This window comes from Ptychodera flava (assembly GCF_041260155.1).
Source record: "Ptychodera flava strain L36383 chromosome 23 unlocalized genomic scaffold, AS_Pfla_20210202 Scaffold_23__1_contigs__length_28996876_pilon, whole genome shotgun sequence".
NCBI classification, from domain to species: Eukaryota; Metazoa; Hemichordata; class Enteropneusta; family Ptychoderidae; genus Ptychodera; species Ptychodera flava.
The window spans coordinates 16,548,043-16,649,397 of NW_027248277.1; the positions used below are offsets into that span (position 1 = coordinate 16,548,043).

At 38.3% G+C, this 101,355-nt stretch overlaps 3 protein-coding genes, 1 long non-coding RNA gene and 1 other non-coding gene across 9 annotated transcripts; 4 read left to right on the forward strand and 1 right to left on the reverse strand.

The window, feature by feature from the left end:
• The first annotated feature begins 5,452 nt into the window (after positions 1-5,452).
• On the forward strand, positions 5,453-20,309 carry LOC139123493 (uncharacterized). 3 transcript variants are annotated; one of them, XM_070689648.1, is made up of 6 exons: positions 5,453-5,590; positions 12,843-12,945; positions 13,304-13,687; positions 15,637-15,657; positions 17,468-17,488; positions 19,989-20,309. In XM_070689648.1, exons 2-6 carry the CDS (start codon positions 12,879-12,881, stop codon positions 20,090-20,092), a joined length of 597 nt encoding a protein of 198 aa, XP_070545749.1. In that variant the 5' UTR covers positions 5,453-5,590; positions 12,843-12,878; the 3' UTR covers positions 20,093-20,309. The 3 variants fall into 3 exon arrangements, with proteins under 3 accessions (XP_070545749.1, XP_070545751.1, XP_070545750.1); XM_070689650.1 differs by lacking the exon at positions 5,453-5,590 and adding an exon at positions 8,327-8,416; XM_070689649.1 differs by lacking the exon at positions 5,453-5,590 and adding an exon at positions 11,963-12,138.
• Positions 20,310-35,802: 15,493 nt separating this feature from the next.
• On the forward strand, positions 35,803-49,038 carry LOC139123495 (uncharacterized). The gene is made up of 7 exons (XM_070689651.1): positions 35,803-36,120; positions 36,466-36,560; positions 42,138-42,527; positions 43,303-43,323; positions 43,900-43,920; positions 46,399-48,340; positions 48,532-49,038. The coding sequence occupies exons 2-6, from the start codon at positions 36,497-36,499 to the stop codon at positions 46,491-46,493; spliced, it is 591 nt and encodes a 196-aa protein (XP_070545752.1). The 5' UTR covers positions 35,803-36,120; positions 36,466-36,496; the 3' UTR covers positions 46,494-48,340; positions 48,532-49,038.
• Positions 49,039-52,137: 3,099 nt separating this feature from the next.
• Positions 52,138-64,355, forward strand: LOC139123496 (uncharacterized). Of its 3 annotated transcripts, none has more exons than XR_011549699.1 (6): positions 52,138-52,238; positions 53,266-53,359; positions 57,961-58,349; positions 59,011-59,031; positions 59,610-59,630; positions 62,099-64,355. It is a non-coding gene; the product is annotated as an uncharacterized lncRNA (long non-coding RNA). The 3 variants fall into 3 exon arrangements; XR_011549700.1 differs by lacking the exon at positions 52,138-52,238 and adding an exon at positions 52,732-52,918; XR_011549698.1 differs by lacking the exon at positions 52,138-52,238 and having other exon boundaries at positions 53,136-53,359.
• An 18,404-nt stretch (positions 64,356-82,759) lies between these two features.
• Positions 82,760-96,201, forward strand: LOC139123497 (uncharacterized). The gene is made up of 6 exons (XM_070689652.1): positions 82,760-82,832; positions 83,863-83,956; positions 88,542-88,931; positions 90,889-90,909; positions 91,488-91,508; positions 93,984-96,201. Exons 2-6 carry the CDS (start codon positions 83,893-83,895, stop codon positions 94,076-94,078), a joined length of 591 nt encoding a protein of 196 aa, XP_070545753.1. The 5' UTR covers positions 82,760-82,832; positions 83,863-83,892; the 3' UTR covers positions 94,079-96,201.
• A 1,362-nt stretch (positions 96,202-97,563) lies between these two features.
• On the reverse strand, positions 97,564-97,636 carry Trnak-uuu (transfer RNA lysine (anticodon UUU)). Its single transcript has one exon. It is a non-coding gene; the product is annotated as a tRNA-Lys (tRNA).
• Positions 97,637-101,355: the final 3,719 nt, after the last annotated feature.

The window sequence follows — 101,355 nt, forward strand, 5'->3', positions numbered from 1 at the left end:
ACCAGGATACATTGGTCGTATGGGTTCCATACGACTTTTGAGCGTATTTCCGACTACCCCTCCCTTTAGATGGTAAAATTCTGACACGACGCTATATACATTTTTCATTTTTCACGCCAGCCGAGTTTATTATGCTATCAAGTACTAACGGTTGATAGTCAAAACATTTTTCTTTAATTTACTAAAGGTTAGCGCATTTTGATACAAAAATAATTTGTTTTTCTATCTTGTCTGTGTGAAAGGATAACAAACATAATCAAATCAATGCTTGTCCCAGCAAGTGTTCATTTATCACGATAACTTTGAATAGTTCAAACATACAGATTATGTTTACAATCAAAACACATGGCATTTCGACACACTTTTGAAAAGTTAGTACAACAAACTATTATACAAACAGAAAATGTATAAAAAATAACAGATACGCCTCGGGGACAAATATTCGGAAACTAAAATTTTTACAATATCGTTCTTATCTACCACTAGAGGGGGCTCATTTTAAAACTCTAGGAATAAGACGTCGTAGTTTTCTGAATATTGAAAATGTAATTTTCCACCTAGAGTTAACACAAGATGGTAGCCATTTTGAATTTCAACTATGCTGAAATGTTGGTAATTTTCTATCTCTAGTGCCAAACTTTGCACGGTGATCCCCGATTTTTATTACTGAGCTGGTAAGAGAATTGTTGAAAGTTTATTGTTGAGAGTTTAAGTAAAACTTTACAAGTAAGACTTTCATTTTCTAGGCACATCCGTACTACCTTTAGTTTGCAACAGATTGTACATTCTATAATGTAAACATCTTACCTTGTGAATTGATTCATAAAATGAAAAACTGAAAAATCTAACATCTTTGACGGGAGAGTTAAAGTGCAGTTTTGCTAATATACCTTATCGTTTTTTGTAATTGTTCAATAAATTTAGAAATCAAAAGTCGCTGAAAACCTCTTAACGACCACCCTTCCCTATCTTGTGGTTAGCCCAGCTGTTTGCACATGTTAGGCATTATGCATTGTCAGTCTGATTGTCTGTCTGTCTGTTTGCGCGATATCGAACAACCTGCTCCACGGACCAGAATCGACTTTGGCATATATATACGGTTTTGGAATGGCAAAGACTAAGTACTGGTTGTCTTGGCTTACGTAATTGATACAAATTTCAACAGGTGTTTGTTCAGAAATCATGTATTCTCAAAATTACTGTATCACATCCTACGAGCGTTGATACACATGATGATCGAGGAAGCATAAGACAAATTTCAAGGCCATTTAGTAATTTCGTTAAAATTATTGCCTATTTCGCTTTCCATACTTCTTTGGCAGCAATTATGAAGGAAGCTACCCAGATATCTAATTAATAATGCTCATTTTGTCGTTATATATACTTTACTCGTTTTTTCCGTACCGATATTAATATTGGTGATCCATGATTGACGACCGATACAACAAATACTTTAGGACCTAGTTGATTTTCAGGCCATGCTTTTCACAAATGTTTGGTAAAGAGCGCATCTACAAAAAATTGACAGCCAGGATCTTTGTATCCTCAACCAACAGCTCGCATCAAGATCATCAAATAAATATATTTGTTTTGCTCTAAATGGAATAGTGTTTCAGTTCTAAAGATTCACTTTCAACTAGGACATATCGATGTTGTCAACTAAGGACTATGGACTTAGTGATACCACTGCATCTTGTATTTAAAAGAATCGATGTATTTAGTCGGTCATTACCTATTCTGAAACTATCACATGGACAATGCAAGGTTACGCTGTAAAATCAGCTTCTGGTAAAAGAGGCCCTCCCGAAAAGAAGAAAAAGTTACCCCTCCCCTTGGACAGTTTTCTAAATAACGATCATTCCCCATTCTCCCGGCCCACCCCCTGCAATTACTGAAGGCTCCCCTAGTCCGATTTGTTCCCAGGACGCATGGCTTTTTTTCTGTGCACGGTATTACTGATATCATCTCACTCTGCCCCCGTCGTAAGGCTGCGTTCACAGATGATGGTGAGGGGGGCTAGAGGAATCGCAATTGAAATCTTATTTTTATCAGATCCCCCTCAATACCCTCAAAATATTTTCAAGTATCCCCCATCTATATGATCAAAATTTTTCAAGTCCCAACCCAAAATTATCATATAGCCGCATATTTATCAGTAATGTATGCACAGAAAAAAATAAATATGTTTTGTGCAGTTCTGCTCGCAGATGTTCTACACTACCTGTTATCAGCAGTTTGTAAAGCCATATTCGTAGGGCAAGTTCTTAAATTTGTTCACTTTTAAGGTAGTATGCACCTCGAAAGTGAAAGACTTAAACTTTTTCTCTAACTTTCCTCATGGAATCTTTCAATCATTCTCTTTCAAAATCAAGAATAAAAATAGGGGGTCACCGGGCAAATTTTGGTAATAGAGAAACAAATTACCCAAGATTTACCGATATTAGAAATTCAAAATGGCCGCCATTCCTGTGTTAACTCTATGGAGAAAAATAAAAATTTTTGAATTTCGAAAAACTAAGCCGGTGAAAAGTTTTCTTTCACAAAGAGCTTTAAAATGAACCCCCACATGTGGTATATCAGAAGAGAATTGTAAAAGTTTGAGAGTCCGAATGTCTGTCCCCGAGGTGCGTTCTACCTTAAATGCATCAGTAGACCTTTTAGATTTATCGGCCAGGTCGATGTCATCAGCTGAAGAGCACACAAAGTGACAATCATGAGAGAGTATGCACACCGTGAATTCCTGGCTACATTTTGCCATATTGTGAAAAAAGCATCCTACCAACAAATATTATTTTCAAACGTACAAAACATGTATGACTTAGATGCTACTTTTAAAAGTTTTGGAAAATTAATGACACTGGAATATTACAATATTCCTTTAAATAAACGTTTTAATCCTTGAAATGTTGGGTATAATAATGGCCAATTTCGTAAAAAATAAATATTTTAATTTAGCCATTATTTTTTTTCATTTGAGCATTTTTGTGTTATTATACAACGAGATGTGAAAATTTCATTCACTGCATCATATACCTTGGAGCTGCGCGAACTTGAAGTTTTATGTGTTGAATTTATTGGTGAAAAACTGTGACTTTTCATCGCACATTTGTAGAAAATCAAGCAAAGATAATCCCATGTTTGTCTTTATTATTTTATTATTCTAATATGCTAGAATTAAAAAAATCAGTGGTAACTGTTAAGTCTCCTTGTCTTCCTTGATCTTATGTACAAGTATATGCTTCACTGTCATTACCGTCTCATCATCCAAACTCTTCTTCAACAACATAAAAGTCAGAGCTATCTCTGTCACTGCCCGTGTGCAGTGACAGTAACACTGTTCGTTGACAGTAGCAGGGCAGTAGCGGTATTAACTTTGGTAATTTTGACAGTATTTTTGTTCAGTTTATACAGCATTGTCTGCTTTGCCTTTGCTACGAATGCGCCCCCTTTCAAAGGGCGTTGGTTCGGTTTAGAGTGAAATGCAGTCATTTTGGGTGTCATCAGCCTTCTATCAGCAGCTCGTGGATAAAATATCTACTGTATTCTCCCGCCATAACAGATCTAGGTAAGCAGATTAAGTGATCGATTGCTCGTTGATAGTTCATGATTTGATAGATACATGATAGGTGTCATGAATTTTCTTTAGGTTTATGTTAGCGGGGACTTTTTTGTTCGTTTGGATTGGTTTTGTATTTCTTTCCGAGTTGAGTCGAATCGAGTGTCCAGTTACGGGTTTCTTTATAAACTCAATTCATTGCAACCATTGAACTGTATGCACGCCCGTATTTATGGTGCATTCGATAATTGAGAAAGGTGTATAATACGAAAGAGCCTTGTTCAATGTAGGTTAAGGACGCATCGACTTTACGTCGAGATAGGATGGCAATGGGCCACTTACAGATACTGATCCGACTAATATATAATTATGGTGTAAAGCATTTAGTTGTGTGGAGTTAATTGAGGGTTCATTTGCATATTATATAAACTGTGTAATTACTGATATCACTCCAAAATTACAACATCAAATTGATGAAACTTGCTACAGATGTTGATCTGATGGATATCCAATTGTACTCAGAGGCATATTTTATGAAGTTTATAATTAGTGATATAACTCCAAAATAACTGCATCAAATGTGATTAAAACTGCTGCATATACTGATCCGACAGATATCTGACTGTGTTTAAAGTATTTAGTAGTGTGAAGTTAATTAAGGGTTCATTTACATATTTAATACACTTTGTAATTAGGTATATAACTTTGAAATTACTGCACCAAATTCGGTGAAACTTGCTACAGATATTGAGCTGATTACTATTCAATTGTGCTATGAAACACTGAACAGTGTCAAGAAAGTTAATTTAGGGTTCATTTGCATATTCAATGAATTTTGTAATTAGTGACGTTACTCTAAAATTATAGCATTAAATTTAATGAAACGTGCTACAAATGATGCTCTGATAGATATCTTGTTGTCCCATGAAGCATTGAGAAGTGTCAAGTTAATTAACAGTTCATTTGCATATTAAATAAAGATTTGTAATCAGTAATTAAACTCTGAGAGTACTGGCGAAGTTGATAAAACCTGCTACATATAGTGATATAGCAGATTTCTGATTGTTCTGTGAAGCGTACAACTATTAATGAACCTATTGTAAAACACAGGAGCACATTCAGTTCACATCTGGTTTGTTTTTCATATGATGGTTTCCCTATGGAGACAGAAATGATAGTGTCAACATATATCAAGAAATACTGCAAAAAAATTCATTAAACATTTTTTCACACACGACAATCTCAGAACATTATGATGATAACGATTGGAACTAATTTGGGATAATTGGACCTTTATATTTTTCAAATTTCTAAAAAGTTTTAGGCGCTCTATAGCTGAATGTCGCGATATTACAAATTACTCATAGAAACAAGTTTGTCACTTAAAAAGAAAACCAGATGAGGTTACATTTGCAGATTATTATCCTAATTATCGTTTGCAAATTCATACTGACTGTACATAACATTACTCCGTGTACACCGTGAGTTCTTGAAATACTCACCCTGGTATCATTCACATTATTGTTTCGAAAGGTTTATTCTCAAAAAACTGTCAACAATTCAACTATTAACAATTTAACCTTCAAAGAACCGGATAAACAATTTTTCATCACTTAGGGCGATCTTAACATCGTAATTGTTCTGAAGGATTTTCGCACTTCCGAATATTCTGTCAGAAAGGGGGGTTTGCGGTTATAAACTTAGTTTAATATGCTCTTGTCTGACCCATTCAATAAACGTGGGAACACGACAAAGCTGAACAAATTACAAATAGCAACTGATTCAGAAAAAAAATGCATACGTAAAAGACTGGCACAATTGAATGAGTTCAAGGTTTTTATCTAAACATAGGCAAGCGCCATACAACCATTGTTGTCAGCTTAGATGTTGCTGCGAATACGCACCGTTCCAATGGGCGTTGGTTAATGCGGTCATTTCGGGTCGCATCAGCCTTCTATCAGCAGCTCGTGGCAAAAAATCTACTCTATTCTCCTGTCATAACACTCAAGTGGTCGACTGCTAGTAAAAAAATTGGTAGGTACAATTTTAATTTCATGAATTGTCTTCAATTTTGTGGGGGGGGGGGGTTGTTTATTAGGATTATTTTTTGTGTTGCGGGGTTTTTCCCGTCGAGTGGAATCATAGACAGTAGAGACTAATAGAATCTCACACCCCAAGGACCTGGGATCAGATTTCTCACACGAGTCGGGGATATTTTGTCTCACACGAGCCGCAGGCGAGTGTGAGACAAAATATCCCCAACGAGTGTGAGAAATCTGATCCCAGGTCCTTGGCGTGTGAGATTCTTTTTCTCACATGACCATAAATGCGTTAAATTCATATTGGACACGTACAATATTATCAAAAATCGTGACAACTCTGTCGTCTGCCACTGTACTTTGACCTGCTTACTTTGTAGTTCTAGTCCGTGTGTTACTCGTCGTGCCATTGGATAACGTTTTGCGCGTGGAACAAAACAGACTGTTTATCATCCAATCAGATCTCGTGTAATATTTACTGCAGAGTGTGGGACGGTTTCTGAGAGTGAGGGATCGATTTTTCCCTCACTATCGATCCCGCACTCCCAGCGGCCTAGAATGTGAGAAACTACTGTCTATGATTGAATCGAATCGAGTATTCAGTTCCCGAGTTCTTTATCAACTCCATTCATTGCGACCATTGAACCATTTGTATGCCCATATTGACAGTGCAATTGATCATTGACAAAGGCGTTTCATAAGGGCAGTGCCTTGTTGAATTTAGGTTGCAGACGCATCGAATTTTACGTCGAGGGAGGATGACAAGCGCCGCTTTCATTGCTGATATAATTTTTTTCCTTAAAAATTAAATTATTGTCTTCTCTTGTGTTTAGAAACCATATTGATAAAAAGCGATCATAGTAAAAAATGACTTTTTCAACTTGCAGTGATAGACAAAAATAAGACTTTACTCTGGTACTCATTTTCTTCACCTTCCCATCCGCTAAACGAAATGATCACGCCACGAGATCATTGACATGGCGTTTCGTGGCGTTGTCTAGGTATTTTCTGTGACTATTGAAACAAGTTGGAATTTAATTCATTGCAACCATTTAACTGTATGCACGCCCGTATTTATGGTGCATTCGATGATTGAGAAAGGTGTATAATACGGAAGAGCCTTGTTCAATGTAGGTTAAGGACGCATCGACTTTACGTCGAGATAGGATGGCAATGGGCCACTTATACTGATGCAACTAATATCTAATTATGGTGTAAAGCATTTAGTTGTGTGGAGTTAATTGAGGGTTCATTTGCATATTATATGAACTGTGTAATTACTGATATCACTCAAAAATTACAACATCAAATTTGATGAAACTTGCAACAGATGTTGATCTGATGGATATCCAATTGTACTCAGAGGCATTTAGCAGTGTCAAGTTAGTAAATAGCATATTTGCATATTTTATGAAGTTTTATAATAAGTCATATAACTCCAAAATAACAGCATCAACTGTGATTAATACTGCTGCACTTACTGATCCAACAGATATCTGATTGTGTTTAAAGCATTTAGTAGTGTGAAGTTAATTTAGGGTTCATTTACATATTTAATACACTTTGTAATTAGGTACATAACTCTGAAATTACGGCACCAAATTTGGTGAAACTTGCTACAGATATTGAGCTGATAACTATTCAATTGGGCTATGAAACACTGAAAAGTATCAAGTAAGTTAATTAAGGGTTCATTTGCATATTCAATGAATTTTGTAATTAGTGACGTTACTCTAAAATTATAGCATTAAATTTAATGAAACGTGCTACAAATGATAATCTGATAGATATCTTATTATCCAATGAAGCATTGAGAAGTGGCAAGCTAATTAACAGTTCATTTGCATATTAAATAAAGATTTGTAATCAGTAATTAAACTCTGAGAGTACTGGCGAAGTTGATAAAACCTGCTACATATAATGATAAAGCAGATTTCTGATTGTTCTGTGAAGCGCACTACTATTAATGAACCTATTGTAAAACACAGGAGCCCGTACAGTTCACATCTGGTTTTTCACATAAACGTCATTATTTACGTCCTGGGGGGGTCGGAGGAATTGCTTTCGAAACTCCAAAATTTCGAGTAAACCCCCCCCCTGCCAACCATGACGTGTTTGAGTAACCCCCCCTCCCTGCTACAGAAAATTTGAGTGACACCCCCCCCCCCCCCAAAAAAAAAAAAAAAAAAAAAAATTGGGAAAGTTAAATATCTATACAGTGAAATGGATTGCTGCTGCGACAGGCCCTGTACACACCTGATTAAACCCTGTGGTATAGGTCTTTGTCGGAAGGAGGTTCCAATTGCTGTGGCAGGGGCTGATGTACAGGTCTGTATCCAGTGCTCTGGTGACATGCAGTTATTCTGGAGGATTTTTTTTCAAGAGGGGGAAGATGTGGTGCGAAGCACCACAAGAGACCGCATAAGCGGTCGAGGGGGGAGGTCAGGAGGGGGGTGTCCCCCCTTTTCGCACTTCCGAATATTCTGTCAGAAAGGGGAGTTTGCAGTTATAAACTTAGTTTAATATGCTCTTGTCTGACCAATTCACTAAACGTGGGAAAACGACAAAGCTGAACAAATTACAAATAGCAACTGATTCAGAAAAAAAATGAATACGTAAAAGACTGGCAAAATTGAATGAGTTCAAGGTTTTTATCTGAACTTAGGCAAGCGCCATACAACCATTGTTGTCTACCTAGACGTTGCTAAGTATACGCACTGTTCCAATGGGCGTTGGTTAATGCGGTCTTTTCGGGTCGCATCAGCCTTCTATCAGCAGCTCGTGGCAAGTGTCAAGTGGTCGACTGCTAGTATTAAAATTGGTAGGTACAATTTTAATTTCATGAATTGTCTTCAGTTTTGTGGGGGGTTGTTTATTAGGATTATTTTTTGTGTTGCGGGGTTTTCCCCGTCGAGTGGAATCATAGACAGTAGAGACTAATAGAATCTCACACTTCAAGGACCCCGGATCAGATTTCTCACACGAGTCGGGGATATTTTGTCTCACACTCGCCTGCGGCTCGTGTGAGACAAAATATCCCCAATGAGTGTGAGAAATCTGATCCCAGGTCCTTGGTGTGAGAGATTCTTTTTCTCACATGACCATAAAATGCGTTAAATTCATATTGGACACGTACAATATTATCAAAAATCGTGACAACTCTGTCGTCTGCCACTGTACTTTGACCTGCTTACTTTGTAGTTCTAGTCTGTGTGTTACTCGTCGTGCCATTGGATAACGTTTTGCGCGTGGAACAAAACAGACTGTTTATCATCCAATCAGATCTCGTGTAATATTTACTGCAGAGTGTGGGACGGTTTCTGAGAGTGAGGGATCGATTTTTCCCACACTGTCGATCCCGCACTCCCAGCGGCCTAGAATGTGAGAAACTACTTTCTATGATTGAATCGAATCGAGTATTCAGTTCCCGAGTTCTTTATCAACTCCATTCATTGCGACTATTGAAACATTTGTATGCCCATATTGACAGTGCAATTGATCATTGACAAAGGCGTTTCACAAGGGCAGTGCCTTGTTCAATTTAGGTTGCAGACGCATCGAAATTTACGTCGAGGGAGGTAGACAAGGGCCGCTTCCATTGCTGATATAATTTTTTTCCTTAAAAATTAAATTATTGTCTTTTATTCTGTATAGAAACCATATTGATAAAAAGCAATCATAGCAAAAAATGACTTTTATAACTTGCAGTGACAGACAAAAAAAAACTTTACTCCGGTACTCATTTTCTTCACCTTCCCATCCGCTAAGCGAAATGATCACGCCACGAGATCATTGACATGGCGTTTCGTGGCGTTGTCTAGGTATTTTCTGTGACTATTGAAACAAGTTGGAATTTAATTCATTGTTACCATTTAACTGTATGCACGCCCGTATTTATGGTGCATTCGATGATTGAGAAAGGTGTATAATACGGAAGAGCCTTGTTCAATGTAGGTTAAGGACGCATCGACTTTACGTCGAGATAGGATGGCAATGGGCCACTTACAGATACTGATCCGACTAATATATAATTATGGTGTAAAGCATTTAGTTGTGTGGAGTTAATTGAGGGTTCATTTGCATATTATATAAACTGTGTAATTACTGATATCACTCCAAAATTACAACATCAAATTTAATGAAACTTGCTACAGATGTTGATCTGATGGATATCCAATTGTACTCAGAGGCATATTTTATGAAGCTTATAATTAGTGATATAACTCCAAAATAACTGCATCAAATGTGATTAAAACTGCTGCATATACTGATCCGACAGATATCTGACTGTGTTTAAAGTATTTAGTAGTGTGAAGTTAATTAAGGGTTCATTTACATATTTAATACACTTTGTAATTAGGTATATAACTTTGAAATTACTGCACCAAATTTGGTGAAACTTGCTACAGATATTGAGCTGATAACTATTCAATTGTGCTATGAAACACTGAAAAGTATCAAGTAAGTTAATTTAGGGTTCATTTGCATATTCAATGAATTTTGTAATTAGTGACGTTACTCTAAAATTATAGCATTAAATTTAATGAAACGTGCTACAAATGATGATCTGATAGATATCTTATTGTCCCATGAAGCATTGAAAAGTGTCAAGTTAATTAACAGTTCATTTGCATATTAAATAAAGATTTGTAATTAGTAATTAAACTCTGAGAGTACTGGCGAAGTTGAGTTGAGTTGATAAAACCTGCTACATATAATGATATGCCAGATTTCTGATTGTTCTGTGAAGCGTACTACTATTAATGAACCTATTGTAAAACACAGGAGCACATTCAGTTCACATCTGGTTTGTTTTTCATATGATGGTTTCCCTATGGAGACAGAAATGATAGTGTCCACATATATCAAGAAACACTGCAAAAAATTTCATTAAACATTTTTTCACAGATGACAATCTCAGAACATTATGATGATAACGATTGGAACTAATTCGGGATAATTGGACCTTTATATTTTTCAAATTTCTAATATGTTTTAGGCGCTCTATAGCTGAATGTCGCGATATTACAAATTACTCATAGAAACAAGTTTGTCACTTAAAAAGAAAACCAGATGAGGTTACATTTGCAGATTATTATCCAAATTATCGTTTTCAAGTTCATACTGACTGTAAATAACATTACTCCATGTAAACCGTGAGTTGGTGTAATACTCACCCTGGTATCATTCACATTATTGTTTCGAAAGGTTGATTCTCAAAAAACTGTCAACAATTCAACTGTTAACAATTTAACCTTCAAAGTACCGGATAAACAATTATTCATTACTTCGGGCGATCTTAATATCGTAATTGTTCTGAAGGATTTTCGCACTTCCGAATATTCTGTCAGAAAGGGGGGTTTGCGGTTATAAACTTAGTTTAATATGCTCTTGTCTGACCCATTTACTAAACGTGGGAACACGACAAAGCTGAACAAATTACAAATAGCAGCTGATTCAGAAGAAAAATGAATACGTTAAAGACTGGCACAATTGATCTTGAGTTCAAGGTTTTATCTAAACATAGGCAAGCGCCATACAACCATTGTTGTCAGCTTAGACGTTGCTACGAATACGCACTGTTCCAATGGGCGTTGGTCAATGCGGTCTTTTCGGGTCGCATGAGCCTTCTATCAGCAGCTCGTGGCAAAAAATATACTCTATTCTCCTGTCATTACAGATCAAAGTGAACAGAATAAGTGGTCGACTACTAGTAAAAAAATTTGTAGGTACAATTTTAATTTCATGACCTGTCTTCAGTTTGGGGGGATTGTTTATTAGGATTATTTTTTGTGTTGCGGGGTTTTCCCCGTCGAGTTGAGCATAGACAGTAGAGACACTACTGTCTATGATTGAATCGAATCGAGTATTCAATTCCCGAGTTCTTTATCAACTCCATTCATTGCGACCATTGAACCATTTGTATGCCATATTGACAGTGCAATTGATCATTGACAAAGGCGTTTCATACGGGCAGTGCCTTGTTCAATTTAGGTTGCGGACGCATCGAATTTTACGTCGAGGGAGGATGACAAGGGCCGCTTTCATTGCTGATATAATTTTTTCCTTAAATATTAAATTATTGTTTTCTCTTGTGTTTAGAAACCATATTGATAAAAAGCAATCATAGCAAAAAATTACTTTTTCAACTTGCAGTGATAGACAAAAATAAAACTTTACTCTGGTACTCATTTTCTTCACCTTCCCATCCGCTAAACGAAATGATCACCCATGAGATCATTGACATGGCGTTTCGTGACGTTGTCTAGGTATTTTCTGTGACTATTGAAACAAGTTGGATGGTTTGTTTATTAATGAATTATACAAAAAGATCACTGCGCAACGAGCTCGTTACAACAAAGACTTATCCTACGTTAACAGTCACACGGAGATTAAGGTCTTTGGATGGTCAAGCCAAACAAGTCTTGGGACTTTAAGCTCAAAAACTCTGGACTTGTAACATTCCTGTGAAGGTATAAGGAGACTAAACACACAGCGCTTCTCTATCTCCAGGATAAATTCTCGAATGGTGTGATTTGCTTGGTAAGGATATTTTCCCAACATTTGGGAGAACGTGTGTCAATGTCGTTTCTGTCATTTTCGTCGCAGTGCAGTGACACTGTTGGCTGCAGTGATACCGGATACGGCCGACTCAAGGGCCAATGTCCGCGTGCATGTATTGCTTGAACACATGGGTTTATGTGCCCGAGAGCAGGCGACAATTTGCCCGACGCCATGCCTCTTCACAGTTAATGTTACATAACATTTAGTTACATGCAGGTATTTTCAAACAGTTTTACCATTATCGACCAGTATCAAGCAGATTTTAACGAATGTCAAAATAGCAGTGTGCGTATGGATATTTACATCTAGCGTTATGTGTCTACTTTGACATCAAAAAACGTCGGAAGGGTTTCACCGGACCGGGTAACCACGGAAACCGGTCAGTATATCGTTCAACCAGCCTGCTAACTCCCCTGATGTGCCTATTCAAATCACTACACTGATTATAATCGCATGTAATAATCGCGGTCATGTCATGCCTTCGGCATTCCAAACTCTCGTCTCAATCTCGTATATTCGAGACACCATACCAGTAATAGAAAGGAAAAGCCTAAAAGGAATGTTGACAGCTTGGTATTAATCTTGTCTTTTCCGAAATATCTCCTCTGAACACCGGTCTCTTGCTTGACGCACTCATATATCTGCCATTTTACAAATCTCATATTTTGTTGGTTTATTTTTAGTGCGCTATTCAAGTTCAAGTTTGTTTTCCCTCAAAGATGAATACTTTCGACCGGATCATCTTATTGATAACTGTGATTTTCATCGCCTGGACCACCAAAGCTAGTAAGTAGAAATTGATGTTTTAAAGATTCTGTGTATATTTGCTTGGCTACAGGTTGGTACCGTATACCTTAAAATGGCGGAGCGCACAGGTACAGCATAGCTGCAATACGTAAAGCATTGTGCCGTGTTGACTGTGAGCCTCCATTTTTCTTCATTGAAAGCGCAAAAATTATGCTCAAGTAGCACAAGCAGCACATTTCCACTCGCAGAGGCGCAGTTCCGACGACTATATCCCTTTAATGTAGCATGTGATACAGAATAAGTTTGAAGCTATTGTAGAAAGGGGGGGGGGGGAGGAGGGGTAGAGTAAATCTTTGAACTCCAGCTTACTTCTTTATCTTTCACTGTTTATTCGCAGGTTCGCTGGCGAATCCACCGCTAATTACTGAAGATTCGTTCGTCATTACCGGTCCTGAATCTCTTACGTTCAGTCCTTACTACTATACTGATTTTACCTTCTCCGTCAACTTGTATAGAGAAAGTGGCGGCGATGGCGACTTTGAACTTTCTCAAATATACTTTATGTTTCTGGATGATCCAGATTATGACTTTTCCTCTGGCTACGCTTTATCCGTGGGACAATCGCCCGAGCCTACTCCAATAACACCTGAAGGCGTTGACATCACTGGCTGGACCGTGTCAATGAGGCCTGATATGGGCAACTGTCAATACTACAAGTACATATGCATCTTACCTGCTGAAAGCGATATAAGTTGTTTTAACGCCACAGAGATGATTGATTGTAAGTCCTTCTTCACTTAGTCGCTGCCCAAAGACGAATTATCTTGTCTCGCTGGAGGCGATATGAAAATCCCCGATTATTTTCACTCCAAAAGTGTTTATAACACAAATACACCCATTTTTCCAATTATTGCATGGCAGTAAAAGGTGACAGAAATCTCAAACTTGACATTTCCTTTATTTTCTTTACAGCAAACGCTTTATAAGTACGTCATTATGATCCAAATTTTAAAAATTTAAATTATTATAGATAATCATACATGCTATGCCTGTATTGCCATTCTTCTATTGTTCAGACGGTACTGATATGAATCCATATTTTAACTTGTGAAAACACAAATTACATTTACACTGTAACCGAATTATGCGACGCGTACGCGTGACCTTCGCTGGTATGCATGACCTTCCTTGGTAGATGTACATATAAACAGCTGAGCGAATAAGACAACTGAGAATCCCAAACGTCATTATGATTATGGTCAAAATTCTGTTGTTTGCAGTCACTTCATGGGCATTGCACTTAGGCACAAGTACATTTGTACCAAAAACATACAAACAAACGTATTGAAAATTTGTATCATATGCCGACACCTGTTATCGTTCACGGTCGCTCCCGTGGCGGTGCAGTGTGTTCATGTCATTCTCGCTGCTGAAGATTACATGTAAGATATCGCTTGACAGTGAATCACGATAGAATCGCTTTACGTTTCCTGTTGATGAGCTAAAGTATCTGGGCGGTGAATAACATCGTCCGTAAATGAGCCACAAAATCCAACCTCACTGAAAATACTCGCGACAGACAAGGTGGAAGGTGCATATAATATTTCCGATTTGTACCTGTCAGTGAGATTCACTGGTCATGATCGTGTCTGGTGGCACCGGTGTGTTGCGGGTTTCAGCTACAATGTAAGATCTAGGGAAAGTCAAACTTTCGCCTAGTTTGTTAAAGGAAGTTTAGTTCTATTTAGGCAAGCCAGGAACGGAAATATACGAGCAGACGACGGAAATACCTTTGAAATGTTTTATTCGTACAGCAACAAAATCACGAACGAGTTACGACATTACAGCTTACAGTCTGTGTACTCACTTCATGTTTTCCCTAATCCGCTAACTTAAAGAAGGTAAATTCGGCATTTTTGACGTCTGAGGACATGTATAATTCTTCGAGATAAAACAACTGGTCACTGTGCTTTCATAGATGTCGCAGAGCTGCTTGCTCTCAGCTATTCATACTCGATCGAGTTTGAAATCGAACGAACGCTGGCGTGGCGCGAGTATTTTGACGCGATTTGGGTGGCTACATCACGCAGGGATGATATTATGTATCAAAACACGAAAACACACCCATTTTACACACTCAAGTTTATGTTTTACATCCACTTCCATTTTAAACTAAAAATATATCTTCTTCAACTTGTGAAAACCTGTGTAGACATCGTAATATTTAAATTGTTCGCTTTAAACGTGCTCCATACACCCTCCTTTGAAGTGGAATGGCCCAATAGCGGAATAATATCAAGAAGTGATATGGTTGTCATCACTCCTTAGCAACCAACTTTTCCTACAGCCTGGAGGAAGCAAGGTCGATTCATGTTGATTTCGTCGCTTATTTCGGAACGTCTGTAGAAAAAGAGTAATAACCAAAGCATGCATGTATGATAAAGGGGTTATTACACGAAGTTTGGGCGATACCGCGTCGTATTTGAGTGATGCGTCCGTATTTAGCGGTATCGCCTAAACTTCGTGTAATAACCCGTAATTATTATAGATTTTCTGTGTAATCAGTTTTTCACTGATGCGGTAATGCTAATGTTCTCAGTACAATGTTTATTCAGAAACGTATGCGTGCATACATATCTACCCACCTACCTGTCAAAATTGCAAATTTTGCAAATTGGCGCCACTTCGCGATCTATAACATTTATGGTCATCACTTTGTTTGTTTTGCAGGCGACAGTACTGTAGATCCGGGTAAGTGAATTGAGTATATTAAGTGCAAATAGCTCTAGTTTGTGGCATAAAAACAAACGACGCTTTCTGACACCAAGAACATCATTACATCTCGGAAAATCTTCTGGAAACTAGACACATTCTAAAAATGGTAAAAATCAATGCTTGTCTGACTTTACCTGTAATGGTGAATGAATACAAACATACCCCCAAAGACAACGTTGAATTGTACGCAAACTTAGCACGGGTTCATTGTTATTCAGTCCTCAAATTTTTCCTCAATATCCTTCGGGTCTACCTAAAAGAGAACGGTGTGACCAGAGGCTTGCAAGCCTAATAAAACTAATAGACTGGTGAGAATATTGTCAGCCATGTGTTCTCGTACAACGTTATTAGTGCTGGACAGTATATTTGAACCTGACTGCCCCCCTCCGACACATGGGTTTTCTCAGCTGCAGTTACGGGCTGGCCGGAACAAGGTGTTCACCCTACGATCTACGCAACAGTCTGTGTAACAGTCTGCTCAAGTGTAGTCCTTCAATTTATTATGTTTTTATATTTATGTGACCACAGACTCGAACAAGTCTCTATTGTAACCTAAGTAAAATCATTGATTGCCCAATATGGTTCCAGGTGACAAATAACGTTCAAACGTGTCCTTTTTAGCGGGAAGGGTACCGTTTCTCATTCCTCCGTATGGGAAACTTGCCTTTCAAAATATGAGACGTTATAACATTAACAATAAGCTGTATGTATGTATGTATGTATGTATGTATGTATGTATGTATGTATGTATGTATGTATGTATGTATCTATCTATCTATCTATCTATCTATCTATCTATGTACGTATGTATGTATGTATGTATGTATGTATGTACGTATGTATGTATGTACGTACGTAGGTACGTACGCACGCACGCACGCGAGCGAGCACGCACGCTCGCACGCACGCATGTATGTATGTGTGTATGTATGTGTGTGTGTTGTTACGTGTAGAAAACGAACAAAAGGGTGAACTCAGCAGTTCCGTATAAAATGAAATTTATTACGAAAATAAAAACTAATTGCTAAGTCAGGGATAAAATACAAACTATGAAAGTGTACAGACTACTTATCTCAGTTGGGACGGCAAAGCTCCAGTCTCAGAGTTGTAACAGTCAGTCGGATGAATGAACAGTCCTTTGGCTTGCAGGCTTGAAGTTGCACAAAGTCCACAGTATAAATCCAGCGTTGGCAGTGAAGGTCTTGAAAAGTCTTGAAAATTCATACTGCTGGAGTTTCCAAAGACTTGAAGTAACACGCAAGAGACACAATCCCAAAAGTCTGACTGCAAGCTGTGCACGTCCCTATTTATACCCATGTGCTTACATAAAAGCATATAAGAACAATCTAGAACTTTTATTGACATGCTAATTACTGTTCAAAAATTATCTCTTTTACACAACTAACTAAATTTCCAGAACATTCCAAACACCACTAATTGAATTCAAGGTTGTGAGGTCATTAAGGGCAGTGACCCTGAGAATGTTCTAGACTAATTGAACTCAGGTCATGATGAGTGTTGGGGAAAATGACCTACATAACTGTATGTATGTATGTATGTATGTATGTATGTATGTATGTATGTATGTATGTATGTATGTATGTATGTATGTATGTATGTATGTATGTATGTATGTATGTATGTATGTATGTATGTATGTATGTATGTCTGTATGTATGTATGTATGTATGTATGTATGTATGTGTTATTTGTACGAACGCCAGACTACCTATGTTCATTGAACTGCAACCTCTGTCATTAATTGTAATTATTTATTACTTTGCAGATGCTACAACAGATGTTCCTGGTAGGTATTATATATATATATATATATATATATATATATATATATATATATATATATATATATATATATATATATATATATATATATATATATTATGTGTGTGTGTGTGTGTGTGGTGTGTGTGTGTGTGTGTATCTATGTATCTATGTATCTATGAATCTATGTATCTATGTATCTATGTATGTGTTATTTGTACGTATGCCAGACTACCTTATGTAAATTGAACTGCAACCCCTGTCATTTATTGTATTTATTTATTACTTTGCAGATATATACATACATATATATATATATATATATATATATATATATATATAATATATATATATATATATATATATATATATATATATATATATATATATATATATATATATATATATTGGTTCACATGGGCACATCTTGTGTGTTTCCACTAACCCTTCGATTTTAAATGTTTTTTTGTCGAATTAAGCTTATGCTTTTTCTTGATAGGTGACACTCAAAATGAAATATAAATTAAAAATGTTCCCCATAGACCCGCTATACAGTATTTTTCTTACAAGCCTTAGGATTAAGCATCGAATCTAGCGCCAGTCTAGCACCTCAGTATCATTATGTGAAACTTCATGTGGGGCAAATGTACCTCACCTTTGTACCATCAGTTTTTCTTGAAAGAAACTAGGTAAATGGGATGTGCATCTCACCGTTTATAGAATTATTCGCGATATTTAAATTCAAATTTATTCAGCTCCATTCCTTTATATTGTAAATACTGCGCCATAAAAAAAGAATCAGGCACCTATCTGGAGTGTGCTGTTCAAGTGATAAGAGTGTTGTGAACAAGGGTGACTTTAGATCATAGACCCTCTAAATTTGGATGGTCTATGATGTAAATGAAAAAAGGAACCTTTTAGTAACTTTGACTATCTTTAAAAGTTTGCAATGTTGACCAACCCATAAAATTGCTGATAAGTCCACAGATTAGCATAATTGGTTATGTTGACTAATTAATTACGAGATATATGAGAGATTAAGTCCTTGTAATGGGGTGTAAAATATATAAAGAGTCAAGAGGTTAGATTAGGTTATAAATAAATAAAGAGTCAAGAGGCTAGATTAGGTTATATAATCATTTATTTTATTCACTCCGATCAGACTTATACAGAAAACAGTGGGAAAATCTCAACAATATTAATAACGACCGGGCTGCCTGTGCCCTATCGCGCGATACCGTCATAATTTAACTCTGACGGTATCGCGCGGTAGGGCACAGGCGGCTCAGTCGTTATTAATGTTGTTGAGATTTTCTCACTGTTTTCTCCATCAGTCTGTTAATGCTCACACTCGTTGGACAGAGATATTGATAACTGCACAGACTTGGGACAAGTCTGTTCTTGTACGATCCCAAATAAATGCCATTTCTTAGACCAAATAAAAAATTGTGTTGCCGATAAGATGCCTCCAGAAATTAGAGTAGCAGAGTATTTTTTCCTTTTTATTGGCTGTGTTACGGTAGACATTACCACACACAGACAGTGAAGACGAGAAGTGCACTATGGGGTTCAATAGTAAACAAAATTATTTAATAAAAACTAAAAACACACAAATAACTAAAACTATACTAAATTTACCCTGCTTGGTCGAGAGCTTCTGGCATTGGTGTAACCAGTACGTTTTCAAAAAAGGCTGCGAAGTGTGATTTCAATTTGACAGGCGGTCTTCAGTGTGACGTGGCATTCAGTAGACAGTCCGTAACTTCTTGACACGGTTGTTTGACGTATAGCGTTTTTCCTCTACCTTCTTTACACACTGAAGAATTAACGTCGACTGTCTTGCAATACCTGTGTTGGTTCCGTCAACTGTGATTCTGTACATTGTGACTGGTGCAGCAATCGGCATCATTTTACAAGTTGTATAGCCACAAACTGATGACGTCAAATCGACGTACACGATACACAGTGCCATAATAAGAAAGCGTCTGTGTTTTGTGTATGGCAATTTGACGTCATCATTTTGTGGCATAGACTCTTGAAACACATCAGGTGACGACGTATTATGAAGCTCTCGAGCAAAGCTATTCTATCTCTGTCCAACAAGCTTACAAAATTGAATATTAGGTACCGTAACAGGAGAGACACATAAGTGAGGTAAAATTTAGATATTTTACTCAATCAGTTATTGAAAATGCGAATAAAATATCTAGGTATGGTGGGTTAATCAAGGGTAGGGCGCGTTATAGGAATCACATAATTTTGTAATTTGGCCTAACTGCTTTCCCCGAAGATCATACGAAATTCGTGTTTACCTGTGGGTCCATAGCTGTGGTGTTTTCGGGGGGGGGGGGATTTCTGCCTTTTACGTTCTGGTTTTGACTTTTACGTTTTTAACCCCGCCACAACAGCTGTGGTTGCGGGGTTAAAAACGTAAAAATCAAAACTAGTCCATAAAAGGCAGAAATCCCCCCCGAAAACGCCACAGCTATGGACCCACAGCTATTCATGTGTTCTGCTCTATACAGGTACAGGTTGCAATGGTGGAAACGCGGTTTCTGCGGCTGGACTGATTGTCGCCATGGCAACCCTCCTGGCCAGTCGCATTTCTGGACAAGGGTCGAAGATATAGGACCATGAAAGCATGAAATCCCAAGAAGTGATCCTTTCCTTTTTTATTATTTTAACCGAGATTCACAATTTCTAATTGAAGGAAGAAGATTACCTGTAAATATTTGATTCATCTTCTGGCTTGTTTAATCGTTCTGCACCATTTTGTGGTTTACACAATGGTGTGCGACGGACGCTGTACACAACGCGTCTGTAACCCTAGTGAGAGCGCCCTCTAGAGACGGATCTTTCAGTCTACACTGACAGATCCGTCGCTTGAGGACGCTCCCTACATTCCCCTCCGCAGAGAGCGCCCTCTAGAGACGGATCTTTCAGTCCGTTTACAGTGATGAACTGGCAATCTCTGCTAGTCAATTAAAGGGAGGGGCCGTCGTAACTGCGCCTTTGCGATTTCCATTATATTTACAAATCTTACAAATTACTTAAAACAATGTATTTGATGCATCATGTCAACGCAACTTAAATATTTTATTTTTTTGCAATACACATTATGACAAACATGTTTTAACTTTCATCAATCACCGCTATGCGTTTGATACCAGGATACATTGGTCGTATGGGTTCCATACGACTTTTGAGCGTATTTCCGACTACCCCTCCCTTTAGATGGTAAAATTCTGAAACGACGCTATATACATTTTTCATTTTTCACGCGAGCCGAGTTTATTATGTTATCAAGTACTGACGGTTGATAGTCAAAACATTTTTTTGAAAATTTACAAAAGGTAAGCGCATTTTGATTCAAAAATAATTTGGTTTTCTAACTTGTCTGTGTGAAAGGATAACAAACATAATCAAATCGATGCCTGTCCCAACAAGTGTTCATTTATCACGATAACATTGAACAGTTCAAACATACAGATTATGTTTACAATCAAAACATATGACATTTTGACAAATTTTTGGAAAATACAAGAAGAACCTATTTTAAAAACAGAAAATGTACAGATGATAGAACTTTAAGATAGAAAATGCCTCGATGACAGATATTCAGATTCTAAAATTTCTACAATATTTTCTTGTATACCACTCGTGGGGGCTCATTTTAAAGCTCTTGGAAAAAGAACAAAATCACCGACTTAGTTTTCCGAATATCGAAAATGTTATTTTCCACGTAGAGTTGACACAATGATGGCAGCCATTTTGAATTTCAAATAATGCTGAAATGTGGGTAAGATTTTATCTCTTGTGCAAAACTTTGCACGGTGATCCCCGATTTTTATAGCTGATCTGGTAAGAGCATTGTTGAAAGTTTATTGTTGAGAGTTTGAGTAAAACTTTACAAGTAAGACTTTCATTTTCTAGGCACATCCGTACTACCTTTAGTTTGCAACAGATTGCACATTCTATAATGTGAATTGATTCATAAAATGAAAAACTGAAAAATCTCACATCTTTGACAGGAGAGTTAAAGTGCACTTTTGCTAATATACCTTATCGTTTTTTGTAATTGTTCAATAAATTTAGAAAACAAAAGTCGCTGAAAACCTCTTAACGACCACCCTTCCCTATCTTGTCGTTAGCCCAGCTGTTTGCACATGTTAGGTATTATGCATTGTCAGTCTGTCTGTCTGTCTGTCTGTCTGTCTGTCTGTCTGTCTGTCTGTTGGCGCGATATCGAACAACCTGCTCCACGGACCAGAATCAACTTCGGCATATATATACGGTTTTGGAATGGCAAAGCTAGACTGAGTACTGGTTGTCTTGGCTTACGTAATTGATACAAATTTCAACAAGTGTTTGTTCAGAAATCATGTATTCTCAAAATTACTGTATCACATTTTACGAGCGTTGATACAGATGATGATCGAGGAAGCATAAGACAAATTTTAAGGCCATTTAGTAATTTCGTTAAAATTATTGCCTATTTCGCTTTTCATAGTTCTTTGGAAGCAATTATGAAGGAAGCTCCCAGATATCTAATTAATAATGCTCATTTTGTCGTATATATACTTTACTCGTTTTTTTCCAAACCGCTATAATATTGGTGATCCATGATTGACGACCAATACAACAAATACTTTAGGACCTAGCTGATTTTCAGGCCATGCTTTTCACAAATGTTTGGTAAAGAGCGCCATCTACAGCCAGGACCTTTGTATCCTCAACCAGCAGCTCGCACCAAGATCATCAAATAAATATATTTGTTTTGCTCTAAATGGAATAGTGTTTCATGTCTAAAGATTCACTTTCGACTATGACATATCGATGTCGTCAACTAAGGAATATGGACTTAGTGATACCACCGCATCTTGTATTTAAAAGAATCGATGTATTTAGTCGGTCATTACCTATTCTGGAACTATCATATGGACAATGAAGGTTACGCTGTAAAATCAGCTTCTGGTAAAGAGGCCCTCCCGAGAAGAAGAAAAAGTTATCCCTCCCCTTGGACAGTTTTCTAAATAACGATCATTCCCCATTCTCCCGGCCCACCCCCTGCAATTACTGAAGGCTCCCCTAGTCCGATTTGTTCCCAGGACGCATGGCTTTTTTTCTGTGCACGGTATTACTGATATCATCTCACTCTGCCCCCGTCGTAAGGCTGCGTTCACAGATGATGGTTAGGGGGCTGGAGGAATCGAAATTGAAATCGATCTTATTTTTATCAGATCCCCCTCAATACCCTCAAAAAATTTTCAAGTATCCCCCATCTATATGATCAAAATTTTTCAAGTCCCACCCCAAAAATTATCATATAGCCGCATATTTATCAGTAATGTATGCACAGAAAAAAATAAATATGTTTTGTGCAGTTCTGCTCGCAGATGTTCTACACTACCTGTTATCAGCAGTTTGTAAAGCCATATTCGTAGGGCAAGTTCTTAAATTTGTTCACTTTTAAGGTAGTATGCACCTCGAAAGTGAAAGACTTAAACTTTTTCTCTAACTTTCCTCAAGGAATCTTTCAATCATTCTCTTTCAAAATCAAGAATAAAAATAGGGGGTCACCGTGCAAATTTTGGTACTAGAGAAACAAATTACCCAAGATTTACCGATATTTGAAATTCAAAATGGCCGCCATCCCTGTGTTAACTCTATGGAGAAAAATAAAAATTTTTGAATTTCGAAAAACTAAGCCGGTGAAAAGTTTTCTTTCACACAAAGAGCTTTAAAATGAACCCCCACATGTGGTATATCAGAAGAGAATTGTAAAAGTTTGAGAGTCCGAATGTCTGTCCCCGAGGTGCGTTCTACCTTAAATGCATCAGTAGACCTTTTAGATTTATCGGCCAGGTCAATGTCATCAGCTGAAGAGCACACAAAGTGACAATCATGATAGAGTATGCACACCGTGAATTCCTGGCTACATTTTGCCATATTGTGAAAAAAGCATCCTACCAACAAATATTATTTTCAAACGTACAAGACATGTATGACTTAGATGCTACTTTTAAAAGTTTTGCAAAATTAATGACACTGGAATGTTACAATATTCCTTAAAATAAACGTTTTAATCCTTGAAATTTTGGGTATAATAATGACAATTTCGTAAAAAATAAATATTTTAATTTAGCCATGATTTTTTTTTTTCATTTGAGTATTTTTGTGTTATTGTACAACGAGATGTGAACATTTCATTCACTGCATCATATACCTTGGAGCTGCATGAACTTGAAAGTTTTATGTGTTGAATTTATTGGCGAAAACTGTGACTTTTCATCGCACATTTGTAGAAAATCAAGCAAAGATGATCCCATGTTTTTCTTTATTATTTTATTATTCTAATATGCTAGTTAAAAAGATCAGTGGTAACTGTTAAGTCTCCTTGTCTTCCTTGATCTTAGGGAGCGTTCAGTTTATACAGCCTGGGGGGCCGGCAAAATCTTGTCGCCGGTGTTCAAAAAAATAGACCCCCCTGCATTTTTTGTGAAAAAAAGATGACCCCCCTTTGTCAGACGAAAAAAATTGATGAACCCCCCCCCCCCCCGAAAAATAACCAAAACCCATATGTCAAATTACCCGCATGGTTTGGATTTGAACTCCGGTATGCGGCGCACTTTATTCGTGTAGCAGAGATGCCAGTGCCAGACTTCTCAGCCACATCCATTGAAACGTCTGTTAATTAGGACGACTGTAAGGCAATTTTGAACTTCATGTCCATAGACAACTCATGTCCATGGACATTGTATAAAGTAAACTTTATTGGAGTGGTTCGCCAAAGGCAGCCCTTCGGTTAAGAGGGTCATGGGCCATTACGTAAAGTCAACTTTATTCTAGTGGGCCACCAAAGGTGGCACGCCGGTAAAGAGGGTCGATCATGGCTATTGCATAAAGTAGACTTTACTGGACAGGGCCGCTGAAGGCGCGCGGCCATTACCATTATTCAGTGCGTGATACCAGGGGTCCCTCAAAACTGTTTCTAATACAAGCCGCGGCTTCAATTGGGAATTTTATGGTAAGATTGTCGTGGGGTAATGGTATTACATAAAGTTAATTTGTTGTAGTGGGCCGTCGCAGGCGGCCCGCCAGTGAAGAGGGTCGATCATGGCCATTGCATGAAGTAAACCTAATTGGAGTGGGCCGCCAAAGGCGTCTGCCCATTAAGAGGGTCATGGGTAATACATAATGTATATTTATTGTAGTGGGCCGCCAAAGGCTGCCCGTCGGTAAAGAGGGCGATCATGGCCATGGCATAAAGTGAACTTTATTGTTGGTATTATGTTTTTGAAAAAGTGGTGACCCCCCTTTCCTACCAGTGAAAAAGCGATGACCCCCCCTTTGCGGATTCCAAAATTACGATACCCCATCCCCCCCCCCCTGGATTTTGCCCCCCCCCCCCCGGCCGTAAAAACTGAACGGTCCCTTATGTACAAGTATATGCTTCGCTGTCATAACCGTCATATGCTCTTCTTCAACAACATCAAAGTCAGAGCTATCTCTGTCACTGCCCGTGTGCAGTGACAGTGACACTGTCCGTTGACAGTAGCAGGGCAGTAGCGGTATTAACTTTGATAATTTTGACAGTATTTTTGTTCAGTTTATACAGCTGCGTTCTTGTTCTACTCCCTACAGCATGTTGAGCTGTCCAGTATTCCGTTTGTCAACACAGCCTTTGTATGTACTTCGGTCAGTTATCACTGACATTTAAATATACAGGCTTTTGTTAACAAACTGAATATTGCGTGTTTCAGCGTGCTTTAGGGAGACAGCAACAAAGTGTATCTGATCCATTGCATAGAAATATTGAAAATATTATGAACAGTTGCAGCTTCTGCCCTCGACGAGGCCTACTGGTTTTGTTTTGCTTTTTTTTACGAAATTCAATGGCATTCATACATTTTTAGATTATTTTGAGATAAAAGTCATATATGCGACAAAAGGTTCTAGCTTCTCTTTAATTGTTTCTAATATTAGAACCACTGAATGACATAAAAAGGTAGGATTGGCATATGTCAAAAATAAAAGGGAACCAAAATATTTTCAGTCCCCCATACGTACGGCAAAAGTTTCAAGTCCCCCCTATACTACCCTGAATTTTCCAATCCCCCACCAGTATTTGTGAATGCAGCCTGAGGACTGCACTGGTCAACTCAAAGAAGTATCAACTGGCCGTGTCCGGGTAACTGCACAATTTTTGTCGCCCAGGCCTGAGAGTGACCCGAAACAAGTCCTCTGCGGCCTTTGAAACCGGTACCTACTTTGCCTTAGCGACTTTCATGCAAACAAACGGGTGTTATTGTCCGATGATGGAAAATCAATGTATGTACAGTCTCGATGACCCAGACTGTACTTTGGGGCTTTCATGAGGTCACCTGGTCCCGCTGTGTAAATGAGACTTATATATGAATAGTTTTTACAGCAACACAATGGCAAGTGACAGTGGAAAATTACACGCCCACATGACAAATAAACCTCATATCCAATATAGGTCGAGGTCTATCCAAATTACCGTTTGCAAAATTCTCTCTGACTGACTGTACATAACATTACTCCATGGAAACAATGAGTTGGCGTGATACTCAATCTGGTATCATTCACATTATTGTTTCGAAAGGTTTATCCTCCAAAAACCTAACTTCAATGAACCCAGATAAGCAATTATTCATCATGTTGAGCGATGTGAATATCATGAGTATTCTGGAGGATTTTCGCACTTCCGAATGTTCTATCCGAAAAGGGGAAGGCGTTTATAAATTTCACTTGTGTTCGTGTCTGACCCATTCACTAAACCTGGGATCACTCCAAAGCTGAATAAATTATAAATAACAGCTGGTTCAGAAAAAAACACATGAAAGACTGGCACACTTGACGCCAGACAACCATCGTTGTCTGCTTTGCCTTTGCTACGAATGCGCCCCCTTTCGATAGGCGTTGGTTCGGTTTAGTGTGAAATGCGGTCATTTCGGGTCGCATCTGCCTTCTATCAGCAGCTCGGGGATAAAATATCTACAGTATTCTCCCGCCATAACAGATCGAGGTAAGCAGATTAAGTGATCGATTGCTTGTTGATAGTCCATGATTTGATAGGTACATGATAGGTGTCATGAATTTTCTTTAGGTTTATGTTAGGGGGAATTTTTTGTTCGTTTGAATTGGTTTTGTATTTCTTTCCGAGTTGAGCCGAATCGAGTATCCAGTTATGGGTTTCTTGATAAACTCCATTTATTGCAACCATTGAACCGTATGCACGCCCGTATTTATGGCGCAATTGATAATTGAGAAAGGTGTATAATACGGAAGTGCCTTGTTCAATGAAGGTTAAGGACGCATCGACTTATACGTCGAGGTAGGATGGCAATTGGCCACTTTCGTTGCTGATTCAACTTGCGATTTCCTTTAAAATGAAATCTTCATATGTTAAAAACGAGAAAGCAATAGTGATATGAAAATTTTGTGAACCGTCAGTGATAGACGAAGACAAAAACTTTGCTCCCGGATTCATTTTCATCAGCTCCCCACCCCCAAATAAAATGTTCACGCCATATGATCATTATCATGGAAATTCGTGACGTAGTCTAGACATTGTCCGGAACTATTGAGATGAAGTGGATGGTTTTCTTTTTTAAGAATTATAAAAAAAAACATTCTGCGTGACAAGCTCGTTACAACAAAGACCCGCCCTTCGTGATCAATAACAGGGTCTCTGGAAGGCTAATCTAATCAAATCTGTGGGTTTTATGCCCTAAACTGTGGACTTTTTAAGGAAGCGTTCAGTTATTATGGCCGGGGATGGGCCGGAAAACTCTTCCTGGGCATTAGTCAAAATAAGGGAACCCCCTACCCATTGCACAAAAAATTGATGACCCCCCCCCCCGCCTTTTAAGATGACAAAAAATTGATGACCCCCCCCCCCCCCCCCATGCTTGAGAGTAAAGCTGCACACACAAACACCTCTGGAGGGATGGCGATAGAATCTAAAAAAAGATTCTAAGGTTTCTTCAAATGACCCTCCTTACAAACTCGTATGGTGTTAATGTTCAAATTTCCCCTTCTAACTTGCTATAATTTTGAAATTACCCCTCAAAGGGATTGGGCAGAAATTACAGGTGCATCTCAATTTTTGTGCAAGCGTGTATGTACAAAAACTTGATATTTGGATTTAATTGATAATCAGCTGTTGATAATGTTGATTAAATATGTAATGCTTTTTCAATATATAACTAGCAATATCTATGCATTCATAGACATTTGATAATTGACATAAATGTACTTATTTGGAATAGGGCTGTTACAACTAGTATATGTACAAAAAATTGACATTAGAATTTCAGTAAAATTGTTCATCCACTCTACACGAGAGTCTATGATAAAATTTTGAATGATTTTTTCCAAGGAAAAACTTACTAAAATTGTGCATACGGATGTTTGATAATTAAAATAATTGTACTTGATAAGAATATGACGGTTAAAGGTGCATATTATGTGTACAAGAAATCTAGTTTTGGAATTTCACTGAAAATGTTCATCCAATATACATGGGAGTCTATAAGGAAACTATGAATAATTTTTTCCCTATACAAAACAAGCTAAATCTGTTTACTTAGAGATGTTTGATAATTCATTTTAATGTACTTGATTAGACTAGGATGGTTCCAAGTGGATGTATGTTCCAGACATTTGATTTTCGAATTTCATCGAAATGTAGTGGTAATCTATGAGCAAACTACGAGGCCTGCTTGTTTTGTTTTTTTAGGAAATTCAATGGCATTCATACATTTTTAGATTATATTGAGATAAAAGTCATATATGCGACAAATGATTCTAGCTTCTGTTTAATTGTTTCTAATATTAGAACCACTGAATGACATAAAAACTTAGGATTGGCATATGTCAAAAATTAAACAATCGTCTTCCAAATGGTCAGAGTCAGATAATGTAATTTCAGACTGTCAAGCTGGTTTCCGTAAAGGAAATAATACTTTTGATAATATTTTCGTACTTCATACCATGATTCAAAAATATCTAAGCTACAGTCGGGGAAATTCATTCCCCCCATACGTACGGCAAAAGTTTCAAGTCCCCCCTATACTACCCACAATTTTCCAATCCCCCACCAGTATTTGTGAATGCAGCCTGAGGACTGCACTGGTCCACTCAAAGAAGTATCAACTGGCCGTGTCCGGGTAACTGCACAATTTTTGTCGCCCAGGCCTGAGAGTGACCCGAAACAAGTCCTCTGCGGCCTTTGAAACCGGTACCTACTTTGCCTGAGCGACTTTCATGCAAACAAACGGGTGTTATTGTCCGATGATGGAAAATCAATGTATGTACAGTCTCGATGGCCCAGACTGTACTTCGGGGCTTTCACGAGGTCACCTGGTCCCGCTGTGCAGTCTGTGTAAATGAGACTTAAATATGAATAGTTTTTACAGCAACACAATGGCACAAGTGACAGTGGAAAATTACACGCCCACATGACAAATAAACCTCATATCTAATATAGGTGGAGGTCTATCCAAATTACCGTTTGCAAAATTCTCTCTGACTGACTGTACATAACATTACTCCATGGAAACCGTGAGTTGGTTTAATACTCAATCTGGTATCATTCACATTATTGTTTCGAAAGGTTTATTCTCCAAAAACCTAACTTCAATGAACCCAGATAAGCAATTATTCATCGCGTTGAGCGATGTATATATCATAATTATTCTGGAGGATTTTCGCACTTCCGAATGTTCTATATCGGAAAGGGGGAAGGCGTCTATAAATTTCGCTTGTTATGTTCGTGTCTGACCCCTCACTTAACCTGGCAACACGACAAAGCTGAATAAATTATGAGTAACAGCTGGTTCAAAAAATTAACACATGAAAGACTGGCACAATTAATTCAGTTCATGGCTATTATCTAAACATAGGCACGCGACAGACAACTATAGTTGTCTGCTTTAATAGCCTTTCCTATGAAAACGCCCCCTTTCGATGGGCGTTGGTTCGGTTCAGTGTGAAATACGGTCATTTCGGGTCGCATCAGCCTTCTATCAGCAGCTAGTGCCAAAACATCTGTACTATATTCTCCCGCCATTACAGATCAAGGTGAGCAGATTAAGTCGTCAATTGCTTGTTGATAGTCCATGATTTGATAGGTACATAACAGGTGTCATGACTTTTCTTTAGTTTTATGTTAGGGGAGTTTTTTGTTTGTTTGGATTGTTTTTGTATTTTTTCAGAGTTGAGTCGAATCGAGTATCCAGTACCAGGTTTCTTCATAAACTCCATTCATTGCAACCATTGAACCGTATGCACGCCCGCATTTATGGTGCAATCGATAATTGAGAAAGGTGTATAATACGGAAGTGCCTTGTTCAATGAAGGTTAAGGACGCATCGACTTATACGTCGAGGTAGGATGGCAATGGGCCACTTACGTTGCTGATACAACTTGCGATTTCCTTTAAAATGAAATCTTCCTATGTTAAAAACAAGAAAGCAATAGTGATATGAAAATTTTGTGAACTTTCAGTGATAGACAAAGACAAAAACTTTGCTCCCGGACTCATTTTCTTCAGCTCCCCACCCCCAAATAAAATGTTCACACCATATGACTATTATCATGGAAATTCGTGACGTAGTCTAGACATTGTCCGGAACTGTTGAGATGAAGTGGATGGTTTGCTTTTTTAAGAATTATAAAAAAAATTCTGCGTGACAAGCTCGTTACAACAAAGACCCGCCCTATGTGATCGATCACAGGGTCTCTGGAAGGCCAATCTAATCAAATCTGTGGGTTTTATGCCCTAAACTGTGGATTTTTTAAGGAAGCGTTCAGTTATTACGGCCGGGGATGGGTCGGCAAATTCTTCCTGCGCATTAGTCAAAATAAGGGAACCCCTACCCATTGCACCAAAAGATTGATGACCCCACCCCCTTTTAAGATGACAAAAAAATCATGACACCCCCCCCCCACATTGCTTGAGAGTAAAGCTGCACACACAAACGCCTCTGGAGGGATGGCGATAGAATCTAAAAGATTCTAAAGTTTCTTCAAATGACCCTCCTTACAAACTCGTATGGTGTTAATGTTCAAATTTCCCCTTCTAACTTGCTATAATTTTGAAATCATCCCTAAAAGAGATTGAACAGAAATTACAGGTGCATCTCAATTTTTGTGCAAGCGTGTGTGTACAAAATTTTGACATTTGGATTTAATTGATAATCAGCTGTTGATAATGTTGATTTAATATGTAATACTTTTTCAATATATAACTAGCAATATCTATGCATTCATAGACATTTGATAATTGACATAATGTACTTAATCGGAATAGGGCTGTTACAGCTAGTATGTGTACAAAGAATTGACATTAGAATTTCAGTAAAATTGTTCATCCACTTTACACGAGAGTCTATGATAAAATTGCGAATGATTTTTTTTCAATGAAAATCTTACTATAATTGTGCATACAGATGTTTGATAATTATTATAATTGTACTTGATAAGAATATGATGGTTAAAGGTGCATATTATGTGTACAAGAAATCTGGTTTTGGAATTTCACTGAAAATGTTCATCCAATATACATGGGAGTCTATGAGGAAACTATGAATAATTTTTTCCCTATACAAAAGAAGCTAAATCTGTTTACTTAGAGATGTTTGATAATTCATTTTAATGTACTTGATTAGACTAGGATGGTTCCAAGTGGATGTATGTTCAAGACATTGGATTTTGGAATTTCACCAAAATGTAGGTTCACTGTACATGGTAATCTATGAGCAAACTATGAATAATTTTTTGCCTGTACAAAATTAGCTAAACTTGTGTATTTATAGACATTTGATACTTTATCTTAATGTACCTGATTAAACTAGGGTGGTAACAGGTGGGTGTGTGCGCCAGAAATTGGATTTTAGAATTTCACTGAAATGTGGATTTACTGTACATGGGAGTTTATGATGAAGCTATGAACAATATTTTTCCAAAACAAAAATAGGTAAATATGTGTACTTATGTACTCTCGATTGTTCATATTTATGAACTTACTAGACTAGGGTGGTTACAAATGGATATGTGTGCAAAAAATTGGATTTTAGAATTTCACAGAAATGTTGATTCACTATACATGGTAGTTCATGAGGAAACTATGAATAATTTTTTTCCAATACAAAACTAGCTGAATCTGTGTATTTACAGACGTTTGATAATTCATTTAAGGTATTCAGGCTAAGATGGTTAAAAGTTGATATGAGTGCAAGAAATTGGATTTTGGAATTTCACCGAAATGTTGATTCACTATACATTGGAGTCTATGAAAAAACTATTAATAATTTTGTACAGTGCTAAACTAACTTAAATATACACCCACTTCATCTTCGAGTAAACTATTGCTACCATACTAAACTTTAGATTCTTTGCTTTCTGAAAATACATAGTATGAGCATAGACAGTAGAGGGGGGAAGACTTCCCCCTCTACAGTCTATGGTATGAGGTAGTTTCCTTGCCATCTAAGATTAGAAATATTCCTCTAAAAGAACTGTTAGCAACATGCAGCCACACCTTCAGCCAATCACTAATTTGTATATTTAACTAAATTTCATTATTAGGGATATATATCTGGATTGACTAGAGCGACACTGGTGAAATTTGCACTTTGCATTGGGAAACTATAATGACCAAAAGTCGGTTTAGATTTTTTAGAACATCTAACTACTAATTTGCATATTCATCGAACTTTCCTAATTAGAGAAATATGTCTGAATTTGCTAAATCAAAACTGAAAAAATGTGCTGTGTACATTGAAGGTATAACGATATAACATTATTGAAGTCATTTAGCATTTTTACTTTAGCTAATCACTAGTTTGCGTATTTAACGAACTTTCCTAATTTAGGGTTGTGTATCTGGATTGCCTTGACCAAAGTTGACGAAATTTGCTATCTATATTGTAGATACTATGATATAATATTACCAAAGTCAGTTTTGATTTTGTAAAACATCTTATTACTGATTTGCATATTTAACGAATTTTCTTATTAGGGATATATCTTGATTGACTTAATCAAAGTCGATGAAACCTGCTGTGCACATTAAACAAATAAATTAAAATATTAATGAAGTTGTTTGGAATTTTCAGCAAGCTACCAATTTGCATATTTAACTGACTTTCCAAATTTGGGATGTAAGACTGAAAGGACTCTAAAATGGTTTTGAACATTGCTATGTGTACTGATGAGACAATTATGTTGTATAAGTGAAAGATATTTTGCATTTTAATGTGAGCTAATTTATAACTTGCATTTCCGATTAGCATTCACAGTTTGGCATATATAGCTTGAAGGACATGACCAAAGGCTATTACACTTGCTATATAAATAGGTGATACAATGACAGCAGTCAAAGAAATTAAACATGTGGCAAAAGTTTAAATTCATAGACAACTGCAATAGATACTGAAACACGTGAGCATTTTCAGTTCTTATCATGTTAAACATTCTGTAGGAAGTAGAACAAGAACACAGCTGTATGACGTGAACAAACATGTTGTCAAAATAATCAAAGTTAATACAGCTACTATCCTACTACTGCCTACGGGCAGTGTCACTGTCGCTGCATACCAGCAGTGACAGAGATAGCTCAGACAATGATTTAGTTGAAGAAGAGTTTGGGTCATATATTGCTCATGGAACACATGGAAGAGCAAAAAACTTGACAGTTTAAAAAAAAGACAATGGCCATAAGGGACAAAAGGGGTATCACTGCTCACAAAAAATGTTGACTATGGTATACAAAAAGAGCGCATCTTCTTGAATGTAATGATACAGCTTACTTCTATTCTTATATTGCAAATTGTATTTGTCATTTTACAATGAATACATTGTCCATAGAGTGCAAAAAAAAAATTATTTGACTGATCAGTAGGTATGATAAACTTGATTCTTTCGTATATTGTGTTGTGTATCAACATCATTTATAAGGTATTTTTTTAAATCATATTTAAATGCTTTAAACTTATTCACACAGCCTGAGTATAAATATTCAGCAGTCTTATGGTATATTGACATTTCGATTATATGAAATGCAACTGACAGGAACATAACTTAGTGTACTTAATATATATGTGTACTGTGTTGATTGGCTGAATACTGAATACTTTAACATTAAATAAGATGTAAAACAAGATATTGAAGTTAATACAAAAAGCCAAAACACTGAAAAATATCAAAATTTTATGTTTGTAATATATTCTTTGCTAAAGGGTGTATGATCAGAAAAATTGTAGTTATTGCTGTACTTTTGCATGAGGGATTTTTGAAATCTGGTATAGTACAATAATCAAATATTAAAGACAAAAAATTCGGAGTCACCATGCTCGATTTTCTACAAACGTACGATGAAAAGTCAGTTTTTCATGAAAACCACTTCAAATCAATATATAAAACCATTCATTTCAAGTTCATGCATTTAATGAAATGTTCATATTCTCATTGTACAGTAACACAAAAGTAACATGGGGAAAAGTAAAGGTAATTTAAAATGAAAAATATGTATGAATAAATTGAATTTCCCCTTATTACATCCAAAATTTTAGAGATTTAAAGTATTTAAACCTTACCAAACTCATTTTTGCACATTTGGCAAAGTGTAGCCAGGAATTCACAATTTGCATATTCTCTCATGATCGTCATTTTAGGTGCTTTTCAGCGGCTTCCTTTGACTCGGCCAGATTCGGATTAACTGAAGAGTAGGCTTGGACTGATGAATCCAAAAAGTCCACTGATGCATTTAAAAATGAATCAATTTAAGAACCTGCCCTTGGAATGTGACTCTACAAAATGGTGACAATATTCCTATAACCACTATAGAGTCGAACATATGCGATTAGCACGGCGCAATATATTGTTTTCGCTCAGGCCTAGAGTCGCCCGAAACAAATTCATTTTCCTCGCTCTGCGGCCTTGTGAAACCTACTTTGCCTGAGCGACTTACAGACAAACAAACGGGTGTTACTAGTGTCCGATTATGTATACATGTATATGTACAGGCTCGGTTACCCAGACTGCACTTCGGGGCCTTCATCCGGCTACCGTGTGAGAGCCCTGCTGTGCAGTCTGTGTAACTGAGACTAAGAAATGAATAATTTTTACAGCGACACGATAGCACAAGTGACAGTGGAAAATTACACGCCCGCAGGACAACATGGGTCAAGGTCTATCCAAATTATCGTATGCGAATTCACACTGACTGTACATAACATTACTCCATGGAAACCGTGAGGTGGTGTAATACTCACCCTGGTATCATTCACATTGTTGTTTCGAAAGGTTTATTTCCAAAAAAGCTGTCAACAATTTAACTTTCAACAATTAAACGTCTTGTCAAAGAGCCCGGATAAGCAATTATTTATCTCTTTAAGCGATGTTAATATCATAATTATTCTGGAGGATTTTCGCATTTCGCATTTCGCAATATTCTGTCGGAAAATGGGAAGGCGTTTATAAGTTTCGTTTGTTACGTTCGTGTCTGACCCATTCACTGAACCTGGGAACACGACAAAGCTGAATAAATTACAAATAACAGCTGGTTCAGAAAAAAATTGAATACATGAAGGACTGGAACACTTGATTGAGTTCATGGTATTTATCTAAACATAGGCAAGCGCCATACAACCATTGTTGTCTGCTTAGACGTTGCTGCGAATACGCACCGTTCCAATGGGCGTTGGTTAATGCGGTCATTTCGGGTCGCATCAGCCTTCTATCAGCAGATCGTGGCATAAAAATATACTGTATTCTCCCGCCATTACACATCAAGGTGAGCAGATTAAGTGGTCGATTGCTTGTTGATAGTCGATTTGATAGGTACGTAATAGGTGTCATGAATTTTCTTTAGTTTTATGTTAGGGGGAGTTTTTTGCTTGTTTGATTTTGTACTTTTAAGGGTTTTGTCCGAGTTCAGTCGCATCGAGTATTCAGTTCCCGATTTCTTTACAAACTCCATTTATAGAAACCATTGAATCGTCTGCATGCATGTAAGCTTATTTACAGTGTAATCGATCATTGAGAATAGTATATAGGAAAGTGCCTTGTTCAATGTAGGTTAAGGACGCGTCGACTTTTATGTCAAGGGAGGGTGGCAATGGGCCACTTTCATTGCTGATACAACTTCTGATTTCCTTTAAAATTAAATAATTGAATCTCCTTGAGTTTAAAATCAGAATGATAAAAATCAATAATGGTACGAAAACGTTGTGAACTTTCAGTGATAGACACGGACAAAACATTTGCTCCCGGACTCATTTTCTTCAGCTACCCCCCCCTCCCCCAATGAAATGTTCGCACCATGAGATCATTGACATGGCGTTTCGTGACGTAGTCTAGATAATTTTTGCGACTATGGAGACGAGGTGGATCGTTTGTTTATTTATGAATTATAAAAAAATACTGGGCAACAAGCTCGTTACAACAAAGTCGCATCCTATACGTGAACAGGTACAGGGAGATTGGGGTCTCTGGAAGGGTCTAGCCTATCAAGTCTCCGGCTTTTATCCTCAAAACTGGACTATAACGGCCCTGTGGGATATCAAGAGATTGAACACACAGGTCTCCTTTCATCCAGGATAAATTCTCTGGTTGTGTATTAGTTCGGTAAGGACATGTCCCCAACATTTTGCAGTTTGTAAATCAAGACTGTCGACAGTCGTTTCCGCCATTTTCACGCTGCAGTGACACTGTTTCTTTCCAGTGACACTGGATACGGCTGAAGGGCCGATGTCCTCGCGTACATGCGACACTCGCTGTCATGCCTCAGCATTCCCGACCCCCTACCCCGTATGTTCGAGAGACTACACCAATAATAGACCAGAAAAGGCTCAAGGGACTGTCGACAGCCAAGTATTAATCTTGCATCGCCTCTGAACACCGGACTCTTGCTTGACGTGCTCACATATCTGCCATTTTTAACGATCTCACATTTTCTTGGTTTATTTTTAGTGCGATATTCAACTTTGTTTTGCCCTAAAAAATGAAGACATCCGAGAGGATTATTTCATTGATAACTGTGATTTTCATCACCTGGACCGAAGTTAGTAAGTAGACATTTACTGTTTCATAGATTCTGTGTATGTTTGCTTGGCGATAGGCCCATACCATGTGCCTTAGTCATGACGTATCGCACGGGTATAGCATAGCTGCAATAATTGTAGCCTTGGGCCGTGCGCTAATTCTGATGTTATGTTTGGCAGTGTAGCGCTGGTCCGTAGGGCTTCAATTCTTGAGCATTGAGCATTAAGGCCGCGTTCACAAATAATTGAGAGGGGGCTGCAGCAATCTCGATTGAAATCTATTTTTTTCAGATCCCCCTCCACAGGTGCGTGGAGTTGGCGTGTAGTATGCATAGAGAGAAAGGGACCCTTCTATGTATACTACACGGCAACTCCACGCACCTGTGTCCCCCTATACCCTCAAATATTTCAAATCCCCCCTCTGTGTGATCAAAATATTTCAAGTCTCCCCTCTACTTATTATATAGCCGACTGGAGCGAGAAAGTGACGCTTTATATATATATATATATATATATATATATATATATATATATATATATATATATATATATATATATATATATATATATATATATATCAGGGGTTTCATTAAGAGCCGGCAGCCGGCGAAATTGACCGGTTACTCTCACGATTTCGCCGGCTACTTTTTTGGAAATTTGAACTCTTTCATAGCTAAAATATTTTTACCTTCTGAAATGATACGGACAAGTTTCACAAGCTGTGTAATCAAACTTTTCAACGGCTTTTATGTGAAACAAAATTTAGAAGACGAGCGACTACTACGATCGCCTTGTACTACGATGCAGCACGGTCTTGCGTATACTGCCTCAATAAAAATCGGAATTGCAATTGACGATTCTATTGGCTACCTGAATTGCTGATTCCTATTTGGTGACCTTTATATACGCTAATGAAAACGTGCATACTACACCTGTCGGCCGTCGTTAGCTCAACTCAAAATGGTCGATGAACAAATGAAGACGGAAGCGATCGCAAGGTCAAGCTTCGCTGTACGATCCTCGGTTTTGAAGTGGACCAAGAAACAAGACTCGGAAGGATAATTACGTGGATTTAAACTGTTTTCGAAGGCAATGACCTGATTTTTTTCTCACGAAAAACTTTCCGATTACAGTTGGAATTTTAGTAAGCCGATGTGCGTTACACTGCGGTAGACTTAATTGTGAAGGAGTATAACCAGCTGGACGTATGATATGTACTGCTCTTTGGTCTATCGACGCCAATAAAAACGTCGCCCAGAGTGGTTACAATACGATCAGACCTCTGAATTCACTTCAAAAGCGATCGTCAGATTAAATCCAAATGTGCGCTTCTGAACGTACAAATGTCATATCCTATATCAAGGTTCTTACTTTGCATACCCATATAGTCAAATAACCTTGAGGATCTTTGATTCTATTTTCAAAATATGGTAATGATTGTCATTTTTTATCATTATTCGTTATATGAATTATCCTTTTTACCTCTCCAGTGGTATCAAAGTTCTTCATCTACAGATTTCCATACCAAACATCAGGGTTCTTAATTTTAAGCATAACATTATGAGTGTTTCATCCAGGATGGCATCAACAACAAGGGGGATTTTCCCCCTTTACCAGAAAATTTCGGGGGCATTTCACCAGTTCATGTGTTCTACTTGTACCTCCAAGGTGTGACTGGCAACATTTCATGGAAGGGGGGTGGTCCTTGACAAATTAATTTGGGGTGCCAACATTTCAACAGAGGGGGAATCCCCTATCCCCCTGTCTAGATGTAACACTGTATAATATCATCTACATATCAAATTTATATCATTAATAATAGTGATACATTATAGTTTACCTCCTAAAAGCATAGAGGCTCTAAAGACTTGTTTTCTTTGTTCAAATTATCGTCAACATTACCACATTTTATCATTTTTAATTATGAATGTCATATTTAGGCCTAATCTCCCAGGAAAATGGCTTTTATGATATGAACACAAATTGCCCTGGAACACTACTGACAATTCTCCTGAAAATACTAGAAATTCAAGTGACTGTAAGCTGTAAAAAGTAAATTTTAGCTCATTTTTCAGGGTTTCCGGCCTTCAGCGTTCCCCCCTCCCGGACCCTCCCCCCGACGACAACCGCATTGTGGTCATGGCAGCTGCAAGCCGCCTAAAGTTTCATTCTAGCCCCTACTTCAAAACTTAATAAAACCCCTGAGTTATCTTATTAAATCAAGAATTAAAATCCGGTGTCACTGTGCGAAGTTTGGTAATAGAGGAACAACTTACCGGACAGTCATGGATTTTTGAAATTCCAAATGGCCGTCACCCCGATGTTAACTCTATAGGGATAAAATTAACTTTTCGATTTTCGTGAATGTAAGAAGATAAAGATTTTTCATACGCCAATGGCTAAATGAGTCGCCGCAAGTGGTAGATCAGAAAAGAATTGTAGAAATTTGATAGTCCGAATATCTGCCCCACCTTCAGGCGGCAAATTCTTATTTAGCCTTTGTTAAACATCGATACCTCCAACTTAAAGCCCCAGTGCTTCTAACTTTTGATGATAATTTCACAATTTTTATTTTGAATGTGAACCGTAATTCCTTCTTCTTCCCCCAAAGAATGTTGATATACACAGTATCCAGCTTGTCAACTCAGCCCCTATGGTTGTAAACTGCATTGTTATTGTTGAAAACTGACTTCTGGTCCGGACTAGAATTCAATTGTAAACAATAACCATGCATTTTACACATATAGACGCTAAGTAGACAAGCTAAATAGTGGGTGTTTCAACATTCTTTGGGGAGTAGAATAAGAAGTTGCAATTGATTTATAAAATAAAAATAATGAAAAAACCATCGAAAGTTAGCATAACTGGGGCTTTAAGGTAGAATCCGCCTCGAGGACAGAAATTCGGACTCGCAAGCTTTAACGATTCTTTTCTAATCTGCTACTTGTGAGGGTTCATTTAAAAGCTCTTGCTTTAAGAAAAAAAATCATCGCCTCCGTTTTTCGGAAATTGAAAATTTATTTTTCTTCATAGAATTAATACAGGGATGGCGGCCATTTTGAATTTCAAAACTTCGGTAAATCTTGGGAAATTTGTGTCTCTGGTACCAAAATTGCACGGTATATTTTGAAAATGAATAACTGAAAGATTCCTTGAGGAAAAATTGAGCAAAAGTTTAAGCCTTTCACTTTTGAGACGCAAGTTGCCTTAATCGAAAACAAGCACCTTTGTTAAAGTTAATTTTGATGACATTGTTAGCACATTTTATCTTTTTATCATTTACTCATATGTTGTTACACGGGCATAAGATCTTGCTTAGTGCCAGTCTGCATTTCAAACACGCACAAGTCTAGATTTAAACTCTATTTTCATTGATAAAAATGGCCACTACAAGGTGCATATTTGTGTTGACAATCAAATCGACAGGAAAGAGCTATTGGCTTTGAGACCCTGCTCGTCTACCGTTCGTCGATTTCATATTTTGCATTCTACATGGTTGTAGATTTTTGTTTTGTAATTTTAGTTTAGTTTTTTTGTAAAATTTCGAATTTCAGCTTGAAAGTTACCTGCATATATTAGTAATTCGCAACAGGATTCATTAAATATGATAAGAATCTGCCGACCTGAGGGCATAAGAGAGAAAACTTCACCAATATATATCATTGCCGAAACATGGGACTATGTGCCCGAGGGAAGGTGACCATTTGCCCTCCTTATGTCGGCAAATGGTCTCTTGCCTCGAGGGTACATAGTCCCTTCTTAGGGCTATAATGTTTTTTAATAGTCGCGCCAGCGGCTTACTGACTACGCATGCGCTTATTCATAATATACTATGCGAGTAACCGGAAGTGTACCCTTCTTTCCTTGGGCGCCGCCATGTTTTTTTTTTAGTACTCGTAAATAAACAAAAACGAAACAAATTACAATTATATAACATACCTTTTATAAAATATACCTCTTTTAATTAGCCAGTAAATGTTATTATGCACCTTGTCGCTGATACAAAATATCGTTAATATAGATAAAGGGAGAAAACTGTCGTGCATATGAACGGGGGCATACGCAAAGAATGCTGGGATTGAATTATAGAAGAGCGCCCCCTGTGTCAATAATTAGATTCAAAAATTGCCAGTTTTTAGACGGAACGCTATAGTTTTCAGCTTGCAAGTGGAAGGTGGGCAGTGCGGTTACCATTGCAATGATAATGATTGCATAATACGTCCCTTGTTTATCGCAATAGGCTATTATCATTGTAAAAATTGCCAATTTTTGTCCAAAATTTTTACACGCTACAGAAAATCTATACCTGCCCTGCTGCAGGGTTTGACGTCGTGTACGTGTACGTACGTGAACTGCTTTCATCAGAGGGAAACTGGGCATAGTTGTCATATAAACGTTTATGAAGTAACAATTACAGTTTATCATGAATCAATACAAATAACATTGCCAATCTTTAATAACCCCTGGCGCGACACCAAGGGCTGAGCCCTATATAATATTACATGCCTCTCTTGCACAGTTTTCACTCCAAATACTTACGTTCATTTGCAAATGATAACCAAACACATTATTTCCACCTCAGATGAAAATCCGTCGAAAATGGAACGATTTTCACCATCGAATGGCACATTGATATATTTAAACCACTGTCATGCGGCTTATCTTTTTTATGTAAAATTTTCTAAAAGCCAGATTACTTTTGCAAAACATGGAATTTCAACTTTTTAATCGCAAAATTGTCAAGTTAAAAATAGTTCCGGTTCACTTTCAGTCAAATGATGATTATGCGACCCGCGACGTCATCGACGAGTTATTATGACTAAATCCTACGGAGTGCAAGACGTTCGATAAAACGTTGAGGCGCAGTCCCTCCACCCACCAACCGGTGGGTTGAGGGACTATGATTGAAGTTAAAATCTTACTCACTTAGTTGTCTTTGAAATGCATATGTATGAAATGGAGGAAAGACTTTCCTACATTTAATCTGACCGATTTAGAGAAAGGCAGATAAACATGATAATGTTTCGCTTTCTAACTTCGGCTTGCTTTATCTTTATCGTTGTTGTCCACATACTTTAATCCCGCGGTGCTTCGTTGTAGAGTTGTACAGCTCCATTGAAGACCCCTTCATCACTGGATATGAATGAAATATATATAATATAATAAATTATATATATATATATATATATATATATATATATATATATATATATATATATATATATAATTTATTATATTATATATTTCATTCATATCAAGTGAAATATATAATAAATTATATATATAGTTTTAGTCATAATTATATATATATTATAGTCATAATTATATATATATATATATATATATATATTATATATATATATATATATATATATATAATATATATATATATATATATATATATATATATATATATATATATAGTTTTAGTGATAATTAAATAGCAAAATTCTCCTGGCCAAGGGAATACATGAGAGAGAGAGAGAGAGAGAGAGAGAGAGAGAGAGAGAGAGAGAGAGAGAGAGAGAGAGAGAGAGAGAGAGAGAGAGAGAAATTTGAACTCTACCTTAAACTTCTTTATCTTTCGCTGTTTATTCGCAGGTTCGGTGCAGGAACTACCGCTAATTACTGAAGATTCGTTCGTCATTACCGGTCCTGAATCTCTTACGTTCAGTCCTTACTACTATACCGATTTTACCTTCTCGATCAACTTGTATCGACAAAGTGGTGGCGACGGCGACTATGCTCTTTCTCAAATCTACTTTTTCTTCAGCAATGATACAGATTTTGCAGGCGCATACATTGCCTCTGGTTACGCTTTATCCGTGGGACAATCACCCGAGCCTACTCCGATAACACCTGAAGGCGTTGACATTAGCAACTGGACCGTGTCGATGAGGCCTGATATGAGCTATTGTCAATACTACAACTACATATGTATATATCCTGATGGCGATATAAGTTGCTTTGACGCCACATATATGATTGATTGTAAGTCCTTCTTCACTAACTCATCTTTGCCCCAACACGAATTATCGTGTCTAGAAGCGATACGAAAATCCCCGATTATTTTTACTCCAACAGGTTTTACAACACAAATACATCTATTTTCCAATTAAAAGTTGACAGAAATATCGATGTGAACATTTCTTTTATTTTCATCACGGCAAATGCTTTATAAGTACGCAAATATGATCAGATATCAGAATTATTACAGATTTTCTGTGTAATTAGTTGTTTACTTAATATTATGCGGTAATGCAAATGTTCTTAGTATAATGTTTATTCGGAAACGTATGCGTGCATGCATACACACAACACATACGGCTGAATTTTGTCAGCCATGTGTTCTCGTACGACATTATACACACACACACACACACACACATACATACATACATACATACATACATACATACATACATACATACATACATACATACATTCATACATACATACATTCATACATACATACATACATACATACATACATACATACATACATACATACATTCATACATACATACATTCATACATACATACATACATACATACATACATACATACATACATACATACATACATACATACATACATACATACATACATACATACATACATACATACATACATACATACATACATACATACATACATACATACATACATACATACATACATACATAGACTGTCAAAATTGCAAATTTTGAAAATTGCCACTTCGCGATCTATATCATTTATTGTCATCATTTGGTTTGTTTTGCAGGCGACAGTACTGTAAATCCGGGTAAGTTAATTGAGCATAAAATGCATGTAGCACTAGTTTGTGGCAGAAAAATAAACGACGCTTTCTGACAACAATAACATCATTACATCTCGGAAAATCTTCAGAAAATCTTCAGGTCCACGTCCCCAAAATGGTAAAACTCAATGCCTGCCTGAGGGTTAATATAAGGGTGAATGAATACAAACACACCTTCAAGACAATGCTGAATTGTACTAAAGCCTAGCATGGGTCCATTGTCACCCAGTCCTCCAATTGCTAAACCAATGCCCGTCGGATGTACCTGCAAAACAATAGTTTAACCACTATTAGATTGGTGAGAATATTGTCAGCCATGTGTTCTCGTACGACATTATCAGCGCAAGACAGTATTGCAACCTAAGTGAAAATCACTGATCGCCCAATATAGTTCCAGGTGACAGATAATGTTCAAACGTGTACTTTAGGAATGGTATTGCTTCTCATTCCTAGCTGTTACATGTATGTATATCAGACTACTTTATGTCAATTGAACTGCAACCCTATGAAGCCTATCATTTATCATAAATATTGAAAATATTGATTTTGATTGTTTTGCAGATACTACCACTGAAGTGCCCGGTATGTATAATTTAATCATATATAATATATATATATATATATATATATATATATATATATATATATATATATATATATATATATATATATATATATATTACCGTTCATCATTTGTTGTGTTTGCAGGCGGCAGTGTTGTAAATCAAGGTTAAGCCAGTGCCATGAAATTCTTTGTTTTGCCTCCACTCAAAATTTTGACATGTAAACGGGTATGCGGTAGCTGTATTCCAAATCGGACATGAATCCGTTCAGTCGTTTTTGAATTATCGTGTAAAGACACACACACACACGGACAGACAGACAGACATATTGCAAGGACATTAAGGTGGCTGGAAAGGCTATTTTTGCACCAATTCTTTTCTCAGAGTTAATGTCAAGTTTCAAGTATTAGAATCAAGATATTTAGTTGTCCCACAGTCATCTTGTCTGTTACCTTGTTAATAGGCTGTAAAAATCCCATGTCCATATCTCACTTCATGGGTTGGATTCAGTTGGCATGAAATTATGTAGGAAAACTCTTATTCTGTCAAAAATGTTGAAAACAAGCCATATTTGCACCCCTCTTTTGAAGTCGCAGAGCAGTCTATTAGGTTAATCTCACTTTCGACACCTCTCTGACACTCAAAAAATCTAAAAATGCATTTACAATAGCAGTCACTCACTCTGAATGCAAGCACTGCCTTGTCAAACTTTCCTGAAAAACAGCAAATAATGACTTTCCCTTTTCAAACATTTATTAAAAACTAGGGGACCTCTACCATAATTAATGCACTAAGGACTCCCCAACTTCTTCTTACTTGGTCAGTTTTTCAGAAGTTTCAACAGGCTATAACTCTGCAATACCTTTGACCCCAAATTTCGAGGTTTTTTTATTCCATAGAGAATGTTGACTACTTTTATATTTTAATATATTATTGAAGTTTATAACTGACGCGCGCTCTAGCCTTTCCAGCCACCTTAACTCACGTGTGTGACCAAGTGAGTTAAAAATGTGTATCCGGACATACCAGGTTGCCTCAGAAAACTTAAGGACTCCTTTTTTATTTATTTATTTATTTAAACTTTATTTATTAATCTCGATAACTCCATAGGTTACGAAAACCTCTTTTCATGGAGGTCGAGACACAAAAAGACATAAAACACAAATAAAATCAAACATTAAAAGAGACACAGTACAAATCACGCAAGAAATGATACAGTGCGTGAGAAAACAGCATTAACAAGTTTCGATGTACTTGGTTAATAAATAATTATGACAAGCCTTTTTAAAATCATTAACATCTTCCAGCTCCCTAAGATAAAAAGGCAAATTATTAAATTCAAATGCACCTGATACTTGAAATTACTTTCTGAAAAACTCTGTTCTGGTTCTTGGAATGTCTAAAAGATGCTTATTTGCAGATCGTAAGTTTCTCGAAGGATGGTTATCGTTAAATAGTTCATTAATATTGCTTGGTGCCAGCTTGTTCTTAGCTTTAAAAACTAGGACCAGCCTGTTTAATTGAATTTTAAAAGCGAGTGGTAAACCATCGTAATCTATGATAAAGATCCTTGGTTGGCACACTGGAATCAGTATCAAGAATAATGGGAATTGCACGTCTTTGTAGACGCTCTAAAATCTGTAAATTAGTATTTGATGTTGAACCCCAAACAATAGAGCAGTAACAAAGGTAAGGTAAAATAAAACTACAATAAAATATCTTCCTTGAATGTAGAGTCAAGAATCGTTTGACTCTTGATAAAAGGTGTAATTTGGGCTTAACTGTAGATTCAATCGATCGGATATAGTCAGACCAATCCAGTTTATGGTTTATCATGACATCAAGTAGTTTTTCGCTCTTAGCACAGTCTAAATTATATTATTTACAGAAAGAGACAGAGACTGCGCATTCAAATGAGAACGTTTGTGCGCAGATGCTGTTAACATAGACTTTGATTTGTTTGCATTTATACATAATCTATTGTTCAAGCACCAGTCACGCATATTTGTAAGATCTGTGTTAAGTGCCGTCGTAATTTTTGCAATATTATTACCAGTAACATAAATTGTGGTATCATCGGCAAATGATGTTGATTTGAGTTTTTCAAATACAGTGGTAAATCATTGACGTAGATAATGAATAGTAGAGGGCCGAGAATCGATCCCTGTGGAACGCCAACCTCCAAATTTGTGATATTAGAACAGTGACCTTGAAATTTTACAAATTGTTTTCGTGAAGTCAAATAGGATTTAAAAAGTGACAGTGCATGATCTGTACATCCGTAAAGCTTAAGTTTTTTGTTGGCAGAGACCCATAACACACGGTAAAATTGAGAGATTTGACTCAATTTGTTGTGAAAATGCGAATGAAATATGTAGGTTTGGCCGGTTAATCAAAGGTAGGTCAAGTTACCGGAATCACAAATATTTTTGTAATTTGGCCTAACTGCTTTCACCTAAACTTCAAAAGGCACTTTGTGTGTTCTGCTTCTTTACAGGTACAGGTTGTGATGGTGGAAACGCGGTTTCGGCCGCTGGACTGACTGTTGCCATGGTAACTCTCCTGGCCAGTTACATTGTCGGACAAAAATAGCTGCTGGGGTCGAAATTGTAAGACCAGGCACAGACAATAAGTGTCTGTGGACCAGGCAAGGTTAAAACTCCCAGGATGTAGTCATTGTAGATTTTAAATTTAACTTTTTGAAACGGGTTTTAAAATTTCTAGTGGGAGAAAGAAATTAACCTCATCCATTTTACATTTAAAGGTATACTGTCACCTGTTCCAATTTTGCCACAGTTATCATGGAAAGAGAAAATCTAACCAATCACAGAGTTTAAGCGCGTGGCCGCTTTTTAAAAACAGCGCCCTCACATGGGCAATTTTAATACCAAGAACGCCCCTTTGACCATATAAGGGCATATTTAGATTAAAGGTGACTGTATGCCTTTAACATCTAACTTGTTGTTAAATGTTATCACCTCTATCTAAATTTTATACGCTTGGGTAAAAAAAGTATGAGCATATTAAGTGGTATTTTTATTGTGCAACATTTTAATATCATTTTAGTGTACCAATGATCAATATTTACCGTGCAATGTGCCCGGAAATTTAAAGATGTAACCTTTCCTCAAACTTTCCAAAACGAAACTTTCAACAGTACCCATCCTCTAAACAAATCCACAATAGAGATCAGGCCAAGGTTACCATGCAAATTTAGGGATGAGCGAAACAATTCACCTCTTATTTACAGATACTTCAAACTCAAAATGGCCACCATCACTACGGTATCGCCATGGGGAAAATTACATTTTTGACTCTTTCACAAGACTGGGACGGTGGAAACTTTACTGACACCAATAGCTTTAATATGAGCCCTCGCAAGATGTAGACCAGATAAGAATTGTAGAAAAATGATCGTTAGTCCGAATATCTATCTCCGGGCGCATTCTACCTTAAGGTAGAACGCACCTCGGGGACAAAAATTAGGGCCTTCAAATTTTATCAATTTTCTTCTGACCTAACACTTGTGGGGGCTTATTTTGAAGCTCTCGGCGAAAGAAAAGTTTTCATGGTCTTCGTTTTTTGAAAATCGAAATTTTTTTCCCATAGAGTTAACACAGGGATGGCGGCCATTTTGGATTTTAAATATCGAGAAATCGCAAGTTATTTGTCTCTCTAGTACCAAAGTTTGCATGGTGACCCCTGATTTTTATTCTTGCTTTGGGAAGAGAATGTTTGAAAGTTTAACTGAGGAAAGTTTGAGCAAAAGTTAAAGTCTTTCACTTTCGAGGTGCATATTACCTTAAGGGCAAATGAAACAGAAGATTTCTTGACGTGAACCCATAGAACACTTAATTCCGTTCGCAATTTTTGAGTGAAGTAGCAGTAGATCAGTATTCTGCATATTTGCATATTGACACAATTACTGTGGGTGGTTTGCGAGAAGCAAGCCGTGGTACAATGACTGTACCATTCGCGTTGTATATTCAATATTTGCACGGGGGTACTCTTGATATTGTCATGTGGGGGTGTGCCGCCCGAGTTGAAAACATCTGCCCATGTTTATTCAAAAAATATGACCCATCATTAGGGATTTCTTTGACAAATTTGGAATTTTCACCTTATTCTTAATGCGTTTGCTTTGTTACAGACCAATGTTTAGAGGTTTTCAGATGAAAAAATCGACCCGTGTTTAGGGATTTTTTTGTGAAAATGTGACCATTCGGGCGGCACATACCCGTTTACCTTTTCTATGGGTCCGGAATAATTGTCGAACGTGTCTCTACTCCCTAGCTCGGTTGAAAAGAGCGACATTTGGGCGGTTCATTTGCAGACTTTTCGAACGACTCCGAATGATTGAATTGTTTTCCTGCTGTCACCGTGTATTACAGTGTCAAATATTGGCCATTAGTAATCACAACGCTCTCATACCTTTAAAGGTATACTGTCACCTGTTCCAATTTTGCCATAGTTACCATGGAAAGAGAAAATCTAACCAATCACAGATTTTAAGCGGGTGGCCGCTTTTTAAAAACAGTGCCCTCACATAGGCATTTTGAATACCAACAAACGCCCCTTTGACCATATATGGGCACATTTAGATTACAGGTGACTGTATACCTTTAACAAGTGCTAACTTTGTAGTTTTTTGTAACTTTTCTTTGTAATAAAATAAAATACAAAACATGGCTAGTACAACGCGTTGTTTACAGTACATTATGTGTGCAATATTGTAGACAAATGAATGCTGGTGCGGACTAAAGTTGATTTTTCAACAAGAAGGTTGAATATCACTCACAGGCATTGTGTTATTTGAACGCGAGGTATTTCTACTTATTCTTGGAGTAGAAAACGAAACTATTTTTCAAAAACGAAGATTGAGTTCTGGCATTACATGAAAAGTTAGGCGCCCTTAATATAATTCTTTCTTTGCCTTCCACGGCCTGGTAAGTGTTCTCTCGAAATGATGAAAAACAAACAAAGTGTTTATGGGAACTAAATTTATACATGTACATTGTGTTTTATTTCTGTGTTGGTTTGGTTGGAAAATTCAAGAACAGCATACAAAAGACTTGTATAAAGGAGCCATTAAGCTGACATGGTTGTACTTTGTTGCTGTTGGTAGTAAATTCTTTATAAAATTCGTAGTTTGTACTTTGATTCAAAATGATGAAAAATCAGCTGCAAAGTACATTAAATTTCATTGCTGTGCTATATTGCGAATATAGCACGGTATTTTCACGTCTCGACCAATCAGATGGCAGAATTTGCGCCGTCAATATACTGGTATGATATAATACATTACTATGACATTGCATTATATTGTATTACACTACATAAGAAAGTATGCCACTGTGAAATATTTGTCTTTGTATTAGTCCCGTCACTCTATTAGATGTTGTAACTTTGCAAATTAAACGTCTATTTCATGGCAACGTACCCCCCCCCCCCCCCACACACACACACACACACAATTCTTCGACTCCCGCTTACGGCACTGCCCATGGGGTAAATGCGAATGTGCAATGGTTGTCAACTCTCCCCTTTCACACTTTTGTCTCATGTAGACTTTTAACCAAGGAAATGTTAATAAAGTGTAAGCTTTTTAACCTTGTTTGGCTTATAGCGCAATTTTGAGCCATAATTTTGAAGGAAATATTGAGTTGAGATGCCGGTATTTGGGCAAAATCTGGACTTGTCCGCGATATAAGCTTATGTACACAGTGCCCCGGCAGACTGAGTTTCTCTCTCTCTCTCTCTCTCTCTCTCTCTCTCTCTCTCTCTCTCTCTCTCTCTCTCTCTCTCTCTCTCTCAAAGTGACTGTTTCATTGTAAGATATCTTTGCTTTCGTGATTGCAAACTCACGTTTTCCATAAGTATTCCGGCCTACAGATACAGGCAGATTCTGCGATTGAGTAACAACTAACATAGTTTTGTGTCGATTTGTCTGTTGAATAAAGGGGAAAGGGAGTGCAAATTTTTCTACAATATATCCCTAAAAAGGGAATATTTGCTGGCCAAAAAAGACATTGTGGAGTGAAAAAAAAATTGTACGCCCGCTAAGAGGGTCGAACCCTTGACCTTAGGATTAAAAGTCCCACGCTCTACTGACTGAGTTATTAGATTGGTGAGCCATGTGTATTCGTACGACATTATCAGCGCAAGACAGTATTGCAACCTAAATGAAAATCACTGATCGCCCAATATAGTTCCAGGTGACAGATAATGTTCAAACGTGTACTTTGGGAAGGGTACTGCTCATTCCTCTGTATGGAAAACTTGCCTCTCAAAATAGATAACGATATAACAGAAACAATAGACCTTATTGTTGGACCCGACGACGTCAATTGAAGCCAAAGGAGAGGGGTCATATATATTTCACACAGCACAGAAAGGGGTTCACTTGATTTTCATAATTGTCCATCCCGTCAAAAAGCACTCAGTGCACACACTGTCAATGAAGCTGCAAACATGTGGCAAAACCCACTTCAAATCAATATATAAAATCATTCATTTCAAGTTCATGCATTTAATGAAATGTTCATATTCTCATTGTACAGTAACACAAAAGTAACATGTGGAACAGTAAAGGTAATTTAAATAACAAATATGCGTGAATAAATTGATCTTTCACCAAATTTTCCCTTATTACAACCAAAATTTCAGACCTTTAAAATATTTAAACTTTCAGTATTGTCAATTCCGTAAAACTTTTATAATTACTATCTAGGTCACATATGTCTGTACTTTTTTTATACAAATTTTCTTCGGTAGGTCACCGTGCTCATTTTTGCACATTTGGCAAAGTGTAGCCAGGAATTCACAAAGTGTAAACTCTCTCATGATCTTCATTTTAGGTGCTCTTCAGCGGGTTTCTTTGACCCGACCAGATCCGGATTAACTCAAGAGTCGGCTTGGACTACGAATCCAAAAAGTTCACTGATGCATTTAAAAATGAATCAATTTAAGAACCTGCCTTTAGAATATGGCTCTAGAAAATGCTGACAATATTCCTATAACCACTATAGAGTCAAACATTGCGAATAGCATGGCATAATATATGTTTCATTTTTCTGCGCGTTAATCCCTTATAAACATGCAGCTATATGATGGTTTTAAGGGGGAAATTTGAAAAAATATTGATCATATAAGGGGTGATTTCAAAGTTTTTGAGGGTTAGAAATGATCTGAAAAAAAAAGATTTCTATCACGATCCTCCAGCCCCTCCCCCCCCCCTCCCCCCCCCCCCCCTCACACACATTTTTTCGCTCGGGCCTAAGAGTCGACCGAGAAAAAATCATTAACCTTGCTCTGTGGCCTTGTAAAACCTTGAGCGACTTTCAGACAAACACACGGGTGTTATTATTCGATTATGGCCAGTCAATGATTGTATAGGCTTGGTTACCCAGATTGCACTTCGGGGCCTTCATACGAGCCCTGCTGTGCAGTCTGTGTAACTGAGATTAATAAATATGAATAATTTTACAGCAATACGATAGCACAAATGACAGTAGAAAATTACACGCCCGCTGACAATATGAGTCCAGGTCTATCAAAATTATCGTATGCAAATTCACACTGACTGTACATAACATTACTCCATGGAACCGTGAGGTGGTGTAATACTCAATCTGGTATCATTCACATTATTGTTTAGAAAGGTGTATTCTAAAAAAAAGCTGTCAACAATTTAACTGTCAACAATGTAACCTTCAAGGAACCCGGATTAGCAATTATTGATCTCTTTGGGCGATGTTAATATCGTAATTATTCTGGAGGATTTTCGCATTTCCGAATATTCTGTTGGAAAATGCTGTTGGAAAATGGAAAGGCGTTTATAAAGTTCGTTTGTTACGTTCGTGTTTGACCCATTCAATAAACCTGGAAAAACGCCAAAGCTGAATAAGTTACAAATAACAGCTGGTTCACAAAAAATGAAGATTGAAAGGCTGGCACAATTGAATGAGTTCATGTCATTTATCAAAACATAGGAAAACGCCAGACAACCATTGTTGTTATCCGCTTAGACGCAGACACAGATTGTAGCCAGGGATAAAAGCACGTGTGGAGCAACGAAGAAAACTCAAGAAAGATAAAAGGAAAGTAGATTCCAGAAGAAGGTCGAAGTACGGTCCATTAACAGTTGAGCGAAACAATAGGCATAGTTGACGCAGAATATCAAATGTAATCAGTAGCCTGGGGTGTATTGATGGGCCTTGCAGACGTTTGATTCCTTAATGGGTTACTGGAGACACAGCGTTGGTTAATGCGGTCATTTCGGGTCGCATCAGTCTTCTATCAGCAGCTCGTGGTTTTTTCCCGCCATTACAGATCAAGGTGAGCAGATTAAGTGGTCGATTGCTTGTTGATAGTCAATGATTTGATAGGTACATAATGGGTGTCATGAATTTTCTTTAGTTTTATGTTAGGGGAGTTCTTGTTTGTTTGGCTTGATTTTGTATTTTGGGGTTTTGTCAGAGCTGAGTCGAATCGAGTATTCAGTTCCAGATTTCTTTACAAACTCTATTTATAGAAACAATTGAACCGTCTGCATGCCTGTAATTACAGTGTAATCGATCATTGAGAGAAGTTTATATGAAAGTGTCTTGTACAATGTAGGTTTAGGAAAACGCAACGATAACACAGAAAAAAATTGCTCCTGAGCTCACTTTCTTCAGCCCCATCCCCTACCCCCCCCCACCCCCACCAATGAAATGTTCGCACCATGAGATAATTGACATGTCATTTCGTGACGTAGTCTAGATGGAGACGAGGTGTACTGTTTGTTTATTTATGAATTGTAAAAAAAATACTGGGCAACGAGCTCGTTACAATAAAAGTCGCATCCTACGTGAACAGGTACAGGGAGATTGGGGTCTCTAGAAGGGTCTAGCCTATCAAGTCTCCGGCTTTTATCCTCAAAACTGTGGACTATAACGGCCCTGTGGGATATCAAGAGATTGAACACACAGGTCTCCTTTTATCCAGGATAAATTCTCTGGTTGTGTATTAGTTCGGTAAGGACATGTTCCCAAACATTTTGCAGTTTGTAAATCAAGACTGTCGACGGTCGCTTCCGCCATTTTCGCGCTGCAGTGACAGTTTCGCTGCGGTGACATTGGATACGGCAGAGTCCAAGGCCGATGTCCTCGCGTGCATTGGACACTCGCTGCCATGCCTTCGGCATTTCCGACCCCCTGCCCGTATGTTCGAGTGACTACACCAATAATAGACAAGAAAAGGGTCAAGGGACTGTCGACAGCCCAGTATTAATCTTGCATCGCCTCTGAACACCGGACTCTTGCTTGACGTGCTCACATATCTGCCATTTTAACGATCTCATATTTTCTTGGTTTATTTTTAGTGCGATATTCAACTTCGTTTTCCCTCAAAAATGAAGACATCCGAGAGGATTATATCATTGATAACTGTGATTTTCATCACCTGGACCGAAGTTAGTAAGTAGACATTTACTGTTTCATAGATTCTGTGTATGTTTGCTTGGCGATAGGCCCATGGCCTTAGTCATGACGTATCGCACGGGTATAGCATAGCTGCAATGACTGTAGCCTTAGGCCGTGCGCTAATTCTGATGTTATGTTTGGCTGTGTAGCGCTGGTCCGTAGGGCTTCAATTCTTGAGCATTGAGCATTAACCCTTTAAACACCATGGTTTGTCCCAAATCCATCGTTTTCTATGGTAAAGTTGGACCTGTATACAGAGAACTGGGGTGAAACGGTTGAGGCCGCGTTCACAAATAATGGAGAGGGGGCTGCAGCAATCTCGCTTGAAATTTTTTTTTCCAGATCCCCCTCCACAGGTGCGTGGAGTTGGCGTTTAGTATACATAGAGAGAAAGGGACCCCTCTATGTATACTGCACGGCAACTCCACGCAACTGTGTCCCCCTCTATACCTAAAAAATTTCAAGTCCCCCCTCTACTTATTATACACCCGCATATTTGTGAGGGATGAACGCACAAAAAATAGACATGTATTACGCAGTTCTGCTTGCAGATCACTACAGAAAAAAATTGCGAGACTGGAGCGAGAAAGTGACACTTTCTATATAAGCTTATATATAAACACTAGTGGTGATAATTGAATTACGATCAACACCGAAAACCATCTAATAGTCAATGATACAAATTCACAGTACACATTCACAGGTTGTGTTTGCAAGCTGAATACTGGACAGTCCAACATGCAGTAGGGAGTAGAAGAAGAACGCATTATACAGGCTTTGTTGACTAACTGAATATTGTGTTTCAGCATGCCATGGGAGACAGAAGGAAACTGCATTGATACACTGCATAGAAATATTGAAACACTTATCAACAGTTGCAGCTTCTGCCCGTTTAAAATGCCTACTTGTTTTCCTCATAAAAATTGAATAGCATTCACACGTTTTCAGGCGTTTTTGAAAATGGTTTTAGATTTTGTTTCAGTATAACTAACATTATAACCATTGGATGACATAAAAATATTATCATTTGTCATTGAATTACCTACCAGACTACTGAACCTGAAAATTTAAACAATAATAGGAAATCAAAATATTTTCAGGTCTACCTCATACGCAGAACAAAGCTTTCGGGTCACCCCTCCAGTACACTCAAAATTTTCGAAATCCCCCCTCCCGAATTCCTCCACCCCACCCTTATTATTTGTGAACGCAGCTAAAAGCGCAGAAATTATGCTCGGCAGACATGCTGGGCGCAGAAACGGTCGCACAAGCAGCGGATTTCCCCAATATCTCACGATAATTTCGCCAATCTTGCGTCCTGGTCATCAGTGATACCATCAACGCTAACGAAATGGTCGACAATGTATACTTTAAGCTGAAAAAATGCGGTTTAATGACTCGGAACAAAGTTTTCCTTCAAATCCGCCGCCATCTTGCATCTTGCCATGATCTCCCCAAATGTGACACATTTAGCTGTCGTTCCAGTCACAAGTGTTCACTGTCCTGTTGACCATGCCGTTAGCGTAGATGGCATCGCTCATGACTAGGATGCAAGACTCTGGCCGAATTTCTACTACTTACGGGAAAATTCGCTGCCTGTGCGACCGTTTCTGTGCCAAGCAGATCTGCATGACAAAATTTCTATGCTTTCAATGGTCTGGCATTGAAGACCTACGGACCGGCTGCACAGCCAACACGACATAAGACGCCGGTGCACGACTCATGGTCTACAGTTACTCCCAAAATCTGAATTTGAACTTCTTGGATACGCAATATCTGTCCAGTACCTGAAAAGTCTGACTATTTGATAAAATTCCTTAACGTTATAATATATATCAAAGTGTTTTAAGTTCTGATTAAAAGTTCTGTCACGGAGGATAGCTGTCAATCAATGCCAGGTACAGATAATGATAGTATATTAGTCACCGCGTAGGCATGCCAACGGCTTTGTTGTACAAAACTTTTGTTCGCATAGGTGGGACACAACCGTATAATAAGATACTCATCCGGTTACGTCTTGCATAAAGCCGTGCCCCTTTTTCGTCTGTGTTACGCTAAATAGTTGATCATTGTGCTGGAGCTGAAGTATGTGACCCTAAGAGCAGGTGGCAAGGTCACTACAACGACGTCTGGGCTACATTGGCAAGATAACAAGTAAATATGCACGTTACACGAAGCGACAAAAAACTGCGTTCAACGTGGTGTTAATTTTAAGGGAGCCATCATTTCATGTAGTGTGCGCCTGGAAAGTGAAAGATTTAAACTTTGCTCAAAATTTCCTGAATGAAACTTTCAACCATTAGGCCTATTTTATTAAAGCAAGAATAAAAGTCAGGTGTCAAAGTTTGGTACTAGAGGAACAACTTACGGAACAGTTATGGATTTTTGAAATTTCAAATGGCCGTCACCCCGGTGTTAACTCTATGGGGATAAAATTGAATTTTCGATTTTCGAAAAACTAGGAAGGTGAAAATGTTTCTTACGGCAATGTGGTAGATCAGAAAAGAATTGTACAAATTTGAGAGTCCGAATATCTGTCCCTTTGAAAGTGAATAAATGAAAGATTCCTCTTCTTCTTCCTCATTGTACCTTCAAGTTAATGTGCCCGGTAGGCTCGAAATTCTTCTCGTGCCTTTGTTTAAACATCGATACCTCCTACTTAAGGTAGAATGTGCCTCGGGGACAGATATTCGGACTCTCAAACTTTAACGATTCTTTTCTGATCTACCACTTGTGGGGGTTCATTTTAAAGCTCTTGGTGTAAGAAAAACTTTAACGGTCTTCGTTTTTCGAAAATCGAAAATAATATTTTTCTTCATAGAGTTAACACAGGGCATTTTGAGTTTCAAACATCGGTAAATCTTGGGAAATTGGTATCTCTAGTACGAAAATTTGCCCCGGATATATTTAACCTTGATTTTGAAAGTGAATAAATGAAAGATTCCTTGAAGCAAGATTGAGCAAAATTTTAAGCCTTTCACTTTTGAGGCGCATATTGCCTTAATCGAAAACAAGCACCTTTGTTAAAGTAAATTTTGATGACATTGTTAGCACATTTTATCTTTTTATCATTTACTCATATGTTGTTACACTGGCAATATCTTGCTTGGTGCCAGTCTGCATTTCAAACACTCACAAGTCTAGATTTAAACTCTATTTTCATTGATAAAAATGGCCACTACAATGTGCATATTTATATTGTGTTGACAAGCAAATCGACAGGGAAGAGCTATTGCCTTTAACACCCGGCTCGTCTACCGTTCGTCGGTTTCATATTTTGTATTCTGCATGGTTGTAGATTTTTATTTTGTAATTTTATTTTATTTTTTGTAAAATTTTGAATTTCAGCTTGAAAGTTAACTACATACATCAGTTATTCGCAACAGGATTCATTAAATATCATAAGAATCTGCCGATCTGATGGCATAAGAGAAAAAACTTCACCAATATATACCATTGCCGAAACATGGGACTATGTGCCCGACGTCGGAAGGAAGGTGACCATTTGCTCTCCTTACGTCGGGCAAAAGGTATCTTGCCTCGAGGGTACATAGTCCCTTCTTAGGGCTATGTTTTTACTACGTGCACGTGCCTCTCTTGCACAGTTTTCGCTCCAAATATTTACGTTTATTTGCAAATGATAACCAAACACTTTATTTCCACCTCAGATGAAAATCCGTCAAAAATGAAACGATGTTCACCATCGAATGGCGCATTGATACATTTAAACCACTGTCATGCGGTTTATCATTTTATATGCAAAATTTTCAAAAAATCAGATTACTTTTGCAAAACATGGAATTTCAACTTTTTAATCGCAAAATTGTCAAGTTGAAATAGTTCCGGTTCACTTTCAGTCAAATGATGATTATGCGGCCCGCGACGTCATCGACGAGTTACCATAACTGAATCCTACGGAGCGCAAGACGTTCGATAAAACGTTGAGGCGCAGTCCCTCCACCTATGTTGGAAGTTAAAATCTTACTCACTTAGTTGTCTTTAAAATGCATATGTATGGAATGGAGGAAAGACTTTCCTACATTAATTCTGACCGATTTAGAGAAAGGCGGCTAAACATGATAATGTTATCTTTATCTTTGTTGTCCACGTACTTTAATCCCGCGCTGTAAGCACTAGCTTTTAGTGCTTCGTTGTAGAGTTGTACAGCTCCATTGAAGACCCCTTCATCACTGGATATGAATGAAATATATAATAATAAAAATAATAATAATAATTATAATTATATATATATATTAATATATATATATATATATATATATGTATGTATGTATGTATGTATGTATGTATGTATGTATGTATGTATGTATGAATGTATATAGTTTCAGTCATAATTAAATAGCAACATTCTCCTGGCCAAGGGAATACATAAGAGAGAGAGAGAGAGAGAGAGAGAGAGAGAGAGAGAGAGAGAGAGAGAGAGAGAGAGAGAGAGAGAGAGAGAGAGAGAGAGAAGTGAGAGAGAGAGAGAGAGAGAGAGAGGAGAGAGAGGAGAGAGAGAGAGAGAGGAGAGAGAGAGAGAGAGAGAAATTTGAACTCTACCTTAAACTTCTTTATCTTTCGCTGTTTATTCGCAGGTTCGGTGCAGGAACTACCGCTAATTACTGAAGATTCGTTCGTCATTACCAGTCCTGAATCTCTTACGTTCAGTCCTTACTACTATACCGATTTTACCTTCTCGGTCAACTTGTACAGAGAAAGTGGTGGCTACGGCGACTATGAACTTTCTCAAATCTCCTTTTTCTTCAGCAATGATACAGATTTTGCTGGCGCATACATTGCCTCTGGTTACGCTTATCCGTGGGACAATCGCCCGAGCCTACTCCGATAACACCTGAAGGCGTTGACATTATTAATTGGACCGTGTCGATGAGGCCTGATATGAGCTATTGTCAATACTACAACTACCTGTGTATATATCCTGATGGCGAAACAAGTTTTTTTGACGCCACAGAGATGATTGCTTGTAAGTCTTTCTTTACTAACTCATTGTTGCCCCAACACGAATTATCTTTTGGATGCGATACGGAAATCCCCGACTACTCTCACTCAAACAGGTTTTATAACACAAAAACACCTATTTCCCAATTATTACATGACAATAAAAGGTGACAGAAATCTTGATGTTAACATTTCCTTTATTTTCATTACAATAACGCTTTACAAGTACGCAGATATGATCAGATATGAAAATTATTATAGATTTTCTTTGTGATCATTTGTGTACCTCACCCAACACGGTTATGCAAATGTTCTCAGAATAATTTGTATTAAGAAAACCTATGCGTGTGTGCAAACATTTATATACACAACACACACATACACACACATACATTTGTACATACATTCGTATATACATTTGTACATACATACATACATACATACATACATACATACATACATACATACATACATACATACATGCATGCATGCATGCATACATACATACATACATACATACACACACACACACACACACACACACACACATACACACATACATACATACATACATACATACATACATACATACATACATACATAGACTGTCAAAATTGCAAATTTTGCAAATTGGCGCCACTTCGCGATCTATAACATCTATTGTCATCATTTGATTTGTTTTGCAGGCGACAGTACTGTAAATCCGGGTAAGTTAATTGAGTATATTAAGTGCAAATAGCTCTAGTTTGTGGCATAAAAACAAACGACGCTTTCTGACACCAATAACATCATTACATCTCGGAAAATCTTCAGAAAATCTTCAGGTCCACATCCCGAAAATGGTAAAACTCAATGCTTGCCAGAGGGTTAATATAATGGTGAATGAATACAAACACACCTTCAAGACAATGCTGAATTGTACTAAAGCCTTGCATGGGTCCATTGTCACCCAGTCCTCCAATTGCTAAACCAATGCCCGTCGGATGTACCTGCAAAACAATAGTTTAACCACTATTAGATTGGTGAGAATATTGTCAGCCATGTGTTCTCGTACGACATTATCAGCGCAAGACAGTATTGCAACCGAAGTGAAAATCACTGATCGCCCAATATAGTTCCAGGTGACAGATAATGTTCAAACGTGTACTTTAGAAATGGTATTGCTTCTCATTCCTAGCTGTTACATGTATGTATATCAGACTACTTTATGTCAATTGAACTGCAACCCTATGAAGCCTATCATTTATCATAAATATTGAAAATATTGATTTTGATTGTTTTGCAGATACTACCACTGAAGTGCCCGGTATGTATAATTTAATCATATATATATATATATATATATATATATATATATATATATATAGATATATATATAGATATATATATATATATTACCGTTCATCATTTGTTGTGTTTGCAGGCGGCAGTGTTGTAAATCAAGGTTAAGCCAGTGCATGAAATTCTTTGTTTTGCCTCCACTCAAAATTTTGACATGTAAACGGGTATGCGGTAGCTGTATTCCAAATCGGACATGAATCCGTTCAGTCGTTTTTGAATTATCGTGTAAAGACACACACACACACGGACAGACAGACAGACATATTGCAAGGACATTAAGGTGGCTGGAAAGGCTATTTTTGCACCAATTCTTTTCTCAGAGTTAATGTCAAGTTTCAAGTATTAGAATCAAGATATTTAGTTGTCCCACAGTCATCTTGTCTGTTACCTTGTTAATAGGCTGTAAAAATCCCATGTCCATATCTCACTTCATGGGTTGGATTCAGTTGGCATGAAATTATGTAGGAAAACTCTTATTCTGTCAAAAATGTTGAAAACAAGCCATATTTGCACCCCTCTTTTGAAGTCGCAGAGCAGTCTATTAGGTTAATCTCACTTTCGACACCTCTCTGACACTCAAAAAATCTAAAAATGCATTTACAATAGCAGTCACTCACTCTGAATGCAAGCACTGCCTTGTCAAACTTTCCTGAAAAACAGAAAATAATGACTTTCCCTTTTCAAACATTTATTAAAAACTAGGGGACCTCTACCATAATTAATGCACTAAGGACTCCCCAACTTCTTCTTACTTGGTCAGTTTTTCAGAAGTTTCAACAGGCTATAACTCTGCAATACCTTTGACCCCAAATTTCGAGCTTTTTTATTCCATAGAGAATGTTGACTACTTTTATATTTTAATATATTATTGAAGTTTATAACTGACGCGCGCTCTAGCCTTTCCAGCCACCTTAACTCACGTGTGTGACCAAGTGAGTTAAAAATGTGTATCCGGACATACCAGGTTGCCTCAGAAAACTTAAGGACTCCTTTTTTATTTATTTATTTATTTAAACTTTATTTATTAATCTCGATAACTCCATAGGTTACGAAAACCTCTTTTAATGGAGGTCGAGACACAAAAAGACATAAAACACAAATAAAATCAAACATTAAAAGAGACACAGTACAAATCACGCAAGAAATGATACAGTGCGTGAGAAAACAGCATTAACAAGTTTCGATGTACTTGGTTAATAAATAATTATGACAAGCCTTTTTAAAATCATTAACATCTTCCAGCTCCCTAAGATAAAAAGGTAAATTATTAAATTCAAATGCACCTGATACTTGAAATGACTTTCTGAAAAACTCTGTTCTGGTTCTTGGAATGTCTAAAAGATGCTTATTTGCAGATCGTAAGTTTCTCGAAGGATGGTTATCGTTAAATAGTTCATTAATATTGCTTGGTGCGAGCTTGTTCTTAGCTTTAAAAACTAGGACCAGCCTGTTTAATTGAATTTTAAAAGCGAGTGGTAAACCATCGTAATCTATGATAAAGATCCTTTGTTGGCACACTGGAATCAGTATCAAGAATAATGGGAATTGCACGTCTTTGTAGACGCTCTAAAATCTGTAAATTAGTATTTGATGTTGAACCCCAAACAATAGAGCAGTAACAAAGGTAAGGTAAAATAAAACTACAATAAAATATCTTCCTTGAATGTAGAGTCAAGAATCGTTTGACTCTTGATAAAAGGTATAATTTGGGCTTAACTGTAGATTCAATCGATCGGATATAGTCAGACCAATCCAGTTTATGGTTTATCATGACATCAAGTAGTTTTTCGCTCTTAGCACAGTCTAAATTTATATTATTTACAGAAAGAGACAGAGACTGCGCATTCAAATGAGAACGTTTGTGCGCAGATGCTGTTAACATAGACTTTGATTTGTTTGCATTTATACATAATCTATTGTTCAAGCACCAGTCACGCATATTTGTAAGATCTGTGTTAAGTGCCGTCGTAATTTTTGCAATATTATTACCAGTAACATAAATTGTGGTATCATCGGCAAATGATGTTGATTTTGAGTTTTTCAAATACAGTGGTAAATCATTGACGTAGATAATGAATAGTAGAGGGCCGAGAATCGATCCCTGTGGAACGCCAACCTCCAAATTTGTGATATTAGAACAGTGACCTTGAAATTTTACAAATTGTTTTCGTGAAGTCAAATAGGATTTAAAAAGTGACAGTGCATGATCTGTACATCCGTAAAGCTTAAGTTTTTTGTTGGCAGAGACCCATAACACACGGTAAAATTGAGAGATTTGACTCAATTTGTTGTGAAATGCGAATGAAATATGTAGGTTTGGCCGGTTAATCAAAGGTAGGTCAAGTTACCGGAATCACAAATATTTTTGTAATTTGGCCTAACTGCTTTCACCTAAACTTCAAAAGGCACTTTGTGTGTTCTGCTTCTTTACAGGTACAGGTTGTGATGGTGGAAACGCGGTTTCGGCCGCTGGACTGACTGTTGCCATGGTAACTCTCCTGGCCAGTTACATTGTCGGACAAAAATAGCTGCTGGGGTCGAAATTGTAAGACCAGGCACAGACAATAAGTGTCTGTGGACCAGGCAAGGTTAAAACTCCCAGGATGTAGTCATTGTAGATTTTAAATTTAACTTTTTGAAACGGGTTTTAAAATTTCTAGTGGGAGAAAGAAATTAACCTCATCCATTTTACATTTAAAGGTATACTGTCACCTGTTCCAATTTTGCCACAGTTATCATGGAAAGAGAAAATCTAACCAATCACAGAGTTTAAGCGCGTGGCCGCTTTTTAAAAACAGCGCCCTCACATGGGCATTTTAATACCAAAGAACGCCCCTTTGACCATATAAGGGCATATTTAGATTATAGGTGACTGCATGCCTTTAACGTCTAGCTTGTTGTTAAATGTTATCACCTTTATCTAAATTTTATACGCTTGGGAATAAATGTATGAGCATATTAAGGAGTATTTTTATTGTGCAACATTTTAATACCTTTTTATTTTACCAATGATCAAATTTTACCGTGTAATTAAGCGCGTTAAGGTACTATGCGCCTGGAAATTCAAAGATGTAACCTTTTTCTCAAATTTTCCAAAACGAAACTTTCAACAGTACCCATCCTCTAAACAAATCCACAATAGAGATCAGGCCAAGGTTTCCATGCAATTTTAGGTATGAGAGAAACAAATCACCTCACATTCACCGATACTTCAAAATCAAAATGGCCACCATCACTAAGGTAACGCCATGGGGAAAATTACATTTTTGATTTTCACAAGACTGGGACGGTGGAAACTTTACTGACACAAATAGCTTTAATATGAGCCATCGCAAGATGTAGACCAGATAAGAATTGTAGAAAAATGATCGTTAGTCCGAATATCTATCTCCGGGCGCATTCTACCTTAAGGTAGAACGCACCTCGGGGACAAAAATTAGGGCCTTCAAATTTTATCAATTTTCTTCTGACCTAACACTTGTGGGGGCTTATTTTGAAGCTCTCGGCGAAAGAAAAGTTTTCATGGTCTTCGTTTTTTGAAAATCGAATTTTTTTTCCCATAGAGTTAACACAGGGATGGCGGCCATTTTGGATTTTAAATATCGAGAAATCGCAAGTTATTTGTCTCTCTAGTACCAAAGTTTGCATGGTGACCCCTGATTTTTATTCTTGCTTTGGGAAGAGAATGTTTGAAAGTTTAACTGAGGAAAGTTTGAGCAAAAGTTAAGTCTTTCACTTTCGAGGTGCATATTACCTTAAGGGCAAATGAAACAGAAGATTTCTTGACATGAACCCATAGAACACTTAATTCCGTTCGCAATTTTTGAGTGAAGTAGCAGTAGATCAGTATTCTGCATATTTGCATATTGACACAATTACTGTGGTGGTTTGCGAGAAGCAAGCCGTGGTACAATGACTGTACCATTCGCGTTGTATATTCAATATTTGCACGGGGGTACTCTTGATATTGTCATGTGGGGGTGTGCCGCCCGAGTTGAAAACATCTGCCCATGTTTATTCAAAAATATAACCCATCATTAGGGATTCCTTTGACAAATTTTGGGAATTTCACCTTTATTCTGTTAGATGTGAAGGATTTCTTAATGCGTTTGCTTTGTACAGACCAATGTTTAGAGGTTTTTCAGATGAAAAAATCGACCCGTGTTTAGGGATTTTCGTGAAAATGTGACCCATTCGGGCGGCACATACCCGTTTACCTTTTCTATGGGAGTAACCCCTCCCCCGGGTCCGGAATAGTTGTCGTCGAACGTGTCTCTACTCCCTTGCTCGGTTGAAAAGAGCGACAATTGGGCAGTTTATTCGCAGACTTCTGAACGAATCCTTATGATTGAATTGTTTTCCTGCTGTCAGCGTGTATTACAGTGTCAAATATTGGCCATTAGTAATCACAACGCTCTCATACCTTTAAAGGTATACTGTCACCTGTTCCAATTTTGCCATAGTTACCATGGAAAGAGAAAATCTAACCAATCACAGATTTTAAGCGGGTGGCCGCTTTTTAAAAACAGTGCCCTCACATAGGCATTTTGAATACCAACAAACGCCCCTTTGACCATATATGGGCACATTTAGATTACAGGTGACTGTATACCTTTAACAAGTGCTAACTTTGTAGTTTTTTGTAACTTTTCTTTGTAATAAAATGAAATACAAAACATGGCTAGTACAACGCGTTGTTTACAGTACATTATGTGTGCAATATTGTAGACAAATGAATGCTGGTGCGGACTAAAGTTGATTTTTCAACAAGAAGGTTGAATATCACTCACAGGCATTGTGTTATTTGAACGCGAGGTATTCTACTTATTCTTGGAGTAGAAAACGAAACTATTTTTCAAAAACGAAGATTGAGTTCTGGCATTACATGAAAAGTTAGGCGCCCTTAATATAATTCTTTCTTTGCCTTCCACGGCCTGGTAAGTGTTCTCTCGAAATGATGAAAAACAAACAAAGTGTTTATGGGAACTAAATTTATACATGTACATTGTGTTTTATTTCTGTGTTGGTTTGGTTGGAAAATTCAAGAACAGCATACAAAAGACTGTATAAAGGAGCCATTAAGCTGACATGGTTGTACTTTGTCGCTGTTGGTAGTAAATTCTTTATAAAATTTGTAGTTTGTACTTTGATTCAAAATGGTGAAAGATCTGCAGCAAATTACTTTACATTGCATTGCCGTGCTATATTGCGAATATTATGTATTATAGCCCAAACATGGGACTATGTGCCCGAGGGTAGGTGACCATTAGTAGTAAAATATTATTCCCTTCTGGGACGAATAAGAATTTTTAACACCATTTTATTCATTTATCTAAAGGAAGTGAAGGAAAAAATTAACCATCCATGTAACTAAAGTATGACCCTGACCTATATACGAACTCACGCGCAGCAGTGCATTGTCCTGAACTAAGCGGGGAAATTCCCTGCTGAGTCAGGCCTGGACTTGCGCAATACACTAGCTATGACTCACCCCCACTATCAAAACGGAACGACATTCTATTCTCTCTCTCATTTGTTAGATAGATTCTGACTGAGCCGTACCGGAGCCGGTCTGCTCTTACAAAGGCAACCCGTACCGGAACAGTTCCGAAGGTGCGGGTCTCGTTTCTGGATGTGAATTTTATCTGCTGGCTGGTCCCTTTTCACTATGTTTGGAGTCGTCGGAACGAGCGGAACCATAGGGATGTTGCGCAATACCCCTACCGGAACACTGTTGTGCAATACCCCTATCGGGACGTTTCCAGCAGGGGCTTTCCAGGAATTTCGCAATACCGTTCCAGTTGCTTAGTAACTTGTGATGTCATGTTCAATGTCTGTCATTCTACAGTTTTCAGAAAAATCGTTCCGATAGGTTTCTGTGGAATTTTTTCTGAACGACTCTAGTTAACTTGTTCACCCGATAGATAAAATTTTAGTAATTTCCTCTGAACTTAAAATATGACGAAAGACCATTACTTCAAAAAAATGAGACGTTTCAGATGAATGGTACTGATATCTAAAGTGTTCACTCTTTTATCTCTACGTACAAATGTAGTTCCTAAGTCGTTCTCTACTCTATTCCCACCAACAAAACATTCAATACTCATTTCATTGCGATCTTTATCAATACTTATGATAATATCACAAGTTGTTCTGTTATCTGTTTTCATAGCATAATATCCAACCAAATCGTCAAACTCGTCTCCCGTAGCTAACTTTACACATCTAATGAGAACTGTACCATGTTGAAGTATTTTCATATTATCAGTCATCTGTTGATTTACAGTCTGTAAAGTGAGAACAGCTGCCTCATCACCGACACTTTTAAGACCCAGTTTCTTTAAAGTTGTGTCCCAAAATAATCTAACTGGAACTCCGCTAGCTGTATACGAGCAATAATTCTCCCCCTCGTTTATCCACCTTCTTAGTGTATTATCTGCCTTCATTATTGTATTAAGAGGACTAATTTTAAGGTGAATCGGTATACCAAGAAGTGCAATGTATGGATTCGTAGGAGTAAGCCAACTACGAAAATCTAACAACTTGTACTTGTTAACATTGCTATCGAAATAAATAACATTTGGAGTTCCTGGCAGTTCAGTTACTCCACCCGCAATTTCACTATCCAATATATCTAAGATGTTACGTGGTACATTATAAGGTCTGAATTTCTGACTAACCGAATCCCACGTCAGAGCAAAAGGAGTTGGATCGTTTGAAGCCTTTGTAGCGTCAATTACAGTTTCATCAATGTCTGTAAGTTCGGAAAATTCTACAGCATGTTCGTGGGAGGGTGGCACCGCGGCATTGGCTAAAACGAAATATTTTTCGCGGTCCTTGTAACGAAGGACGTAATCCTTATTATGATTAGCAGCCATCTTAGTATTATTGTTCACTTTAACATCACTCAGATCTTCGAGCTCAAGATTTTGTACATGAATTGTACCTAGACCGAAGCCACTTGGATCAGACATAATTATGCTATATACAGTGAAAATTAAAATAATACCTTGTAATATACACAACCATGGCTTCAGCTATAGGAATGACAGTTCTCGGTGCTGTATTAAATGCAACGGCATTTACAGGAGGAAATATTATCGGACAAAAGCTTTCGGGGAATGGTGACGCTCTTATTGAAGAGAAAGTTCGACATGATAAAGCATTAGAAAAATTTGAACATGATCGAAACGTCTGGTCAGAAAAAAGATTACTCCAGGCTGACTGGGAAAGAGAAAATCAAGCAAAGGACGCACATGCTGCAGCTGAGTTAAGAGATACAGATGCAGAAATCCTTGAAGAAGCAGCGGCGCAAGCCAACTATGCATCAGGCAAAGCAGTTCAATTCTCAGATTATTATCAACCCAGTCCTGAGCAAAAGAAATATGAAATGATTTATATTGCTGGAGGATTGGTCGTGGGATGGTTTATGTTACACCGGTAGGCGGAACGCACCGGCCCCGCTTCGGGACTACAATAATTCAATACAAAAGCTAGTTGGCCAGTTATTGAAATCGATCATGTTTCCATCCTGATCCGTTATCCAGATACGAATTGAATTCATGCAATCTCCCCCTTTTCTCAATGGCATAGAAATTGCTCCGTTTTTAAAATCGTAAGTAACCTTTTCACTTATTTCTTTTGTATCCCGAAGGGAAGTATTTGTAAACAGTCGATAATTTTCCCTGTATGTATTCACCCGAACCAAATGAAACATAATTTCCAGTAACATCGACAACATCTGAATGAACTATATATTTAGTGACTGTTAAGAAATCCACTCTCTTCGGACTCATAGTACTTTTTATCACAGGGTTGTCCTCAGGTTTATCTGAAAAGCCGACGACGTTGGCGAAGCTACCTGTGGCATTGAAATAGACTTTAACATCTTCAGCCAGTGTTAGATAAACATGGCCTGTCGGTAGATTTTTTTCAAAATTAATTTTCTCTTTCAACCCGATTGCTTTGTTTAACGTATCGATATTGTAGTTACCCGGACGTATTGATTTTGTCGTCTTATTTTTGGGTCGTTTCCTTCCTGATATTTTAGTACATTATTCGCCCTCGTCACGTTATGCCATGAATTATATAGTCCGCACTCTAGCAGTCGTATCTTCGTAAATTGTGATATGTCAATGCAAGGGTAAAAATTAACAGTAACCGGTTCACCTGTTTTGCTTACAATCCAAATGATCATCGTTGTACGTTGTATATATTACTAAGTATAATTTTTTTGATGAATAATATTCCGAAGGTGCCCATTACAAAGTATAAGGTTCTGCAGGAATAATATTTTTCTGTTCAAGGAGATCTTTGGTCGCAACCGCGGCAGCAGTCGCACCGCCTAATTTTGCCAAGCGAGTTAAATTTGGTCGACTTGGATCGCCACCTCTATTTCAGAAATTTGCTGGAGATCATTAGATATCCCATCGTAAGTCCTGCGATTACAATACCATCGTACATTGTGTTTACAACTGTTTTAGTATCCATGATTGCTGACTAGTATATAAAATAAAAAATAAAATAATTACGGAGTTAATCCATCTCATACAATGTAGAGGAGCTGGGTCCCCCCTCCCCCTCCCCTCCCCTCGGAACCCCTGTCGGAACTGTTCTGGAGGGAGCTGCTACGGGCTCTGTTTTTTTCGCTTTCTGAAGCGGTTCATCTTTCCGGAGGGGACAATTATGTCGAGCACGCCCAAAATATAGCCCTAATGCAGTCAATGAAACTCCCACAATTCCTAAAACAAGATAACATTTATTATACCATTTATTATCGCGTGAGCTATCACACTGTTGTGGCGGTACCCTCCCCTCGGAACGGTCTCGAAAGGGACTCGCTACCGCATCACTATCATTCCCCTTCATTGCTTGGCGTTTCTTCCACTTGTTTTCCCTGTTCCATTCCGCTACTCGCTTCCCTGCAGCAACTCTCCCTGGATGCTTCGTCGGTAACACCACTTTCTCTATGTTGCGCTGTGTAGGAGTCGTTTCCGTTTCCGGTGTGGGCCCCGTTTCCGTTTGCTGAGTCGGAACCGTTTGCGAAGTTGAATCCATTTATTTCAGGTACTATATTAAACCCGATTTTTTTAAAATTTAAATGTTTACCCGTAATTAAACCGGTGGAAATTAGAGCAATCAGGGGCCCCCACGTGTACGCTATCCGTCCTGATAATCGTTTTATTTCACTGTTTAGAATAAAATCCTTTTTAAGATCAGTGGCATAGTTATCTCGATCATCGATTGGAACTACCTGACTGATTGCACGGGCTCCTAGATCTATGAAACTTTGAGTGATGGTATCACTTATAAGAGAACTGTATTTCGCTTCATAGACTTTAAAGGCTCGTGTTATGAATTCATTTTCCACGTTCCACTTCTCTATACACCGTACACGGAAGTATCAAAAGAAACCCAGGGACGTAACAGAGGAGAACGATTGGCAGGCATTTTATACACTATTCGGTCCTGAGTTGGCAGCCGGGGGAGTTGACCCTGAATTCAAGCCGGGAGAACGGGTTCGAATTACAAAATACAAGACCACTTTTAAGAAAGGATATTTACCAAATTGGACAGAGGAGATTTTCGTAGTTTCAAAAGTGGTGTATGCGACTGGACTGGGAACGCCACCAGTTTACAAAATAAAAGATCTGAATGGAGAGGAAATACTTGGCACTTTCTACTCCGATGAACTTCAGAGCGCCCGTTCCGAAAGGGAGCCGACGAGCTGTACAGAGTAGAACGAATTTTGAAGACGAAAAAAATTAGAGGAAAGAAATATTATCTGATAAAATGGCGCGGCTATCCAGAAAGTTTCAATAGTTGGGAGCCGGAGGAAAATGTTATTAGAACTTCGTAAGTTCCTGTGCTGGTACTTGTCAAGTACTTCGTAAGTACTTCGTAAGTTCCTGTGCTGGTACTTGTCAAGTACTAACGTAAGTATTTACGAAAGTTATTCAGTAAGTACCATGGACGAAGTCTTAATTTCTTGAAAGAAGAAAGTGTCAGTTTACCACCCCGCTTCCACCCCCCACCTGGCCAAGTATTTATCATGTACTGTCGTAAGTAATGTTCACTTATTGCATCTTTTTCGGCCGTATGTGGATGAGGTGGTAACTCGGTTCCTGAACATATTAAGTTTGCAAGATCTTCAAAGCGACTTCTCATGTTGCCATAGTCCGTTCTTTCGAGTCCCCCTTGTTCAGCTTTATCTATAAGTTCTGGTTGAAGTATAATGTACACAACTGACATGAGCCATAGACAAGTAACTTTAAAGTCCACCCTTTTCATCATATCAAGTGCCTGCAAGTCAAACGGAGCATTATAAGCACACACTGTTTCACAAGCGTTAAGAAGTTTGTGTAGGTTCTTTAGTGAGACTCGAGGTTGTTCTAGTTGTTCTTGACCAGGTGGGAAGTACGCTTTTTCAAGTTCCTCCTTGCTGAAACCGTCTATTAAAAATCCTTGGCTGCCGCCGCCGCCCCATGCAATTCCAAAGTCAAAAGCTCGTGGATATTCTACTGGCCCGACTGTCTCGGTATCAATTTGGATTAGTATATTATTGAGAACGAGGGGCGTAAGAGCGTTCCGAATTACCAAACATGGAAGCCTGTAGTCGTGGCAAATTTCTAAGAAAGTCTGTTTGAACTTGTTGTGAATCTCTTCTAGTTCTTCTAAGGCGGTTATTTCGTACGACCTGGCTCGAGTCAACACATTCCGCCTGCAATAATCCCAGGGCATATCTTTGAATATGATAATGAAACTATGTAAATGGTCAAATGCTCTAGAAACAATCTTTTTTTCTTCCGCTGCCACGCCTCGGATTCGAGAAAAAGTTAGATGTTGAATTATGGAAGAGTCACAAATAATGTAGCGTTCTGAAGGGAGGGACGCCCCTGACATTGTAAACTAAGCGTATGTTCTATAAACTGGTTCTGAAAATCGGCAATCGAAACGTGGCGCCCATTATAAAAGTCGGCAATGTTGCTGGAAAAACTAGTGTCAAATTCTGGTACGTGAAGCGGATCCAAATTTACTGCATCGTAACTCTTACCACTTCCAGTTGGTCCATTTATGAATATGTATGACATTTTGGGATACTATATCATAGAAAAATTTTTTTTTTAATTATTTTTATTAAGATATATACGATAAGACAATGACAATCCTTTCTATTTCAACTGCAATAAAAATACTTGAAACCGGAGAAGAGAATATTCAAATCAGTGACGGCAAACTCATATTTGGTGAATCTTTGGTAGATCCTTTCATATACGTAGACAGTGAGCTAGAAGTAGTTTTCCCATCGGACCTAAGTACGGTTCGGGAGAGATCCTGCTACATGCGATGGGATGTGTGTCCGTTGGCAACCGAGTCTTCAAAAGTTTACTGATTTAATAATATTCCGTACCCTAGGTGAAAGTTTCGATGCAAGCACTGCTAAAAGTTATGCTGCAAGCCTGGCCGCTCACTCCAAGAATACTATCGGAACCGTCACCGAAGGGAATCCTATCGGAACGACCTGCAGATTTTACAATCCATCTAAAGTGTATCAGAAGCGAGGGAGCGAGCCAGTGGCGTATTTTAAATTTCGGTTTAAAAGAGGAGGAAACACTTCCGATTTCGCTACATGTATTGATATGGTTCAAGAAATTGACTGTGCTTTTAAAACAGTGAGCCCATTGCCAGTCCGAGAAAATCCTGCTATTGTACCTCGTAATATCAGGAAAGGTAGTAAGATAGAATTCTTAGCATTTAAACCGCGCTTAAGTAAGCGTGCCCTTTCTTTCACTGTTGAGAGGTTATATTTTGTGCTGCGCCTAATAAACCAGAAATTCAAGATGCGGAAGAACTAGTCGACTTAGAAAGATTAGGTGAGATATATAACAAATAAATGCTGACAAAAATATTATAGTGGATTTTGATGACCTATCATAGAATAATTATTTTTTCATTTTAAAAATTTTTAGGATAGTATATATCATAAAGATGGCCCGTCGATTACATACAGCATTCAAGGGAGCAGTTTTACGAAAAGAATTTCCTGAAGTCAAGCGAGTCAAGGATATCGGGGAGCTGGTGGATATTGAAGGTATGGTCAAAGAAAGAAAGATGTACTCTGTTTATACCGAAATGGAAGTCAAATTATCGGATCCGAAAACTGGTAATACACAAATCGTATATTGCCTGTTAAATTAAAAGATACATACACAAAAGATGTAAGAGGGGCGGATGTGGGGCAACAATTAATAGATCGCTACGATCGTATGCTTGATACAATTGAAGCTGTTGAGGGTTCTGGTCTCGTTCTCGAGGAGATACTTAATTTTGAAGTAATTCTAGTAGAAGTTTTACTCGGGGCTGGCGCAGTCCAACTTCCCGGATGGTTAAAAAATAAGCATTGTGTTAGCGATCTTATTCTACCGGTGGGGGTCGAGAATTGTTTTCAGTATGCCGTCGTAGCAAGTATAAAGTTGAGCGATCCCGAGTTTCGTGAAAAGAGGGGTGGTCAGGTAAGGAGAAAATGGAATACGTACGCCCCATTTATTGCTGACTACTGTTGGGAAGGTATTCCCTTTCCTACGCCCGCCGATCTGACTGTATTCAGGCGCTTCGAGCAGCAAAATCCGGGAGTCCAACTTCAAGTGTTTCAGATCCACGAGTCCGATCCCGCCCCGTCCGACATAACTGTGTTATATAGCGGAGCGGGACCCGTCTGGGAGCGGATCGGGTAGCAAATATATTACTGATAGTTGGTGGGGAGGAAGGAGAGGGTCACTTCGTGCCAATTACTTCGTTAAATCGTCTTCTTAATTCTCATACTAATCGTAAGAATAAGCACAGAAGGAAGTGTATTTGCCCGGTTTGTAAAAGAGGTTTTAAGTCAACAGAAGAATTGAAGAAAAAACATCAGGTATACTGTGGAACAGACACCGCCCAGCCAGTTTTTCCTAAGGAAGTATGTCAATTCGAAGGACATCGAAGAAGGTCCCCGCCCCCTACGTCGTCTATGCAGATACTGAGGCAATTATTGAGAAGGGGACCGGTCGACATATTCCAATTTGTCTTTCGTATGTTATGGTGGAACGGTGGGGCCCCTTCGGAACGAGGCCCAAAAGTTTATGGTAAAAGAACATTCACAGGTCTCTCCTGTGTTACAGAATTTCTAAAGGATATGAAAGAACGGGCCGAGTATTATTCGAAATCGTATTATTGGAAAATAATACCGATGAAAGATAGATCTAATTACAATGATCCAGTCTGTATTGCATGTGGAGAGCCGCCGGATATCGAGTAGTGAAGGAGGAGGCGACTTTTTATTGCGAAGGATGCCGACCGTCGAGAACCATTCCTATCTACTTTCACAACCTCAAGGGATACGATGGTTCTTTATTTTGAAAGAATTACATGAAATAGATGATGGGGATGGTTCCGGACCAGAGCCTAAAATCATAGCTAAGACGAGCAATGGAGGAATTATGGGTCTCTCGAAAACATTTATTTTTAGTGCCTCAATTGTTGTTGCCGGAGGGAAGAGGGAGATAAAGAAACGTTTCTTTTCTATAAAGTTTATGGACAGTGCTCAGTTGATGATGGGGTCATTGGCGAAGTTGGCAAAAACTGTGCCGGAGGATGGGTGGACGGTACCACTTTCGTACCCGGACATTCAAAGGGCGAAAGGTTTCTTCCCCTACGAATATTTAGACTCAGTTGACAGACTGGGAGAGAACCAGCTCCCGGAGAGGGATAAATTTTATAGCGAATTGATGGAAGAGGGGATTTCAGAGTCTGATTACGAACATGCTTTGCGAGTATGGGACGAAGTTGGATGTAAGACGATTCGTGATTATATGGAATTCTATTGTGAGACTGACGTTCTACTTCTTGCAAATATATTTGAAAATTTCCGTGACACATGTTTAGAAGCATATAAGTTAGATCCAGCCCACTATATGTCAGCGCCCGGCTTGACATGGGATGCTATGTTACTTTACACAGGTAATAAGTTTGGGCTCATTCAAGATGCTGAGCAGATGAATTTCGTACAACGGGGGATTCGAGGCGGCATCAGCCAGTGTAATATTCATTATTTACAGACAAATCATCCTGCTTACGTCGCCGAAGGGGAAGCTGGCGGGAATTACGATCCGGAGAAACCGGTGACCGAAATAAAATATCTCGATGCTAATAATCTTTACGGATGGGCAATGAGTCAAAAAATGCCAACTGGTGGACTTCATTGGATGACGATGGAAGAGTGGGATGAATGGTATGCCCGAGGCGGAGCTGGCGGGGCGTGGGGACCCGGCGCCACCTTTCCACCAAGTTTTCTAGAAGTAGATCTAGAATATCCAGCCGAATTACATAAAGAACACAGCGATTTGCCATTAGCACCGCATCACTATGAATTTCCTGATAGGCAGGGCACTCGACTGATTACAAGTGTGTTGGACAGAGAGAGATACGTCTTACACTACAAGTTGCTGGAATTCTATCTTCGGATGGGAATGAGATTAAAAAAGATGTATCGGGTGCTTGCTTTCGATGAAGCTCCATGTCTCGCGAAATATATTGACTTTAACACTAAAATGAGGGCAAACGGGAAGACAGATTTTGAAAAGAATTTCTATAAGCTGATGAATAATGCAATGTTCGGTAAGACAATAGAAGATGTTCGAAAGTACAGAGACTTTAAATTTGTTTCGGACTGGAACGGTACGGATAGTGGCCGTAAAAAGATTCAGAAGTATAATCCAAAGACGAAACATATAACTTTCATAACTTCCGAAGAGGATGGCGATTCCTGCGACAGTGCCCTACTGGAACTGAAAACGGATGAGCATAGATATGTAAAACCAGTTTTCATTGGTGCGGCAGTACTGGAACTTTCTAAGCTGCTTATGTATGAGACGCATTACAATTACTTTCGAAAGCGGTTCCCTGGAATACGATTAGCCTACATGGATACTGACAGTTTTGTTTACAGTGTACCGATCCCGGATCCGGACGTAACTTTCAATGATATAGTCCGAGAAGATGTTGAAAAGAATGGTGAGAAGTCTATATATGATACTAGTGGGATGAGTGGGCCCAACTTTCCGAAGATTAATAAAAAAGTGATAGGTAAATTTAAAGATGAGTTGAATGGTGAACCTATTCTTGATTTTGTCGGCATACGCTCGAAAGTGTATGCTTTTCGAACTCCCGTTTCCGAGACGAAAAAAATAAAGGGGTGAAAGATGTTTGTGTTAGAAAACATTTGAACTTTGAAGACTATAAGGATCTGTTTAAAACTAGGAAGGAGCCCGAGCCGGCACAATTTGTACAGTTTGTACGGAAAAAGGCTGGAGAAATCCGTAGTGAAAAGCGTAGTAAAATTATGATGGCGCCAAATGATATCAAACGTGTGCAGTTATACGATCTGGACACGGGCGAATGGCTGGCAGAAACACGGCCGATAGGAATGACCTACGTTACGGTTTAATATTGTAAAGACTTTAATCTACTATTTTCAACAGTGACCTGGGCATCGCTAATAACATAAACGTGAGCAAACATATTACGATTGCGATCGTCATCGCTACCTATAATTGAAGTGTCTTTCTTCAAGATTTCAAGCTGTATTCCGTCCTTTGTGTTCATTACTCTAAGACCATTTCCATGAAACTCAATATCTTTAAAACTACGCAGATCGATAAACAGACAGAATGCATCTAACAAATAATCAACTTCATCTATATCTATTTCACACCAATCTTTATCTTCAGCAAAATACCGTCGTGCCTCTCGCCAAAATTGTCTTGGTATCATCTTCTGAGCGTACACTTTATTTGCAATACCTTCGATTGATACAGACACAGATTCAATGCGTGGATTATGGTAAAGTTCACTGTCGCAAACCTAGAAGAATAACTATCAGTGAATAGTATCGCGATACCTCTAATGCTACGTCGTGGTACATTTATATTTTCATTGATAACTGTGTCCGATTCTTTGATTTCGATTGTTCTAAAATAATGTATATGCTCGTAGAGAAAACTTTTCCCACTGTTGTAATAACCAGCAGTTTGTCTCGCGAGGTCGGGTCAGTTATTGTTTCATATTCCATTTGAATGTTTTTTAATTTATATTTGGGGTTATTAGCACCAAGGACATTGTGAATTACTTGGGAGGGTGGTGACAACGTAATTTCCCATTCGATATGACTCCCTAACTCTTTTGGATATGCAACCCCATGGCCTGTCACGAGGGGATGAGTCAAACGAATAGCATATTTTGTTTTATACACGTCAAAAAGTAAATTATCAGCATGGTTGCTGTCATTTGCATCGGCCGCGCCACTTCTCAATTTTCTTAGATTTTCGTTCTGAATTCCGTACAGTATCATATTTGCTCTCTCCTTTTTATGTTTGAAGAGATCGCGATAACATTCAATAAGGTTATATTTATTCAATTGAAAAGTGTCTGACCCTCAAATGTGAGTTTCATACGCTCCACCAAATTTTTTGCAACATTTTGTACTACCGGTTATTTCATCTCCCATTACTTCGAGATCAAAAACCAGGTCGAAAGTATCTGGAACTAGTACTACTCCGCTTTCTAACTTTGGACATCGTATGATAAGTGTCTGGCCTGGATCTGCCTCAGTTGGATTATGAGCAATCACATGATGAGTTCTTTCTGACTTCGTTCCCTTCGGTATTCGGTTGGTGAAAGTCGGTAATAATGATCTATCGTACCCCATTTTTGTGTAATGTATATAGTAGAAGAAAAAAAGAAATTACAGTTGAAAAGAAAATTAAGTTTCACTTCGTGTATATAATGACTTAGAAGAAAAAATCACATCTTTACGTAAATATTTCCGTCTGCCTGAAAGATAAATCGATTGCCTGTGTCGCGAATCAATCGAAGAACCCAATATTCTTGTAAATGTTGGACTTCCATTTCATCATTGTCAATCTCCTGAAAGACGTTTATGAATTCTAGTCGCTTAAAGAAGTTAGTCTTTTGACATTCCTTCACGAAAGCTAAAATGTTATGATACAGATTATCATCTTTGAGTCGGACACCTGGATTTGCTCGAAGGATATGGCGATTTACCCGCCGAAGTTTGCACCATTCCAATTCGACAGAGAAACCAAACAGGTCTTTATTTTAGAAAGAAACTTTGCAATATTCTTTTCACCAAACATGTCGATTCCGTAGGGGGTGATATATTAATACATAATTTTATTTATAATGACTAATGTTAATCCAGTTAAAAATATCCATAGCTGTTCTCCAACAAATCCGACAACCGATCCTGCTGTTTTTAATAGAAAACTGACAAGGGAGCCGATTAAACCTGGTATTGCAGCAGCACTTTTTGCAGCCAAGGTTTTTAACCATTCGCCAAATTGCTTTACAATTTCTTTCGCTTTTGTATATACTTTGGGCGGACCTGAACCACCTGCGTTTGCTCCAGTTCCTGCTCCGCCCCTCCTCCTCCTCCTACTTTAGTCACAGCCAGGGCAATTGTTGATATTGTCATTCCAAGGGCAGTCAGTATTGCAGCGATTGTAATACCATTTCGTTTAAATAATTCTGTCAGCTTCAGCCTGAGTGACAATTCTGGATCGGAAATTACATCACGAAGAGACCTAGTCGTAGCCAGACTTTCACGTGCCCCGCTAATCTTACCATTTTCGTATTCAATTCGATTGTCAATTTTAGCTTCTCTTGTTATGAGTTCAGCTAGTAGTTTCTCGGCTTTTTCTTTTGCTTGGGTGTGTTCTACAGGAATTTCCTCTAACTGTTTTTCAACTTCTCTTTTCTCTAGCCTTATTTTAACTTTTTCATTGTTAAGGTCGCTAATACGCATATTCGCAATCTTTAATTCATCATTAATAGCTCTATATTCTGGGTTTAGATTGTTCCATTGTTCGATTTTATTTTCAAAAGCTTGTATTTTATCTGCATTACCAGAAGCATCTTGTCGTAAGAATGTCAGTTCATCTTTGTATACACCCATGTCTTCTGGCGTCATCTTCTCAGCCGGTATTTTATCATTTTTCACATCTTCAAATACAATGTACGACTCACATATTCGGGCTCTGCGCTAGAGCGACCTCCGAGTACATCTCTCATAAATTCATGTCCTCCTTTTTCTCTCATTAATGTGGTGAGCTTATAAAATCCACCTCCTCTATCTTTAGACAGCTTAAGATTTTTATAATACAGCTTTCCGTCCCTAATCTCAGATTCCATAACCAATACATTTAGTGCATCCGGATCAGTAATTTTATTCTCCTTTAAGAATTTATTAACCATACTTAATTTTTCATTTGCTCTAAGTTCATTCAAGCGATCAACCTTCGGGCTAGCCAGGAAAGGATCGGCTTCTGCAAGAGCATTATCATCTTCTATAAAGAATGTTTCAGCAGTAGCGTCATCATCATTTAAATTTGCATCATCGAAATCCTGGAGTGGTATATCTTCTCCTCCTTCTGCCATATTGTATTTCTATATTACTACAATTATTTTTTATCATCCCTTACATATACAGTAAAAAAATGCACATCTCAGTTGTTGAAAGCGTTGAACAATTGGCCGACTATATCGAAAGAACTAGCGCTGCATATCGACGAAGTTATAAATTAATGGGTCGAATTGATATGGCTCTTAATATTACTAAGGGAATTCTTGTAAGCTCTGCTGTAATAGCGGCAATTCCGACAGTTCCGGTACTGTTAGCCTTAACTCCTATACCAGGTGTTATTATTGATGTAATACAAGGGAAAACGGGTGTAGCAAAGAGACGAGAGAAATATAAACATTATTATGTGCAATATAAACAGCTGCTTACACAAATACAAGAAAAAGGCGCAACAACAGAAAACGGGTCAGAACTTATTCAGGACATATTTCATCAGGCGCTAGAAATTCAAAAACAAGAAGGATTTAGTCCACCTCTGGAAAGATACCTAAGACATTATGGATTGAATGGATATGAAAGTTAGTTAACTAGAGTCGCTCAGAAAAAAATTCCACAGAACTATCGGAACGATTTTTCTGAAAACTGTAGAATGACAGACATTGAACATGACATCACAAGTTACTAAGCAACTGGAACGGTATTGCGAAATTCCTGGAAAGCCCCTGCTGGAAACGTCCCGATAGGGGTATTGCACAACAGTGTTCCGCAACATCCCTATGGTTCCGCTCGTTCCGACGACTCCAAACATAGTGAAAAGGGAACAGCCAGCAGATAAAATTCACATCCAGAAACGAGACCCGCACCTTCGGAACTGTTCCGGTACGGGTTGCCTTTGTAAGAGCAGACCGGCTCCGGTACGGCTCAGTCAGAATCTATCTAACAAATGAGAGAGAGAATAGAATGTCGTTCCGTTTTGATAGTGGGGGTGAGTCATAGCTAGTGTATTGCGCAAGTCCAGGACCTGACTCAGCAGGGAATTTCCCCGCTTAGTTCAGGACAATGCACTGCTGCGCGTGAGTTCGTATATAGGTCAGGGTCACACTTTAGTTACATGGATGGTTAATTTTTCCTTCGCTCCCTTTAGATAAATGAATAAAATGGTGTAAAAAATTCTTGTTTGTCACGGAAGGGAATAATAACTTACTACTCCATTTGCCCGACGTAAGGAGGGCATAATGGTCTCCTGCCCCGAGGGTACATAGTCCCTTTGTTTTGGGCTATAATGTTTTTATTACATGCCTCAGTTTGCACCAAAAATATTTACGTTTATTGGCAAATTATAGTCAAATGCTTTATTTTCATTTTAGACGAAAAACTATTAAAAATAGAACGATTTTCATCATCGAATGGCGCATTGATATATTTAAACTACTGTTATGCGGTTTATCAATATTTTTATGCGAAATTTTCCAAAAACCGGATTTTCTGTGCAAAACTTGAAATTTCAAGACTTTAACGTCCAAAAGTTTTCAAGTTGAAAATAGTTCCGGTTCACTTTTAGTCCAGTGATGACTATGCGGCCCGCGACGTCATCGGCGAGTTACCATTAAATCCTATGGAGCGCGCGACGTTCGATATACGAGGCATGTAATAAAGCACGGTATTTTCACGTCTCGACCAGTCTCCATCGCAGAATATGCGCCGTCAATATGGTATGATATAATACATTACTGTAACATTACATTATATTGTATTACACTACACAAGATAATATGCCACTGTGAAATATTTGTCTTTGTATTAGTCCCGTCACTCTATCAGATATTGTAACTTTGCAAATTAAATGTTTATTTCATGGCAACGTACCCCCCCCCCAAACACACACACACACACAATTCTTCGACTCTCGCTTACCGCGCTGCCCATGGGGTAAATGCGCATGTGCAGTGGTTGTCAACTCTTCCACTTCACACTTTTAAGGTCTCATGAAGACTTTTAACCAAGGAAATGTTAATAAAGTGTAAACTTTTAATCTTTTTTGGCTAGCTCAATTTTAAGCCATCATTTTGAAGGAAATATTGAGTTTAGACGCCGGTATTTGGGCAAAATCTAGACTTTTCCGCAATATGTAGTATGTATACAGTGCCACCGGCAGACTGAGAATTTCTCTCTCTCTCTCTCTCTCTCTCTCTCTCTCTCTCTCTCTCTCTCTCTCTCTCTCTCTCTCTCTCTCAAAGTGACTGTTTCATTGTAAGATATCTTTGCTTTCGTGATTGCAAACTCACGTTTTCCATAAGTATTCCGGCCTACAGATACAGGCAGATTCTGCGATTGAGTAACAACTAATCATAGTTTTGTGTCGATTTGTCGGTTGAATAAAGGGGAAAGGGAGTGCAAATGTTTCTACAATATATCCCTAAAAACTGGAATATTTGCTGGCCAAAAAAGACTTTGTGGAGTGAAAAAAAATTGTACGCCCGCTAAGAGGGTCGAACCCTTGACCTTAGGAATAAAAGTCCCACGCTCTACTGACTGAGTATTAGATTGGTGAGATTATTGTCAGCCATGTGTATTCGTACGACATTATCAGCGCAAGACAGTATTGCAACCTAAATGAAAATCACTGATCGCCCAATATAGTTCCAGCTGACAGATAATGTTCAAACGTGTACTTTGGGAAGGGTACTGCTCATTCCTCCGTATGGAAAACTTGCCTCTCAAAATAGATAACGATATAACAGAAACAATAGACCTTATTGTTGGACCCGACGACGTCAATTGAAGCCAAAGGAGAGGGGTCATGTATTTTTCACACAGCACAGAAAGGGGTTCACTTGATTTTCATAATTGTCCATCCCGTCAAAAAGCACTCAGTGCACACACTGTCAATGAAGCTGCAAACATGTGGCAAAACCCACTTCAAATCAATATATAAAATCATTCATTTCAAGTTCATGCATTTAATGAAATGTTCATATTCTCATTGTACAGTAACACAAAAGTAACATGTGGAACAGTAAAGGTAATTTAAATAACAAATATGCGTGAATAAATTGATCTTTCACCAAATTTTCCCTTATTACAACCAAAATTTCAGACCTTTAAAATATTTAAACTTTCAGTATTGTCAATTCCGTAAAACTTTTATAATTACTATCTAGGTCACATATGTCTGTACTTTTTTTATACAAATTTTCTTCGGTAGGTCACCGTGCTCATTTTTGCACATTTGGCAAAGTGAAGCCAGGAATTCACAATTTGTACACTCTCTCATGATCTTCATTTTAGGTGCTCTTCAGCGGGTTTCTTTGACCCGACCAGATCCGGATTAACTCAAGAGTCGGCTTGGACTAACGAATCCAAAAAGTCCACTGATGCATTTAAAAATGAATCAATTTAAGAACCTGCCTTTAGAATATGGCTCTAGAAAATGCTGACAATATTCCTATAACCACTATAGAGTCAAACATTGCGAATAGCATGGCATAATATATGTTTCATTTTTCTGCGCGTTAATCCCTTATAAACATGCAGCTATATGATGGTTTTAAGGGGGAAATTTGAAAAAATATTGATCATATAAGGGGTGATTCAAAGTTTTTGAGGGTTAGAAATGATCTGAAAAAAAAATTACTATCACGATCCTCCAGCCCCTCCCCCCCCCCTCCCCCCCCCCTCACACACATTTTTTCGCTCGGGCCTAAGAGTCGACCGAGAAAAAATCATTAACCTTGCTCTGTGGCCTTGTAAAACCTTGAGCGACTTTCAGACAAACACACGGGTGTTATTATTCGATTATGGCCAGTCAATGATTGTATAGGCTTGGTTACCCAGACTGCACTTCGGGGCCTTCATACGAGCCCTGCTGTGCAGTCTGTGTAACTGAGACTAATAAATATGAATACTTTTACAGCAATACGATGGCACAAGTGACAGTAGAAAATTACACGCCCGCTGACAATATGAGTCCAGGTCTATCAAAATTATCGTATGCAAATTCACACTGACTGTATATAACATTACTCCATGGAACCGTGAGGTGGTGTAATACTCAATCTGGTATCATTCACATTATTGTTTAGAAAGGTGTATTCTAAAAAAAAGCTGTCAACAATTTAACTGTCAACAATGTAACCTTCAAGGAACCCGGATTAGCAATTATTGATCTCTTTGGGCGATGTTAATATCGTAATTATTCTGGAGGATTTTCGCATTTCCGAATATTCTGTTGGAAAATGCTGTTGGAAAATGGAAAGGCGTTATAAAGTTCGTTTGTTACGTTCGTGTTTGACCCATTCAATAAACCTGGAAAACGCCAAAGCTGAATAAGTTACAAATAACAGCTGGTTCACAAAAAATGAAGAGTGAAAGGCTGGCACAATTGATTGAGTTCATGGCATTTATCAAAACATAGGAAAACGCCAGACAACCATTGTTGTTATCCGCTTAGACGCAGACACAGATTGTAGCCAGGGATAAAAGCACGTGTGGAGCAACGAAGAAAACTCAAGAAAGAAAGTAGATTCCAGAAGAAGGTCGAAGTACGGTCCATTAACAGTTGAGCGAAACAATAGGCATAGTTGACGCAGAATATCAAATGTAATCAGTAGCCTGGGGTGTATTGATGGGCCTTGCAGACGTTTGATTCCTTAATGGGTTACTGGAGACACAGCGTTGGTTAATGCGGTCATTTCGGGTCGCATCAGTCTTCTATCAGCAGCTCGTGGTATTTTCCCGCCATTACAGATCAAGGTGAGCAGATTAAGTGGTCGATTGCTTGTTGATAGTCAATGATTTGATAGGTACATAATGGGTGTCATGAATTTTCTTTAGTTTTATGTTAGGGGAGTTCTTTGTTTGTTTGGCTTGATTTTGTATTTTGGGGTTTTGTCAGAGCTGAGTCGAATCGAGTATTCAGTTCCAGATTTCTTTACAAACTCTATTTATAGAAACAATTGAACCGTCTGCATGCCTGTAATTACAGTGTAATCGATCATTGAGAGAAGTTTATATGAAAGTGTCTTGTACAATGTAGGTTTAGGAAAACGCAACGATAACACAGAAAAAAAATTGCTCCTGAGCTCACTTTCTTCAGCCCCATCCCCTACCCCCCCCCACCCCCACCAATGAAATGTTCGCACCATGAGATAATTGACATGTCATTTCGTGACGTAGTCTAGATAGAGACGAGGTGTACTGTTTGTTTATTTATGAATTGTAAAAAAAATTACTGGGCAACGAGCTCGTTACAATAAAAGTCGCATCCTACGTGAACAGGTACAGGGAGATTGCGGTCTCTGGAAGGGTCTAGCCAATCAAGTCTCCGGCTTTTATCCTTAAAACTGTGGACTATAACGGCCCTGTTGGATATCAAGAGATTGAACACACAGGTCTCCTTTTATCCAGGATAAATTCTCTGGTTGTGTATTAGTTCGGTAAGGACATGTTCCCAAACATTTTGCAGTTTGTAAATCAAGACTGTCGACGGTCGCTTCCGCCATTTTCGCGCTGCAGTGACAGTTTCGCTGCGGTGACATTGGATACGGCAGAGTCCAAGGCCGATGTCCTCGCGTGCATTGGACACTCGCTGCCATGCCTTCGGCATTTCCGACCCCCTGCCCGTATGTTCGAGTGACTACACCAATAATAGACAAGAAAAGGGTCAAGGGACTGTCGACAGCCCAGTATTAATCTTGCATCGCCTCTGAACACCGGACTCTTGCTTGACGTGCTCACATATCTGCCATTTTAACGATCTCATATTTTCTTGCTTTATTTTTAGTGCGATATTCAACTTTGTTTCTCCTCAAAAATGAAGACATCCGAGAGGATTATATCATTGATAACTGTGATTTTCATCACCTGGACCGAAGTTAGTAAGTAGACATTTACTGTTTCATAGATTCTGTGTATGTTTGCTTGGCGATAGGCCCATGGCCTTAGTCATGACGTATCGCACGGGTATAGCATAGCTGCAATGACTGTAGCCTTAGGCCGTGCGCTAATTCTGATGTTATGTTTGGCTGTGTAGCGCTGGTCCGTAGGGCTTCAATTCTTGAGCATGAGCATTAACCCTTTAAACACCATGGTTTGTCCCAAATCCATCGTTTTCTATGGTAAAGTTGGACCTGTATACAGAGAACTGGGGTGTGGGGGTGAAACGGTTAAGGCCGCGTTCACAAATAATGGAGAGGGGGCTGCAGCAATCTCGATTGAAATCTTTTTTTTCAGATCCCCCTCCACAGGTGCGTGGAGTTGGCGTTTAGTATACATAGAGAGAAAGGGACCCCTCTATGTATACTGCACGGCAACTCCACGCAACTGTGTCCCCCTCTATACCTAAAAAATTTCAAGTCCCCCCTCTACTTATTATACACCCGCATATTTGTGAGGGATGAACGCACAAAAAATAGACATGTATTACGCAGTTCTGCTTGCAGATCACTACAGAAAAAAATTGCGAGACTGGAGCGAGAAAGTGACGCTTTCTATATATATATAAACACTAGTGGTGATAATTGAATTACGATCAACACCGAAAGCCATCTAATAGTCAATGATACAAATTCACAGTACACATTCACGGGTTGTGTTTGCAAGCTGAATACTGGACAGTCCAACATGCAGTAGGGAGTTGAAGAAGAACGCATTATACAGGCTTTGTTGACTAACTGAATATTGTGTTTCAGCATGCCATTGGGAGACAGAAGGAAACTGCATTTGATACACTGCATAGAAATATTGAAACACTTATCAACAGTTGCAGCTTCTGCCCGTTTAAAATGCCTACTTGTTTTCCTCATAAAAATTCAATAGCATTCACACGTTTTCAGGCGTTTTTGAAAATGGTTTTAGATTTTGTTTCAGTATAACTAACATTATAACCATTGGATGACATAAAAATATTATCATTTGTCATTGAATTACCTACCAGACTACTGAACCTGAAAATTTAAACAATAATAGGAAATCAAAATATTTTCAGGTCTACCTCATACGCAGAACAAAGCTTTCGGGTCACCCCTCCAGTACACTCAAAATTTTCGAAATCCCCCTCCCGAATTCCTCCACCCCACCCTTATTATTTGTGAACGCAGCTAAAGCGCAGAAATTATGCTCGGCAGACATGCTGGGCGCAAGAAAACGGTCGCACAAGCAGCGGATTTCCCCAATATCTCACGATAATTTCGCCAATCTTGCGTCCTGGTCATCAGTGATACCATCAACGCTAACGAAATGGTCGACAATGTATACTTTAAGCTGAAAAAATGCGGTTTAATGACTCGGAACAAAGTTTTCCTTCAAATCCGCCGCCATCTTGCATCTTGCCATGATCTCCCCAAATGTGACACATTTAGCTGTCGTTCCAGTCACAAGTGTTCACTGTCCTGTTGACCATGCCGTTAGCGTAGATGGCATCGCTCATGACTAGGATGCAAGACTCTGGCCGAATTTCTACTACTTACGGGAAAATTCGCTGCCTGTGCGACCGTTTCTGTGCCAAGCAGATCTGCATGACAAAATTTCTATGCTTTCAATGGTCTGGCATTGAAGACCTACGGACCGGCTGCACAGCCAACACGACATAAGACGCCGGTGCACGACTCATGGTCTACAGTTACTCCCAAAATCTGAATTTGAACTTCTTGGATACGCAATATCTGTCCAGTACCTGAAAAGTCTGACTATTGATAAAATTCCTTAACGTTATAATATATATCAAAGTGTTTTAAGTTCTGATTAAAAGTTCTGTCACGGAGGATAGCTGTCAATCAATGCCAGGTACAGATAATGATAGTATATTAGTCACCGCGTAGGCATGCAACGGCTTTGTTGTACAAAACTTTTGTTCGCATAGGTGGGACACAACCGTACAATAAGATACTCATCCGGTTACGTCTTGCATAAAGCCGTGCCCCTTTTCGTCTGTGTTACGCTACATAGTTGATCATTGTGCTGGAGCTGAAGTATGTGACCCTAAGAGCAGGTGGCAAGGTCACTACAACGACGTCTGGGCTACATTGGCAAGATAACAAGTAAATATGCACGTTACACGAAGCGACAAAAAACTGCGTTCAACGTGGTGTTAATTTAAGGGAGCCATCATTTCATGTAGTGTGCGCCTGGAAAGTGAAAGATTTAAACTTTGCTCAAAATTTCCTGAATGAAACTTTCAACCATTAGGCCTATTTTATTAAAGCAAGAATAAAAGTCAGGTGTCAAAGTTTGGTACTAGAGGAACAACTTACGGAACAGTTATGGATTTTTGAAATTTCAAATGGCCGTCACCCCGGTGTTAACTCTATGGGGATAAAATTGAATTTTCGATTTTCGAAAAACTAGGAAGGTGAAAATGTTTCTTACGGCAATGTGGTAGATCAGAAAAGAATTGTACAAATTTGAGAGTCCGAATATCTGTCCCTTTGAAAGTGAATAAATGAAAGATTCCTCTTCTTCTTCCTCATTGTACCTTCAAGTTAATGTGCCCGGTAGGCTCGAAATTCTTCTCGTGCCTTTGTTTAAACATCGATACCTCCTACTTAAGGTAGAATGTGCCTCGGGGACAGATATTCGGACTCTCAAACTTTAACGATTCTTTTCTGATCTACCACTTGTGGGGGTTCATTTTAAAGCTCTTGGTGTAAGAAAAACTTTAACGGTCTTCGTTTTTCGAAAATCGAAAATAATATTTTTCTTCATAGAGTTAACACAGGGCATTTTGAGTTTCAAACATCGGTAAATCTTGGGAAATTGGTATCTCTAGTACGAAAATTGCCCCGGATATATTAACCTTGATTTTGAAAGTGAATAAATGAAAGATTCCTTGAAGCAAGATTGAGCAAAATTTTAAGCCTTTCACTTTTGAGGCGCATATTGCCTTAATCGAAAACAAGCACCTTTGTTAAAGTAAATTTTGATGACATTGTTAGCACATTTTATCTTTTTATCATTTACTCATATGTTGTTACACTGGCAATATCTTGCTTGGTGCCAGTCTGCATTTCAAACACTCACAAGTCTAGATTTAAACTCTATTTTCATTGATAAAAATGGCCACTACAAGGTGCATATTTATATTGTGTTGACAAGCAAATCGACAGGGAAGAGCTATTGCCTTTAACACCCGGCTCATCTACCGTTCGTCGGTTTCATATTTTGTATTCTGCATGATTTTTATTTTGTAATTTTATTTTATTTTTTGTAAAATTTTGAATTTCACCTTGAAAGTTAACTACATACATCAGTTATTCGCAACAGGATTCATTAAATATCATAAGAATCTGCCGATCTGATGGCATAAGAGAAAAAACTTCACCTATATATACCATTGCCGAAACATGGGACTATGTGCCCGACGTCGGAAGGAAGGTGACCATTTGCTCTCCTTACGTCGGGCAAAAGGTATCTTGCCTCGAGGGTACATAGTCCCTTCTTAGGGCTATGTTTTTACTACGTGCACGTGCCTCTCTTGCACAGTTTTCGCTCCAAATATTTACGTTTATTTGCAAATGATAACCAAACACTTTATTTCCACCTCAGATGAAAATCCGTCAAAAATGAAACGATGTTCACCATCGAATGGCGCATTGATACATTTAAACCACTGTCATGCGGTTTATCATTTTATATGCAAAATTTTCAAAAAATCAGATCACTTTTGCAAAACATGGAATTTCAACTTTTTAATCGCAAAATTGTCAAGTTGAAAATAGTTCCGGTTCACTTTCAGTCAAATGATGATTATGCGGCCCGCGACGTCATCGACGAGTTACCATAACTGAATCCTACGGAGCGCAAGACGTTCGATAAAACGTTGAGGCGCAGTCCCTCCACCTATGTTGGAAGTTAAAATCTTACTCACTTAGTTGTCTTTAAAATGCATATGTATGGAATGGAGGAAAGACTTTCCTACATTAATTCTGACCGATTTAGAGAAAGGCGGGTAAACATGATAATGTTATCTTTATCGTTGTTGTCCACGTACTTTAATCCCGCGCTGTAAGCACTAGCTTTTAGTGCTTCGTTGTAGAGTTGTACAGCTCCATTGAAGACCCCTTCATCACTGGATATGAATGAAATATATAACAATAAAAATAATAATAATAATTATAATTATATATATATATAATATATATATATATATATATGTATGTATGTATGTATGTATGTATGTATGTATGTATGTATGAATGTATATAGTTTCAGTCATAATTAAATAGCAACATTCTCCTGGCCAAGGGAATACATAAGGAGAGAGAGAGAGAGGGGGGGAGAGAGAGAGAAGAGAGAGAGAGAGAGAGAGAGAGAGAGAGAGAGAGAGAGAGAGAGAGAGAGAGAGTGAGAGAGAGAGAGAGAGAGAGAGAGGAGAAGAGAGAGAGAGAGAGAGAGAGAGAGAGAGAGAGAGAGAGAGAAATTTGAACTCTACCTTAAACTTCTTTATCTTTCGCTGTTTATTCGCAGGTTCGGTGCAGGAACTACCGCTAATTACTGAAGATTCGTTCGTCATTACCAGTCCTGAATCTCTTACGTTCAGTCCTTACTACTATACCGATTTTACCTTCTCGGTCAACTTGTACAGAGAAAGTGGTGGCTACGGCGACTATGAACTTTCTCAAATCTCCTTTTTCTTCAGCAATGATACAGATTTTGCTGGCGCATACATTGCCTCTGGTTACGCTTTATCCGTGGGACAATCGCCCGAGGCTACTCCGATAACACCTGAAGGCGTTGACATTATTAATTGGACCGTGTCGATGAGGCCTGATATGAGCTATTGTCAATACTACAACTACCTGTGTATATATCCTGATGGCGAAACAAGTTGTTTTGACGCCACAGAGATGATTGCTTGTAAGTCTTTCTTTACTAACTCATTGTTGCCCCAACACGAATTATCTTTTGGATGCGATACGGAAATCCCCGACTACTCTCACTCAAACAGGTTTTATAACACAAAAACACCTATTTCCCAATTATTACATGACAATAAAAGGTGACAGAAATCTTGATGTTAACATTTCCTTTATTTTCATTACAATAAACGCTTTACAAGTACGCAGATATGATCAGATATGAAAATTATTATAGATTTTCTTTGTGATCATTTGTGTACCTCACCCAACACGGTTATGCAAATGTTCTCAGAATAATTTGTATTAAGAAAACCTATGCGTGTGTGCAAACATTTATATACACAACACACACATACACACACATACATTTGTACATACATTCGTATATACATTTGTACATACATACATACATACATACATACATACATACATACATACATACACATAATACATACATGCATGCATGTGCGACAACTCTTTCTGTTTCTGGCCTTTGTGTCGTGAGTCGGGTTCGTACAGGGCTTTACACAGTGAGTATATCTTAACAGGAAAGTGGTAGCCGGCCTGAGTAATACTACACTGCTTAGAGGCCCCGTAAGGATTCTGACTTAATGGTACCTGCCGGCGAAGTTCTGCTGGGGTTACGGCCCAACCCAGGCCAATAAAACACTGGGAGTCGTGTATTACAGCTCTCTGCCATTCGGCTTATATTCTTTAATGGTTAAATACAGCATTCAACAGGAACTACAGCAACAGCTTACTGGAACTAAAGCAACAGCTTTACTGCTAAACTCTCTGCTCTCTAAACTCTCTGCTTACTTTACTCAGGATCGTACGTAGCTCCACTCAGCAGGGAATGAATGTCTGGAATGCCAAGTATGCCCACTGGAACTATTGACAGCTACGGAGTACTGGAACGAACTGTCTGTTAAGACAGTCTGGCAAGGCTACAGCAGCAACACCAGAGTTTACGGTGATACTCTGGGAACAGGAACGAGCAGCACACAGCCATTAACCAAGTCCTTAACTGGACTTACCCCTCTGCTCTGCTTAACAGGAACCTGGTCTCAGTGGGGTTGGCTGTCGGCACACTGGCCGCTGGATCAATGCTGAAGCCCCTCGAGGCAGCAGCTGCTAGGATATCTGCAAGCCTTGCCGCCGAGACGTCTGAGATGTCTCGTACACATACAGCAACTCCGTTCAATCAGGAACTCCGTTCTATCCGCTTACAAATCTCGGAGTCCAGAGCTTAGAGATCTCTGCTACTACTGCTGGGCATAACAGCATCCTTCCCTGTGCGTGGAGTAGCGCCCGATGCTAACTCAACAAAATCACACAAAACACTGGCTTAAGTATGACTTCTCCGCCAATCAGAAGCTACTTTTGCACACGAACAAAGCCTTAAGCCAATGACATACAATATTTTGCTCATTATGATTGCCTAATCTGTATATTAATATCCCTACTTAATATCATCTTAATACTAATACTGCCACGTTGGCAAAAAACAACTGTCAGAAGAAGTGATAAATGACTACACACTCTAAGACAAAGAGACGCATTGGAATGCAGGTCCAGTCATGTCATCGGATATGTCTACTGACCTCTTAAGTGCATGTACCAAGGACAGTGCGCTACTCGCTACTATAATTAAACGTAAACACAACAATTAAAAGACACTTAACTAATTAAGAAACCATTACAAAGACTTTACACATCCAGAAACGTCACACATGCATGCCATGCATGCATGCATACATACATACATACATACACACACACACCCACACACACCACACACACACACACACACACACACACACACACACATACACACATACATACATACATACATACATACATACATACATAGACTGTCAAAATTGCAAATTTTGCAAATTGGCGCCACTTCGCAATCTATAACATCTATTGTCATCATTTGATTTGTTTTGCAGGCGACAGTACTGTAAATCCGGGTAAGTTAATTGAGTATATTAAGTGCAAATAGCTCTAGTTTGTGGCATAAAAACAAACGACGCTTTCTGACACCAATAACATCATTACATCTCGGAAAATCTTCAGAAAATCTTCAGGTCCACATCCCGAAAATGGTAAAACTCAATGCTTGCCAGAGGGTTAATATAATGGTGAATGAATACAAACACACCTTCAAGACAATGCTGAATTGTACTAAAGCCTTGCATGGGTCCATTGTCACCCAGTCCTCCAATTGCTAAACCAATGCCCGTCGGATGTACCTGCAAAACAATAGTTTAACCACTATTAGATTGGTGAGAATATTGTCAGCCATGTGTTCTCGTACGACATTATCAGCGCAAGACAGTATTGCAACCGAAGTGAAAATCACTGATCGCCCAATATAGTTCCAGGTGACAGATAATGTTCAAACGTGTACTTTAGAAATGGTATTGCTTCTCATTCCTAGCTGTTACATGTATGTATATCAGACTACTTTATGTCAATTGAACTGCAACCCTATGAAGCCTATCATTTATCATAAATATTGAAAATATTGATTTTGATTGTTTTGCAGATACTACCACTGAAGTGCCCGGTATGTATAATTTAATCATATATATATATATATATATATATATATATATATATATATATATATATATATATATATATATATATATATATATATATATATATATTACCGTTCATCATTTGTTGTGTTTGCAGGCGGCAGTGTTGTAAATCAAGGTTAAGCCAGTGCCATGAAATTCTTTGTTTTGCCTCCACTCAAAATTTTGACATGTAAACGGGTATGCGGTAGCTGTATTCCAAATCGGACATGAATCCGTTCAGTCGTTTTTGAATTATCGTGTAAAGACACACACACACACGGCCAGACAGACAGACATATTGCAAGGACATTAAGGTGGCTGGAAAGGCTATTTTTGCACCAATTCTTTTCTCAGAGTTAATGTCAAGTTTCAAGTATTAGAATCAAGATATTTAGTTGTCCCACAGTCATCTTGTCTGTTACCTTGTTAATAGGCTGTAAAAATCCCATGTCCATATCTCACTTCATGGGTTGGATTCAGTTGGCATGAAATTATGTAGGAAAACTCTTATTCTGTCAAAAATGTTGAAAACAAGCCATATTTGCACCCCTCTTTTGAAGTCGCAGAGCAGTCTATTAGGTTAATCTCACTTTCGACACCTCTCTGACACTCAAAAAATCTAAAAATGCATTTACAATAGCAGTCACTCACTCTGAATGCAAGCACTGCCTTGTCAAACTTTCCTGAAAAACAGCAAATAATGACTTTCCCTTTTCAAACATTTATTAAAAACTAGGGGACCTCTACCATAATTAATGCACTAAGGACTCCCCAACTTCTTCTTACTTGGTCAGTTTTTCAGAAGTTTCAACAGGCTATAACTCTGCAATACCTTTGACCCCAAATTTCGAGCTTTTTTATTCCATAGAGAATGTTGACTACTTTTATATTTTAATATATTATTGAAGTTTATAACTGACGCGCGCTCTAGCCTTTCCAGCCACCTTAACTCACGTGTGTGACCAAGTGAGTTAAAAATGTGTATCCGGACATACCAGGTTGCCTCAGAAAACTTAAGGACTCCTTTTTTATTTATTTATTTATTTAAACTTTATTTATTAATCTCGATAACTCCATAGGTACGAAAACCTCTTTTAATGGAGGTCGAGACACAAAAAGACATAAAACACAAATAAAATCAAACATTAAAAGAGACACAGTACAAATCACGCAAGAAATGATACAGTGCGTGAGAAAACAGCATTAACAAGTTTCGATGTACTTGGTTAATAAATAATTATGACAAGCCTTTTTAAAATCATTAACATCTTCCAGCTCCCTAAGATAAAAAGGTAAATTATTAAATTCAAATGCACCTGATACTTGAAATGACTTTCTGAAAAACTCTGTTCTGGTTCTTGGAATGTCTAAAAGATGCTTATTTGCAGATCGTAAGTTTCTCGAAGGATGGTTATCGTTAAACAGTTCATTAATATTGCTTGGTGCGAGCTTGTTCTTAGCTTTAAAAACTAGGACCAGCCTGTTTAATTGAATTTTAAAAGCGAGTGGTAAACCATCGTAATCTATGATAAAGATCCTTGGTTGGCACACTGGAATCAGTATCAAGAATAATGGAATTGCACGTCTTTGTAGACGCTCTAAAATCTGTAAATTAGTATTTGATGTTGAACCCCAAACAATAGAGCAGTAACAAAGGTAAGGTAAATAAAACTACAATAAAATATCTTCCTTGAATGTAGAGTCAAGAATCGTTTGACTCTTGATAAAAGGTATAATTTGGGCTTAACTGTAGATTCATCGATCGGATATAGTCAGACCAATCCAGTTTATGGTTTATCATGACATCAAGTAGTTTTCGCTCTTAGCACAGTCTAAATTATATTATTTACAGAAAGAGACAGAGACTGCGCATTCAAATGAGAACGTTTGTGCGCAGATGCTGTTAACATAGACTTTGATTTGTTTGCATTTATACATAATCTATTGTTCAAGCACCAGTCACGCATATTTGTAAGATCTGTGTTAAGTGCCGTCGTAATTTTTGCAATATTATTACCAGTAACATAAATTGTGGTATCATCGGCAAATGATGTTGATTTGAGTTTTTCAAATACAGTGGTAAATCATTGACGTAGATAATGAATAGTAGAGGGCCGAGAATCGATCCCTGTGGAACGCCAACCTCCAAATTTGTGATATTAGAACAGTGACCTTGAAATTTTACAAATTGTTTTCGTGAAGTCAAATAGGATTTAAAAGTGACAGTGCATGATCTGTACATCCGTAAAGCTTAAGTTTTTTGTTGGCAGAGACCCATAACACACGGTAAAATTGAGAGATTTTACTCAATTTGTTGTGAAAATGCGAATGAAATATGTAGGTTTGGCCGGTTAATCAAAGGTAGGTCAAGTTACCGGAATCACAAATATTTTGTAATTTGGCCTAACTGCTTTCACCAAAACTTCAAAAGGCACTTTGTGTGTTCTGCTTCTTTACAGGTACAGGTTGTGATGGTGGAAACGCGGTTTCGGCCGCTGGACTGACTGTTGCCATGGTAACTCTCCTGGCCAGTTACATTGTCGGACAAAAATAGCTGCTGGGGTCGAAATTGTAAGACCAGGCACAGACAATAAGTGTCTGTGGACCAGGCAAGGTTAAAACTCCCAGGATGTAGTCATTGTAGATTTTAAATTTAACTTTTTGAAACGGGTTTTAAAATTTCTAGTGGGAGAAAGAAATTAACCTCATCCATTTTACATTTAAAGGTATACTGTCACCTGTTCCAATTTTGCCACAGTTATCATGGAAAGAGAAAATCTAACCAATCACAGAGTTTAAGCGCGTGGCCGCTTTTTAAAAACAGCGCCCTCACATGGGCATTTTTAATACCAAAGAACGCCCCTTTGACCATATAAGGGCATATTTAGATTATAGGTGACTGTATGCCTTTAACATCTAACTTGTTGTTAAATGTTATCACCTCTATCTAAATTTTATACGCTTGGGTAAAAAAAGTATGAGCATATTAAGTGGTATTTTTATTGTGCAACATTTTAATATCATTTTAGTGTACCAATGATCAATATTTACCGTGCAATGTGCCCGGAAATTTAAAGATGTAACCTTTCCTCAAACTTTCCAAAACGAAACTTTCAACAGTACCCATCCTCTAAACAAATCCACAATAGAGATCGAGCCAAGGTTACCATGCAAATTTAGGTATGAGAGAAACAAATCACCTCTTATTCACAGATACTTCAAACTCAAAATGGCCACCATCACTACGGTATCGCCATGGGGAAAATTACATTTTTGACTTTCACAAGACTGGGACGGTGGAAACTTTACTGACACCAATAGCTTTAATATGAGCCCTCGCAAGATGTAGACCAGATAAGAATTGTAGAAAAATGATCGTTAGTCCGAATATCTATCTCCGGGCGCATTCTACCTTAAGGTAGAACGCACCTCGGGGACAAAAATTAGGGCCTTCAAATTTTATCAATTTTCTTCTGACCTAACACTTGTGGGGGCTTATTTTGAAGCTCTCGGCGAAAGAAAAGTTTTCATGGTCTTCGTTTTTTGAAAATCGAAATTTTTTTCCCATAGAGTTAACACAGGGATGGCGGCCATTTTGGATTTCAAATATCGAGAAATCGCAAGTTATTTGTCTCTCTAGTACCAAAGTTTGCATGGTGACCCCTGATTTTATTCTTGCTTTGGGAGAGAATGTTTGAAAGTTTAACTGAGGAAAGTTTGAGCAAAAGTTAAAGTCTTTCACTTTCGAGGTGCATATTACCTTAAGGGCAAATGAAACAGAAGATTTCTTGACGTGAACCCATAGAACACTTAATTCCGTTCGCAATTTTTGAGTGAAGTAGCAGTAGATCAGTATTCTGCATATTTGCATATTGACACAATTACTGTGGGTGGTTTGCGAGAAGCAAGCCGTGGTACAATGACTGTACCATTCGCGTTGTATATTCAATATTTGCACGGGGGTACTCTTGATATTGTCATGTGGGGGTGTGCCGCCCGAGTTGAAAACATCTGCCCATGTTTATTCAAAAAATATGACCCATCATTAGGGATTTCTTTGACAAATTTTGGGAATTTTCACCTTTATTCTGTTAGATGTGAAGGATTTCTTAATGCGTTTGCTTTGTTACAGACCAATGTTTAGAGGTTTTCAGATGAAAAAATCGACCCGTGTTTAGGGATTTTTTCGTGAAAATGTGACCCATTCGGGCGGCACATACCCGTTTACCTTTTCTATGGGTCCGGAATAATTGTCGAACGTGTCTCTACTCCCTAGCTCGGTTGAAAAGAGCGACATTTGGGCGGTTCATTTGCAGACTTTTCGAACGACTCCGAATGATTGAATTGTTTTCCTGCTGTCACCGTGTATTACAGTGTCAAATATTGGCCATTAGTAATCACAACGCTCTCATACCTTTAAAGGTATACTGTCACCTGTTCCAATTTTGCCATAGTTACCATGGAAAGAGAAAATCTAACCAATCACAGATTTTAAGCGGGTGGCCGCTTTTTAAAAACAGTGCCCTCACATAGGCATTTTGAATACCAACAAACGCCCCTTTGACCATATATGGGCACATTTAGATTACAGGTGACTGTATACCTTTAACAAGTGCTAACTTTGTAGTTTTTTGTAACTTTTCTTTGTAATAAAATAAAATACAAAACATGGCTAGTACAACGCGTTGTTTACAGTACATTATGTGTGCAATATTGTAGACAAATGAATGCTGGTGCGGACTAAAGTTGATTTTTCAACAAGAAGGTTGAATATCACTCACAGGCATTGTGTTATTTGAACGCGAGGTATTTCTACTTATTCTTGGAGTAGAAAACGAAACTATTTTTCAAAAACGAAGATTGAGTTCTGGCATTACATGAAAAGTTAGGCGCCCTTAATGTAATTCTTTCTTTGCCTTCCACGGCCTGGTAAGTGTTCTCTCGAAATGATGAAAAACAAACACAGTGTTTATGGGAACTAAATTTATACATGTACATTGTGTTTTATTTCTGTGTTGGGTTGGTTGGAAATTCAAGAACAGCATACAAAAGACTTGTATAAAGGAGCCATTAAGCTGACATGGTTGTACTTTGTTGCTGTTGGTAGTAAATTCTTTATAAAATTCGTAGTTTGTACTTTGATTCAAAATGATGAAAAATCAGCTGCAAAGTACATTAAATTTCATTGCTGTGCAATATTGCGAATATAGCACGGTATTTTCACGTCTCGACCAATCAGATGGCAGAATTTGCGCCGTCAATATACTGGTATAATATAATACATTACTATGACATTGCATTATATTGTATTGCACTACATAAGAAAGTATGCCACTGTGAAATATTTGTCTTTGAATTAGTCCCGTCACTCTATTAGATGTTGTAACTTTGCAAATTAAGCGTCTATTTCATGGCAACGTACACACCCCCCCCCCCCACACACCACACACACACACACAATTCTTCGACTCCCGCTTACGGCACTGCCCATGGGGTAAATGCGCATGTGCAATGGTTGTCAACTCTCCCCTTTCACACTTTTAAGGTCTCATGTAGACTTTTAACCACAGTGGATAGAGGGACTGTGTTTTAACCAAGGAAATGTCAATAAAGTGTAAACTTTTTAACCTTGTTTGGCTTATAGCGCAATTTTGAGCCATCATTTTGAAGGAAATATTGAGTTGAGATGCCGGTATTTGGGCAAAATCTAGACTTGTCCGCGATATATATACACAGTGCCCCGGCAGACTGAGTCTCTCTCTCTCTCTCTCTCTCTCTCTCTCTCTCTCTCTCTCTCTCAAAGTGACTGTTTCATTGTAAGATATCTTTGCTTTCGTGATTGCAAACTCACGTTTTCCATAAGTATTCCGGCCTACAGATACAGGCAGATTCTGCGATTGAGTAACAACTAACATAGTTTTGTGTCGATTTGTCAGTTGAATAAAGGGGAAAGGGAGTGCAATTTTTTCTACAATATATCCCTAAAAACTGAATATTTGCTGGCCAAAAAAGACTTTGTGGAGTGAAAAAAAAATCATACGCCCGCTAAGGGGGTCGAACCCTTGACCTTAGGATTAAAAGTCCCACGCTCTACCGACTGAGCTAACCGGGCGCTTCGTGAGGAGGAGACGTTCAAAATATTATATATATTATAAAATAATACCGCGAATGCCCGCGTCAATGACTGATTTTTTTATTTCAATATTTCTTTTGTTCAATTTACAAGCTTCACCTTAAGCAAGCACACTTTTTACCATACACCATTGAGGTGAATTTTGGAGAGACGATACAATACAGTTATCGTTTTAGGCCTTATGGTGGCGCACTTCATCACCATACGCTGGGAATGGTAACGTCAGGAGCGACCGTGGTGTTGAACTGTAAAGGTATTTTTGCTGTGGTAAGCCTTGCTGCGGTTCCATAGCCCTGCACTCCCTCTGCTGGTTGTGTTGTGTTGCAAAGGGAGTGGTAGGGTGCCACGGAACCGCAGCAATGGTTAGCCTTGCGTACAGGTCTGTGTGTTCCCGGCGTTATACGTCCTCTACCGTATAACGCCGGGAACACACACCTGTACGCAGGGCAAGGCTGTGGTGGGAGGCCGTATAACGCCGGTAACACAAAGCTCAGCCATATAGAGCTACATACGCGGGACTGTACATTGCACTGTGTGTTACCGCTACACTGCCCCCCCCCCCCTAGCCTGTAACACACAGCCCTGCCATGCCGGGCAGAGTTTATATCTAGCTTCAGACTCGGATTTGTCTCGGCACATCATAGTGTCAGCTGCGAGCCTCAAATACTGTACACTGAACTCTCACAGCACATGTGCTACCATGGTCAGGTATCCTTTTTCAGGGTGATGCGGACCAAGACCAGTTGTGTACGCCTATACGATCTGTACCACAGGTACTTACAGCGTTGCTCGGATAGTCGATCGAAGGCTCAGGATCAAAGAGTGAGGCCGAAGGTAGTTACACTACTACCTAGCCCTGCGTACAGGTCTGTATTGTTCCCGGCGTTATACGGCCTCCACCACAGCCCTGCAAGGGTCCATAGGGATAACTGGAGAGATTCAAAATGGCGATCTCCATGTGTAAACAACTTGTCGAGTGCGTTATGTTTCAGAAAACGAGAGGTTTTGGACGTTAGGAGAAGTTAATCGCATCTTTTCTGGGGTCGGTTAGGAGGTAAAGGTACCCAGGGAAAGGATTTTGCCCCGATAGAGCAGAATTTCGGCCAAAAAAGAGTGTTTTCGTTGCGGTCCGGATCTGGACCGCATTGTCGCCAGTCATCTCCATAGACCGTTGCAGGGCTGTGGTGGAGGCCGTATAACGCCGGGAACACACAGACCTGTACGCAGGGCTAACTACTACCGAGGTTCGGCATTCGGCCTCACACTTTGACCCCGGCCGGTCCTTCGATCGACTATCTGAACAACGATGCAAGCTGTTACGTGCAGAAAAAAACGAACAAAAGGGTGAACTCAGCAGTTAACGTTTAACAAAATTTATTACAAAAATAAAACTAATTGCTAAGTCAGGGATAGAGTACAAGCTTTAAAAGTGTACAGACTACTTATCTCAGCTGGGACGGCAAAGCTCCAGTCTCAGAGTTGTAAACAGTCAGTCGGATGAATGAACAGTCCTTTGGCTTGCAGGCTTGAAGCTGCACAAAGTCCACAGTATAAATCCAGCGTTGGCAGTGAAGGTCTTGGAAAGTCTTGAAAATGACTACTGCTGGAGTTTAGTAACACACAAGAGACACGATCCCAAAAGTCTGACTGGAAGCTGTGCACGTCCCTTTTATCACATGCATATAAGAACAATCTAGAACTTTTATCGACATGCTAATTACTGTTCTAAAATTATCTCTCTTACACAACTAATTAAATTTCTAGAACATTCCAAACATGACTAATTGATTCAAGGTTGTGAGGTCATTGAGGGTACTGACCTTGAGAATGTTCTAGACTAATTGAACTCAGGTCATGATGAGTGTGGGGGAAATGACCTACATACGAAAGCCCCTGTGGTACAGATCGTATAGGCGTACACAATTGGTTTTTACCAGCCACACTATCGTAAGAGAGTGACATATACACTCACCACTTGAGAAACATTCCCAACACACGAATAAAATCCAAGCTTTTCACCACATGCGCCAGTCAAAACGCCCCACCACCTGCTTTCACCACACATGCATCATATTAACAACAGTGTACACCCATTCTAATCATAAATTTAACGGTTTTTTTTCAATATATTCACTTTTCCTTACCTACCTAAACATACCAATTTAAACATACTCTAATCACACAATTTGTTACATTAACATAACCATACTAATTTATCACACACTTTACTTAACTGCACGGTACATGCACATTGCCATCTCCACACTGGGCAAAATACTTGATATACCTGATTATGTACATTTGTATCCAAATAAAATGCACAAGTACGGTTTACACTTGGTCAGCAAATGTACATTATGGACACTCTTGTTCTGCATAGATATTTTACATATATTAACATATTGATATGCTCCATGTATAAAGATTAGCTTACATTTTACTACTATAATGTGGTGTTCCATATTATTATCATATATGTAAATATATTGACTACATCACACTTTGCCTAGTGCTGCACAGTAAATGACGTTACCCACAATCCTCTGTGATCTGTACACACTGAGATCACTCATTGAACTGAAGCAAATTTCTTCTGTACACAGAGAACGAGCTCGGTCCATATTTCAAAATTCTGACATTTTTTTGATAATCATAATTTTTTGTTTCCCTCTTTGAATAATGAGAGGATCAACCCCTTTTCTACGGAGGAGATAGTAATTTTGTCAACAGATATTTTTGACAGCCATGCACATTATTTTCAGGGAAACTAAGGGAATAAGTCACATCTGTGTTCGAAAAGAAAGGGAATTGATTTTCATGTATGCTTATAACAAATGAAATTTGCATGTCTCCCAGGTGTATGAGTTGCTGATAGGTTTACCTTGAGAAATGTACAATTTTTAGCACCTATAAATATCGGCTTCTTATTCAATTTACTCTTGAATTTTAAACATAATAATTTTGGAACATCAGTTTAACAAATAATAATCTTGAAATTAAATTCTGAGTTTCATATTGTTCAGAATTTAATAAAATTGAATTAGCTTTTAGCAAACAATGTCCGAATGCACAAATCAAGGGGACTTGTTGGTAACCTCTGTGTGTGCCACCTTTCTATACCTGTCATAAATTTCACCGTACTCTACCGCAAAATATGCCACATCCAGCTGTCAATACCACTCATAGATTTCACCATACTCTATAGCCACATTGCCATACCAACCTCATCATTCGAAACACACCTATTCTTTACCATACTCTTCCCAACACAATTTGCAACATCCATTTCTCAATACTTATCTAAATTTCACCATACTCTACCCTGCCACATTACCATACCCACCTCACCATATTCAAAACACACTGACTCTTTACCATACTTTTCCAAAACAATTTGCCAAATCACTCTCTCCATACTTAAACTTCACCCTACACTCTACCCACACATTTTGCCACATCCACCTCTCCATACTTACCATATCACCATACACTACCCACACAATTTACCACATCCACCTCTCCATACTTAACATAACACCATACACTACCCACACAATTTACCACATCCACCTAACCATACTTAACATAACACCATACACTCTACCCCACAATTTACCACATCCACCTCTCAATACTTAACATAACACCATACACTCTACCCCACACAATTTACCACATCCACCTCTCAATACTTAACA

Bases quoted from the DNA above. Each gene is read 5' to 3' on its own strand.
- LOC139123495 (XM_070689651.1), top strand. From the start codon at position 36,497: ATGAAGACATCCGAGAGGATTATTTCATTGATAACTGTGATTTTCATC. The intron at 36,561-42,137 runs GTAAGTAGACAT...GTTTATTCGCAG, and splicing joins CATCACCTGGACCGAAGTTA to GTTCGGTGCAGGAACTACCG. The intron at 43,324-43,899 runs GTAAGTTAATTG...ATTGTTTTGCAG, and splicing joins CGACAGTACTGTAAATCCGG to ATACTACCACTGAAGTGCCC.
- LOC139123493 (XM_070689648.1), top strand. From the start codon at position 12,879: ATGAATACTTTCGACCGGATCATCTTATTGATAACTGTGATTTTCATC. The intron at 13,688-15,636 runs GTAAGTCCTTCT...TTTGTTTTGCAG, and splicing joins CGCCACAGAGATGATTGATT to GCGACAGTACTGTAGATCCG. The intron at 17,489-19,988 runs GTAGGTATTATA...TGCTCTATACAG, and splicing joins TGCTACAACAGATGTTCCTG to GTACAGGTTGCAATGGTGGA.
- LOC139123497 (XM_070689652.1), top strand. From the start codon at position 83,893: ATGAAGACATCCGAGAGGATTATATCATTGATAACTGTGATTTTCATC. The intron at 88,932-90,888 runs GTAAGTCTTTCT...TTTGTTTTGCAG, and splicing joins CGCCACAGAGATGATTGCTT to GCGACAGTACTGTAAATCCG. The intron at 91,509-93,983 runs GTATGTATAATT...GCTTCTTTACAG, and splicing joins TACTACCACTGAAGTGCCCG to GTACAGGTTGTGATGGTGGA.